This window comes from Delphinus delphis, chromosome 16 (genome assembly GCF_949987515.2).
Source record: "Delphinus delphis chromosome 16, mDelDel1.2, whole genome shotgun sequence".
NCBI classification, from domain to species: Eukaryota; Metazoa; Chordata; class Mammalia; order Artiodactyla; family Delphinidae; genus Delphinus; species Delphinus delphis.
In genome coordinates, this window is record NC_082698.1 from 48,546,918 (window position 1) to 48,691,096 (window position 144,179).

Here is a 144,179-nt window from a genome sequence, read left to right on the forward strand (position 1 = left end):
CGGCAAGAAACGGGTACGGCTGTGTTCCAATAACACTTTATTTGCAAAAAGGCAGCAGGCCAGATCTGGCCCACAGGCTGAGTTTCCTGACCCTTGCTCCAGGACAACAAAGAGAGGCTGGGCTATCAGCTGGCCAGAATGGGGCGCTAGGTGGGAGGTGAGACCTGTTCCTGCCTTGGACTCTATGAATCCAGCAGCAGGGCTCTCTGCCTGAGAGTCCCATGGCTATGCTGCCAAGTCAGGAAATACTCCTACAGCTCTGTCGACAGTGGGGCGCTCAGTGTCTTACTTTCCAAGCTCAGGATAAGCTTTCTGCTTCACTTTTATGCTAATAGGTCACTTTTCCTAATGGGAAGAGTCCTGCCCACTAGAAAAAAAAATCCAGCCCCCGCACCAGAAGGAAAAGCAGCTTAATATTTTAAAAGGTGTATAAAATGGTAAATTCAACTGATGTTTCAAATAAGACAGGGAATACAAAACTTGGTTGCAAATAATTTACGGAGCAAGAAATGGAGTCTTCTGTTGGAAGCTAAAGACATAATATTGATAGATGACTGTGAGAAAGGCCTTGTTTATGGTACTGAAAAGTACAGAACCAAGTTCACCAAAAGGGAGTTGATCCAAAGATGGGTGACAGCATTAATAAGAAAACTGTTCTAAATAATACAGGTCTCCTGCTCTGACGAATTACATTCTGGAAAACTTGCAAATAAGCTAACAAAACTAGTTGGTTACCATTTCCAGTTTCCAAAAAAGAATTCTCCATAGTGAACTTCCTGCAGACCCAAGGTCATATTGTAGACTGAGTTTTTGGAGAGGTTGGTTTGTGAGCTGACCTAAAAGGCAGTGAACCCCAGAATGAAGAAGAGACAGTATCAGGCTAACTTCATTTGCTCTTTTGATGGTGTTACTCTGCTGGTGTGTCAGAAAGTGCAGAAGACAGAGGGTGTGGTAGAAACATATTTTGATATATTAATCTTTGTGCTTTTCCCTTTTCAATTCCTAGTGCCTTGTGGCCCTCCCCAGACCAATCAGCCAGGCACGTCTTCCAATTCTGTCTCAATAGAGGTCAATTACTTCAAATGGGCATAGGTATCAAAGAACTCTTTGAGTTCTAAAATAGGCTTTTAGAATTTGTGACAAAGACACCACTTTGATAGAAAGGGTTTTAGAATTCCCAAAGCTTTCCATTGCCTTGGATGTCAAAAATAAAGCCCAAAAGAACTCAGGGCATCTAACTTATGCCATAAATAACTGTTTTGAGGAACTGTAGGTAAAATGCCAAATTAACCCCACTTCACACATTTGAGATAAAATTTCCACTTCCCTGGGGACAGGCAGGACAAATATGACCTGGCAAAGAGATTAGAAGTGTTCAAGTGAATTGACATTCAACATGAATTGCATGGAAAACAAGGTTAGAATCAGCGTGAAGAAATGGCCTAGAATGCCTTCCTAAACTTGGAGTGGGGACATCCTTTTTAATTTCAAAGTTCTTCAAAATTCAGAAGTCATAGACTAAAGTTCAGTCAATTTGATTACATAAAATCTAGACATTTCTGCATGGAAAAAAATTAATAACAAAACGAAAACTCTAGAAACAAATTATCCAAAAAAATGGCAGGTTTTCACTTCAGGCTGTAACGGAATAAAAAGGACCAGATTTAGCATTCTGCCAAAAGACAAATTAAACAAAAAACTGGGCAGAATATGTGAAATTGATCTCAGACATCAAATAACAGGCAACACACACTGTGATACTTTTTTTTTTTAATTTATCTATTTTATTTACTTATTTTTGGCTGCATTGGGTCTTCGTTGCTGTGGGCTGGCTTTCTCTAGTTGCGGCGAGTGGCGGCTACTTTTGTTGCAGTGTGTGGGTTTCTCATTGTGGTGGCTTCTCTTGTTGTGGAGCACAGGCTCTAGGTGCGCAGGCTTCAGTAGTTGTGGCACATGGGCTCAGTAGCTGTGGCTCGCAGGCTCTAGAGCACAGCCCCAGTAATTGTGGCGCATGGCTTAGTTGCTCTGTGGCATGTGAGATCTTCCTGGACCAGGGCTCGAACCTGTGTCCCCTGCATTGGCAAGCAGATTCTTAACCACTGCACCACCAGAGAAGTCCCACAACTGTGATACTTGAGAGAAAGGAAGCAAATGAGTTGAGCCCTATGATCTCCACAGCTTTCTGCCTGGAGGCGTATTTCAAACTATAGAGTAAGGAAGAGGAGTCCAAACATAGTCCAACAGTCTTGCTTAGATGAAGAGCCAGAGTTCAGGATTATCTGAGGTGGCTGGAAATTGCGGGGCAGAGTTCAGAGAGGAGTTGATTATGCAGAAAAAGAATTCCAGAAATCTCCATAGATACCTCCATGAATCTTTGCTGAATACTAACATGTGAATGTATGGGATAAAACTTCATGAGGCTGGATGGAGACCAACCGGGAAGCTATGAGCTGAACGGTTCCCCAAACGCACAAAAAACTGGAACACATTTGAGTTCTGACCAGCCAGAATAGAGAGATCTAATTGATTACTTGGGGCCCTAAGTGGGCCATGCCTTAGTAAAAAGGCTCAACTACCCCTAGAATATAGGCCTCTCTAAACACACTTTAATTACACTGTAGAGGAGCCTCAAAAGGATCAAGCTGTTCTCATTGACTATGAGAACAAAGCCCAACATCCCATAGAGGTAGAAAACAAAAATAAGACACACAACAATGTAAAACAATTGTTAACATCCAAATTTACTAGACATGGAAGAAGCCAGAAAATGTGATCTATAACTAGGAGAAAAATCAGTCAATACAAATAGACTCAATGATAGATTTGATAGAACTAGCAAATAAGAATATTAAAACAGCGATTATAGCTATTTCATGTATTTAAAAGAAAACATGAACATAATAAGGAGAGGAAGCATGAACACAATAAAGAAAGAGATGAAAGATAGGAAAAAAAGAACAAAATGAAACTCCTAGAGGTGAAAAACAATACCTATGATGAAAAAAGAATCACTGGATGGGATTAAAAGCATGTTAAACAATGAAGAAGACAATCAGTAAACCTGAAGATACAGGAATAGATTCTATTCAGAATGAAACAATGAGAGAAAAAGAAAGACTTAAAAAAGTGAACAGGGCTTCCCTGGTGGCGCAGCGGTTGAGAGTCCACCTGCTGATGCAGGGGACACGGGTTCGTGCCCTGGTCCGGGAAGATCCCACATGCCGCGGAACGGCTGGGCCCGTGAGCCATGGCCGCTGAGCCTGCGTGTCCGGAGCCTGTGCTCCGCAACGGGAGAGGCCACAACAGTGAGAGGCCCACGTACCGCAAAAAAAAAAAAAAAAAAGTGAACAGAGTCTAGTGACTTGTGGGACAGTATCCAATGGTCTAACATAGTTCTAATTGGAAACCCAGAAAGAAAGGAGTGATAATAATACAGAAAAGAATATTTGAAGAAATAGTGGTCAAAATTTTTTCCATTGGTGATAAATACTATCCAAAAACATCAACAAACACGAAACAGGATGACTACACACACGCACATCACCACCAGCACCAGCACCAGAATCAAGACATGTTATAATCAAATAGCTGAAAGCCAAAATATTATTAACAGAGAATCTTGAAATTAGCCAGAGGAAAAAAGAAACAAAGGAATAAAGATAAAAATTAATGAAAACTTTTCAGAAACTATGTAAGTCATAAGGCCATGGTACATTTTTAATGTGCTAAAAAAAATGATCAACCTGGAATACATATGTATCAAATATTGTTTACAAAAGAAGATAAAATAAAAATCTTTTCAGACAACAATAACAAAAGCTGAGTAAATTTGTCACCAGTTGGCCTGTACCACAAGAAATATTAAAGGAAGTTCTTTGGATGTAAGGAAAATGAAACACATGGAAACCTTGATCTATAGACAGGAAGGAATGGCACCATAAATGGTTCGGGGTCATGACAAATGCAGAAGTAAAATGTGTGAAAGTGGGTGGAACAAGGAAAATGGAAGTGTGCTGTTGTAAGATTCTTACAATTTACATTAGGTTATATAGTATTATTTGAAGGTAGACTGTGAAAAGTTAAAGGTGTATATTGTATGTGCTACAGCAACCACTAAAACTAATAAAACAAAGAGGTAGAGCTAGTAAGCCAATAGAAGATGTAAAATGGAAGCATAAAAAATTAATCAAGGGAATTCCCTGGCAGTCCAGTGGTTAGGACTCTGCACTTTCACTGCCAAGGGCCCGGGTTCAATCCCTGGTTTGGGAACTAAGATCCTGCAAGCCACGTGCATGGCAAAAGAAAAAGAAAATCCAAAATAAGCAGTAAGAAAAGAAAGAACAGTTGGAACAAGTAGAAAACAAACAGAAGATAGTAGACTTAAACCCAATCATAACGATAAGTACAATAAATGTACATGGCCTAAACATTCCAGTTAAAAGGCAGAAGTATCAGACTGGATAGAAAAGCAATACTTTACAATGTGCTGTATACAAGAAACCCACTTTAAACATAAAGACACAGACAAAATAAAGTAAAAGAATGTAGAAAGATATACTATGGAGACACCAATCATAAGAAAGCTAGAATGGCTAAACTAATATCACACAAAGAATATTACGAGGAATAAAGAGGGACATTACAAAGACATAAAAATACTAAATACATACATACCCAATAACAAAGCTTCAAAATACATGAAAAAATAAACAGAAAAGCTAAAATAAATGAATAAATCGACAATTATATTTGGAAATACAAACATGCCTCTTTCGGTCATTGATTCAATAAATAGGAAGAAAATCAGTAAGAATGTAGAAATCCTAAAAACATTATCAACAGTTTAATTTAAATTCATAGAACACTCTACTCAATATATAATTTTCATGTGCACATTTATTAAAATATACCAAATGCCATAAAACAAGCCTCAATAATATTAAAAGGATTGAAATTACATAAATACAAAATGAAGCAAAATGAGCAAAAGAAAGACTGAAAAAAGTGAATAGCACTCAATGAACTATGTGACAATATCAAGTAGTCTAACATTTGTATGAATGAGATTAAATTAAGAAATAGTAGTTGAATTGAATTAAAAGAGAAATCAATATTAGAAATGAATCTAGAAAAACCTCCAAATATTTGGAGGTTAAACACCACTTCTAAATAACCATTAATCAAAGAGAAAATCACAAGGAAAATCAGAAAATACATTCAACTGATTGAAAATGAAGACACAACGTTTCAAAATTTGTGGGATGAAGCTAAAGCAGTGCTTAAGGGAATATTATAACTTCAAATGTTTATATTTAAAAAGAAGAAAGGGGCTTCCCTGGTGGCACAGGGAAGGAATCCGCCTGCCAATGCAGGAGACATGGGTTCGAGCCCTGGTCTAGGAAGATTCCACATGCCACAGAGCAACTAAGCCCATGCACCACAACTACTGAGCCTGTACTCTAGAGCTGGTGAGCCACAACTACTGAGCCTGTGTGCCACAACTACTGAAGCCCGTGTGCCTAGAGCCCTTGCTCCGCAACAAGAGAAGCCACCACAATGAGAAGCCCATGCACCACAACAAAAAGTAGCCCCCACTTGTCACAACTAGAGGAAGCCTGTGCACAGCAACAAAGACCCAACACAGCCAAAAAATAAATAAATAAGAAAGGTCTAACATCGAAAATCCAATTTAGTACATTAAGAAGCTAGGAAAACAACAAATTAAATCTAAAATAAGTACATGAAAGGAAAAAATAAAGATAAGCGGCTAATATCCAAAATATATAAAGAACTCATACAACTCAACAGCAAAAAAAAAAAAAAAAAAGATTCAAACAATCCAATTACAAAATAGAAGAACAGAACAGATATGTTTCCAAAGAAGACATGCAAATGGCCAACAGGTATATGAAAAAGTGCTTGACATCAGCAACCATCAGGGAAATGCAAATCAAAACCACAATGAGAGGGACTCCCCTGGTGGTCCAGTGGTTAAGACTCTGCGCTTCCATTTCAGGGGGCGTAGGTTCAATCCCTGGTCAGGGAACTAAGATCCCACATGCCACATGGTGTGGCCAAAAATAAAAAAATAAAAAAACACAATGAGATATTACTTCACACTTGGTAGAATGGCTGTCATCAAAAACACAAGAGATAGCAAGTGTTGGAGGATGTGGAGTAAAGGAAACTCTTGTGCACTATTGATGGGAATATAAATTGGTACATCCAAACAGTATGCTGGTTTCTCAAAAAATTAAATATAGGACTACCATATGATTCAGCAATTCTACTTCTGGGTATATATCTAAAGGAAACGAAAACAGACTCTTGAAGAGATATCTGCATTCCCATACTTATTGCAGCATTATTCACAATAGCCAAGATACAGAAACAACCTAAGTGTCTGTCAATGGATGAATGGATAAAGAAAATGTGGCACATATGTACAATGGAATATTACTCAGCCATAAAAAGGAACGACATTGAGTTATTTGTAGTGAGGTGGATGGACCTAGAGTCTGTCATACAGAGTGAAGTAAGTCAGAAAGAGAAAAACAAATACTGTATGCTAACACATATATGTGGAATCTAAAAAAAAAAAAAGGTTCTGAAGAACCTCGGGGCAGGACAGGAATAAAGACGCAGACGTAGAGAATGGACTTGAGGATGTGGGGAGGGGGAAGGGTAAGCTGGAACAAAGTGAGAGAGTGGCCTTGAAACATATACACTACCAAACATAAAATAGATAGCTAGTGGGAAGCAACCGCATAGCACAGGGAGATCAACTCGGTGCTTTGTGACCACCTAGAGGGGTGGGATAGGGAGGGTGGGAGGGAGATGCGAGAGGGAGGGGATATGGGGATATATGTATACGTATATTCACTTTGTTATACAGCAGAAACTAACACAACATTGTAAAGCAATTATACTCCAACAAAGATGTTAAAAATAAAAGATGTGGTGTACATATATATATATGTTTGTATATATATGTATGTACACACACACAATGGAATATTATTCAGCAATGAGAAAGAAGAAAGTAATGCCATTTGCAACAATGTGGATAGAACCTGAGGGCATTGTGCTAAGTGAAATAAATCAGACAGTAAAAGACAAATAGTGTGTGATATCATTTATATGTAGGATCTTAAAAAGCTGAACTCATAGAAACAAAGAGTAGAATGGTGGTTACCAGGGGCTCAGAGGTGGAAGAAATGTGGAGATGTTGTCAAAGGGTACAAACTTTCAGTTACAGTGAAAGATAAATAAGTTCTGGGGACCTAATACACAGCATGTCTCGGGATTATAGTTAATAATACTCTGTTATGTACTTGAAAGTTGCTAAGAGAGTAAATCTTAAGCGTTCTCACCACAAAAAAGAAATGGTCATTATCTGACATGATGGAGGTGTTAACTGAAGCTGTAGTGTTAATCGTTTTGCAATAGATAAGTGTATCAAATCAACACCTGTACATCTTAAACTTATACAATGTTCTATGTCAATTATATCATAATACAGCTGGGAAAAAGAAAATAGGAAAAGAAGAGGAAACTGATCCCAAGGCAAGCAGAAGGAAGGAAATAATATAGATCAAAGCAGAAACTAATGAGATAGAGAATTTTTTTAAAAAATGGAGAAGCTCGGGCTTTCCTGGTGGCGCAGTGATTGAGAGTCCGCCTGCCGATGCAGGGGACACGGGTTCATGCCCCGGTCCGGAAAGATCCCACATGCCGCGGAGCGGCTGGGCCCGTGAGCCATGGCCACTGAGCCTGCGCGTCCGGAGCCTGTGCTCCGCAACGGGAGAGGCCACAACAGTGAGAGGCCCGCGTAGCTCCCCCCCCCAAAAAAATGGAGAGGCTCAACAAAACCAAAAATTGGTTCTTTGAAAATATTATCAAAATTGACAAATCTTTAGGTAAAATGAACAAGAAATAGAGAAGACTAAAATTACTAAGATCAAGAATGAAGGAAGAGACATCACTACTAACCTTACAAAAATAAAAAGTATTTTAAGGGAATACTATAAACACTAATACACCTTTTTTCTTTTTGTTTCTGGCCTTGCCACGCAGCTTGCAGGATCTTAGTTCCCTGACCAGGGATTGAACCCAGGCCCTTGGTACTGAAAGCACAGAGTCCTAACCACAGGACTGCCAGTGAATTCCCTAATACATGTTTAATAGAATAAAGGACAAAACCACACACTCACATGAATAGATGCAGAAAAGCAGTTGACAAAATTGAACACCCTTTTGTGACAAAAGCACTCAACAAATTAGGAATGGAAGGAGATTTCCTCAAGCTATAAAGGGCATTTATGAAAACCCCACAAGTAGCAAACATACTTAATAGTGGAAGACTATTTTTCCCTAAGATCAGAAACAAGAATGTTCTCTCTCCCCACTTATATTCAACATTGTATTGGAGGTTCTAGTCAGGGTAATTAGGTAACATAAAGAAATGAGTCATTCAGATTGGAAAGGAAGAAATTAAACTATATTTATGTGTAGATGACATGATCTTTTACATAGAAAATCCTAAAAATTGCACTAAAAAACTGGTAAATAATAAACAAGTTAAGCAAATTTGCAGGATGTAAGGTCAATATACAAAAATTAATTGTATTTCTATACACTCCTAATGAATAATCTGAAAGTGAAATTAAGAAAATAATCACGGGACTTCCCATGTGGCCCAGTGGTTAAGAATCTGCGTGCCAATGCAGGGGACACGGGTTCGAGTCCTGGTCCGGGAACATCTCACATGCCACAGAGCAGCTAAACCTGTGTGCCACAACTACTGAAGCCTGCATGCCTAGAGCCCATGCTCTGCAACAAGAGAAGCCACCGCAATGAGAAGCCCGGGCACTGCAACGAAGACCCAATGCAGCCATAAATAAATAAATATATATAAATTTATAAAAAAAGAAAGAAAGAAAGAAAAAATAATCCCATTTACAGTACCAGCAATAAGAATGAAATATCAGGAATAAATTTCACAGAAGTGCGTGGTTTGTACATGGAGAACTACAGAACAGTAGCTTAAGGTAATTAATGAAGATCTAAATCAATGGAAAGACACTGCACTCTCATGGATTGGAAGACAATATTACGATGGCAGTACTCTCCAAATTGTTCTAGAGATTCAAAACAATCTCTATCAAAGTCTCAGGTGCCCCCACTTTTTTGCAGTAATTTAGAAGATGATTCTAAAACTCATATGGAAATGAATGAGACTCAGAATAGCCGAAAAGTCCTGAAAAAGATGAACAAAGTTGGAAGACTTACACTTCTCAATTTTATTTATTTATTTTTTAAAAAATAAATTTATTTATTTATGGCTGAGTTGGGTCTTTGTTGTTGCACACAGGCTTTCTCTAGTTGCAGTGAGTGGGGCTACTCTTCGTTGTGGTGCACAGACTTCTCTTTGCAATGGCTTCTCTTATTGTGGCTCTAGGCACGCGGGCTTCAGTAGTTGTGGCACACAGGCTCAGTAGCTGTGGCACACGGGCTTAGTTGCTCCGCAGCATGTGGGATCTTCCTGGACCAGGGCTTGAACCTGTGTCCCCTGCATTGGCAGGCGGATTCTTAACCACTGTGTCACCAGGGAAGTCCCACTTCTCAATTTTAAAACTCACTGTGCAGCTACAGGAATCAAGAGAGTGTAGTACTGGCATAAGAATAGCTAGAGAGATAAAGTAGAACTGAGAGTCCAAGAGTAAGCCCTTACATTTATGGTCAATTGAGAGACAAGGTGCCAAGACAATTCAAAGGGAAAGAATAGTGTTTTCAACAAATGGTGCCGGGACAACTGGATATCCACATGCCATAGTGAACTAGCTCACATCATATGGAAAAGAACTAACTCAGAATGGATCGTATACCTAACTGTTGGAGCTAAAACTATAAACATTTAGAAGAAAACGTAGAATGAAATCTTCATGACCTTAAGCTAGGTATGACCCCAGAAGCACAAGAAAACAAAGTGGGGGAGAATAAATTAGACATCATCAAAATTAAACACTTTGGGGACTCAAAGGACACCATCAAGAATGTGAAAAGACAACCATAGAGTGGGAGAAGATAATTGCAAATTATATGTCTGATAAAGGACTGATTATATCCAGAATATATAAAGAACTCTTACAACTTAACAATTTAAAAAATCCATTTTAAACTTGAGCACAATACATTTTTCCAAGAAAAAAAAAAAAGATATACAAATGGCCAATAAGCACATGAAAAGATGCTCAACATCGTTAGCCAGCAGGGAAATGCAAATCAAAACTACAATGAGCTACCACTTTGTATCTACTATGATGGGTTTAATTTTTTTAAATGGAAAATGACAAGTGTTGAAAAGAATGTAGAGAACCCTCATACATCACTGATGGGAATGTAAATGGTGCAGCCACTGTGGAAAAGTTTGGCAGTTCCTCAAAAAGGTAAACACAGTGTTACCATGTGACGTAGCGATTCTACTCCTAAGTATATACTCAAAAGAACTGAAAACATGTTCATACAAAAACTTGAACATGACTGTTTCATAGCATTATTCATAATTGTCAAAGGTAGAAACAACTCAAATGTCCATCAACTGATGAATGGATAAACAAGGTGTCGTATATACCTACAATGGCCATTTTTTTTTTTTTTTTTTTTGCAACACCGAGCAACTTACAGGATCTCAGTTCCCCAGCCAGAGACTGAACCCCAACCCCAGCAGTGAAAGCCTGGAATCCTAAACACTAGGCCACCAGGGAACTCCCCCTACAACGGACTGTTATTCAGGAATAAAAAGGAGTGAAGTACTGATACATGTTACAACATGGCTAAACATCAAAAACATGATGCTAGATTTTAAAAGCCAGCCACAAAAAGCCACATATTGTATGATTCCATTTATATGACTTTCCTGGAATAGGAAAATCCAAAATAGAGAAAGTAGGTTAGTGATGGCAGGACCTGGGGAGGGGGAATTGGGAGTAACTGGTATTTATTGGTAGCAACTGCATATGGAGTTTATTTTGAAGGATGATAAAAATGTTCAAAAATTTTATAGTATATTCTTTGAATATACTAAAATTACTGAATTGCACACTTAAAGGGTGACATTTATGGTATGTGAATTATATCTTGATAAAGCTATAATTAAAAAATGGGTCGTAGACTAAATGTAAAAAGCTAACATTATGAAACATTTGGAGGAAAACATAAGAGAAAACCTTTGCAATCTTGGAGTAAACAAATACATTTTAGATAGGACACAAAGAGCACAAATCATAAAAGGAAAAATGATTAAATTTCAAAAATGTAAAACTGCTGCTTGAAAAACATCATGAAGAAAATGACAAAGCAAACCACAGACTGGGGAAATATCTACAATACACAAAACTGAAAAAGGACTTGTTGCCAATATATATAAAGAACTCTTTCAATTAAGGAAAAAGAGAAAAGCCTGGTGAAATAGGAACAAAAACCTCACCACATGAGTGGCCAAAAAACAGAAAAAGATGCTTATCATCTGTAATCATCAGAGAAATTCATAGTAAAACCATGATCAGATACCACTACACACCCACTAGATCAACTAAAGCTAAAAAGACTGGCAAGTATTTATGATTATAAAGATAAACTAGAACTCTCATATATTTCTGGTAGGAGTATGAAATGTTAAAACCAATTAGGAAAACAGTTTGGTAGTTTTTTTAAAAAATGAAATGAAATATATTCTTACCATAAGAGACAGCAATTGTACTCCCTAGAGAAAGGAAATATATATTTAAATAAAGACTTGTACATGAATATTCATAGTAGCCTTATCCATAATAGCTAGAATCTGGAAACAGTATAAATGTCCATCAACAGGTAAATGGATACATAAATGATTGTATATCCATACAGTGGTATATTATGCAGGAAAAGGAAGAAAAAAAAAAAAGAATGAACTGTTGATACACACAACAACATGGTTAAGTCTCAGAAACAATCTGCTGAGCAAAAGGAGCCAGACAGAGAAGGGTACATACTGTACATTCCATTTATACAAAATATAGGAAAAACAAATCTATAGTTAGAGAAAGAAGATACATGATTTTTTGGATCTGAGAGTGGTGCATGTAGATCACCTGGGGATGGGCACAGGGAACATTTAGGGATGATAAAAATATTCTGTATCTTGATTGTGGTACTGGTTACAGGTTGTGTGTATGTTTTTCTAAACTCATCAAATTGTACTCAAAATGGGAACATTTTATTATATGTAAATTATGCTTCAATTGAGCTGATTTTTTAAATTTCAAATTGGTTTTTAAAATATATGCAATTCAGGGACTTCCCTGGTGGCACAGTGGTTAAGAATCCGCCTGCCAATGCAGGGGACACAGGTTTGATCCGTGGTCCGGGAAGATCCCACATGCCATGAAGCAACTAAGCCCATGTGCCACAACTACTGAGCCTGCGTGCTCTAGGGCCTGCATGCTGCAACTACTGAAGCCCGCGTGCCTAGAGCCCATGCTGCGCAACAAGAGAAGCCACCGCATTGAGAAGCCTGCACACTTCAATAAAGAGTAGCCCCTGCTCACTGCAACTAGAGGAAGCTCGCACGCAGCAACAAAGACCCAATGCAGTGAAAATATATGTGTGTGTGTGTGTGTGTGTGTGTGTGTGTGTGTGTGTGTGTGTGTGTGTGTGTATATATGCAATTCAGGGAGTTCCCTGGCAATCCAGTGGTTAGGACTCATGCTTTCACTGCTGGGGGCCCAGGGTTTGATCCCTGGTTGGGGAACTAAGATCCTGCAAGCCTCACAGTGTGGTTATATATATATATATATATATATATATATATATATATATATATGCAATTCAGATCACAAAGGCCAATCTCTCTAATAATAAAGAACTTCTAAAAATCAAGAAGTCAAGGACCAACAATTTATGCAGAACATTTATGCAGAAAAATGTAGAAAGGCATGAATATAGTTTTCAGAAAAAGCAATACAAATATGAAAAAGATGTTTAGCTTCACTTATAAAAAGAGAATGCAAACATATACCACGATGGGGTTGCATTCTCACCTATCAGATTGGCAAAATTCAAAAGACTGACAACACACCCGCTGAGACTGTGGGAAAGCAGTCATGCATGAGACAGTCACATATGTATGCAGCTCATGCATAGCTGGTCCAGATGCAGAATGGCAGCTTCCCCAAAGAAGGAAATTTGGCAATAACCACCAAATTACAAGTGCACATACATTTTGACCCAGCAATCTCACTTTTGAGAATGTATCTGACAGATATTCCTACATATGGACAAAAAGATGTGTATACAAGTTTACTTACTTATAAGATAGTTTTTAATAGTAAATATTGGAAACTCCTCAAGTGTCCCTCTGTGGGTTTTTGATTAAATAAACCATGTTTCATCCATATAGTGGCAGGTAGTTTTAAAAAAGAATAAATTCTGGGGCTTCCCTGGTGGCGCAGTGGTTGAGAGTCTGCCTGCCGATGCAGGGGACACGGGTTCGTGCCCCGGTCCGGGAGGATCCCACGTGCCGCGGACCGGCTGGGCCCGTGAGCCATGGCCGCTGAGCCTGCGCGTCCGGAGCCTGTGCTCCGCGACGGGAGAGGCCACAGTGGTGAGAGGCCCGTGTACCGCAAAAAAAAAAAAAAAAAAGAATAAGTTCTTTGTATACTGATATGGAAATTTCTCTAGAAAATAGTATTAAATGAAAAAGCAGGGCACAAAACAGTGTAAATAACGTACTATCTGTTTTTGTAAGAAAGAGAGAAAAAATGTGTATAAATAAACTACTTTATTGAGGTCTGATTGACCTACAAAAAACTCTATATATTTAATGATATAACTTGATGAGTAATATACACTTACCTGTATTTTCTTTTATTTGCATAAATAAACACTAAGTATTCACAATAAATGAAAAAATGTGGTTCTCTGCAGAGAGCAGATAGGGAGGTAATGGGGTGATGGGGATGTGAGTGCAAGCAACACTTCTGAGCATGAACATTTATATACTGTTTTTGTATTTGAACCAGGTAAATGTATTACCAATATTTTTAAAAATTTAAGAAAAACCCACTAAGAATGATATCATCAAATCTAGGAAGAATGTAATAAAATTATTTTACACATGTACACATATGCACACACACAAGCTCCATCTGCCTCCAGGCAAGCATCATTCATTGCCAGCATCAAAGATCATTTTTCAGTTGATTTTTTTTTTTGGCCGCACCGCACAGCTTGTGGGATCTTAGTTCCCAGACCAGGGATCCAACCGGGCCCTCGGCAGTGAAGGCGCGGAGTCTTAACCACTGGACTGCCAGGGAATTCCCTGGTTTTTCTTTAAATCTTCAGTAACTCTGCTCTGCACTACAGAGTAATGTGATGTCTGGGCAGTGATTAGCACAGTGACACAGGAGGCTTGGAAAAATCTAGCTGAAGATGGGAAGAATGGAGCTTTGACTTCCTTTTAAAGCTGCCAAGCATGAACGTATCTATGTCTCTTGGTGGGAGGCAGAGATCATTTTCCACTATGGAAGCCATAAGGGCCAGATACCCACTTTTCCAGCTTCCTTTACAAACAGGGCATGGGCACGTACGACACAGGCTTAGTCAATCAGCTGCATCCTCCCTAGAGCCTGAAGTGAGAGCCAGTGGTGTGAAGAATCCTTTCTAGGGTCATCAGCTGCAACAAGGGTACCACCCAGGTGCTGGGACAGTGTAGGCCAGAAACAATGGTAGTAGAGAGTCTAGGGCTGACAGTGGGTCCAGTGGTGATGTCCCAGATTCCACGTTAACAGACCCAGTAGATGCTGCAGCGGCCTCATTTTATATCACTGGTTTCGTTTTACAGCATAATATTTGCTGTGGCTCTGGCTACATAGCTTCCCTTGGACCTGTTCATTTTCCAGGCCTGGGTCTCCAAGTCTCCCCATATTCATGCTATACATTCCATTTTCCTTAAATCTGTCAGAGTTGGCTTCTGTTGTTTGCAACTAGTAACCCTGATTCAGGCATCTGGATTTTGTCAGAGTTTCTCTAGATAGAAATCAGAGCAAATAAGTGAACCCACAACCTAGCAGGGATCTCCAGGCATGCACTGCTGGTGGAAAAGTAAAAGAGGCTACAGAAGTCCCTTTAATCTTAAAATTGTGTGTGTGTGTGTGTGTGTGTTTCATAGGACAGCAGTGGGGGTAGGAGTCAGACATGAGAACACAAGAGGCTTTCCTGAGAAGAGGCTGCTGGACCAGGGTCCTGGCTTAAGCTGGAAGGCAAACTTTGACAGGTACACATGGGTGTTAATTTCAGCCAATTATCATTGGAAGTAAAAGCTTGAGAGTGGGGGTAGGATAGAGAATCTGTGAAAGTGAACCGTCACGTAGTTACCGTTTGAGGGTGTATAATTTTTAATAACAACCACGAATTCATATATTGCTCTTGAAATTTAAAAGACAGATGGGAAAAAGGGATTCAGCCATGAAGGTTTGTGTGTTTGCTCCTCTGTATATGTCCAACAACACTTCCATTAGATCTGATTCATTTATTCATTTAATACATATTCACTGAGCAGATAAAAAAGTGAATTAAACATGTGCGTCTAATTTTACGACTCTGGAAACCCCGATAAAATGACAACAAAGGAATTTATAATTACTTTTTTCTTCATTTGGATCTATCTTTTTTATTGTGGTAAAACACACATAATATAAATTTTATCATTTTAACCATTTTTACACATACAATTCAGTGGCATTAAATACATTCCTAATGTTGTTCAACCATCAGCACTATCCATTTCATCATTCGAAACAGAAACTCCACACCCATTACACAGTAACTCCACGTTCCTTCCTCCCTCCAACCCTGGTGTCTCTGTTCTGTTTTCGGTCTCTATGAATTTGCCTATTCTATGTACCTCATAAAATGGCATCGTACAATGTTTGACCTTTTGTGTCTGGCTCATTTAACTTAGCATAATGTTTTCAAGATTCAACCATGTTGTAGCGTGTGTCAGAATCTCCTTCCTTTGTAAGGCCAAATAATATTCCATTGTATAGATGTACCACCTTTCGTTTACTCATTCATCTGTTGATGGACACTTGGGTGTTTCCACCTTTTGGCTGTTGTGAATAATGCTTCTGTGAACGTTAGTGTACAGATATGTGTTCAAGTTCCTGCTCTAAGTTCTTTCGGGTATATGCCCAGAAGTGGGAAGTCTGGATCATATGGTAATTCTACATTTCACTTTTTGAGGAACTGCCATGCTGTTTTCCACAGTGACTGCATTGTTTTATATTTCTATCAGCAATATATGAGGGTTCCAAGTTCTCCACATCCTTACCCACACTTATTTTTCATTTTTTAAAACTAACAGCCATCTCCAAGTGGTATCTCGGTGTGGTATATTGGTTTTTAATGCATAGCCTCACAAAGCCAGGGATGTACACCCAAGCGTGCTTGACTGATCTTTCCATTACAAACCCTGGCCCTTCTGAGGCACAAACATGTTTGTTTTAACAAAGCAGAAGATTTCCCAACATTGCAGGACTTAGCTTAGACATGCAGTGTTTGGTGCTGATACCATGTATCTCATCTTTAGCCCCATACCCTGGAATCCTGTTTCGGGAACTGTGGGAAGATGAGCCTCAAGAACTAACTTTGATGTATAAAAGTGTCCATGACATTATTCTCTTATAAAAATAAAAAAAAAAAAACTAGAATAATATAAATGTACAACAGGTCAAATAAATTACAGTGTATCTTTTCAATGAATATTATGCAGTGATTAAAGAATGATAATTATGAAGTCTTTGTTGAACCATTGCACCACTGAAAAACACTTAAGTGGAGAAAATGGTCTATAGCTGTAGTAAAATAATATGAAGTTAAATGAACAAAGGCCAGAAAACACACTCCAAAAAAAAGTTGCTATGTTAGGTGATTTTCTTATATTATAGGTGATTTTCTTTTTTAAAAACATCACTCACGTCTTTTATTGCATTTCCAGTAAGAAAAGGGAAGGACAAAGTGAACCAGACACTTCACTGAGTTGGCTTATGAGTGACAACCGAATATCAGGTCTCACTTTCTAAAACTGAGATGCAATTGACATACAACTTTGTGTAAGTTTAAGGTGTACAGTGTGTTGATTTGATACATTTATATTGCAATACAATTGCCATTGTAGCATTAGCTAACTGTTCGTCATGTCACATAAGTACCATTTTTCAAAGTGATGGGAACAATTAAAAGTTTAGTACCAGCAAGTTTGATGTTTATAAAATGGTATTGTTGTCTATAATCACTGTACTCTGTACACGTTTACGCTATGATATTGTGGTCTATAATCCCTGTACGAGTATGTCTCCAGGACTTACTTATCTACTAGTTGTAAGTATGAACCCTTATATAATATCTCTTCCAATTCCTCTACCCCCCAGCCCCTGGTAGTCACCATTCCACTCTTTCTTCAAATCTGTTTTTTTAGATTCCACATGTAAGAGATATCACACCATATTTGTCTTTCTCTGACTGACTTAGCATAATATCCTCAAGGTCCATCCATGTTGTAGAAAATGGCAGGATTTCCTTTTTTCTCATGGCACAATAGTATTCTAATATATATATATATATATATATAAAATACTAATACATATATACATGTATATATTTACATATATTAGAATATTATAGAATAAAATGGATTAGTATTCTATATATAATAGAATTATGTATATTATGTATAGTTATTATTTTTTATTATGTATTGTTATATATATGTATGTTATCTTCTTTATCCGTTCATCGGCTGACAGACACTTAGGTGGTTTCTGTATCTTGGCTGTTGTGAATAATGCTGCAGTGAACAGGGGAGTGTAGATATCTCTTCAACATCAGTTTTCATTTTTGTCAGGCAGCCCATCTCACTATGATTTTGAAATTTATTCTGAATCATCTGCTGGCATTTTTTGCCTAGTTACATCCTTAGATGGGTTCCAAGAAAGGTGTGATTAAAAACATGGTGTCCAAATTCTAGGAGTCCTAGACAAATTTGTCACATTTGGATGCAAACCATCACCAAGGTTTATGGCAGTTGGTTTGACAGGAATATCCTGATCCTCACATTTCCCCATGTATTAAACAACCATTAGATGCTGCTATAGGCTGTGATATGCTTCCCAGACAGGCAGTGTTTGCCTTTCCTCTTTCCTGTGGGGAAATGACAAACATGCATTTAAAAATGTTTTGTGTTAGGACACACCTGTATGCATTTTTATGCCAAGTAAAGATCTGCAAATTGGAAGCATAACTTTTTCTACATCTTTTGAGCAGTGAGTTGGAACTAAGGACTATTGAGTGTCTTCTCTGGGCCGGGCAGGCAGTCTTCATTCATGTTCCATTTAATATCTGCACCGCAACACCCCCCATCCGCTCCCCAGCCCTCTCCACCCACCCTGTGCCCCCCAGAGGCTGAGCTGTTGAGACAGCATCAGCCAGCTCCTTCCTGCTCTGGCTTCCCCTTGGGTTTGGCCAATGGAGAGCACCCCCAGGAGGTGGCACACAGAGGACAGAGCACCTGAGGTGTTTGTCCCCCAGTTTCCACTGAAGAACCCCTACTGGCTGGCTACGTCCAGCCACTAAGGGCCCCACCACCCATAGGGTAGCCCTCCGCACAGCCTCTCTGTCTCCAGTGTCTGTCCTTGAGGCCCACGGGAGATGACAGCCCTATTGTTCCTAGTCCCTAGTCTCTGCTCCCAGAGGACCACACTATCCCTGGTGGTTATTCTACACCTTATTCACACCTTTGTAAATAGTCCCTTTAGTAAACTCTCCTCAAATTACCCCATAGAGTGTGTCATCTGTTTTCTGCCAGGACCCTGACCGATATAATCCCTAAAGAGATAAGGAGTAACTCACCCAAGTTTAAGGGTTCGTAGGTGGCAGAACCACACTGGGAAACAGGTTGGTCTGCATCCTTTGCCAGGCCGGACTACACTGCCCAGGAAGGAGCTGCCTTGAGGAGTGGGCAAGTTGGGCACCAGGGATGAGGTCCAGCACTGGGCACAGGGAATGGCCTCTTCTCCTCCTCCATGCCCTAGGCTGCTGCACGTCCTGAGCCCTTTCCCCCTCTGTATTTCCTGAAGTTGGTGTGTGCCCTCCCCATGATTCAAACACTGCATTTGCCCGGGAAGTCTTTGCTTGCAGAGCCCAGAGCAATCTCCCTAATGATTCCTGTGGTGGTTTTTAATACATGGCCACAAATTCTTGGAGATTCTCACCATCGGGAGTGGAGTCTAATTCTACCCTTCCCTTGCATATGCGTTGTCCCTAGTAATTCGCTTCTAACAAATAGAATACAGAAGAAGTGATATGGTGTGACTTCTGAGGCTAGATCATAAAAGTAGACCAGCTTCTGTCTGCCTGTGTCCTCTTGGGACACTCCTTCATGGAATCTAGCTGTGATGAGACCTAGGTCACAGGGAAAGGCAGGTGATCCAGCTGAAACCCCAGCTGAGGTTCTAACCATGAGAAAGCCTTCAGGTCCCAGCCGTGGTTTGACTGCTACAGGAGAGATACCATCGAGAACTGCTGAGCTGAGCTAGGTGGTGACCAAGAAAAATAAAATAAAATAAAATGATTGCCATTGTTTTAAGTCACTAAGCTTTGGGATGATGTGTGACATGGCAATAAAAAATTTACAAACTCCTTTCTGCATCGGTGTGGTGGAGTCACCAATATTGATTGGAGTGTCCAATGTATTCTGGAAGACTACTCTTCTCTAATCCTTTTTAAAAAATCTCCAAATCTCTGATTTTAAGTTTCATCATGATTGTCTTGGATAACTTCTTGGGATTAAATGTAGCTGAATTTTGTTCAGAACAAGTTCATGTTCTAGGGCTTGCTTTTTTCATCAAGAAATATATTGTAGACAACTTCCCAAGTGAGTAATTATAGATATCATGCTTTTTAGAAAGTAGCTTCACAGTAATAAGTTTAGTTTTTAAAGAGTTTTCCCAAGCTAAATATGCCACCAGATAACATCCACCTACTACTGGAGAATTTATTAATTCATTCATTTAGACATTCATTCTCTCACTAGCTTATTCAAAAAACCACAAAGTGTTCGCTATATACCTAATGGTAGTTTTGAGAATATCAAGAACTTTTTAGAACACTAACCCTAATTTTATAGAGAACCTTTTTTTTTTTTTTAACTTTTATTTATTTATTTATGGCTGCATTGGGTCTTCGTTGCTGCGTGCGGGCTTTTCTCTAGTTGCAGCGAGCGGGGGCCACTCTTCCCTGTGGTGCGCAGGCTTCTCATGGTGGTGGCCTCTCCCCCGTTGTGGAGCACGGGCTCCAGGTGCGTGGGCTTCAGCAGCTGTGGCTCCTGGCCTCTAGAGCGCAGGCTCAGCAGCTGTGGCGCACGGGCCTGGCTGCTCAGCCGCACGTGGGATCCTCCCGGACCAGGGCTCGAACCCACATCTCCTGCACTGGCAGGCAGACTCCCAACCACTGCGCCACCAGGAAAGGCCTATAGAGACCATTTTTGCTTAAGCTACCCAGAGTTGGTTTTTTATTTTGCCATGAAGAACCCTGAATATAACAGCAATTCATATGAGGTGTGAGGCATAAGCAATAGACTCTCAGGGAAATGGAGAGAATCTGAATCTGGTATCTTCCCTTATTGGGGTTAAGATAATTGTGGTAGGCAGTCTTTAAGATGGCTCCCAAAGATCCCTGCCTCCTGCTAGTCATGCTATTTTGTAATCTGGACCTAGTGACTCGCTTCTAACAAATAAAAGTGTGGCAAAATAATGGGATATCACTTCCGAGATCAGGTTACAAAAGACCATGATTTTCATCTTGCTCTATTCCCTTCTATGTTTGCTTTCTTTTTTTTTTTAATTGAAGTATAGTTGATTTACAGTGTTTCAGGTGTACAGCAAAGTAATTCAGTTATACATATACATATACTCTTTTCCAGATTATTTTCCATTATAGCTTAAGATATTGAATATAGTTCCCTGTGCTATACAGTAAATCCTCATTTATTTTACATATAGTAGTGTATGTATGTTAATCCCAAACTCAAAATTTATATCTTCATCCCTGCCTTGCTATCCCCTTTGGGTTATAACTGTAAGTTTGTTTTCTGTGTGAGTTTTTTTCTGTTTTGTAAATTAGTTCATTTGTATCATTGTTTAAGATTCCACATATAAGTGATATCATATGATATTTGTCTTTCTCTTTCTGACTTACTTCACTTAGTGTGATAGTCTCTAGGTCCACCCATGTTGCTGCAAATGGCATTATTTTATTCTTTTATGGCTGAGTAATGTTCCATTGTATGTATGTGTATATATATATATGTGTGTGTGTATATATATATGTATATATATATATACACACACACACACACATATATATATATATATATATATATATATATATATATATATATATATATATATATATACACACCACATTTTCTTTTTCCATTCATCCGTCAGTGGACATTTAGGTTGCTTCCATATCTTACCTATTGTAAATAGTACTGCTGTGAACATTAGGGTGCATGTACCTTTTTGAATTAAGTGTTTTCATCTTTTCCAGATATATGCCCAGGAGTGGGATTGCTGGATCATATGATAACTCTATTTTTAGTTTTTTAAGGAGCCTACATACTGTTCTCCATAGTAGCTGCACCAATTTACATTCCTACCGTATGTCTGCACTCTTTAGTGAAGCAAACTGACGTGTTGGAGGGGTCCAAATGATAAGGAACTGATGGGGATTTCTGACCAGTAGTTCATGAGGAACTGAATCTTCTCAATGACCATGTGAGAGCGCTTGAATATGGATCCTTCTCCATCAAGTTGAGATCACAGCCTCAACTGATACGTTGATTGCCACCCTGTGAGAGACCTTGACATAGATGATGCATATAGACTGTGCCCAGATTCCTGACCCACAGACACTGTGAAATAATAAGTGTGTGTTATTTTAAGCCCCTAAATTGCAGAGTAATTTGTTATGTACCAAAGGTAACTAACAGTAATTATTTAGGGATGGGAACTTGCAAGTTATGGCATGTGGTGATGAAATAAGTAATTTAACTATTGCTTAGTGTTGCCTACAATGAAGTATCCATTGAGGCAAGGCTCTGGGGGACCAGATGGCTGACACCAAAAACCAGCGTATAGGAAACAAGGAATTTAAGGGCTATGGGTGATGCCATTGCTTTGAACTCTGCTGCACAATTTAAGGAAAGAGATTGATAAGCACAAGTTCATAAATTCTTGTTCCTCTTCTACTTCGTTTTATTTTTACTTTTCCCTTTTCTTCTTTTCCCTTACCTTGCTGAAAAATTCAATGCTAAAGGCATTAGGTAGGACAGAACAAGGAAGGCATTTGTGCCTGGAGTGGAAGGAACTGTGGAGGCACAGAGCGGGTATTGGTGTCTGAATTGGGTAAGGAGAGCATTTATATAGGAGGGTGGCCTGGCATAGAGAGTCAGAACTTGAGTTGGCTGTGGAGGGCACAGGAGGGTGGCCTAGCATAGGTGTTAGAGCCCAAGAAAGGTGAGTAGGACAGCCCTGCAAAGGAGATGCTCAGTGAAGGCGTCATAGCCTGAGCATGACACTGAAAGTATATTAATTACCTCTTGCTGCATAGGAAATTACCCCCACATTTAGTACATGAGAACAATAAACTTTTACTATCTCACAGTTTCTGTGGGTCAAGCACTGAGACAGGGCACAGCAGGAATGGCTTGTCTCTGTTCTATGACATCTGGAGCCCTGGCTGACAGACTTGACAGGTGGAGAGCTGAAATCATCTGAAGTCTCAGCTGAGTGGGATCTACTTCTAAGGTGGCTCACTTCAGACTTGGAAAGCCAGTGCTAAAGAGTTGGTTTCTCTCCATGTGGGCCTATCCAGATGTGGCGCCCTCCACAGGGCTGTTGAGTGTCTTCACAACACGGCAACTAGCTTCCCGGAGAGCCAGTGATCCCAGAGAGTGAGTCAGGAAGAAGTGATCCTTTTTAAGACCTAGTGTAAAAAGTCATATGGCATCATTTCCTTCATGTTTTATTCATTAGAAGTGAGTCGCTAAATCCAGCCCACGGCCAGCGAATTAGGTTCCACCTTTTTTAGGCAGGAGTATCAGAGAATTCACAGACATATTTTAAAACCACTGTAGAAGCCATGGAGGGACAGCCTGGTATGGGGTCTCACAGTCTGAGCAGGGTGAGAAGGGCGTACACACAAAGGGGAAGCTGGCCTGGGTTTCCAGAGCCCAAGCAGGGTAAAGAAGACATCCATGTGGAGAGACAGACTGGTGTGGGGAGTTAGAACCCAACTGTGTTTGAGGAAGTCATCTGTGTCTGTGTGGGGGTGGGAGCAGTGGTGGAAGATAGTTTGCATACAGGGGATTGAGCACGTGAGTAAGTGTATTAAGGATAACTGGAGTTTCTCACTGTCAGAAGACTGAGTTACAAATATAGAAAGGGAGAAAAATAACATAAATCCTGTGGTGTCAGAGGTATGAATGTTAACTCATGGTTTTCTAGATAAGATAGATAGATAGATGTGTGTGTGTGTGTGTGTTTCCTATTGCTGTCTAGGGGGCCTGGAAGAGGATAATCCTAATAGCAATGATCATACCTAGCAACCAGAAATACCATTTTTCCTAAAAAAGAACCAGTGTTCCTTAGAGAAATGGCAGATTCCAGGCTTAGAGCAGGAAATATACAAGATGAGCTCAAAACATCTTTTTGTACCAGAAGGCAAGGATTGCTCAAAGAATGTTGGAGACGCGTCAAAAGGACCTGTGAGCCAGCATGAAGGGGTTCCTGCTGGCCAAATCTGGGACAATTTGAGCCAGTCAAAAGAAATGACATTAAGAAAGTACAACTCATTAAAATAAAACAGGAAAGCATGAGTCTATATAAATTAATAAACAAATTAATTAATTACGAATGGGATATTTACAGAGTTTCAAAATATCCACAAAATACTTGTTAATTTCAAGGAGAAAACGGTGACTTTACAGTGGCAAGGCCCGGCAGACACTTTCTTACTTAAGTGGTCAAAATGGCGGTCCAGCGCTTAGGGCTCTGAGCTTCCACTGCAGGGGGCACGGGTTTGAACCCTGGCTGGAGAACTAAGATACCATGTGCCATGTGGTGAGACCAAAAAAAAAACCTATTAAAAAAAAAAGTGGACATCACCAGCAATGTGACAAATCAAAATCATGCACCATCTGTTTGGATGAAAATAGAAGGAAACAATATCACGTCAGTGATAACCCAAATCTAATCATGAGGAAATAGCAGACAAATCTAAATTGGGAGCTAAAAAAAATAACTGAACTGTAATCTCCCAAAATATCAAGGATACAAAGGTTAGGGAAAGACTGAAGAATTGTTCCAGAGTGAAGGAGATTAAAAGGACATGAAAACTAAAAGCAATGTACCAGAAGGCAGACAGCAGAAGCAAGAAGAACTACAATCCAGCAGCCTGTGGAACAAAAACCACATTCACAGAAAGACAGACAAGATGAAAAGGCAGAGGGCTATGTACCAGATGAAGGAACAAGATAAAACCCCAGAAAAACAACTAAATGAAGTGGAGATAGGCAACCTTCCAGAAAAAGAATTCAGAATAATGATAGTGAAGATGATCCAGGACCTCTGAAAAAGAATGGAGGCAAAGATCGAAAAGATGCAAGAAATGTTTAACAAAGACCTAGAAGAATTAAAGAACAAACAAACAGAGATGAACAATAAAATAACTGAAATGAAAACTACACTAGAAGGAATCAATAGCAGAATAACTGAGGCAGAAGAATGGATAAGTGACCTGGAAGACACAATGGTGGAATTCACTGCTGTGGAACAGAATAAAGAAAAAAGAATGAAAAGAAATGAAGATGGCCTAAGAGACCTCTGGGACAACATTAAATGTAACAACATTCACATTATAGGGGTCCCAGAAGGAGAAGAGAGAGAGAAAGGACCAGAGAAAATATTTGAAGAGATTATAGTCGAAAACTTCCCTAACGTGGGAAACGAAATAGCCACCCAAGTCCAGGAAGCACAGAGAGTGCCAGGCAGGATAAACCCAAGGAGAAACATGCCGAGACACATAGTAATCAAATTGGCAAAAATTAAAGACAAAGAAAAATTATTAAAAGCAGCAAGGGAAAAATGACAAATACTAGGGAACTCCCATAAGGATAACAGCTAATTTCTCAGCAGAAACTCTACAAGGCAGAAGGGAGTGGCATGATATACTTAAAGTGATGAAAGGGAAGAATCTACAATCAAGATTACTGTACCCGGTTTTTGATCCACCTCCTAGAGAAATGGAAATAAAAACAAAAATAAACAAATGGGACCTAATGAAACTTCAAAGCTTTTGCACAGCAAAGGAAACCATGGACAAGACCAAAAGACAACCCTCAGAATGGGAGAAAATATTTGCAAATGAAGCAACTGACAAAGGATCAATGTCCAAAATTTATAAGCAGCTCATGCAGCTCAATAAAAAAAACAAACAACCCAATCCAAAAATGGGCAGAAGACCTGAATAGACGTTTCTCCAAAGAAAATATACAGACTGCCAACAAACACATGAAAGAATGCTCAACATCACTAATCATTAGAGAAATGCGAATCAAAACTACAGTGAGATATCATCTCACACCAGTCAGAATGGCCATCATCAAAAAATCTAGAAACAATAAATGCTGGAGAGGGTGTGGAGAGAGGGGAAGACTCTTGCACTGTTGGTGGGAGTGTGGATTGATGCAGCCACTGTGGAGAGCAGTGTGGAGGTTCCTTAGAAGGCTACAAATAGAACTGCCATATGACCCAGCGATCCCACTACTGGGCATACACCCTGAGAAAACCATAATTCAAAAAGAGTCATGTACCAAAATGTTCATTGCAGCTCTATTTACAATAGCCCGGAGATGGAAGCAACCTAGGTGTCCATCATCGGATGAATGGATAAAGAAGATGTGGCACATATATACAATGGAATATTACTCAGCCAAGAAACGAAATTGAGCTATTTGTAGTGAGGTGGATGGACCTAGAGTCTGTCATACAGAGTGAGGTAGGTCAGAAAGAGAAAGACAAATACCGTATGCTAACACATATATATGGAATTCAAGAAAAAAAAATGTCATGAAGAACCTAGGGGTAAGACAGGAATAAAGACACAGACCTACTAGAGAATGGACTTGAGGATATGGGGAGGGGGAAGGGTAAGCTGTGACAAAGCAAGAGAGAGGCATGGACAAACGTAAGGTAAATAGCTAGTGGGAAGCAGCCGCATAGCACAGGGAGATCAGTTCGGTGCTTTGTGACCGCCTGGAGGGGTGGGATAGGGTGGGATAGGGATAGGAGGGTGGGAGACGCAAGAGGGAAGAGATATGGGAACATATGTATATATATAACTGATTCACTTTGTTATAAAGCAGAAACTAACACACCATTGTAAAGCAATTATACTCCAATAAAGATAAAAAAAAAAAACACCAAAATATACTTTAGGAAGCCTTAAAAAAAAAAAAAAAAAAAAAAGATTACTCTACCTGGCAAGGATCTCATTCAGATTCAATGGAGAAATCAAAAGTTCTACAGATGAGCAAAAGCTAAGAGAACTCAGCAACACCAAACCAGATCTACAACAAATTCTAAAGGAACTTCTCTAAGTGGGAAACACAAGAGAAGAAAAGGACCTACAAAAACAAACCCCAAACAATTAAGAAAATGGTCATAGGAACATACATATTAATAATTACCCTAAACGTGAGTGGATTAAATGCTCCAACCAAAAGACACAGGCTTGCTGAATGGATACAAAAACAAGGCCCATATATATGCCGGCTACAAGAGACCCACTTCAGACCTAGGGACACATTCAGACTGAAAGTGAGGGGATGGAAAAAGATATTCCATGCAAATGGAAATCAAAAGAAAGCTGGAGTAGCAATACTCATATCAGATAAAATAGACTTTAAAATAAAGAATGTTACAAGAGACAAGGAAGGACACTACAAAATGATCAGGGGATCAATCCAAGAAGAAGATATAACAATTATAAATATATATGCACCCAACATAGGAGCACCTCAATACATAAGGCAACAGCTAAAAGCTATAAAAGAGGAAATTGACACTAACACGATAATAGTGGGGGACTTTAACACCTCACTTATACCAATGGGCCAATCATCCAAAATGAAAATAAATAAGGAAAGACAGCTTTAAATGACACAATAGACCAGATAGATTTAATTGATATTTATAGGACATTCCATCCAAAAACAGCAGATTACACTTTCTGCTCAAGTACGCACAGAACATTCTCCAGGATAGATCACATCTTGGGTCACAAATCAAGCCTCAGTAAATTTAAGAAAATTGAAATCATATCAAGCATCTTTTCTGACCACAATGCTATGAGATTAGAAATGAATTATAGGGATAAAAATGTAAAAAACACAAACACATGGAGACTAAACAATACATTACTAAATAACCAAGACATCACTGAAGAAATCAGAGAGGAAATCAAAAAATACCTAGAGACAAATGACAATGAAAACACGACAATCAAAAACCTATGGGGGGGCCTTCCCTGGTGGTACAGTGGTTGAGAGCCCGCCTACCGATGCAGGGAATATGGGTTCGTGCCCTGGTCTGGGAGGATCCCACATGCCACGGAGCGGCTGGGCCCGTGAGCCGTGGCCGCCGAGCCTGCACGTCTGGAGCCTGCGCTCCGCAACGGGAGAGGCCACAACAGTGAGAGGCCCGCGTGCCGCGAAAAAAACAAAAAAAAACAAACAAAAAAGCAATTTCAAGTTTTGTATGGTTTTACTTCTACCCACCTCACATAATGGTGAAGACATTTATTTAATAAAAACAAAGTCAGAGAAAGAGATTGCCTCCATTCAGGAATACAGTAGGAAAACCACTTGCTCAAAGTGACTGAGAATTCTTTGAGGAATGAAATCATATAACCTGGGATTGTGCTAAAAGAACCTCTCACCTCTTGTAGCCACTGGCTACAAGGTAGCCAAAAGTCAGACCCAAAGTTTGAGCAGTAATCTGATAAATTACATGATCAGTTGAATTCACAGCCTCACTGTTTTGTTTTTGTTTTAATTAATTTTATTTATTTATTTATTTTTGGCTGCATTGGGTCTTCGTTGCTGAGTGCGGGCTTTTCTCTAGTTGTGGCGAGCGGGGGCTACTCTTCCTTGTGGAGCATGGGCTCTAGAAGCATGGGCTTCAATAGTTGTGGCACATGGGCTCAGTAGTTGTGGCTCATGGGCTCTAGAGCGCAGGCTCAGTAGTTGTGGTGCATGGGCTTAGTTGCTCCACGGCATGTGGGATCGTCCCAGACCAGGGCTCGAACGTGTGTCCCCTGCATTGGCAGGCAGGTTCTTAACCACTGTGCCACCAGGGAAGCCCCAGCCTCACTGTTTTTTAGCTGAAAGTCAAGGCAGTGATGAGGATTCTCAAAAGTGCAATGAGGTTCACACTTCTAACCATACTCAGCCTCGTTTGTCTGAAGAGTCACCTTGCTTGAAGACTCGTTAGAGACTCTGGAGCGAGTTACCTGCAAGAGAAGGCCAATCCCTCCTGGTGCTGTATCTAGACCTACTACAAGAACTATGGTTCTCAACCTTGGCTACACGTCGGAATCACCTGGAGAGTCTTAGAAAACACTGTCTCTGGCTTTCATGCCTAGAAATTTTGATTTAATTTTTCTGGGGTCCAATTTAATTTGGGTTTTAGCAGCTCACAGACCTTCTAAGTTGCAGCCAAGACTGAGTACTACTGGACTATAGAGATCAGACCCAGCTTGTCCCGAGGTCAGATTGCAACATAAAACACAGGAGCAGCCTTTTATGAAAAAAAATTTCAAGATTTAACTAACTCACGTCAGCAGCATGCATTATTTGAAATTCTTGTGAATGGGAGATTTGTCTTTTCTTTCCCATTTATTTATTTATTCAATCATTTATATCAGCATGGACTCATGGATATTTATTTTATATTTTGGGTTATCACCGATACTACTTTTATTGATCAAATTGCTCCAGCTTTAGCCATTGGGAGCTCTTTCAATTGACGTCTGTGTCCCCTTAACACTCCCAGAATTGTGAGGCTTTGTTTTTCAGCACTCCCTTACTTTCTGGCACTACAAGATGCTCCAGGTTTTTCTTGCACATTTGTTACCCCAGTCCTAGAATGAGTCATATCTCCAAGGGACCCTGGTTCCTTTTATTGGAGAATGGTATTTGAAACCAAGAGCTGAGAGCTCTGTGTAATTTTTATATCCTGCTACACTAAAACAAACAAAAACCACAAATTAAACAAACAAACAAAAAAACCCCTGAGTTCCCAGGGCCAACCTTGGAATCCCTTTCCTGGCTTCCTTTGAGAGTTGGGGTTGGAGGTCGTCCTGACCATCATCTGTTTGGTGACCTTCCTTCAGGTGGGCACCAGCCTGGCTCTGGTGGGCATTGATAAAACTAACGAATGATAGCGTAGTAAGTACTCAAAGAGAGGGAGAAACTAATGCAGTGGGGTGGAGCTGGAAGAAATTTCAAGCCTTGAGAGTAGCTCAGGGTGTGCTGCTTGAGTACAGACACAGTAGCTGTCATCTTTTAGATCCCGTGCTCTTGGTACCCCTAACCTGACCTGCTGCCTGGCCCACAGCAGTCCTCCATCAGCATCCTGCTGATGGTCCCACCCCACTGAGCTCAGAGTTGCCCACAGAATATTAGCAGAGCCCTCAATGTGGGAAGCCCCAAAGTAGTTCTCCAGCCCTACTGCTTGTCCTAGGCAGAAGAATCCTGCCAAGTTTCTGAATTTATTCTGTGTGCCGTTTGGGGATTTCTGAACCATCCTTGGTGACATCTCCACTGAAAGCAGCATCTGGGAGGTTACCTCTGAGGTGAAGTTATCTAAGGGGTCCTCCAGTCAGCTCTGGACTAAGGTGGGTGGAGAGGGAACAGAGAAGAGCGAAGGAAAGGCCCTGTCCCAGGAGTGTGCCAGTCATGGGAACTGAGACAAACCCAATGAAGACAAAGGCTAGGAGGCAGCTGGCTCCAGGTCAGAAGGTTCAGTCAGTTGCTGTGGAAGTTCTGAGGTGATGACCCGTGGCTGCAGTGGAGGGTGGGAGGGGTAGGAGAGTTGCAAGGGGTGGCATTCCTGTAGGCAACTCACTGCTAACAGACACTGAAGCTGGCCAGCCCAGGTACCTACTAGGGAATAACAAGTAAGCCATCTTGACAGGGGTAAGGGAATAAGCAGGGAAATGGAGGCTGGGAAGGTTTTAGAATAGGATTCTTATACCCGGGCCCAGACAAATTTCATGGCCTGGAGACTGAAACTGGGTGCAAAGCTGAGAGATCACGTGCGTTTTTCAGGGCACAGGGTTAACAGAGCTCATAGCATTTTTCTCAAAGGTTGAGAGCCACTGTTGCTTCTGGGCAGAGTGAGATAAAACTCGGAAGCTGCCTAGGATCGGACCTTACAGTTTATCAACCCTGTCTAAAGTACAGTGGCCTTAACTCAATGGGGCCTCCTAAAACCCTTTCTGTAGGGGGAAGGGGGACTGGTATTATTGTTTTCATTTCACCGAAACTGACAACTCATTCCTTTTCTATAATCCCAGGGGTCCTCTTGGAGATATCTCCGTGATTCCAGAGAAAAGGGTGCACAGCCTGGGGTGAGTACGTGAGACTGTGTGTGCAAACATTCATTCTGCAGGGGAGACAGAGCGAAGCCAAGGCCTGAGAAAGTCCAGGGCGCACACAACTAATTATGACTGCGACTACAACTTTGTGGAATACCTTCGGGGTCGCCCAGGGATTTGGGGGCAGATAAGAGGCCACGGGCTCGGAGGCCTCAGATTTGCTGTGTTGATCAGCTTCGGGAGGACAGAGGAAGCAAGGCAGGTGTGGGCGCCGGGGAAAGGGGACAGCGGCAAAACGTGCAGGAACCGTGCATCCGGCAGCAGAGACCCCGGTAGCATGGTGCGTGGCCCGATGGGCACTGTGCGTGGCCTCCGGCGCCCAGGACCCGCTGCAGACCGCGGGTTCACTCCCACACTTCCCTCCTGAGCTGCACAGGCCAAACCCGCTGTGGGCGGGAGGCACGGAGGTGTGGGTGTCCACTTCAACCGGGCTGGCTCAGTGCCAGTCGTTGCTAAGCCCTTTTGGACTCAAAAGCCTCAGATAAGGAGGTCAAAGCCCAGCTGGGGGTGGACGGGAGAATCCTGCCGCTGCTAGCCGGTCCCCAGCGGCTCCCGACCACTGTGCGGGTCAGTAGAGCCGGTGTGCTCGGGCGAAGGCTGCTGTCCCGCGTTCTTCCGCCGGCGGGAGCCCAAGGACCCGCCTTCGTTCATCATCCCCCATCCGCTCCCCGGGCCACTGCCGAGTAGCCCCGCGTAAGCTGCCGGGCCATCGGTCAGTCCGGGAAGTGCCCGCGAGGTCGTCGGTACAACAAAGGCGGCCCCAAGCGGCGCCTTCTGTCTTGTAAATACCGGGCCGGGTCCCCGGGCACAGTGGAGCCCCGGGAGAGAAGCAGCCGGAGGAATCCCGCCCCCACTCCGCACCCTTCCCCCACAATTACGGAGCGCATTCATTTGAAATGTTAATGTTTTGAAGCTTCCCTTAGGCCTGGATCTGTCTCCTTGAAAGCAGGCTGCAGCCTCTGGGATTAATAAACAAACCAGCATTTGGCTTGGGTGGGAGCCGGGTAAACATTTGTTGGTCTCAAAGAGAGGCAGGTGTACTAGGACAAACGCGGGTAAATCATTACACAGTCCCGCCACTCGCTTTAAAAAGACTCCTTTGTGCACAGATTCCAAGAGAGAGAAGTTTTCCCAATCTACAAGCCCTTACTTGCACCCTCCGGGCTGACGGCCCCAGCTCCGCTGACTTCCGCCCCCCGACCCGCACGGTGGAATCCGGGCCACAGGTAGAGGGCGGGGCGGCGCCGCGCCCGGGCGGAGCCAAGCCCAGGCCCCGCCCAGGTGCTATCAGGCCAGATCCCCGCCCGCAGCTCCACCGCCAAGTGGCCGCTAGAATTCCGGATGTCTTGGGGTAAGTCCCGACCACCGCGAGGTTCTGTGTCTCTGGCCCGCAGGCCTGAGCCTAACGCGCCCGGCCTCCTTAGCGGGAGGACACAGAGGGTTGTCACAACTGGTGTTTTTAAAAGACTTGACCTGTGTTTCCCTGCTCACATTCCATAGTTGTCGGGTTATTGCCAAAATAGCATCCTGTCGGATTCTTTGCTCAGCCCAGCTGCTAGCGATGATAATAGTACCCGCGAACACTTTGGCAGCTCTGACACTCTGCCAGTCACTGTTCGAATCCCTTCACATGGATTAATTTTTGATGAGATGATTCAAGTCATCAACGTTTCTTTCTAGAACAGGTACATCACTTACTCTCCACCCGTCCTCTCGGGATGCGCGCATAGGATATGGGGTTCCAGTTGTGCAGGTATGACTTCAAGGGCTCGGGGTTCATATGTGCTGGAGAGAGGCTGTGGAGGTCGCCAGGGCGCCATTGTGGTCCTGGAACGCTGCCAGGCCCCCACAATTCCCCAACTTCAACATTCTTTTTTTTTTTTTTTTTTTTTTTTGCGGTACGCGGGCCTCTCTCTGTTGTGGCCTCTCCCGTTGCGGAGCACAGGCTCCGGACGCGCAGGCTCACCGGCCCAGCCGCTCCGCGGCATGTGAGATTCTCCCAGACCGGGGCACAAACCTGTGTCCCCTGCATCGGCAGGCGGACTCTCAACCACTGCGCCACCAGGGAAGCCCAACTTCAACATTCTTTAATCCATTAAACCCTCCAAGCAGGCGCTGCCTGGCCTTCCAAAAGCTTTTTCCTCAAGCTGGGAAAACCCAACAGAGAAATGATCATTTTTCAACTATGAGAGCCAACAACACTCATACATGATGAAGCAAGTCACATAAAAGAAAGAATTCCTTCCCACTCTCCTGGGAGAGGTCCCTCAGCGCAGAGGATATTGAGCTGCCCAAACTATGGGCCAGGCTGGGGTATGTACAGATTAGGAGGGCTCTCACCCAAGAGCTGGAGTTTGTCACTGGAAGAAATCCCTGCCCAGGTTATTCATAAGCATTTCTTTGAAATCCCAATTCCTGTGTTTCCTCTGTCCCAAGTTGTGGATCCCCTGGGCCAGCTGAGGGACACAGGGAAGGGAGGAGGAACACCTTAGAGTAGAGGAGCCCGCTCTCTATCCCAGTAATAGCATCTGGGTGCTGTCAGAGGACCCAATGGACAAGGTGGGAAGAGATTGTATATCACCTGGGTAAGACTAGGCACTGTGGCCCCAAACTGTTGAATAAGCCTGGTCTTGTAGACACCTGTCTGCCCCTCTACCCTTGGTGTTCACAGATTACATATCTCCTAGGGTCTCCTAGATTTGTTTTATCTTGCAAGGACTAGTCCATTCCTGACTCCAACCTGGCCTCTTCCTCTAAATACCCCCAAAGTCTCAACCAGATTCTTACTTTTCCAGGTAGGCTTGAACCTCTGGCTTAAAAGGACAGCAAAACTATAGGGTTCCTCTACATGGCCTGATATTAAGGGCCCAGGATAGTACATGCTTCATGCCTGTGACCTTTGGAGAAAGACAGACACCTAAGTAGCTGGGTGATCTTTGGCAAATCATTTATCTTTGACAGTGTTCCTTAAGTTTCCCATCAGCAGAGTGGCTGGATAATAGAACCAAAATCCCTGAAAAGGAGATGTAGGGAAATCTGCATCGTAAACTCAGCACCTGGAAGCCTGCTCACCTGTTTTCTCACATGCTCTCCTGAGGCTCTACTACATGACAGTAGAGACGGTAATGTCACTACCACACTATCGTTTGCCCTGCAAGTGAAATACTTGAAACTGAATCACCCTGGCATCCTGGCTTGGGTGAGCAGCAGTCAGAGGGAGATTGGCTTTCAGAGCAGGTGACAACCCAGAGGCCTGCCTCCTGTCACCGTAGCTAGGCAGTCAGCTAACACCACCTCACTGTTGGGATGGATCTTGCTCCCAGCAGCATATCCCACTGCCTCCTGCCTAGGAGGAGAGCCCAAGCAGATCTTCACTGACATTCAATAGCCTTGTTCTGCCACTGTTTCCATCTCAAGGATATTAATCTCTAGCCTGCCTACGGCTATCAGAATTCTTTTTCAACACTTCCAATACATACACTCATCATAGCCATTTTCCAGACTTACTAGAAAGAGGCACAAAACTCTAATATGACCAAAACTCCACATGCCTGGTTTTCTGTATCTACTTTTGAGAACTATGGAAACACGGAATAGAGGATAATTGACTTATGTGAGAGAGTATATGATTCATGGTAAGTCTATTTTTTTTGTGGTATGCGGGCCTGTCACTGTTGTGGCCTCTCGCATTGCGGAGCACAGGCTCCAGACGCGCAGGCTCAGCGGCCGTGGCTCACGGGCCCAGCCGCTCCGCGGCATGTGGGATCTTCCCGGACCGGCGCACGAACCCGCGTCCCCTGCATCGGCAGGCGGACTCTCAACCACTGTGCCACCAGGGAAGCCCCATAACTCTGTTTTTTTACATTTTCCTTCAATAAATATTTACTGACCTTCTATAGCAACTTCTATAGATTCTGTCTATCTAATAAAGATATAATGCAAGGTCACAAATTTACTTTTTCTAGTAGCCACATTAAAAAAGGTAAAAAGGAGATGAAATTAACTTTAATAACATATTCTACTTAACACAATATATTCAAAATATTATTATTTCAACATTTTATCAGTATAACAATTGAGATACTTTATATACACAATTTTTGTACTAAGCCTTGGAAACCCAGTGCTTTGTATTTCCAGAACATCTCAGGTTGGACTAGCCACATTTCCAGTGCTTGGTGGACACACACAGCTGGACAGTGCAGTACCGTGCTGGATGCTGAGGATGAGCAGGTGGACAAGGTCTCTGACATCATACTGCTGACAGTCTAGTGTGGGAGACAGATAGTAGTCAACAAATCATTTTGGAGAGTGATAGGCGTTATTGAGAAAATAATACACCCGTATTGTACAGAGACTGGGAGGCAGATTTAGATTGCCTGGGTAGTCGGAAAAGCCTTTCTGAGGCTGCGACCCAAATGAGGAGGCATTAACCATCAATTATCTATTGCCACAATAATGCTGTATAACAAGCCACTTCAAAACTCACAGGCTTACTATAATAGCTAGTTATTATTGCTCATGAGTCTACAAGTCAGCTGGGCAGTTCTTCTGGGCCCAGGTGGGCTCACACATGCATCTGTGGCAGCTGCAGGTCAGGTGGGTGGCTATGCTGATCCTGGCTGGGCTTGCCTGTTTGGGGTCTGCTGGCTGTTGACTGGTATAGGATGTCCTCAGCTCTTTTCCATATAGCTTCTCATCCTCCAGCAGGCTAGCCCAGGCCTGTTCTCATGGTGGAGGCAGGGATCCAAGAGAGAATGTGGAAGCATTCAAGGTTTATGAAGGCTCAGGCTCAGAACTATTTATCACTTCTGCCACATTCTTTTGGCAGAAGCAAGTTACAAGGCCAGCCCAGATTCTGGGAGGAATTGGAAAGACACATTGCAAGAGGTGTGTGTACAGGGAGGGGTGGAAAATTCAGGCAATTTTGGCAATTCATCTCCCATATTACTTAAAAAGCTTTCAACACCATCAGGAAGTTATAACAATGCTAACAATGCTATAACAATGCTATGTGCCCAAAAAAATATCCTAAAAACATAAAAACAGAAATAGAATTGTAGGGAGAAACTGACAAAATTCCTCTTACAGTGGGAGGTTTCAATATACCTTTTGCAATTATTGGTAGTTCAAGCACACAAACAATAAGTAAAGATATGGAAGAGTTCAACATAATTTACGAGGTATTTAGTTCACAAATATTTTCAGCATGCTTTCTGTGTGTGAGGCACTATTCTAGGTGTGCTGGGCATATATGGGTGAAAAGTCAACAATCCCTGTCCTCATAGAGTTTATATTCTAGTGGAAGGAAACAAACAGACAAGTTAATATGTAAAACAAACATGATTACTATGGTGAAAGACCAGAGGGAAAGGATATGGAGTGTGGGGATAGCAGGGTGAGGGGTTTAACTTAAATAGCATGGTCAGTGTAGAGGCTACTGAGGAGACACTGGAGCGAAGACCTGAGTGGTGAGGGCTTGAGTCCTGTGCTTATCTCTAGGACCAGTGGAGGGAACAGCAGTACAAAGACCCTGAGGCAGTAGCTGGGAGGTTCTAGTAGTAGACAGAGGCAGGCTTGGCAAAGTGGGAAGGGATAGGAGTTGTCAGGGGCCAGATCATGCAGGGCCTTATAGGCCATTGTAAGGATTTTGGATTTTAGTTTTCGTGATGGGAAGTCCCAGGAGGGTTTTTGTTGAGGGAGAGGGGTATCATAGAGCATTAGGGGTGAGGACCTTGGGGAGAAGAGGGCTGTTTCCAGACAAGAGTCAGGTAGCCAGACCTTTAGAGATGACTGGGTACCAATCCTTGTCAGGCAGCCTGTCCCCAGGGAATTTCCCTTGCTTTGTCTTTCAATTACCTAGACAGCAGTTTATTCCCCAAAGGATGTCACTATCTACAGAGAACATGTTCCAATTATCCCAGAAAACAAGGTAATTGGGATTGTAGTAATATTCATCGCCTCAATTCTCAGAATGAAAACCTATCCAAAGCAAGAACAAAAGGTAGCTCCAGAAAGCACTCCCTCCCACTTGGGAAAACCCAGTCATCAACTTATGGAGCCACAATTTATGTGAAACTGTTGTTAGTTTCAAGTCACTTTCTTTTTATGATATAATCTTACATTAAAAGAAGAAAGAAATGGGGCCATTTATTCAACAAATATTTACTGAGCACCTACTATGTGCCACACTCTTCCAGGTGCAAGGGATACAGCAGAAAACAAGACCGGCAAAGATCTCTAACCTCATACGGAAGATAAACACGCAAAATATGTGATATGTTGGATGAGGAGATAAATGCCCTGAAGAAAAATAAGGGGGGGAATAGTGAACATTTGAGAGTGGGTGTGTTACAATTTAAAATAGGCTAGTCAGGGGGACATTAGTTAAAAAAGTCCTATCAGCCCAATATTCCTCGGAACAGAGAGAAGGGTTGCAGAGTGTCAGAGAGATAAAGGCAGGGCGGGGCCCACATCTTGTAATACAACCGCTACAATGTTAAGGGTATGATTTATAATTTTATTCCACATTCCATGAAAAGGAAAAATTTCCTCTAGCCGATGTGGTAATTTCTGACCTCTAGTTCTTGGAACTGAATTATATAAGTTGTAGTACATTTTACTACACATTATCAGAGAAAGACTGCATAGCTCTATTTAGCAACTCCAGTTCTGACAGTTCCCATGACTGGGCTAAAACAAAGGCACAACAATGGCAGAATAGATTATTCTATTAGTTTTCTTTGTGGGATTTTCTTTTTCCAGCTAGAGTCCATCTGAGTGGAACTCAAGGTAGTGGGGATGCTGTGCTCCTCTAGGCAGCATACAGGGACAGCCTGCAGCATCAAAGGGTACACGCTTGCCTTAGATCCTTTTCAGTTTCTGAAATACATAGGAAATTTAATGGAAAAAAAATCAGACATCTGAGAGCTTTGCATAGAGGCATTCTAGCAAAGAAAAAAGCACCTACTGGGTATGTATGTGCACAGATTCAAATGAAGTGAAGAGAACCAACCTAGGGGGTGGGAATGGGGAATGGGCAGGAGTATAAGTTGAGGGAACTAAGAAAACAAAAGCAATAAAATATTAAAAAAACCCAAAAAGCTGCTTGCCGATGTGTTATCCACACTGGAATCCAGTTCGCTCACTCTGGTAGGGAACTCAGGGCCATGGCAAGGGAATGGGGTGGAGCCTTCAGAGCATTTGTTAGCCTCAGTGGAACCAGGGAGGTAAAGGGTAAAGTGGTGGTACAGCTTGCAAATCCACAGTCTGAACCTCCTCTAGGAGGGGCCCTGGAATGGGCAGGCTCTCCTGTCTTTAGTGTGGGACACATGAGGGTGGAGAGCCCTAGCACAGCTCTTTTCGGTATTCATACACCAAGCTTCCACAGACTTAACACACACACACAATTTATTTTTCAAATCATGTACTGGATTCAAGATCTGAAAGTAATAATGGGTCCTGAATGCTTAAGAAAAAGTTTGATTTCCTCATTAGTTACAACACCTGGAGCAAATGCCAACGTCTCCATTACCTCACTTGTAAAATAAAGATAACAGGTAGAGATGCAAATGAAGACTTCCTCAAGAGCCTGATGTCATATCTGATGCATAGTAGGTTCTTAATGTTCTCCCCCATCCTAACAAAAAGAATTAGATTACTGTCAAATGCTATGGGTATACTTTAAAACAGTACTTGTTAACCTTTAACATGTGGACCAATCACCTGGGGGAATCCTGTTAAAGTACAGATTCTGATTCAGGGGAGTTGGGGAGGGGACAAGGATTCTTGCATTACCCAAAAGGCTTCCAGGTTCTGACTATGCTGGGGGGTCACTCTTGGAGTAGCAAGAATGAACATTAAGTTCCATTACTTAACACAACGACCACACAAAAAGCCCTCAAAAGGAGCTCCAAGGACTAGCTATTTCTTTAAAAATTTTACTTTTCCACTTCAGCTTCATGCAAAGTCACTGACCCAGCTAAGTGCCCAGCACCAGCCAGGCCAGGGCATAATGAGCTTTGTGAGGGCATCATTTGGTCCCGGAGGGTTCACAGCACCCTTTTACAGAAAGATCCTGCAACTGTCTCCCCACCACTTTCAGCTTTTTGATCTTAGCCTTTGCCTCTGATGATAATTACCCCTTAATTAGCACCCACCACCATGTCATCTAAATAATTACAGTAAGTGCAGCTTGCACCTCTGCTGGCAGTCTTCAAACAAACTGATAAAACAAGATCCTATGCCAATTTTTTTTTTCTTTTTGCGGTACGCGGGCCTCTCACTGTTGTGGCCTCTCCCGTTGCGGAGCACAGGCTCCGGACGCGCAGGTACAGCGGCCATGGCTCACGGGCCCAGCCACTCCGCGGCATGTGGGATCTTCCCAGACCGGGACACGAACCCGTGTCCCCTGCATCGGCAGGCGGACTCTCAACCACTGTGCCACCAGGGAAGCCCCTATGCCAATTTTTAAAAAGACAAAACTGACCCAAATAAAAGTCACATGCCGTGGAACACGCAGACTCATTACAACTTCCATTAGAATAAGCTACTTGAGTTGGTTTTGAAAAAAAAAAATTATATAGTGAAGCCCTAACCCCAATGTGAGGGCATTTGGAGGTAGGGCCTTTGGGATGTTATTAGTTTATGAGGGTAGAACCACTATATGAAGAGACAAAAATCATCTCTCTCTACCATGTGAAGAAACAGCAAGAAGGCAGCCATCTGCAAGCCAGGAAGAGAGTCCTCACCAGGAAGAGAATCAACTTGCACCTTGATCTTGGACTTCCTAGCCTTCAGAATGTGAGAAATAAATTTCTACTGTTTAAGCCAAAAAAAAAAAAAAGAAAAAAGTTGGTTTTGATACAATCAAGTATTGATATATTTGGGAAATTGTAAATGTCGGAATGTAAATTTTGCAAGCAGTTGTGCAAAAGTAAAACAATTCAGCCATACTAAAATCCACTTTAGATTCCTGTTGGGAAGGGCTACAGGATGTCTGAACTATTTTTTCTGTTTGTAGTTGCCCGAATATATTGGAGGAGTTTGGTAACTTCTGGTGCATTCAAAAGCAAATTACCTTTTGTGGAGGAAGAGGCGGGCTTTTCAAATAAAGCAATTAGTAGTTTTCTAATTTCCCAAGTGGATCTCCATTCACCGCCTACCTAACAGCAGTGCCATCCGAGCCCAAAGAATCATGTACATCTCTTAGGAGGAACCAATTGTGCTACTCTTAACGTGGTTTTCCTTCCGCAGCCTTAAAAACAAAAAAGGAAAACTAAAACTTTCCGAGTTTCTGAAGAGGTAATACATTGACACGGAAAAAACTTCGAACAGCACAAAATGGTGTATAAAGAAAAATAAATGATCTCACATCATCCGCCACCTCCCTGTCCTCCCCAGAGGCAATCACTGGTTAAATTTTTTATTATGGAAAATTTCAGATATATAGGTAGAGATATTGGAATGAGCCCGTGTATAACACAGCATCAGCAATGGAAAACACCCCACTGGCTTGTTTCATCCTCCTTCCATCAGTTTTTGTAGGAGTTATTTTAAAATAAATCCCAGACACTGGATCATTTTATCTGTCAAAACTTTTAGTATTTCGTCTTTTTTTTTTTTCCTTTCTCTCCTTCACATAACCACATTACTGTCATCACACCCAACAAGGTTAACGATAATTCCTTAATACCATCCAATATTCTCAGGGGTCACTTTTAACGGGTTCGGGATGGACAGAGGGAGAAAGAACTACGAAGGTAAGGACCGAGGGGATACAGGTGGCACAATAAAGAGCCGAGCTGACATCGCTCCAGGCCGCGACCGTGGATCGGTTGCCCAGCTCCCCGGGCCTCCCAGTTCCCGCTGTCATTAACTGCGCAGGTACAGCACCGGCCAGGACGGGTCGAGGGCCGCACGGAGCCGCGAGCTCCCAGCCTCCCGGCTCCCAGGCGGCGACCCTAGCAGGCCCGGCGCAGCTGTACAACCCACCGTCCCCTGACACCGGCGAGTCCCTGGAGGGGAAACGATTGACACAGCTGCCTGCACTGCGCCCCCGGCCCTCCCCCGTGGCACCTGCGTCTCCCGGCAGGGCCAGCAGCTGGAACTTGCTCCGGAGCCCGGGCCGTCCGGGTCCGCCGCCACCTCTCCTCCCGCTGCCAGCTCCCGCGCCGAGCTCTCAGCGCCGCGACCTCGCGGACCCGGACTACAACTCCCGTCGGGCCCCGCGGTCGGCCCAATGGCGGGCGCCGGAGCATGCGGGGCGCGGCGCCTGCGCGGCGGTTTGAGTAAGCAGCTGCGCGATTGGCTGCGGGGTCGGGCGGCCGCGCGGGGCCTGTGGGAAGCGGAGTGACGGAGCGAGCCGCTGTTGGAGGAAGGAGGTGGGGGCCGGGAGCGCAAATGGCGTTGAGATGGTTCAGGGCCCTGTTCAAACTCTAGCGCTGACCATTCACCGACGGAAGCGGCGGCGCAGGAGGCGGCGGCGGCCCATTGGGGGCACGTAGCGGGCTCTGGTACCAGCTCCGGCGGCGGCGGCGGCGGTAGCCAGGGAGGCCTAGGCCCGGGCCCGGCCGGCGGCGCTCGAGGCGGGGAGGGAAGTTGCGGTGCCGCCGCTCCTCCCCCCCCTCCACCGGGTTTCCTATTTACCGAGAGCGGAGTCGCGGGTTCTGACGGTGGCGGAGCCCTTTGCCTCTCTTCGCTCACCAGCCGGCCCCGTTCTCCCGCGCGGGGCTCCGGCGCCCGCCCGTGGGCCGTTGGGAGCGGGAGAGGCGGAGGCGGCCCGAGGCTAAAGCACTCGCCAGGCGCCGAGGGTAAGTGAGGTCTCGGGTGGCTGCCTAGGCCCGGAGCTTGCCGAGGGTGGGGGAGGCAGGGGTCCGGGAGGGGGTGATGGAAGTCTCTGTACCTCACCCACCCGGCCTCTGAGGAAGTTGGGCAGGGGAACGATCTGAAGAACTCTTTTGCCTTTTATTCTGAGTTCTTTCTGGGCTACGGCTGATTTAGTTCCCTCCCCAGGCACGGTCAAGTGCGTTGGTTTCAGGCCGGAATTTTTTGCCGTCTTTCCTCCGCCCCTGGCCGCCGCGGAGGCCTTCCACTGCCCTGGGGATTCGGTGGCAGAGGCTTCCGGGGCGTCGGAAGCAACATCCCTTTCCTGGGAGGTGGGGGTGGGGAGGAGAAAAGTTGCGTGAGCTTCCCCGGGAGGGGGGCCGCCTCTCCCCGCCACCTCCTCGCGCACCGCCGCCCCCAGGTGAGGATTTCTGGGTGATGAGGTTTGGCTTTTCCGGCTTTCATTCCGTCGTGGAAGCCCCTAAGCCCTTGGAGATCTGAAAGACGCTGGATTTGGTTGGGGGTTAAGTGTGAGGACCTTTTATCCCAGCGCACTTCCCAGAAAATTCGACCTGGCTTTGGGCTGGGGCAAAGGCCCACCGACAGAAAAGACTTACTTGTGAATCATTCTTTCCTTTTTGGTTAGGGTAATCTTTGGCGTTTGAAGCCTGAGCAAGATAGCCTGTGTTCTTGAAGTATACTGAAAGTACAATGTCACATACGTCTACACACTTGTTTTTGAATTTTTGTGTGCTTTACACTCGAGGCTTGGATAATGTCATCACAATAGTTTGTCTAGTGACTTTAAAAAAAAAAAGACGTGGAAAACTGTAAAGACAGTCAAAGGTAGGGGATATTGTGTAATGAACTCCCATGTATTCATCTTTCAGATTCAACAGTTATTAACTCTAAACCAAATTTTTCTCATCTATGCACTTTCCATTCCACACCCCTTCAAGTTAGAGAATCACTGACATTATTGCATCAGTATTTCAGTATATATTTGTTAAAGACATGGGTTTTTTAAAAAAAACATAAGCATGATTTTCTTGTAACTTGAAATAATTCACTCCTTAATATCAAATATTCATCTGCAGACTTTCAAGTTGTAACAGTTAATGCTTTGTGGTTCTCGGACCACTTTTGCCATGAGTTTTTCTGGTATGGGCCTAAAGTAGCCCAAGTCTAGATTTTTGGTTTGGCCTTTAGTCAGCATTTTTAGGTAATTACCGTGTTAGTGTATCCAAAACATTCCAGCTTTGTTGGTGTATGTGTAAATATAGATCTGTAGATCAGGGCTTTACATCCCAGGAGGAATGAAAAGAAATGACTTATTTTGTGTTTCTTGTACCTGCTAAATATACTTAGTTTTTTTAGCTATTCTTAACAAGAAAGACAAGATTTTTTAGTGTAAATCTACAGTAGAAGGGGAAATAGATTTCCCAAAGGAGAAAGTTTTGTGAGATGTTAAAAGATTTTCGAACAATTACAAATTATTTTCTCTTAAAGCAGAACAATTACAAATTATTTTCTCTTAAAGCAGATCATGTGTATGATGACTAAATTAAGTATTATTTTGTCCAATTAGAATTGGCTTCTAACCAAAATATTAGAGGGGAAATTGCTTTACTAAATATATATATGCACACATACATATATCAAACTGAGTTTATAGGGATTCCCTATAAATTGGGAGAATTTAAGTTGATAAAGGGAAACGTAAACTACAGATTAAAACATTGAAAAGTATAGGTCAAAATATCATTCTGATGGTTGTATTATGTAAGAAATGGGTAAGGATTGATAGTGTTTAAGAAGTACTTTAACTTGTTTTAAAAATGTTTGACTCTTGATTTACTGTCCTGAAATTTTTGTCCTAGTACTTAGTATGTAGATAAATCAGATGAATCAATTTATCCTATCTTCAAGCAAAGAGGAAAATAAAGTTACATGTTTCTATTGCTTCTTTTAATAATCCATGGACCAGTCATTGTAATATGCTGGAGTTCACTAGCTCCAGCAAATGAGCACAGCACTATGGAGACAAGGAAGGTAGAAGAAATACGGTTTCTTGCACTAAGGGAGATGACCAAGTAAGGAATATTTTTCAAGTCATAATTCATATTACATTAGGCCAAAAATCAGGTTTTTAAGGATGGGTTAAAAGCTGCAGGTTCTAATATTTGGGAAAATAGCACCATTTTTCTGACTTTTTCCCCCTTATATGAGTAAGTGCTCTGAAATTTCAAGGAACTATATTTAGTCAATTATTTGACATCTCTAAAATCCTGAAAAAAATTAACATTTTGTGCTTAAGATTTTATATTAAGGGTAATTAGCCTATTCAGATTATTTTTTATGGTAAAAGTGATATGAGAATAATAAGTAGATGAATTTGAAACTTTTAAAGAAATCAGTGTTCCAGTATAAGTTGGTTTTGTGAATGCTGGCTTATAAGTTGGTTAGTTGTTAGGCTTTCTTATTCTGAAAGTAGCAAGTGAATATGTACTCGTAAAAAAGATTAACAGAAGTATGTAGAGTAAAAAATGAGCCCCTCTCCGTATACTCCCTCCCCTTGTTTAACCGTTTTTAAAGATTTGTACCTTGAATGTGGAAAAGCCATATGGGGAGAAAAGCCATATTTACTTGTTAAATATTTGGTGATTATATATTTTCTTACTTTTTTTTTCACAGAGAATATGAAACAGGTGTCAAAATGACATCCAGATTTGGGAAAACATACAGTAGGAAAGGAGGAAATGGCAGTTCAAAGTTTGATGAAGTCTTTTCCAACAAACGGACCACCCTTAGCACAAAGTGGGGAGAGACCACATTTATGGCTAAATTAGGACAGAAGAGGCCCAATTTCAAACCGGATATCCAAGAAATTCCGAAGAAACCTAAGATGGAAGAAGACGACACTGGAGATCCTTTTGGATTTGACAGTGATGACGAGTCTCTACCAGTTTCTTCAAAGAATTTAGCCCAGGGTAAAGGTTCCTCTTATTCAGAATCTAGTGAAGCTGCTCAGCTGGAAGACGTCACTTCTGTACTTGAAACTAATAGCAAAATTAGTCATGTGATGGGTGAAGACATTGTTGTATCTGATAAATGCTTACGTTTGGAGGATACTTTGCTTGGGAAAGAAAAGAGCACAAACCGTGTCTTAGATGATGATGCAAGCAGAAGTAGCTGTGCTAAATTAATTACTTCAGGTAAGTTTTGATTTTCTTTATTCTGAGCCAGGAGAGCTTTGTGTAAGCTAATATTTAGTTAAATGATTTTGATTTAGATTCTGAAATATTACACCTCTTGGGGTTTTTTTTTCTGCATTAATAATTAATGGGGACCAAAGATAATTTTGTAGAAGAGATTTAAGAAATTAAAGAAACCAATTAGGAGTTGAAATTTTACTTAAGCAACTTGGAAATTAATGTTTCCAGACTGTACCCACAGTACATTTTGGGAGTGATCTTTCATTAATCCTTAACTCCAATTGAAGTAAGAAACATCTTTTTATTGTGTTGGGATTGCACAGTATCTCATTTCTATTACTGTGGAGGATTTGGATGGTTACTGATAATGAAACTGAGATGAGCGTTTACAATGAGGATTAAGTTTAGGAGTTAACACTTTCTTCCAAAACTAGGAAGATTAAGGAAGTATGGAGTGGAAACAAAGAATTGAGCAAATTGAAATTAGTTTGGAGTCTGGTGCCAGTAGCAACTTGTATTAATAGATTTTCATCCACAAAACCAGTTGTATTTTTAAAATGTTAATTTGTAAACCTGGCATCTAGTGTTTGTTCTTAAAACAATGTATTTTATCAGTTGTACCCCAACTCTTTTTTTTTTTTTTTTGCGGTACTTGGGCCTCTCACTGTTGTGGCCTCTCCCGGCACGAACCCATGTCCCCTGCATCGGCAGGTGGACTCTCAACCACTGCGCCACCAGGGAAGCCCCTAACTCGTTTATGTAAAGGATTTAAGACTTAATAAATGATAAAAAGTGCAATTAACTAAAAGACTGAAGAGCTTAGATTGGAGATGGCAAGGGAGACAGCCTGCGTGCCTTATCAGCAATAGGATAAGGATTGCACTGTGGTCTAAAACAAACCTTAGTTCTTGACTTCCTGACAAAATTTAGTGATAATAAAAGGTTACATAGGGACTTCCCTGGCAGTCCAGTGGTTAAGACTCGGCGCTTCCATTGCAAGGGGCTCGGTCGGGTTCGATCACTGGTGAGGGAACTAAGATCCCGCATGCTGCGCAGCCTTTAAAAAAAAAGTTACAGAGAGCTCATATTTTAAAAGGAGGTAAAGACAAAACTTTCCTATTTCGGAATTCTGTAGAGGAATTTGTCCTTTGGGGGCTTACTATAAGGCACCTCAAATACTTTGCCTTGCATAGTTTTACAAAAAATCCTGAACATTTTTCACTCTTTTTCTCACCCTTGGATGAGAGGATGAGCCAGCTGTTACTGTCATTCCCTTGGTCCTCCTGGTTAATTCTGATTTGGCTCTTCTTATCCTTTTCCTACATTTCTCCTGAAACATTGTTCATAAATTAAGGTTAGGTTAAATTTTCATTAGAAAACAGAGCATAAAAGCTGTTTTCCAGATAAGCTCCTAAAAGTGTATTCTAATCATAGAACCATTGAGCCAAAATGAACTTTAATTCAGCTTTCCTTGTTTTATAGATGAGACTCAAAAAGATTAAGTAACAGTCCAAGTTTGGGTAGTGGCAGAATTGGAATGAGATTCATTTATTGATTTTTTTCAAAACGCACACCTACTTTGTGTCCTCCACTGTGCCAGGCTCTGGGAATGCTGTTCCAGTCAGTTATCCAGTGTTCTAGTCCTCAGTATGGGACAGATAGGCTGGAGGAGGGAAGATGAGGCTGGGGAAGTGGTGAAACTGGTCAAGGTGCGCAGACACAAACTTTCCCAAGTGCTGTCTTTGGAGGAGAGGGGGGCATCACTGGCAGGCAGAGGGTATCATCAATAGGATAAATGTTTAGGTACAGGGAGAACAGGAACTTGGAAGTGAAATATTCATAGGCAGCAATTGCTTATATAGTTTTGCTCATGTTACATCTATATATATCCAGAGTGCCATTTGAAGTTGTTCACTGGGAACTGGAAACATAATTTTCTGTAGAAATGAGGTATTAGCTTCCCAGTATAATGTAGCTAAATTGTAGTTCTGGTGCTGATACTGTGGACTGACTGGAAATCCAAACTCCATTGTAATGGGTTTGTGAGGGGAAAATATATACTAAAATAGAGAAAATAGATGTTCAAGAACATCTTGTTCCTCTTCCTTCTTTCTTCGCAAGGCACCCTTAGTAGAAAGGGAATGGTGTAGCACTATAAATATTTCTTACTTTCTCCTCTCCCTCACCCATCCAGAGCTGCAGCAACCCTGGTAGCTTGCTGTAGGATAAGAAGGGAACTTTGAAGGAGTGCATTTAATTCTCATGGTCTTATCCTATCCCTAAGATGTAAAAGTTATTGTTCTTATAAACCCTGTATAAGTTCATGTTTATAAGTTGGTTATAGTTCTGAGAATACTTCTATACATGATGAGCTTCTTTTTTTGCCCGTCTTCTCTAAAATTTGGGCATTTCTCTGTGCCTAGACTCTTTTCTTGCATTATGTCTGTCAGATTGTCATTGCCTTTGCTATCATTCAGAAAACCTTCTCATTTTAGCTGAAGTTTAGAAATTCAAACCTAAGGTTTTGATAAAAGGAGTCTCTGTAAATCTAGAGTGGTTCCTAAACCTTTTTTGAATTAGAGATCTTTTGAGAATGATAAAATTTTGGACTTCAGATAAAAGTGCTGTACACCTATTTTGGTCTCAGAAATTCTTTGCAGGTCATGTACAGGAAATTTTATGATTATTCTGTTCAAAGTGCACAAGTCAGTTTCTTTGGTATCCTTCCAGTGGAATGTTCCTGCTCATTCATACCATTTTTGCTGCAGAATTATATCACATCAGTGAAAAGGACTTATCCAAGCTCAGACTTACTATATCATATCTCCTGGCATTAAGTTTTAAAGTAGATCTCTTTATGGCGTAGTATGTAGTTAATTTTTAGGTACTATTAAAATTCTTTGTTTTAAATATTTCATACCAGATAGTGCTTTTTAAGATTATGGCTTACTTGAAGAGGAAACCCAGAATGAGGTCATGATAAAATATGATGGTTGCTATTTTCCAAATAGGTGCTTGGTGGGTAAGGGAACCAGAAGCAAGATTACAAACTGAATGAGAACTACAGGGAAGGACTGAGTTGCTAAAACATCCTAACCTTGATTTAAGAAAAAAAACTTTTTAGTGTGGAACTTTCAGACACACAAAAATAGAATGTTAAAAAGAACGTCATGTACCTGTTTTCTAGCTTCAACAGTTGTCAGTATATGGCAAATCTTGTTCCATCTATTGTAGACACTACTCTCTCTGCCTCCTGGATTTTTTTAAAAATTTATTTTATTTTATTTATTTATTTTTGGCTACGTTGTGTCTTTGTTGCTGAGCACAGGCTTTCTCTAGTTGGGTGAGCGGGGGCTACTCTTCATTGCGGTGCGCGGGCTTCTCGTTGTGGTGGCTTCTCCTGTGGAGCACGGGCTCTAAGGTGCGAGGGCTCAGTAGTTGTGGCGCACGGGCTTATTTGCTCCGCGGCATGTGGGATCTTCCCAGACAAGGGCTCGAACCTGTGTACCCTGCATTGGCAGGCGGATTCTTAGCCACTGTGCCATTAGGGAAGTCCCTCTCCTGGATTATTTTAAAGCAGCTTCAGGATTTGCTATTTTATCTGTAGATACTTCAGTTGCAGTTATCATTAAAGCCAGTGAATCCTCAAACAAGTGCGACACTTAAAAATGACTTTTAGCAGGGCCTAAAACTTTGACCTTTTGAGAGATCTTGGAGTACTCTTATAAAGTTTGGAATCCAGGGCTATGTGCATTAGGGGTAAAAGAAAGCTTCTCTTGCCTTTTATGTGCAGCTACTTCTATTTTCCATCTTTGTGCTTTCTGCTACAGGTTTTTAATCTGGGCTCCAGAATAAAGTGTGTAAAGACTTGTATTTCTATTTGGCACACTTTCCTTGCTAGCCAGCTGGGATTCAGTCTACATTTCCTGCCAAATATTGAGATAACTATGGCATAGGCTCTTAATTTGCATGACTGTCTTTGTAGCCAATAAAATTTTTTCCATTTGCTTAAAGCTGTACTGAGTATTTGTATAAGTTAGAGGGCTGTTACTGTCAGGAAATTAGCAACTTTGATTTAGAACTGAAGAGGTTTTTAGAAAGGGAAATGAATTGTTCTCGTCCTGAAAGCTTAAAGTAGGCCAGGAACTTGTGACCTGAGAGGAGATTGTCATCTACTCATTGGATAAAGTACAGGTGATTAATAAGGATTACTAAAGAATTCTGCAAGTACAGCATCAGCAAGAGTTACCTGCCTTCATTTAGATATTGAATGTATTTGTCATATAGAATATACCTGTCGTACCTGAAATCAGCTTCTTTTAAGAGAAGAGGATAAGGGACTTCCCTGGTGGTCCAGTGGTTAAGGCTCTGTGCTTCCACTGCAGGGGGCATGGGTTCAATCCCTGGTCGGGAAACTAAGCTCCTGCAAGGTGCAAAGCTGGCCAAAAAAGAAAAAAAAAAAAAGAGAGAAGAGGAGAAGATGCCTGTTGTTACTTTGTTCTAAGCCCTTTATGTATCAGTTGCTCTTTAATCACAACTATTTAAGGCAGGTGTTATTCCCATTTTAGAGCGGGTAAAGCATAGTTCAGAGAAGTTGAATAACTTGAACTATTAAGTGGAAGATCTGAGAAACATCCAAAGTGTTCTTTTCGTACAGTGCTGCTGTATTCTGATGTGAGTGAACTTAATTTTATCATATTTAAAGCTTTATATTTAACAGACTGTCACTATACAATGAGTTTTCTCTTGATGTTGGAAATAACTTTGACAACAAATTATGGATTATCTTTTGCCTCTGTTTAAGTAATTTTCTTTTTAATAAGAATAGAGGCCAAACTACCTATAATACTTGCTGAAGAAAGCTGACCTTATTTTTATAGTTAATAGGTATCTTCTGTTTGTTAATTTTTTGTTCTGTATGGAAATTTAACAATATGCAAATTCTGAGACACTGTAATTTCAAGTAAATACATTTTGTTTTAAAGTAGAGCTTTAGTTTCTTGTAAAGGAGTTTCTTTGTGAAAGGAGGTTCATTCTTAGCGTTTGAGCAGTAACACAAGCGCAGGTAATCACTAATAAGTTTCTTCTCAGATCCAGGTTGAATACCAGCCATGAGCTGCTACAAGAAAACCGTAAGCATAGTCTCTGTCCTCTAGGGATGGAACTGTTGACTTCTGCTGGCTATGATAAATAAGTATTTCTAAAACAATGGCAACACATTTTTGTAATGTTTGTTGTTTTTCAGAGCATTTTCAACATGTATTCCATATTCTTAGAATTTAGAACAAGATGATGCACTGTATATTTTTATGGTTCAGCCCCTGACTCTTTAGGAAATAGTCCTCAACTTTTCCAGACCTCTGGTGGTAGAGGAGGATGAATTTTTCATAAGTAGTTGTGGGGATGCCTTCCTTCCAACCATCCAACTATAATTTCAGTGTCTTCTGTATGCCGGGTGTTGGGTGTATGTCCATGAAAAAGATCTTGCTTTTTCACATTCTAGTGGGCAAGATGGATTGAATAAAGAATAAGACAGATTGAATAAAGACAAACATTTTCTGCAGAAAATGACAGAAAAATATAGGATGCTGTGAAATATAGGCTAATTTACCTGGTCTGAGTGAGGCCTGGGGGCAAGACTGACATTTGACTTGAGACCTGCTGGTGACTGGGAAAGGATAAAAGTGAACCTGCTTGGTGATGTGGGCTATAAGGAAGGAGACATCAAGAATGAATCCCAGGTATCTGATGTGAGCAACTGAGTATGTTGTAGTGTCATTCATTGAGATAAGGGGACATTTATGAGGGGAAGTTCGTGAGTTCAGTTTTGGATACATTGAGTTTAAGATATTTGTGAGATATGTTCAAGAGGCAGCAGGATCTGCTGGTATGGAACTTCTTAGATAAGAAGTCTTGGTTAGCGATGATAAATTTGTGAATCAGCATATAAATGTTATTTGAAAGTACAGGATTAGAAGTCATTACAGAGAATGTAAGGAGAAGTACTGAACTGTGAAGAACTTGCAATACTTAATGGATGGAGAAAAGAGGAAGAAAAACTAGATAAGGAAATTGAGTAGGAGAAACTAGAGTACCTGAAGGAAAATCATGTGAGTGATATTTTATAGAACCCAACAGAAAAGTGTTTCATGAAGGATCTACTGAATTGGAATTCCTGCTGTAAAATCAATGAAAATGAGGACTACAAAGCAGGCATTGGATTTTACAGCTTGGATAGAAGTGGTCTGAGCAGTGAGTACACAGCTAGGAAATGGGGTTGGCAAGTGTACACAACTTGTTAAAGATGTTTGAAGGAGAGAAGAAAAGGGGCAGCTAGAGATAAATGAGGGGTTCTGGAAAGTTTGATTACACAAGGGAGCCTTGAAGCGTAGGATCCAAAACCCAGGGGGAGAGTGGTCTTAGGAGAAGGGATGCTGCATTTCTTGGCTAGGAGGAAAGGTGGGTGAAAATGTGAGTTTAATGGGAAGATGGAAGATGAGGTGGTTTATGAACAAAAGCTTCTTTTTTTTTCTTTCTTTCCATAAAGTGGCAAAAGAAGTCATCTCTGAAAGGGAGATAGAAAAAAGGATGGGTATGTGGTGGCTGGAGGGGAGGAGCAAAGGGTTCAAATAGATGTTGCAGAAAGTGGAAAAGGAGGGAGCTGTCTAGGGAGAAAGTAGAATTTCTGGACATTATTGATGCCTTAGTTGAAGTTTGTATCACTGAAAACTCATGGTTGCTGATCTCCCCATTGAGTATGTGTGTTTCCCCCTCTTCTTTAGTAGGCCCTATTAGCCAGAACCTGCACAAAATACAGAATTGGATAGAATAATGAGAATTACCCTGGACTGGCATTTTGTCTGAGTAGATATGGAATGAACAGATAGAGAAGAAAGAATTTAGGCTATCAACCAGAGAGTGACTGAAATGATGGACTGTGCAGTTTAAAGTTTACTAACTGGACAGGGTGGGTGGGTAGGAGAAAGGAGAGAAGAGAGGTCAGTATACTGAGAGTCTTATTAAATAAAAGCCAAGAATAGGATTACTGGAACAAGCAAGTTGGATAGTTGGTAGTGATTAAAATATGGGTTATCTGATTTTTTAATATTTGAAAGTTGAAGCATTTTAGGACATGACAAGTTCCTGGATGAAACTGTGAACTGGTGGCACAGATGGAATGTAGAAGACTGTTGATGGGAGAAGATTAAGAAACTGGGAGGTTAGGGGTTTGGAATTTGGTGGAATTCAGGATGATAGCGAAAGTGGCATGCAGGGGTAGATTATAAATCTTTGTGTAAAATCCTTTAATGAAGAATAAGGTTGTTAGATGACAGATATGAGGAATATTAGAGGGTAACTAGGTGGCACAAGCCTCAAAGGAATGGGCTTTTATAAGAGTGGGGAGTAGTAATAGTTTTATAAAGGGCAAGCCATCCTTCTCTGAGATACTAGAGGGCACTGCAGCAGAAGTAGCATCCTTAGGTTTCAGTTAGGACAAGGAGGTGATAGAGGGCATGACCCCCAGGTGTGTGTGAGTTTGCTCTTCACTGAGGCCTGAATACTCTGGACTTAAAAGGTACGGGGGGTGGGGGTAGTGGGTTGTTGGATTAGGAGATGGGAAAGAAGTGCAGGTACATTTTGAGTGTTAGAGTACAGGAGGAGGTAGATGACAAGATGTATTTGCCTTCTCATATATTTTTAAAGTTTTCATCTTGATTTATCAGTCAAGGTCGCACTTGGAAACATGGCATGCCCCAGTTAGGCTCAAACTGGGAGGGTTTTAGGCTATTTACAAAGGTGTGGGAGGAATGTTAGGGAAAGCCTAGCCTGGGTTAGCTGCAGTGAAGCTATTATCACCCAGTTTCACAGGGGCAAGGGGTTAATTGGGCCATTTAGAGGCCACCTTAAGAAGAGCAGTATCCTTCTTTTGAAGGGGCCTCATAAGGAGGGTGCTTGAGGATAAAGTATTTGAACCTAACTCTGCTCCTTCCCTCCTCTGTCCTGAGGCTCCTCATAGATGGAACCCGAGGGAAGCCTGAGGGTAAGGAAACTTTGTTACAGGTCAGCCTCCCGGGGCTGAGATCAGGGTGGAGAGTACATCTGGAAGGGCAAGTAGAAGATAACTGGTGCAATATCGAAAAAAAAAAAAAAAAAAAAAAAAAAAAGTGGAAATGTACACAATTAGGTAATCATTATCAAGATAGAGACTACTTCCCTCTTGTCAAAAGCTCTTTCATGCTCCTTTGTGGTGGGTCCCTTCTCCCACCACCAACCCTGGCATCTACTGATCTGTTTTCTGTTCCTGCAGCCTTGTTTTTTCCAAAATTTCATATACCTGAGGTCATAGAGTATGTAGCAGTTTCAGTCTGGCTTTTTTCATTTAGCATAATGCTTTTAAGAGTATTCCACGTTGTTGCATGTTCCAGGTTTTTTTTTAACATCTTTATTGGAGTATAATTGCTTTACAATGGTGTGTTAGTTTCTGCTTTATAACAAAGTGAATCAGTTATACATATACGTATGTCCCCAGATCTCTTCCCTGTTGCATCTTCCTCCCTCCCACCCTCCCTATCCCACCCCTCTAGGTGGTCACAAAGCACCGAGGTGATCTCCCTGTGCTATGCGGCTGCTTCCCACTAGCTATCTATTTTGCGTTTGGTAGTGTATATATGTCCATGCCAAAAATATGGAACGCTTCACGAATTTGCGTGTCATCCTTGCGCAGGGGCCATGCTAATCTTCTGTGTATCGTTCCAATTTTAGTATATGTGCTGCCGAAGCGAGCACTGTATCAGTATTTTTATTGTTGACTAGTATTCCATTGTACGTACCACAATCCATTCACTAGTTGAAGGACATTTGGGTTTTCAGTTTTTGGCGATTATGAATGAAGTTGCTTACAATTCCATTTAGGTTTTTGTGTAGAGATATGTCCATATTCCTCTTGGGGCAAGTACCTAGCCTAGGTGTGGATTGCTGGTCACGAAAATACTGAAATGCTTGCAAAGGATATACATTTTCTGTAAAATAATAAATAATATAATTTCCTGTAAATATTGGCATTTTAAAATAAAACTGACATGCAATAGGTATCATAGTGATTTCTTTAACTTTTTTATTGTAAAATAAAACACAGATACAGAAAATCACAATATAATAAAATATCTAGAAATACATGTTTTGCTTAGTGAATTATTATAAGAGCAACACTGTTGTAACCACCACCCACATCAAGGAACAGAAGAGTGCCAGCCACTCCAGAAGCTCTTCCTTGTGTCCCCTCCTTCACCTCAAAGTAATTGCTATCCTGTTTTTTATTGTAATCACCTCTTGCTTACAAATACATAAGTATTTGCTGTTCACTTTCATACATTAAAAAAAAACAAGTTTTTCTTTAACAGCCAGAAGATTTACAGCACCCTTTATCCTTTTTGAAATTGTATTTCTATCCCACTTGCCCTTTAGAATTTGATCCTAATGAATATGTCTTTTTTTTTTTGGCTGCTTTGGGTCTTTGTTGCTGCACGTGGGCTTTCTCTAGTTGCGGCGAGCGGGGGCTACTCTTCGTTGCGGTGCACAGGCTTCTCATTGCGGTGGCTTCTCTTGTTGTGGCTCGCGGGCCCTAGGGTGCACAGACTTCAGTAGTTGTGGCATGTGGGCTCAGTAGTTGTGGCTTGTGGGCTCTAGAGTGCAGGCTCAGTAGTTGTGGCGCACGGGCTTAGTTGCTCTGTGGCATGTGGGATCTTCCCGGACCAGGGCTCGAACCCGTGTCCCCTGCATGGGCAGGCGGACTCTCAACCACTGCGCCACCAGGGAAGCCCCCTGAATATGTCTTTTTTTTTTTCCCCTGGTACGCGGGCCTCTCACTGTTGTGGCCTCTCCCGTTGCGGAGCACAGGCTCCGGACGCGCAGGCTCAGCGGTCATGGCTCACGGGCCCAGCCGCTACGCGGCATGTGGGGATCTTCCTGGAGCGGGCACGAACCCGTTTCCCCTGCATCGGCATGCGGACTCTCAACCACTGCGCCACCAGGGAAGCCCCTGAATATGTCTTTTAACGGTCATCTTTTCATAATTCTTTGTACAAAAATATGTTTATAAATTTAAATGTAAACTTTTAAGAATTTTCTGTGATTCTGATGCTTTAAGTATTTAAAAATTCTTCTAGATTAAGTTATGACCACAATTATTAGTGTATAATTGATCAAATGTGATTGCTGTGAGTCTTAAAGGCAAAGTTTATTGGAAATACACCTCTTAATGATATGCGTGGCACCTTTTTTCAATTAGCTCATGTATATGTGGATGAATATTATTGCTAGAATTACGAAGTCTTTGGCATCAATCTATTCCTATTTTTTAATACATGTAAATGTTGAGATACCATATTGACAAAAATAAGAATGGAGAGAGTTTTGCTATGGTAGTTTCTATTTAGAAAGCAATAATTGGAACCACCTGACATGCAAAGGATTTGTTACCAAGACATTAGAGTTACTCAGTTATTAAGCACAGAAGCTAATAATGTATCACATTATTTCTTTATAGGTCATGCCAGAGTAGGAGCAGTGTATCATAGATTACGGGTAGGTGAGGGATATGCCATTATTTGTAACGTGGGAGAAGAATGATTAATCCCAGGTGGGTTGGTAGATCAGTTTTTGGACCAGAGTACATGAGGAAGATGGGGATTTAGAAACCAACGTCCCTAAAACTTAATTGTGCCTGTATATGTTTTGGAAGGTCTTTGTGTAACTCCAGGGGTCTGTGTATCTAGTTTGAAGAGTTAATTGTCAGGGTGGCCTACAGTTTGAGGATTGGCTTGGGTATGTGGGTGTGGTTCCCTGTTCTTCTGCAAGGGTGGGCAGAGTTAGGCAGCTTGAGCAGGAGGCCACAGGAGCAGACAAGCTTCTTGGTGTGTGGGTGGGCAATGGCAGTGGGCAGTAAGGCTCTCCATGGGCTGTTGTTGATGGGAACTGAGGGGAAGTTGAGTTGACTTGGACTGCTCTGTGTAGTGGACCCAGCTGAATGCTGCTTTTGAAGTTTTTTTGGCCATGCTGTGCATCATGCAGGATGTTAAGTTCCCTGACTAGGGATCGAACCCGTGCCTCCTGTAGTGGAAGTGCAGATTCTTAACCACTGGACCACCAGGGAAGTCCCTGAAGTTGTTTTATATTTACTGTTTTATCTTTAAAATTACATGTGGGCTGTGTGTTTGATAGGTATGATTTATAAAATGTAAAAACATTTTAAATTACCACTTGAAATGCTTAACTTTTTAAGTACTTTTTACCTTCCACATCTTTGAGTAAAACTGATCCACTGAGGATGATGTGCCATGTTTTTCCTGTGAGTTTTTTAAGTGCCCTTGATAGATAGCCACATACCTTCATTGACAGTGAAAAATCAGTTCCCTTTCACAGAAGCAAGTGCTGTTAACAATTTCTTACATAGACTTTCATAATCTTTAATATGCACAGCATATAAATCTGTGTATCCTTAAAAACAAACACATAAATGGGAGCATGATGTATATCTGTGTATACTGTGTGTGTATAGTGTATTGTGCCTTAAAAAACACGGAAAGGGCTTCCCTGGTGGCGCAGTGGTTGAGAGTCCGCCTGCCGATGCAGGGGACACGGGTTCATGCCCCGGTCCGGGAAGATCCCACATGCCGCAGAGCGGCTGGGCCCGTGAGCCATGGCCGCTGAGCCTGTGCATCCGGAGCCTGTGCTCTGCAACGGGAGAGGCCCGCGTAAAGCAAAAAAAAAAAAACACACACAAAAAAACACAGAAAAATCTTTAAGATGTACACATCAGTATTTATAAATCTATCTTGTTCTTTTTTAGCAGCTTCATGGTTTTCCATTATATGGATGTACCATACTTTAGTCTCTTAGGGGTAGTTTGGCTGTTTATAGTCATTTGCTATTACAAATAAATGCTACTTGGAAAATCATTCTACTTATGTTTTTGAGAGTCATGTTGTCAGTATAGTGGCAGAAGATGTTTCTAGAAGTTGAAACATCTAGAATTGAAAGAGCATATACATTTAAATATTCAATTGATACTGCCAAATTTCCCACTTAACAGTGTGGCTTTTTTTTTCCTAGCATATCATTCTAACTTTGGACTTTGTCTAGCTGAAAGTAGGAAAAAAATGTTTATTTTGGGGGTTTAATTTTTTCTGCTTTAGAATATATACATCTTTATGTTTTAAAAATTTTAAAAATCTATCTGCACATGGTACAAAATGATAGTGGTTAAAAGCTTCCCAGCCCCTTTCTCCGGTTGTCCCAGCTCTTCTTGGAGTGATCGACCATTCATAATTTTGTTACCCTTTCTGACATATGCTGTGCACCTACAAGCAATACAAACAGTTGCATATATGTGTGTGTATTTAGATCTACAAAATGATAATGTGCTGTTTTGTACCTTGCTTTTTCACTTAATATATCTTGGGAATAAGTCTATGTCAGTATATGAAAGTTTTCTTTCTGGCCTCCCTCCCTTTTTTATTTAAAAATACTGCTGCATGGTGTGTCAATTTCCCTATGTTTTGTAATTTCTTAACCAGTTCCTTGTAGTTGTCAGACCTTTGGGTTGCTTCCAGTGTTTTTGTTTTCTTTAAAAAGTTGCTTTTATTTTTCAGACAATAAACACCACTTAACTATGTGGCTGTCAACTGTCTACTAACTGAAATCTACCGTCCCTCATCTGCAGAATGGGATACAGCTTCACATTTCCTTATCTGAAACCTTTGGGGCCAGATTTGTCTTGAAATTAGGATTATTTTGGAATTTAGAAAGTGTATGTATTTTACATTAACACCCGTCAGGGGCTAGGCAGCAGTCTAATCAAGACAGCTGTTTCTTCAGGAAAAAATACTATCAGTAGCCTCACTTAGGTGAGGTCAGGTTTTGCTTCAAAATGCATTATGAGAAAACTTTGTTTTCAGAGCTTTTTAGATGTTAGAATTGTGGATAAAGGCTTGTGAACTTGTAATAGTACCTACATCAGATGGTTGCTAAGAGATCAAATGAATTAATAGATGGAAAGTATTTAGGACAGTACTGGGCACATACTGAGGCCTTAGTAAGTATATAGTTCAATTGTTTTACTTTTTCCAGCTTTATTGAAGTATAATTATTATATAACATTGTGTACTCTGATTTTTAATTGTGAATGAAATTGAGTGCCTTTTCATAAGTTATTAATTCATTCTATTTCTTTTTCTATTGATTGCTTTTATGTGTCTCTACCTGCTTTCTCTGCTGGGACATTCATTGGACTTATCGATGTGTAAGAATTCTTAGTATATATATATTTTTCATAGAAATCTTTTAAATTAATTAGTTTATTTCTGTCTGCGCTGGGTCATCATTGCTGCGCCTGGGCTTTCTCTAGTTGCGGCGAGAGGGGGCTACTCTTCATTGCGGTGCGTGGCCTTCTCATTGCGGTGACTTCTCGTTGCGGAGCACAGGCTCTAGGCACGCGGGCTTCAGTAGTTGTGGCATGCAGGCTCAATAGTGTGGCTCGCGGGCTCTAGAGTGCAGGCTCAGTAGTTGTGGTGCACGGGATTAGCTGCCCTGCGGCATGTGGGATCTTCCCAGACCAGGGCTCGAACCCTTGTCCCCTGCACTGGCAGGCAGAGTCTTAATCACTGCGCCACCAGGGAAGCCCTGAATTCTTAGTATATTAAGGAAATCAGCCTTTTGCGTTTCCTTCATGACTAATGATCATTTTTCATGTACTTATTTGGTAACAGTATAGTTTCTTTGGTGACATCCGCTCACATTTTTTTGCTCAGTTTTAATCGGGTTGTTTATTTTCTCACTGAATTTTGAGAGTTCTTTATTCTGGGTACAAGTATTATATCAGACATATTTATTGCAGACATTTTCTCTGACTCTGTGGCTTGTCTTTGCATTCTCTTAACAGTGTTTTTTGTAGAGCAGAAGTTACTGGTTTTGATGTAGTCCCATTTTATCAAATACTTCTTTTATGACAAGGGAGTACACTCTCCTCCCTAGGCATCCACTTCATTGGACAGCGCTAATTGATTTGTTAAAGAAAATATTTATTTATTTATATTTACATATTTATTTATTTAGCTGTGCCGGGTCTTAGTTGTGGCACACAAGATCTACATTACATCGTGTGGGATCTTTAGTTGCGTCATGCAGGATCTTTCAGTTGCGGCATGCAGGATCTTTTAGTTGCAGCCTGTGGGCTCTTAGTTGAGGCATGCGGGATCTAGTTCCCTGACTAAGGATTGAACCCGGTCCTCCTGCGTTGGAAGCGCAGAGTCTTAACCACTGGACCACCAGGGAAGTCCCTCTAATTGACCTTTAATGCTCATCAGTCCTTTTAGTTTCTATGAATTTGAATGATTTCTACACATTGAATAAGTTTGTTCTCTCTTTGCATGACAGCCACTCAAATTAGAGGCAGCTTGCCATGTAATGGTGGCACACACCCCCCCCCACACACAAATTAAACTTTTCTCGGTACCTCAACTGTATTTCATGGGTCATGGTCTCCAAAGCCACTTCTCTATCATCTGTACAGTCGCCTTAGAAGTCAGAGGTTTTTGTTTAAATTTAGTATTTAGCACATCAGGTGATACGCACTGCAATTTGCCCAACACATTAGATTTTAACCTCTTCATCTCATCTAGACCTCTTATATTGATGTGGGTTAAGATGGTTTATCTGCTTTAGTATTTCAATTTTCAGCAGCCACCACTAGAGGTAGTGTAATGTGTATTAGAATTTGGTATGGTTCTTTTTATGAGATCTCTTGGTCATTGGTTTAATTGGCAGCCTTTGTCGTCATTGGCCTCTCTGGGCTGCCTTTTCTTTATCTATATAATGATGGGTTTGGTGAAAAGTGAAAGGAAATATCTTCACTTTCTTCTAAGAAGGGTGAAGGTAGTATATATGCTGTTTGTATATACAGACTAGCATACAGTTACACAGGTGTGTGTGTATATCCATCTTCAATAAACATCAATTCATAGTCAGTCTTATTTTTATTACCACCTACTCCCTTTCAACAGTGGATTATTTTGAAGCAAATTCCAGACACTGTATTTCATACATAAATATAATTCTTTTTTTTTTTTTTTTTTTGCGGTACGCGGGCCTCTCACTGTTGTGGCCTCTCTCGTTGCGGAGCACAGGCTCTGGACGCGCAGGCTCAGCGGCCATGGCTCACCGGCCCAGCCGCTCCGCGGCATGTGGGGATCTTCGCAGACCGGGGCACGAACCCGTGTCCCCTGCATCCGCAGGCGGACTCTCAACCACTGCACCACCAGGGAAGCCCATAAATATAATTCTTTAACAGCTCAGCACTCCAAAAAAAAGATAACTGTAGGATCACTGTTACAGTTTAAGGTACTTAATATGTACCTTTGTTAATTTTTACTTTTTTTTTGTTTTTTTGGTTAATTTTTACTTTTAAGACTTTTGAATAGACTATAGACAATATAAAATTCAAGAGGTATGGAAGACTTTCCCTTTATCCTTCTGTCATCCCTTTCCCTAAGGGCAACCATATCTGTAGACCTGCCTCATTCTTTTTAACAGCTATATAGTATTCAGACATGTGGTTGTATGATAATTTAGTTAGTTCTTTATTGATAGGTATTTGTATTGTTTATGAAAGCAGAAATCAGGAAACAATGTTCCTTGTTGCTTATGTTATTCATACTCATGGAGAGTTATTTGTAGAGTAAATAAAACAGCTTGCTTCAGGGTCAGTCTATTTCTTTCATATGTACATTTTTAATTTTAAAAAGTATTACCAAATTGCTCTCTGTAGTGATTGTACTAAGATATACTCCTACAGAAATGTAGTTTTATTTATTTTTATTGCTCTGCAGTATTTCTTTGTATTAATAGACCACTATTGATTGTACTGTTAATGGATATTTATATTTCTTTGTTTTGGAATGACGTCATAAGTGTACTTCCCTTATGTTGAACCACGTGGAATGGCGAATACTTGATTATTTTAAAAGTGGAAGTTTCATATGGTTAAGTTTAATAAGTCATTTAGTGCACATATGCATACATTTCTTTTAGGTAAGTACTTTGAAGTGGAATTTCTGGGTCATAGGATAACTGTTATGTTTAGCTTTTGTAGATAATTCGAGAGTGGTTGTTCCCATTTCCATTCTGAGCAGTTGAAGTTGCTTTACCTCCTCCGCAATACTTGGCACTGTGAATTTTAACTCTTTCATTGGTTGTTTAGTAGCATCTCATTATGGTTTCAGTGGCATCTTTCTAATAACCAATGAATGTCAGTGCCTTTTAATATATTTATATTTTATATGTTTATTGAATATCCTTTTTTATCAAGTGACTGGTCAAGTCCAAGTCTCTTGATCATTTTTCTATTTTAACTTTTTATTGGGTGTCTTATTGAGTTGGGGCATTCTTTACATAGTTGTAATCAACCCCCCACCCTGCCCCGGCCACCCCCACCCACACCCACCCACCCACACCCACACACAGACACACACACACCCACAAACACACACACACACACTCTCTCGCACTCACTCTCTTTCTCTCTCTCTCTGGTATGGTAGTTCTCTTAAATAGCGTTTTTTGGTGTGTGTGTGTGTGTGTGTGTTTTAATCTTTTCTTGGCTGCGCTGAAGCATGTGAGATCTTAGTTCCCTGACCAGGGATCGAACCTGTGTCCCCTGCAGTGGAAGTGTGGAGTCTTAACCACTGGACTGCCAGGGAATTCCCTAAATTAAGTGGTTTTCTAATGGACATTTAATTTTCTTTTTAACATCTTTATTTGAGTATAATTGCTTTACAATGGTGTGTTAGTTTCTGCTTTATAACAAAGTGAATCAGTTATACATATACATATGTTCCCATATCTCTTCCCTCTTGTGTCTCCCTCCCTCCCACCCTCCCTATCCCACCCCTCTAGGTGGTCACAAAGCACCGAGCTGATCTCCCTGTGCTATACAGCTGCTTCCCACTAGCTATCTACCTTAATGTTTGGTAGTGTATATATGGACATTTAATTTTGATGAAATTTCTTTTGCTTTATGGTTAAAGATACAAGATGTTCCAGTACACATTATTGAATAATCCTTCCCATAGAGATTTGAAATTCTGCAATTAACATATACTGATTTCCCACAGATATTTTGCTCCTTCTCTTGTCATTTACCAATTAAAAAATGTATTTTGGAATGTTTGAAAACCGGCTAAAATTATAGATACTCTCCCTGAAAAATGTGTGCACAGGCATTTTTTTCACACAGTGACACAAGGTTTGCAGAACCCATGAAATCATTTCATAAATCTCTGATCAAACCTCCCTTCCCACTTTTTAAATACTTCAGAGTTCACTTTACGCATGGAAGCCTTAAATTATCCCACCTGATTATTATCCTGCATAAACCCATATATACTCATATTATTGCAAGTACTGATGTGTTTTTATTTTTAAGGGAATCTATTTCCTTTCAAAATTAAGAATCTTAAGGGAATAATAGGCATTTAATTAATCTTTAATGTGAGGTTGCTTACTGTTTTTTAGATAAGCAGAATGAGGCTCAGAGGAAATTCGACTTGCCAAATTTTTACACATCTAGTTATAGTTTTAGCTGTGTGGTTCAATACCATGTTTCTCAAATTCCACATAGCCTTTATTATGCTAAATTCCCTCCCTTGTGTAATACCGAATATGCAAAAGATTGAGTACCTATCCAGTGATACTAAAATCTAGTGATATTAAAAAGCATTTATTAAGTATCTTTGCAGATGGCGCTAGGCTAAGTCTTCTGCTAAAAACTTTCTACTTATCCAATCTTCACCCTTTAGGCTGAGGAAGAACAGTAGGCGTTAGAGTGTAGTTTCGGATTCCTTGCTTGAAGCTGATAGACACAGGACCTAAGGGAATATTGATGAACATACAGGTTAAATTCCACTAAGAAATGTCTCACTAAAAGATTATTAAAAATATATTTTATATGTGGCAGAGTTGTAACAGCTATGATAATTTGCATTTGTGTGATGTTCTGTAACCTGCATATATCCTTAGATACATTATCTTCTTTTATCTGTTCAACTTGTCCTTGAGACAGATTTTATTAGCTCGTTTTTTCAGATGAAGAAATTGTCCCAACTTCTTTTTTTTTTTTTAATGTTTATTTTATTTTATTTTTGGCTGCGTCAGGTCTTAGTTGCGGCTCGTGGGATCCTCCGTTCTGGCCTGTGGGCTCCTTGTTGTGGTGTGTGGGCTCCAGAGTGCATGGGCTCTGTAGTTGTGGTGCGTGGGCTCTCTAGTTTTGGCCTGCGTGCTCAGTAGTTGTGGTGTGCAGGCTTAGTTGCCCAACAGCATGTGGGATCTTAGTTCCCTGACCAGGGATTGAACCCGAGTCCCCTGCATTGGAAGGTGGATTCTTAACCACTGGACCACCAGGGAAGTCCCTGTCCCAAGTTAAGGTGACTTGCCTAAGGTCATTTTAGCCACTAAGTGGCAGAGCTGACACTCATCCATTTAACTCCTAAACTGTTACCTTTGCTAGAAATACATTACTGTTTATATAGCTGGTTTAGATTAAAACAGAGTAAACACTGATATTTATCTTCTCTGTTTACAAAAAAAAAGAGGTGTGGGGGCATACCAGGTTGGACATTTGAGCAAAGATAGATGAGTATGCTTCCTTGCTAAGGTGGTGTGAGTGAGCCTTGTTGGCATACAGAAAAGAGTTTAGCCACCTAAGAACTGGAAATAAAGAAGAGTAGAAATGTTGCAGAGGCCCTAAAAGTGTCTCAATAAAAGCCATTTTAAAAGAAAAAAAAACCAACTCATTTTTATTTCCCCTCCCCACCCTTGATGTTTTGAGATATAAAGTGAGTTTATCTGACAAGGAAGCTGGGATGTTTGAGGAAGGAGGGCAGTTGAAAGTAATTGCTATTTTGCATTTTAGGACAAGATAACCTTGCCTTCTCTTCTGAAGGTATAGTTAAGAATATTTCTTGAATATTCTGAGCTCTGTAGGGCTAGTTGAGCTCTGAGCCTGTAGGGCTAGTTGAGCTCTGAGCCTGAGCTCTGTAGGGCTAGTTGGTTAGGGCAACACAAGTCTCCAAATTCAACTACTAGTGCTCTTTCCACTTGTTATAAGAGCAGTGGTATCATTTCTTCAGGTTTGGTTTTAAACTTGGCTTTGCTTCTGCCCCTTTAAGAAAGTATCAGATGCCAGAGTCAGCTTTTAATTCTTCGCTTTTCAGTATTGTATACTTACTGATTTGGTACTTCTGAGATTATGAAAACTATAGTTCCTTGCCTTTGGTTGGAAAATATCCAAGAATAAAACAGGTATACCTATAAATTAGTTGCCTTGTAGAGGTAGGTAAATATAAATTACATTTACACCCATTGGGTAGCATTAAAAATTGTACAGTGAATTCATGTAAAGCATCCCTTTGCTTTTATTTGATGGTTTGTTAATTGAGATTTGTAAATGACTTTTCTTAAATGTAGGTTTTTTTTGTTTTGTTTTGTTTTTTGGTAATTTTATTATTTGGCATAAACTTTTTTTTTTTTTTTTTTTGCGGTACGCGGGCCTCTCACTGTTCTGGCCTCTCCCGTTGCGGAGCACAGGCTCCGGACACGCAGGCCCAGCGGCCATGGCTCACGGGCCCAGCCATTCCGTGGCATGTGGGATCCTCCCAGACCGGGGCACTAACCCGTGTCCCCTGCATCGGCAGGCGGACTCTCAACCACTGCGCCACCAGGGAAGCCCCTGGCATAAACATTTAACCCGACTTTTCCTACTAACAAGTGCTTGGAGAATTAATTGTAGTACCAGTTTGAATCACATTTCCATCTCATTTAGAAAAATTTTAAAAATATTTCCGATGATAAAATTAAAGACAACAGAAATGAATTTCCCAAGTACAAAATGAGTAGGCAGTTTAAGATTTACCACTGGCTGATATGGATAAATAACCACTGTAGCCATGTAACTTAGGCATCAGAGCCACTGTTTTAAAAAAAAAAAAAAAAAAAAGAGCCTTGAAGTTGTATGGCTTTTAGCATTAGAAAAAAGAATGGAAAGCAGAAATAAAGAAACCTGACCCTGGAACAGGTTTCTAGACAGAGCTGGCATGCCATATGGGCAACCCTACCCCAGAGGAATAGACACCGCCAGAATGTTTTCATTAATTGTGTTACATTGTTAAGGTTCTATTAAATAATTTTTAAACATCTTTATTGGAGTATAATTGCTTTACAGTGATTAAACATTTTTATTTGAAAAATCCATAGTATGTCTTAGAAGGTTTGGCTGAGTTATTTATATGTCATTCTGAATTGATCCTGTTTTTTAACACTGCTGAAATCTCTTGAGTTTAGGGTAACAATTTTAAGGGACTTGGATGCCTAGGGAGAGGTCACTGGAAGACATGAGAGCTGTATACTGGAAGGGGAATTATCAGATATATAAACATTTATTTTTTTCACAATTTAAAATTTTTGCAATTTTTTCATAATTGTACTATTAATTAACCAAATGTCCCTTTTATGTTAACTTTTATATTGCTGTCACTCATATTTTTATCCTTTGACTTATTTTTCATTTTTATAGATAAAGTGGAGAACTTTAGTGAAGAACATGAAAAAAATAGTCACCATATTTACAAAAATGCTGAAGACAGTACTAAGAAACCCAATGCAGAAACAACAGTGGCTTCTGGATACAAAGCTGATGAAATCAAAGAAACAAATGATACTTGGAACTCCCAGCTTGGAAGAAGGTCAGAATCTCCATCAGAAACATCTTCAATCAAGGGATCTGTAAGAACTGGTTTGTATGAATGGGATAATGACTTTGAAGATAGCAGATCAGAAGATTGTATTTTAAGTTTGGATAGTGATCCTCTTTTGGAGATGAAGGATGAGGATTTTAAAAATCGGTTGGAAAATCTAAATGAAGCCATTGAGGAAGACATCATGCAAAGGGTTCTTAGGCCAAGCAACTGTAGGACGTATTGTAGGGCCAATAAAGCAAAATCCTCACAAGGAGCATCAAATTTTGATAAGCTAATGGACGGCACCAGTCAGGGCTTAGCCAAAGCAAACAGTGAATCAAGTAAAGATGGCCTGAATCAGGCAAAAAAAGGCAGTGTAAGTTGTGGGACCAGTTTTAGAGGGACGGTTGGACGGACTAGAGATTATACTGTTTTACATCCATCTTGCTTGTCAGTTTGTAATGTTACCATACAGGATACTATGGAACGCAGCATGGATGAGTTCACTGCATCAACTCCTGCAGATTTGGGAGAAGCTGGCCGGCTAAGAAAAAAAGCAGATATTGCAACGTCTAAGACCACTACTAGATTTCGACCTAGTAATACTAAGTCTAAAAAAGATGTTAAACTTGAATTTTTTGGTTTTGAAGATCATGATGAGACAGGAGGTGATGAAGGAGGTTCTGGGAGTTCTAATTACAAAATTAAGTATTTTGGCTTTGATGATCTCAGTGAAAGTGAAGATGATGAAGATGATGACTGTCAAGTGGAAAGAAAGACAAACAAAAAAAGATCTAAAACGGCTCCATCACCCTCCTTGCAGCCTCCTCCAGAAAGCAGTGATAATTCCCAGGACAGTCAGTCTAGTACTAATAATGCAGGTAAGACTTAAAAAAAAAACTACAAGTAAACGTGTTTTTCAGGCTTAAGTAACAGCTACTTAGTTTCCTCCTGGATACTTAGTTTTAGCTTGTTACTACATTTAATTTTAATAGGAGTACCTATTTAGTGCCAAAGATTACCTTATCCAAAGATAACAGCATTTAAATGTTAATAAAGTCCCACCTTGTAAGGAACCAGTTTGTAAATTGGGGAGTCTTTTCATATTTGTATTTTAATTCTACCATTAGCACTTGAGAATTTTAGTGTGTGTCCGTGTGTGTGTGTGTGTGTGTGTGTGTGTGTGTGTGTGTGTGTGTGTGTGTGTGTGTGTGTGTAGGGATAATGAACATCTTGATATTTCAGTTTTGAAAAACTAAATGCATTGGAAACATAAGGATAGATTTTGGTCATTTAGAACTATATTGATACTAGGTGGTTGTAATGAGGGAAGTATTAGAAAATTAAAATAAAAAAGCCTAATCAATAAATGTTAAAAAACATTCTAAAGAAATCTTAAATTTATGAAGTTAAGATTAAATCTTAAGAATCATCCTCGTAAGTTGACTTAATAAAATTAAAAAGTGCTAGTTAAGTATTTATACACTCTTACCAGTGAAAAATTAATTTGTCCCTTAAGATAGTAGGACCAGTAATGACTTGAAGTCCTTGAGGAGTTGATAGTCTCCACTGAGAGACAAACAAAAGAAATAGGTTAGCTTTGCTATGAGTAAGTCACTACTTGACAAGGGCTTTGTGAAGTGGATTGACTGTTGAGCGACGAAGAGTATGTGAAAGCCTCTGGGATACAGGGGTTATATTTATTTGTATTTAACCAAATACAGTTTTCCTATATCAGTTTACTTGTTAAATAGAGCTTTTGTCCTTTTAGGGTCATAGAACAAGAGTCATTATGGTGAATTAGAACTATCATAGTAGGGACTTCCCCTGGTGGTCCAGTGTTTAAGACACCACGCTCCTAGGACTTTCCTGGTGGCGCAGTTGGTTAAATCCACCTGCTGATGCAGGGGACACGGGTTCGAGCCCTGGTCCAGGAAGATCCCACATGCTGCGGAGCAACTAAGCCTGTGCGCCACAACTACTGAGCCTGTGCTCTAGAGCCTGTGAGCCATAACCACTGAAGCCCGCACATGTAGAGCCTATGCTCCGCAAGAATAGAAACTACCGCAATGAGAAGCCCACGCACAGCAGTTAAGAGTAGCCCCTGCTCGCTGCAACTAGAGAAAGCCCGTGCACAGCAACAAAGACCCAGTGCGGCCAAAAATAAATAAATAAATTAATTAATTAAAAAAAAAAAGACTCCATGCTCCCAATGCAGGGGACCTGGCTTCTGATCCCTGGTCAGGGAACTAGATCCCTCATGCCACAACTAAGAGCCCACAGGCTGCAACTAAAGATCCCATAGTATTCTTACATACAGATTTTCTTATAGAGTGTATCATACTTGAGGCTACCTACCATTTTGCTTCATTTGGCCTAAAAATAGGTTTGCTAGATTAGAATCGCTAAAGCTAGAATTACACAGGAGTAGCCCCTAGGAGCCCGCCTTACTCCCCACTGCAAAAAAATAAGAGTATTTTCAGAATTCAACGTTGTGTTGAATTGCTTCTGAAGAACTGAAGTTTGCTGCAGCCTTGCTAGTCACTTGAGATATGACTGGGTAGACAGCTTTACATTTGCTTTCTCAGGAAGATGGTTAGTAATTATGTACTGAAACCTGAGCTCCAGTTCTGCTACAGCCTTCTTAGCTCTTATCCTAACCTTGATAGCAAGTTATCGTAAATCATTAGGCTCCCTTTGAAAAACATCATGTTGATAACAAATAATGTTTAAAAATGAGAGACTGTTTGATTGATATATCCAAAGTTGGAATCTGAGTCTTCATACACTGTATGAAACAGCAAACATTTTTAAGGGTTGGGACAGAGAAAAGTCTTCCTATTTTTTTTTTGAGGGGGGAATTGATAGTTCATTTTTATTTATTTATTTACATTTTTGGCTGTGTTGGGTCTTCATTTCTGTGCGAGGGCTTTCTCTAGTTGCGGTGAGCGGGGGCTACTCTTCATTGCGGTGCGCGGGCCACTCACTGTCGTGGCCTCTCTTGTTGCGGAGCACAGGCTCCAGACACGCAGGCTCAGTAGTTGTGGCTCACAGGCCCAGTTGCTCTGTGGCATGTGGGATCTTCCCAGAACAGGGCTCGAACCCAGGTCCTCTGCATTGGCAGGCAGATTCTCAACCACTGCGCCACCAGGGAAGCCCAAGTCTTCCTATTTTTAAAAAAATACTTATTTATTTATTTAGGCTGTGCCAGGTCTTAGTTGCCGTACACAGGATCCTCGTTGCCGCGTGCAGGCTCTTTAGTTGCGGCATGCGGGATCTTTAGCTGCGGCGTGCAGAATCTTTAGCTGTGGCATGCGAACTCTTAGTTGTGGCATGCACATGGGAACTAGTTCCCTGACCAGGGATCGAACCTGGGCCCCTTGCACTGGGAGCGTGGAGTCTTAGCCACTGGACCACCAGGGAAGTCCCCTTACTATTTTTTTCTTTTTTGTTTTTGTTTAGGCTAGAAAAAAATATAGCCATTTGGAAATTAGTGTAATCCTTTGGTTAGTTTTGTGGTAGTACCACAGACCACTGAACTACATTGTACTAGGTCATTCTGTATCTTGCCAAGGATAGCTATATCCTTTTTTGGGGTTTTTTAAAAATGTGGCCTCTTCAGATGTAAGCAGGCATTCTTTGAAGGCCAACATGATTAAGTGTACTTAAATTCTAGAAAAATGTTACAGGTGCATATCACCTGATGATGTGTGTGTGTGTGTTTGTGTGTGTGTGTGTGTGTGTGTGTGTTTAAACTAGACCATGCCAGTGTTAATGTTGATAGATAACTAGCAGTTATATGAACTTCGAAGAACAAATTATTCTGGAAAAGAATTGATTTTGCCAGTGAAACTGGAGCACATACACAGCAACTAGGTTTCTGATTTTCTTTTAGAGTAGGGGACAAGCAGGGAGTGAGCACGGGAGAATGAGACTTAATATCATTGGAGTATTTTGTCAACTCTGTGGTGCTTTTATTCCTTTTTTTTTCTCCCCACAATATGCTTCTTTCTCCTCAAAATGTTCATAGGTTGTCTGGTAGATAATTTGAAATAATAGAAAGCTAGCTAGTTTTGATTACCATTTCAGAAAACTTGGATTTTACAGAGGATTTGCCTGGTGTGCCTGAAAATGTGAAGAAGCCCCCAAATAAACAAGGAGATAAATCAAAGGAAAATACCAGAAAGATTTTTAGTGGCCCCAAACGGGTAAGTAAAGCACTATCGGTGATTTGTATTATTGTTGGAGGGCTCAGCTCTTTTTTTATTTAAAAATTACTAACAAACATCATGGCAATTAAATTTTGTCTTTCAGAGGATGTATGTAAATTATTTTTTCAAAGCATTGTAACCATTTTTTGAAGTGTGGTAAAACATATATAACATAGTCTTTATTATATGCAAGTGTACAATTCAGTGACATTAAATACATTCATAGTGTTGTATAACCGTCACTGTTACCTATAACCAAAACTTTTTCATCGTCTCTAACAAAAACACTGTACACATTAAACAATAACTCCACCTTGACCTTCCCAGCCTCTGGTAAACACAGTTTTACTTTCTGTCTCTATAAATTTGCCTATTCTAGGTGCCTAATATAAGTGGAGTCACGCAATGTTTGTCTATCTGTACTTGGCTTATTTCACTAAGCATTATGTTGTCAGGGTCCATCCCTGTTGTAACATATATCAGAATGTTTCTTTTTTATGGCTGAATACCAAATTTTGTTTATCCATTCATCTGTAGATGGACAGTTGGGTGGTTCTCACTTTTTGCCTATTTGAGTCCCTGCTTTCAATTGATTTGGATACTTAAGAGTGGAATTTTGGGGACATATGGTAGGTCTTCGTTTAACTGCCAAATTGTTTTCCACCTTGACTGCACCATTTTTATATTCATATTAGCAATGCACAAGGTTTCCAATGTTTCCACATCCATACCAACATTTATTTTCTGAGTTTTTTTTTTTTGATAATAGCTATCCTAATGTGTGGGAAATGGTATCTCATTGTGGTTTGATTTACATTTTCCTAATTATTGATGTTGAGCATCTTTTCATGTACTTGCTGGACATTTGTATATCTTTTTTGGAGAAATGTCTATTCAGTGCCCATTTTTTTTTTTTTTTTTTTTACATTTTATTTATTTTTGGCTGTGTTGGGTGTTCGTTTCTATGCGAGGGCTTTCTCTAGTTGCGGCAAGCGGGGGCCACTCTTCATCGCCAGTGCCCATTTTTGAATCAAGTTGTTTGGTTTTTTATTGTTGAGTTATAGGAGTTCTTTATATATGAATGTCTTATTAGATACATAATTTGCACATAGATGTTCCTATACTGTGAATTGTCTCTTTACTTTCTTGGTAGTGTGCTTTAATATCAGTGAAGTCCAGTTTATCTATTTTTTTCTTTTGTTACCTGTGCTTTTGGTGTCATATCTAAGAAATCATTGTCAAATTGGATGTCATGTACCTTTTCCCTATGTTTTCTTCTAGGTTTTATAGTTTTAGGTTTTACATTTAGGTCATTGATCCATTTTGAGTTAATTTCTGTATATAGTGTAAGTTAAGGGTCCAACTTCATTCTTATGCATTATATAAGTCATTTTAATATGGTCCAGCATAGGTATTGAGAATAATTTGCTTGACTTTACCTTTTTTTAAAAAAAATTCCTTTACTTAAATAGCTTGTATAGTGTTAAACAGTTTTATTATTGAAAATTGCAGTTAGAAGTTGTTGACATTTTTTGTAGATTGAACTACTTTTAAGCAACTAAAGAATGAGTGTGTACATATTATCTGGCCTCGTTTTATTTTTATTCTTTTACCTCTGTAAACAGCCAGTTAGGAATCTTTTCAGAGTGATTGTGTTATACTTTTGCAGCCCCAGGTGCTCACCCCCCACCAGAAAAAAAAATGCTTAATGCTCATTTCAACAGAGCTAACTTGCTCTGGAGCCAGGGGCCAGGGTAGTGTGGTATAATGGCTATAGCCCTTAATGCTTAGGTGAGGTTTTGGTTTATAAAATTGTGTATGGCATGTGTTGATTTCTAGTGTAAAAGTTATACATTTTTTGGTCTCAGGATTACTTCACATTCTTAAAATTTTATTAAGAATCCCAGAAAGCTTTTGATTATATATGTTATATTTATCAAATTGGAAGTGAAAACATATTTCAAAGATACTTATTAATAATTCACTTAACAGTAACCCATTACATGTTAATATAACATTTTAGCGAGAATTATTTTCTTAAAAATGTGGTGAGAAGAGTAGCATTGTACATTTTTTGCAAATCTCTTTATAAAGTTTGGCTTAGTGAAAGACAGGTAGATTCTTTGGGATTAGCAGATGCAAACTAGTATGTTTAGAATGGATAAACAACAGTATCCTACCGTATAGCACAGGGAACTCTATTCAGTATCCTGTGATAAACCATAATGGAAAAGAATATGACAAAGAATATATATAACAGTCACTTTGCTGTACAGCAGAAATTAACCTAACATTGTAAATCAACTATATTTCAATAAATTTTTTTTTAAAAGAGCTAGATTCTTATATCCTCTATATTCAGTATTTTTCATTGTTGTTTTAGTTGAAAAATATGAAGAAAATCCAGCCTCACATAGATAAGTAGTTGTATTTTAAGTAGCTTTTTCAGATAATTATAGACATTCTTCGTTGACATTACACCAAAATTGAAAAAAAATGGGAGTTTCTTTTATAAATAAATAAATAAATAATTTTATTTATTTATTTATTTATTTATGCATGCATGCCTGTGTTGGGTCTTCGTTGCTGCGCACAGGCTTTCTCTAGTTGAGGTGAGTGGGGGCTACTCTTCCTTGCGGTGCGTGGGCTCCTTACTGCGATGGCTTCTCTTGTTGCAGAGCATGGTCTCTAGGCGTGCATGCTTCAGTAGTTGTGGCTTGTGGGCTCTAGAGTGCAGGCTCAGTAGTTGTGACGCATGGGCTTAGTTGCTCCGCGGCATGTCACATCTTCCCGGACCAGGGCTCGAACCCATATCCCCTGCATTGGCAGGTGGATTCTTAACCACTGCACCACCAGGGAAGCCCCAGGAGTTTTTCTTTTCTTTTCTAATATTTATTTATTTATTTACCTATCTATCTATCTATCCATCCATTTATTTACTTATTTGGCTGTGCTGGGTCTTAGTTGTTGGCATGTGGAATTTAGTTCCCCAACCAGGGATCGAACCCAGGCACCCCCTGCATTGGGAGCGCAGAGTCTCACCCACTGGACCACGAGGAAAGTACCTACCCCAGGAGCTTCTTAAAGATTAGTTGTAACTTGGAGTCTAAAACCGTGCCAGTGAACCTTTCATAATGTTGCATTAAAATCTGTTGGTCTGTCTTGCCTTTGAATGGATCTTTTACACATGCATGCTTTGTAACATTATACATTGGTCATTTGGAAAATACTGGTTAGACTGATTTATCTAAATCTTTCAGTGGTGACACACTTCATTATACAGTATCAAAAATATCATTAATATCACTGTCAAACTCATCAGAAAAGTCTTTTAAGTATTGGGAAGCTATCAAGTTCACAGTTCTCCAGAATTTTAGTTTTTGCTTAAAAGTTGAAATTTTTTCATTGGCAGAAAATACTTCAGGGAAAATGACTGGCAATGACAGGCCTACTTTGTTCATTTTTGAGAAAATGTCTGCATAATACCCAAGTCTGTATAAGCATAGTTTGTCAGTTTTTTAAGTAAAGAATGGTGTTCAGGAAAAAAGTGGCTGGTTCAGCTTGAAACTTGAGCCAGTAGTGGTTTTTTTTGATACAACCACACTTTATATGCAACAGAAGTGTTTTAGGCACACTGGTTTTGTCACATAGACCATTAGTGCACTTAGGGTTACGATTTAATCACTAATTTTCACTCCTTTATCAAGGGCTTTTTTCTTATGTGAAACTGGCATTTTATTTTTTAACTATGAAGTGTGTAGCAGTGAAGAATATGACTACTTATATACAGTTCAGAGCCCCTGCCTTGATTCATGCTAAGACACCAACAGCTTTACCCAGCATTGCTTTTGCACCATCCCTGCAAATATCAACGAAGTGAAAAAGGCAAACAACATATTATTATTGTGAAAATGGTTTTGTCTTTGTAGACACCCTGGAAGAGTTTCCTGAGTCCTTTAAAGCATTCTACTTTATTTCTCCCACCTCAACTTTTTATTATAAAAAGTTAAAATATACAGAAAGTGTAAAAAAATGTGATGAATAACTATATTCCTCTATCTAGATTGATCCCCACCCCCCCACCAAATCGTCATAATTACACACAGTCCCCTTCCTCTTCCCCTTTTTCTCTTCTCTTCATATGTGTGTGTGTGTGTGTGTGTGTGTGTGTGTGTGTGTATTATATAACATTTTTCCTGTCGTATTTGAAAGTTGTTGAGATAGCATGCATTTCTTAAGAAAAAAGACAGTCTCATACCTAACTGTGGTTATATGATTGTAATACTTAAGAAAATTAGTAATTCTTTGATATAATCCTATGTCCAGGCCATATTCAGTTTTCCTCAGCTGTCTCCAAAATGTCTTTTAGTGCTGTTTTTCTCCCCAAACTATAATCATTTACTTGTTATGTCTCTTTAATCTTGAGTAGTCCCCTCATCTTTTTAAAATTCCCCATGGCACTAGTTTTTTGGTTTTTTTTTTTTGCTTTTAAGAGCCCAGGATATCTGTCTTGTAGAATGTTTCACATTCAGAATTTATCTGATTGTTTCCTGATGATGTAAGTTGTTACTCCACTATATTAAAGTAGTATGGTGTCATAGAACACTGGAAGTAAGTCTCTACGTTTGATTAGGCTGAGGTTTAAACATATTTTGGCAAGAATGCCTCAAAGTCATATTGTGTATGTTGCATCACATCGGAAGGTATGTAATATCTGGTTGTTCCGCTCAAAATTGTTTGACCACCTATTGAAGGTTGTGACCACTGGATCTCCCCAAAATAAAAGTATGTTTTTCCTTTTATAATTTAATTAGTAAGCTTCTGGGTGTGACTCTGGCAGCACGTGAATATTCTGTTCCCCATTATTGTTTTACCTCATAATTTTAGCATCCATTGTTGATCTTTGCCTGCATCAGTTATTACACTGACAGTTACAGAATGGTGAGTTTTCTAATTGCGATTTCTTCTACATTTAATAACTGGAATTTTGTAAAAAGGAGTTTTCTTTCTCCCCATCCCAACCCCGAACTTCTATCACTATAGACTCAATAATTTTTACTTATTAAATGTATTTATAATAGATTTGGCCAGAGTAAACCATTTCAAGCCATTTCTTGTGTCCTTTTGATATAGACCCATCATCTTTGAGCTTTTCTTTTGCTTTCTGCACGAAAGATGACCCGGACTTATCTTGTGCTTTCAATCATGGACCCATCCAAGGATCCTTGGTTCTTTTTGTGGGGATTAGTACTTAGAAACCCAGAACTAAGTGCTGGGTGTGTTCATTGCTTCTAGGCTCTTTCACTGGACAGAGCTATGAAATACATTGAAAAATAAACTGAGTTCATACTGATAGTTTCATTTCAAATCTAACATTTCAAAATTTGGTACTTAGCTTTCTTTATTGTACAGCACACATTACTTTTTAAATTATAACACCAATATTATTATGAACAGTAAATACACTAAGTGAAGTTAAAATTTCTTTCCAGTTCTTTTTGTCTTTAGATTATTTCACTAATGATGAAGTCATAGTAATGTGTTCAAAAGTTTTGAAGTAATTTTTATCTTGTGTATGTTAATTCAGTATTCAAGTTCATATGTACTTATTTATGTTCATTTTTTTAAACTTAGTTTTAAACTTAATATTGGATATATTTCTTTCCTACTAACACAACTTAGGAGGCAGCAGTGTACATGTACTTGACCCGATTACGAAGGAATCTCTCCGGCCTAAAGTAAATCAGGTCATGCAACCAAGTAGGCAGAAGACCTATTTACTGTTGATGGATAGTGTCAGAGGAAAATTAAGAAAATCATTATTAATTTATGAAACCAAAAGAGCTATGAGATTGAACTCATTTAAAAGATGTAATATAAGTAAAGCCTGCCTTAAAACAATAGTCCTGATTTAATCCCCAAAGAGGCTTCAGTAAATGTTTTAATTTCCTTTTAAACCTCCTATTGAAAGATTTGCCCAAAACCCTCTTTAAGTGGAATTGTGTCCGAATTTTTTCACTTAGATACTACTACTATTTAGGTGGATCAGTAAGATTCAAAAATGAGACTTTGATCCAGAGTGTTATAGTACTTTAGTAAAAAGTAATAAAAAATGCTTTAGATCCCATGGAAGTTATGTATCCTTATGAAAATATCTAGGTAAAGAATTTAGAAGCCTCCTTCAGGAAGAGAGCAGCAAGAAGTTAAGCAGTATAAAATCCCTAGCTCTTAAAATAAATAGGTCATCCATTTGTCTTCAAGACAGCTAAAAGACTACTTAAGAGTTGTTTAAAAGGAGAGAACCATTGAGAAACAGAAATAGTGGAAATTTAACCTTATTGAGTTTTGATGAGTATAAAGGAATACAGGAAATAAATGGGATCAAAGTTTTAAGCATTTATAGATTAACAGAGTGGAAAGAATAGATTTGTTTCATATGTGAGAAATCAGGATTCATGGTTTCGATGTAAAAAAGGATAAGCTCAGTTCTCCAAGGAGTTTTATGTAGGTTATCCCCCAAATCTCCAGAGAAAAAGGAAAGGCAGGGGTCACTAGGTAGGTGGGCATAGGAAATGTACTCAGCAGTTGTTCCATTTCTCCATTATAATAGAAATACCCTCCTGTAGCTGATAGGTCAGTGGGAGTATCTGGGTCTTCTGCATTCTGATTAAAGGCACTAATGACCTCATTTCTGAGTGGTAGAGAGGTGGCCCACGTCTTGTAGTGGCAAATTTTCCTCCTTACCTATCAGGCTTTCTTAGCTCATGTTTTGGATTGAATAAAGCTGTTGTGGAGGGTAGCCCTGTACATTGGAGGATATTTAACAACATCGCTGGCCTCTACCCACCGGATGCTAGTCCTGTTTTCCCCTGCTCTGTGCGCCTCCATTTCAACCAAAAATGTCTTGGACATTACTAAATGTCCTGTGGGGGTCAAAATGGGCTCCCCTCTCATTGGGGGTATGTGTGTGTATGTATGATTTGAGAGTAAGTTGTAGACTTAATGCTGATTACTCCCAAATACCTTAGTCTTTACTTTCTGAAAACAAGAGTACTCTACTCTATAGCTATAGTATACCCATCAAAACCAGGAAGCTATATCAATAACATTTATATCAATGTTATATATATATCAATTATATCAATAACATTATATCAATTATATCAATAACATTGATATAATAATTCAGTCTAATCCACAGATCCCATTCAGTTTTACCAATTGTCTCATTAATGGCCTTTATAGCAGAACAAATCACACATTACTCCCCCCTCCCCCACGTCTCCCAGAGAAAGAACCCATGATCCAATCCAGAATCACATGTTGTATTTAGTTGTCACAAGTCTCCACCCTCCTTCTGTCTGGAACATCTGTGTCTTTCCTAGTTTTTCCATGGCTTTGACATCTTTGAAGAGTTAAAATCAGTTATTTGTTGAATGTCCCTCAGTTTGTGCTTGTCTGATGTTTTCTCCCGATTAGATTTAGGTTTTGTGTATTTGGTGGAAATACCTCAGAAGAGGTGCTCTGTTCTTACTGCATCATACCAGGTGGTGCACAATGTCACTTTGTACCATTGCTATTGATATTAACTATCCCTTGAGGCCTGTCAGGTTCCTCAACTCCTCATCAAACTTTTACCCACTAGTTTTAGCATTGATTTTTGCCTGAATCAATCTTTACTATGATGGTTGTTGAATTTTTTTTTCTAATTACATCCTGCCTTCTCTAGTTGTTAGTAGTTGGCCTTCTACTGGTAAGGTAGATTTTTTTCCTCTCCTTCATGTATATAAAAGAATATATGTATTTATATATTCATTATGTAGTATATACATTATATATTCATTTATTTATAAATTTCTTTATATCAGTATGAACATGGATTTCTGTTTTATTCAGTCATTTGTTACTGTTATTTATTTAAATGATAGTACTGTTATTATTTCGATACTCAGATTTTCTTAGACTTGGCCTGTTCGTGGTTTTTCAAACTGGCTTTTAACATGGCCCACCACTTTGCATTTCCTTACTAATGACACACAAAGATGTTCAAGGCTCATGATGCACATTCCCAGTTGTGGAATCAACCATTCCTCCAAGGACCCCTGTTTTCTTTTAGTGGAGAATGATCTTTAAAATTTGGTCGCAAAGTATGGTCATTTCTTCTGGGGTGTCATTGCTTCTAGGCCTTCTTTGAGTTAACAGAGCAAGGAAACACGTGAATATATGCATTTTCTTCCTCTCTCCTTCGCCACCCCCCGCCACCACACAGACACATACTTATTTCATATCTATGTATATTTAGAACCATGAGTTCACACTGATACCTCCAATTCTAGTTCAACACCACATGTTTTATTCTAGCCTTCCCACTTTGCACATTTTACTTCTCTTTGCCGACAGTGAGGAATCTGCTTCCCAGTATCCTCAATACATTTACGTATTTGCTCAGTCCTCTTGTATATAGCCAATTTCCTGACCACACAGGCCATCTCCTCAGCTTTAGTGCCACCAGCCAAGAGGTCCCTCTTCCCTCTCTCTATCTTCCCATGTTAGAAAACATTAACTTGGGGATTCCCTGGTGGTCCAGTGGTTAGGACTCTGCACTTCCATGGCTGGGGTCCCAGGTTCGATCCCTGGTCAGGGAACTAAGATCTCACAAGCTGTGTGGTGCAGCCAAAAAAAACAAAAAACTAACTTTTTAAGCTTGCTGGCTGTGAGAATTTTCCCCAACACCTCACCAGGTATATAAAGAATTCTGTTCGTAACAGAATTGAGGGCTGGCTGGGTAAACACATGTGGCAGAAAGAAGATGAGGAGGTAAAGTAAACTTCTGGTAAGAACATATTTGAAATGATTACTCAGAAAAGTTGTCACTTACAAGGGAGAAAAGTAAATATAGAGTTTGAGGCATTAGCTTGAAACATACCTGGTTTTAAGTACCTGAGCCTGAGTACCTGTTGTTTCTGTATGTGGTTTTATCATTTGATAATTTTTTAATAAATATTTATTTATTTATGTTTGGCTGTGTCGGGTCTTCGTTGCTGCACGCGGGCTTTCTCTAGTTGTGGCTAGCGGGGGCTACTCTTTTTTTTTTTTTGTGGTACGTGGGCCTCTCACTGTTGTGGCCTCTCCCGTTGCGGAGCACAGGCTCCAGACACACAGGCTCAGCGGCCATGGCTCACGGGCCCAGCTGCTCCACGGCATGTGGGATCTTCCTGGACTGGGGCACGAACCCGTGTCCCGTGCATCGGCAGGCAGACTCTGAACCACTACGCCACCAGGGAAGCCCGGGGGCTACTCTTCGTTGTGGTGCGCAGGTTTCTCATTGTGGTGGCTTCACTTGTTGCAGAGCACAGGCTCTAGGCACACAAGCTTTAGTAGTTGTGGTGCGCGGGCACAGTAGTTGTGGCTCGTGGGCTCTACAGCGTAGGCTCAGTAGTTGTGGTGCACAGGCTTTGTTGCTCCGCAGCATGTGGGATCTTCCTGGACCAGGGCTCGAACCCGTGTCCCCTGCATTGGCAGGCGGATTCTTAACCACTGCGCCACCAGGGAAGTCCTGATCATTTGATAATTTTAATGTTTTTTTTTTTCTTTCAGTGCCATCTTATTTCTGATCACTGGCTACAGTTTCCCTGAATCCCATTATTTGTAGTTGCCATATATTGGGTTGGCTAAAATGTACGTTCAGTTTTTTTCCATAATATGGCTCTAGTAGTGCTTAGTTGTCACTAACTTCATTTGAAACAATTTTGTTAGATTGTATGTGACTGTCATATCAGCGTGCATTTAAAAAAAAACAGCAGGGGCTTCCCTGGTGGCACAGTGGTTGAGAGTCCGCCTGCCGATGCAGGGGACACGGGTTCATGCCCCAGTCTGGGAGGATCCCACATGCCGCGGAGTGGCTCGGCTCGTGAGCCATGGCTGCTGAGCCTGCGCGTCCAGAGCCTGTGCTCCGCAACGGGAGAGGCCACAGTAGTGAGAGGCCCGCGTACCGCAAAAAAAAAAAAAAAAAAAAATCAAAATCGGTGAATTTTTGTGTAGCCATTTTAATATTGAAGATGGAAGAAAAAAGCAACATTTTCGGCATATTATGCTTTATTATTTCAAGAAAGGTAAAAACGCAACTGAAGCGCACAAAAAGATTTGTGCAGTGTATGGAGAAGGTGCTGTGACTGATCGAAGGTGTCAAACGTGGTTTGCAAAGTTTTGTGCTGGAGATTTCTCGCTGGACGATGCTCCACAGTTGGGTAGACCAGTTGAAGTTGATCGTGATCAAATTGAGACAGTAATTGAGAACAATCAACGTTATACCACGTGGGAGATAGCCGACATAATCAAAATATCCAAATCAAGCGCTGAAAATAATTTTCACTAGCTTGGTTATGTAATTGCTTTGATGTTTGGGTTCCACATAAGTTAAGCAAAAAAAGCCTTCTTGACCATATTTCCACATGCGATTCTCTACTTATTGTAATGAAAATGTTCCGTTTGTAAAACAAACTGATGGGTGATGAAAAGTGAATACTGTACAATAATGTGGAATGGAAGAGATTGTGGGGCAAGCGAATCACCACCAACCACACCAAAGGCTGGTCTTCATCCAAAGAAGGTGATGTTGTGTATACAGTGGGATTGGAAGGGAGTCCTCTATTATGAGCTCCTTCTGGAAAACCAAACGATTAATTCCAACAAGTACTGCTCCCAGTTAGACCAACTGAAAGCAGCACTGGACGAAAAGCATCCGGAATTAGTCAACAGAAAACGCATAATCTTCCATCACAAGACCGCATGTTTCTTTGATGACCAGGCAAAAACTGTTACAGCTTGGCTGGGAAGTTCTGATTCATCCGCCATATTCACCAGACATTGATTGCACCTTCGGATTTCCATTTTTTTTGGTCTTTACAAAATTCTCCTAATGGAAAAAATTTTCAATTCCTTGGAAGACTGTAAAAGGCACCTGGAACAGTTCTTTGCTCAGAAAGATGAAAAGTTTTGGGAAGATGGAATTATGAAATTGCCTGAAGAATGGCAGAAGGTAGTGGAACAAAACAGTGAATACGTTGTTCAATAAAGTTGTTGGGGAAAATGAAAAATGTGTCTTTTATTTTTACTTAAAAACTGAAGGAGCTTTTTGGCCAACCCCGTATGTGCTGATAAGTTTAGATCATTTTTTCTGCCTGCCCTGCTTTTTGTTTGATTTCTAGCTTTCCATTCAGCTGCTGCCAGTTTGCTCTCTTCCTAAGGGATTATCTGTATAATCATCCCAACTAACCTTCTGTGCTTGGAGGGTTATATTTTACCTTGGGCTTTGGCCATCTTATTTTGCCGGTTAAGACTATTTGCTGGGTCATTGATGAAACTAACCATAATGTCAATCTCAGTTTCAGTTCTCAAATATTTATAGCTTCACTTTCATCATTTCCCTGTGGTTTAATGCTGGGCCCATGTGGTACTGTCTTTTGTTTGACTCTCAAAAGAACATTCTGGACTTTTTTTTCATCTTCCCTCCTGTCATTCAATATGACATAGGATAGTGGGTTTATGGGCAGTTGAATTAAAACTTGATTATCAGTATAAATCATGGTTATATATTTAGCTGTATTCAAAAGTTAAAATTGTATAAAGCTGCAGTTTTAAAGTTCAGTATAGTTTTTATAGTTTTGTAAACTCTTTTTTTTTTGTTTTATAAAATGAGTTTATATATATAGGTTGTCAACTTAAAAACAGAATCTTACAATTGAAGAGATTTTAAAGGACAGGTAGTTCCACCTCTCACCCAAGAACAGATGTTCCTTTATAGTATCCTTCTCCAGCAATTAGAACTCACTCTGATGAAGCAGCTTATTTTTCTGTCAAATTGTTTTACCCATGGTTACCTTTGTTCTGTGTCTGGGGATTCATTGACCATCCTGGGATCCAGTCATCGAGATAGCAGTATGAGATTCACTATAGTCTCATGGACTAGAAACCTGAGACATAGATAAACGTGAAGCCGAAAAAAAGAGAGACTGTAAGCCACTGGTCTGCTGATGAGGGATGCTGGCCAAAGTGTAAAAGTAAAAAGCAGGTTGGTGAGTCAAAGAGTTGTTGAAGCTGAGCGTGTTCTGGCTGAGCCTGGGTATGGAAGAGGGTCAGTTTTAGTTGACTTTTCGTTGTCATTGTTTTTACATAATACCTGCATTTCACAGTACTAGGTACTGGGGATATAAAAAGGAGAAAAATAAGTAAGTGTCTTAGAAAGTGAGGTAGAATGTTTTTTCCCCACGGAAACTTTTGAGTAGTCTTAGTATTTCATACTCATTATGTTTGTTCCAAAGCAGGAGTATCTGTCTTCCTTTTATATAGGTAGTATTTAACTTAAACATTGAACCAGGTACTTAAGTCATTGATCTGTATTCTATAAAGATGTAGGAAAGTGTAAGTTATTTTCTTTATGAGATCTAATTCGGGTGGTTTTCTTTCCTGTAATATTTTATTCTGGAAGGATTTTAATAAGGAATAAAAGCACCATTAATCTTTTTATTTTCTGTAGTTCAGGTTCCTTTAAAGTTTGAAAGTTCAAAATATTTCACTATAACTTATTTCCCAGAAAGTGAAGTTTGAAATGAGAAAATGTAGCCATGGGTTAATCAAGAACATGGGAACTCGAACAAACATTTGACAGAGGGAGAGAGAGAGAGAATGTGTGTGTGTGTTAGGTTGTTTATAGTTTGGAATTTGGTTTTCTAGTTTGTAGTACATTTTATTTAGAGTTCATTGGGATTCTGACATCCAGAAAACTCTTTGCTGAACTTTCTTTTATTGATAGTCTTACGACTTTATGCTGATGATGACCATAAATTAACATTAGATGTAAAATATTGGGAGTTTTTGGGGGATGGTGACCATATATTTTTTCACCTTTAAATTCTTAGTGTCTGAGATACAGAAGGTGTTCATAAATGTTTATTTCTAGGATTTTTGAAAGTATCTTTCAGCAAATAATCTTCATATAGTACTAAATGTTTGGCTTTTTTATGTTTGAAAATTGGTAAACATCAAATTTGGGAAAATTTTACCCAATATTCTTCAAATAGTTTTTGGCTCTCTGTCCCCTTCTGGGGACTCTTATTATACTTGTCTTGCTTGTATCAGCCTAAAATCAACACGTATAACCTGTAGTCTGACAGAATAAGGCTTATTGACTTATTGCAATAAAGGATACTGCACAGCAGAGAAACCAAGGGGCATCTTACCAAAGAAAAGTTTTTGTAGGATTTTGGGGGAACTGGGGAGTTTGGGTAAAATTTAAATGAAACAGTGTTTGAGAGGTTCAGGGCAAAGTACTATCTGTGAAGGGAGTTAATTTTTACTTTCTCATACAGTTATTGGGCTGGGTGAACTTGTCCCAGTGTGTGCTGACATTCTTTCCATCTTTTTAATTTTTTCAGTCTTGGTTTCATTTGGAGATAGTTTAGATAGTTTCTGTTGCCCATTTTCAGGTTCTTCTACAGCATCTAAGCAGCTGTTAATCCCATCTCTGAAACTTTAGTTTGGGTCTATTTTATATCTTTCTTGTCTACTTAACGTACTCAGTTGTTTTCCCTACTTTCTTACATATGTGGAATATAGTTACAGTTATTTTCAGTGTCTTTGTCTCCTAATTCTGTCATCTGCCTTGTTTCTGGGTCTGTTCTTACAGTGAACAGAGACAAATTTGGTAGAACCAGATTGAAAATAAATGAGGAAACTGTGTTAAGAAAAAGTAAGGAATAGATGAGTTGAATCCAAAATTCAAGCCTTTTTGTCTTGATGGATTTCCTGGGGATCTACCACAAATACAACTTTGAGCTTCTTAGAAGCCAGGGCAAAGAAGATTATCAGTGGCCCGTTTGCTTTTTAGGAGGGGAGATTAAAAACAGAAAACTCTTACTACCGTTGCACCAGGTATGGGTTATGTTTTCATCTTTTTCTGTGCCTCAGCTAAGAAGTATTGCTATTTCATTTATTATTGATGGGCTATTTAATTAACATTTGATTAAAGAACATAAAAGAAGAATATCTTTATCCCTTCCCATTTTGTAGGATTGCCTGTATTAAACTTGAATTCATCTTTTTATTACTCTTTGATTTCTTAATTTAACTGTTGTCTGAATTTGATTTAGTTGTTTCATGGAAATTAAAATATTAACTGATAGAATGATGATTTATACTTTTTCTATTTTAAAAGTTTTCTGAGAGAATTTTTAAAGATTTTTAATATTTTTTATCTGGGAATAATTAAAAAATAGTTTGTACTTGGAAATAATTTCAAAATTACGGAAGAGTTACAAAAATAAAATAGTACAACAAACATTCCTTATGAATATTATCTTAATATTCGCTTTTTCATTTGTTCTTTCTCTTTGTGTGTATATTCATACATATGTATTTTTTCTGAATATTTAAGGGTAAGTTCATATATATATTTTATATATATAATTAGCCCTTTACCCTAAATACAGTGTGTACTTCCTAATCAATTACATATCCACATCACAGTAATCATCTTTAGTAAATTTAACATTGTTCCAGTATTTTTACCTAATCTGTTGTGTCAGTTTTGTCAGTTGACACAGTAATGTCCTTTGTAGCATTTTCTCGTCTCTGCTACAGGATCCAGTCTAGGGTGAGGTATTTCATTTAGCTGTCATTCATTTAGCTGTTTAGCTGTGTCTTTAGTCTCTTTTAACCAGGAACATTTCTGTAGTCTTTCTTTGTCTTTTATGACATTGACATCCCCTGATCCCCCTTTAAAAAAAAAGCTTCTCAGTTTGGTTTAATCGAAGTTTCTTCATGATTGTATTCAGGTTATTCATTCTAGGCTGGGATACTGTGTAAGTGATGATGTATTTTTTTCAGCGTGCCACCTCTGGAGAATGTTAATTATGATCACCCAGTTAAGGGGTTGTCTATTCCTCTGCTGTATAATTATTTTCTTCCCCATGCAACTAAAAAGCAGTCTTTGAAGAGACTATTCAAATACCTTGTTCTTCATACTCTTAGATTTAATATACATGATGATGCTTTCCTGATTCAGTGTTTGCTGTGCCGCTTGCAAAATATTCAGTCGATTTTCCCCATTTATTTATTTATTTTATTTGTTTGGTTGTTTTATTTTTCTTTTATCAGTATGGACTCATGAATCCCTGCCTCTTTAATGGTTCAAAATTCATTATTTATTTTGGAGGTACAGTTGTCCTGATTTGGCTAGTCTGGCTCTTCTGTCGCTGTGACATACCCCCATCATTCTATGGGCATTTTCTTACTTATTGACATAACACAGTTTTCCAGATTCATATTGTACCTGCTCTGCTCCAGCCCTGGAATTAAGCCCATTCTCTGAGAAGTCTCCATTCCCTTTAGTGGGGAATGGTACTAGAGACCAAGATCTGGGCAGTAGATGTGGTCATCACTTCTTGGCCCTTTTAGTAATAGATGGAGATAGGAAACATTCATGTATATGCATATAGATTCCTGCATATGCACGTACCTGTTCTAGAAATCATGAGTTCACACTAACTTCAATATTAGTCCATCCCTACAGGGTTCTTTCTTGCCTTCTGTCTTAACCCTGACTCCCAGCAATATCAACACTTTTACTCAAATCTATAATACATCTAAAATAGTTTGAGAATTGCTTTGTCCATTCCACTACAATAAATAACTCTACTACTGTGTTTAGGATTTATTTGTAATCCTGCACTTGCCCTACCCTACACTGCCACTGACCCAAGGTATAAAGTCAAATACTGTGTTCATAAGTAATTTAGATGAGTTCTGTCTGCCTGTCTTTTCTTCCTATCTTCCCTTCATTGTATTTGCTATTCATTTGAATTATGAGTAGGTTTATGTGTTCTGGTTTGCTTTCACTTTTAGGTTTTTTTCCCCTTTCATTCTCATTTATTTAATTTATTTGGTTGAATATGTACAACATTAGCATGCTTCCAAAAGTCAGCACTATACAAAAAGGTAAGTTCAATGAACAGTCACTTCATTGAGTGATGTTCTGGCCCATCACTCACCCTGGTAGGGACTTCTCTGCTTTATCCTTTCTGTATTTCTTTTTACAAAGATAAGCACAAATTTTCTTATCTTCCCCCTTATATAAAAGGTAGCATCTGTATGTGCACTTTTCTTTCTATTTAAATTTTTATTTAGTAATAACTCTTGGAAATTGTACCCTGTGAGTTCATAGATCTTCCTCAGAATATATATGTTTACACTTTTTTTAAAAAAAGTTGGCTTTAGATTGTATTTTTCCTTGGTTTTTTCCTTCTTCTCTTAAATGTTCTTTATATCCTTCAAATTGTTTCTTTTAAGGTTATACGTGTGTAGGTTATATATATACAAATCCAGTGTTGGCAAAATCTTATATATTCAGCACACCCCTATCATTATTTAGTCCTAATTTCAGTTGTAGCATTTGCCTCAACTACTGTGAAAGAAATCTCAAGTTAGTTTTTAATAGGTAGCTTATTTTTCTGTGGCGTATCAGACCTTGGCTGTTTATCTCTGGACTATTTTCAAGTTGCTGTATTGTCAGAGACCCCTTCCTCTGTGGGTGGTGTCCTGCCATCTCTAGAGTATTGAAGAGTACAAATAGTAAGAACGGGAAGGGGAGGCAAAGAACCATCCCTAGAAGGCCAGGACCCAGAAGGTGTACCCTACTTTTTTGTTCATTCATTGACTAGAACCTGGTCATGTGCCCACACAAGTAGCAAGAGATGTTGGAAAATCAGGGCAAGCATACGTCCAGCTAAATAAGAGGAAAACGAAGGGAAGAATGAACATTCTCTATCTACCCATAGGTGTCTCAAGATATTTTCAGCTTCTCTTTTCGTGTTTCTAAATTTGATAAATCATCTCCCTAATACGACTGGTCCATTCTATATTTAGTGATATTTTTAGTTGTAAAACTGATGCTTATTTCAGCCGATTTTTCATCATGGCTCATTCTAGTATCTTTTTATTTAACAATTGTTGAATTGTAGGCTTAGTTGTATTAGTTTTCACAAAGGGCCAAGTATTGGATTTTATGCTTTGTTACCTGGACTTTTTTAGAGCTTATGTTCAGGTTATGCTATTTCAAGGTGATATTCTGATGTGGCAATGCTCGCTTTTATAAAGTTTTATAATATTGATATAAATACTTTTGAAGTTAAAACAACTGAGTAGTAGGTGTATTGTTCTTCTTGTGGATAGGAATTGACAGTTTCTTCATAAAAATAGCAGCTGTATCTTTGAAAGGTTTATCTGTAGCACTTAATTGAATCAGGCAGAAAAGAAAGATTTTCAGCTCTACTTCTCCCGTATACCTTTGGATTATATTCTTTGCATAGTGCTCTATCTTAACATATTCTAAATGTCTAGTTCTTAGCAGTACAGACATTCTTGGTTTTAGTTTAGGGATAGCTGCAGTTTTTCCTCAAATAATTTAATGCCCTGAATATGTAACAAATTATGAAAATTTACTTTAAGGCTTTTTTGGTCATAGTTTAAGACAATTTGGGATTATATGATTATGCTTAAAAGAAAGTTCTAAAGAGCTAAAAGGTACCCTAATCTTTGTAAAACTTTCTTCCTCAAATTCCCTCTGCTTCTACTGCCCACCTTTAGGGGAAAAAAAAAAAAAAACTTAACAATTTTTTTAAAAAGCCAAATCCAGATTAATTTTCCCTTTTTGAATTGCCACTAAAGTACTGCACGTGTGCACAAACGCACGCACAGTGGTGCGTTGTGGCACTTTGCTTTTTCAGAACTCTTCTAGTTTTAGAACGTGCTGATTGAATTACTGGTGGGAGTGCAATTCAGTTATGACATCCTTGTGTGCGTAAGGCTGGATGAATTCTAATAGGCTTACTATATTTGTTCTCCTTTAGTACACAGTATACACAGTACTCTTTAAAACTCAGAAATACGTTTGGTACTGCTAAAAAATTCATATGGCTTAAGAGCGGTTATTCCAATTTTTTTCCCTTTTGAGAGCCAGCTCAATAAAGGATAACATAATACTGTAATTTCTTCTTAGCTTTTCATGAAGGAACTCTTCTTACCTCTGCTTTATAATTGTGATTTAATAAGCCAATCTGTTAACCACAGCCTTGGCATTAATGTAAAAACCAGTTTTTATCCATTGTTTTTGTAGATGCTGGATTCTCTCTTATGGATAAATGCTCTGTGGGTCTGTCACTGGCATATTTTTTCCTTAGCTGTAATACAGTGTTACATTTGAGGTTCTTGTTTGTCATGCCCCTGGAGAACTGAAAGAAGAGAATAGTATGTTTAAGATTACTAGGACTGAAATGTGCTACAATGATTGCAAATCTTTAGAATGTTAGAGTAGTCTTAAGAGCTTTCTGCTTTTTTTGTTCTAAGTATTCTTCCCATTACATTTCAGAGGAAACAGAATCCACAAATCTTTTAACACAGAAAAGTTAAGGAATCTGGTTAATATGTGCATCTGCTTTTTAAACCAGAAAAAAATTAACAAGAATTACAGATAAGCCTGGTGGTGTAATCAGAATGACCCAGTTAAAACTTAGCTAGGTTGCTAAATGATAGGAGTGATTTTCATTTTCCGTGAAAAGTTGATTGCTATCTGGTATATTTGCAGATGCTGTACACAGTCACTTTCACTGAGTGATATTATGATGTGACATAGTAGTGTTGTATTGTTTCCATATACAATTCACTTAGGTGCATGTGGAACCGTTATACCATTTGGAATGATGTGAAGAGCTCAGAGTCGGTCAGTGTTGTCATAACTTAACCTCTGCCACCCCCCCACCCCATGTGTATGTATTAGCCACATCCAGATGTTATTTTTTATTTTAATTTTTAGATAGTAGGGTGTATCTTCATCTCCTGCTGCCGATGGTAAGCTCTATATTAACCTTGTAAAACTTTGAAATAATTAATAGTCGAGGAACAGTTCTCATTGGATTCACTTTCTTTTAGATTAATCATTAGCATTAAAATGGCAAAACCTTGTCAAAACTTTTAAAATAATAGTATTTACTAAGCTGCCTAGTTCAACAGAGTAAACAAAATGTTCATTGAATGTGTCTTTTGAATATAACTTATGCAGTTATTCTGTATACTTTTAAGCTTCAAAGCCTTTTCAAAGTTTTTTTTTATTGTGGTAGAAAACACAACATGAAGTCTACCCTCTTAGGAACATTTTAAGTGTACAGTATTGTTAACTGTAAGCACAGTATTGTGCCACAGATTTCTAGAATTTTTTCATCTTGCATGATCGGAACTCTATACCCATTGAATAGTAACTTCTTACTTCAGTCTCCCTCCAGCCCCTGGCAACCACCATTTCTGTTTTTATGAGTTTGACTAGATATCTCATAAGTGGAATCATACAGTTTTAAAGTCTTTCTGTGACTGGCTTATTTCATTTAGGGTAACATCCTGAAGGTTCATGTTGTAGCATATGATAGGATTTCCTTTTTCCTCTTTTATGGCTGAATAATATTCTGTTGTATGGATATGTAACATTTTCTCTGTTCATCTGTTGATGGATAGTTAGGTTGTTTCTACCTCTTTGTGAAAAATACTGCATTGAACATGGGAGTGCAAATATTTTTATGAGATCCTGCTCTTAATTCTTCTGAATAAATACCTGAAAGTGGGATTGCAGGATCATGTGGTAGTTCTACTTTTAATTATCTGAGGAACCTTCATGCTGTTTTCCATAATGGCTTCATTATTTAAATTCACACTAACACTGCATGAGGGTTCCAATTTCTCTGCATCCTTGTCAACACTTGTTATTTTCTGTTCTTTTGCTAGTGGCCATCCTAATGGGTGCGAGGTAATATTTCATTGTGATTTTGATTTGCATCTCTTATGATTAGTGATGTTGATCATCTTTTTGTATACCTATTGGCCATTTCTTCTTTGGGGAAATTTCTGTTCAAGTCCTTTGCCCATTTTTTAGTCAGGGTTTTTTGTTTTGTTTGTTTTTGCTGTTGACTTATAGGAGTTCCTTATATATTTTGGATAATAATCCCTTATCAGATATATGGTTTGCAAATATTTTCTTCCATTCCGTAGGTTGCATTTTTCTCTCTTGATTGTTTTCTTTGCTGTGCAGAAGCTTTTTATGATGTAGTCCTACCTGTCTATGCTTGCTTTTGTTGCTTGTGCTTCTTGGCAAGAAGTCATTGCCAAGACCAGTGTTACGTATTTTTTTCTCCCATGTTTTCTTCTAGGAGTTTGTAGCTCAGGTCTTATGTTTAAGTCTTCAATACATTTTAGTTGATTTTTGTGTATGGTATAAGATACGGGTCCAGTTTCATTCTTTTGCATGTGGATATCCAGTTTTCCGAGCACCATTTATTGAAGAGACTGTCTCCATTGGTGAAGATCATTTGACTATATATGGATTTATTCATAGGCGTTCTATTCTGTACTGTTGTCTATATATTTGTCTTTATGTCAGTACCCTACTGTTTTGATTACTGTAGCTTTGTAATGTTTTGAAATTAGCAAGTGTGGGGCCTTTGGTTTTTTTGTTCTTTCTCAAGATTGTTTTGGCTATTCAGGGTCCTTTGGGATTCCATATGAAGTTTAGGTTCATTCTGTCTATTTCTGTAAAAATTATTACTGGGATTTTGACAGGAACTGCATTGAATTTGTAGATCACTTTGGGTAGTATGACCATTTTAAGAGTATTAAGTCATCTAATCCATGAACAAAGGATGTCTTTCCATTTCTTTGTGCCTTTATTTTCAACATTTTGTAGTTGTCAGTGTACAAATCTTTTGCCTCCTTGGTTAAGTTTATTCTTAAGTATTCTTTTTGATGTTACTGTGAATGGAATTTTCTTCATTTCCTCTTTCGATTGTTTTTTGTTAGTGTATAGAAATGCAGATGAGTTTTGTATCATACAGCTTTATTGAATACATTTATTTGTTCTCACAGGGTTTTTTTTTGATGGAATCTTTATGGTTTTCTATATACAAGATTATATATGTGAATAGAGAAAATTTTACTTCTTTCTTTCTGATTTGGATGCCTTTTATTTCTTTTTCTTGCCTAATTACTTCTGCTAGTATGTAGAATCAGTGAGCATCGGCATCCCTGCCTTGTTCCTGATCTTAGAGGAAAAGCTTTCAGTTTTTCATTGTTGAGTATGATGTTTTAAAATATGACCTCTATGTTGTGGCAATTTCCTTCTGTTCCTGTTGTTGAGTGATTTTTTCATGAAAGAGAGTTGAATTTTGTTAAATACTTTTTCTGCACCAATTGAGATGATTATGTGATTTTTGTCCTTCATTCTGTTAAGGTGGTGTATCACATTGGTTGGTTTTCATATGTTGAACCATCCTTACATCCCAGGGATACATCCTACATGGTTATGGTGTATGATCCTTTTAATGTGCTGTTGAATTTAGTTTTCTAGTGTTTTGTTGAGGATTTTTGCCTCTGTATTTATCAGGCATATCATTCAATTACTTTTGAGATGAATTAGAACAGTATATCCCAGTCTACTTCTTGTAATAATAGTATTTGTTAACAGAGTGTGTTCATGTCAGTTATCCCTTTTATTGCAGTCCTCTGTTATGTGGGTAGACCATATACTCCAATTCTTTTTATGAAGATGCTGAACTCAGAATTGCACATCATCACATAATTATTATAACTTGAATTATCAGCAGTAAAACTTGTATAGCACATATTGTTTCAGGCACTCTAATATGTGTTTTACATATATTCATTTAATCCTCACAACAACCCTTTACAGTCGGTACTGTTATTAACCCCATTTTACAGATGAGAAAGATGTTTAGTAACAGGCAGTAGTAGAGCTTACTATTTATCTGGACCATCTGGTTCCTGTGTCTCCTTTATAACTGTTAGGTATATATTGCCACTCACAATTAACTGGAAGGGGGTCTGTTTAATTTATATATAATTTTTGGTATTAATCTTTCTAAAATTTTTATTGGAGTATAGTTGATTTACAGTGTTAGTTTCAGATGTACAGCAAAGTGAATCAGTTATTCATATACATATATCCACTCTTTTTCAGATTCTTTTCCCATATAGGCCATTACAGAGTACTGAGTAGAGTTCCCTGTGCTATCTAGTAGATCCTTATTAGTTATCTGTTTTATATATAGTAGTGTGTATATGTCAGTCCCAATCTCCAGGGTCTGTTTAATTTAGAACGTTGACCTGACTGTGCTATATTGTTATCTGTGGAACCAGATAATCTTTTTGTTATCCAAAAGATGGTTTGTTACCTGAAATCAGTGCTTTTTAAAAATAAGTAAAGTGCTTAAGCCTTGAGGCACCTATTCCTTTCAAAAGTCTGTTATCTTCCTGAGCTTATGGCTGTGCTTTGGGGATTAGAGGTTGCTTAAATGAGGGATCTAACAGTTAGCAGGCATGTAGATTATATAGATAATGTTTGAGAGGAAAATAGTAAGGAATAGAGCTAGGTTTAAAAATTTATGTTCAGTCTGCTCTGTATGGTTGTGCCTTAGGGGGCCTGATCAAGTCATTGCATGAGTGCATAAATTGCTTTAGATTACTAATGCTGCATTACTTTATGCTAACCTGATATATAAGAATAATACGTTCATATACACAATACAAATGAGACTGCTTTATGTAAGTTTCACAGTAGATTCCTTTTAGCATTAAGATTTTCTGACAAATTTAATATGTGAGTCAGTTTAAACTTTATCTTTTGAAAAACCAGTTCTTTTGGAGCTTACACTGTTGTCTTTGTCACAGCATGGTTATTTTGAAGATAATATTTGTATAAAAAGATAGCTTTGTATGATGCTTAATTCCAATTATGTTACTTCACTGCAGCTAATAAGGGAAGATGGTTAATTTTTTAATGCAGATTTTTGGCCAGTCTTGAAGTATGTTTCTCTTGTACTCTTTTTTTTAATGTAGTACTGAAAGTATGAAGATCATTAATTACAGTATTAAAAACAAAAAATTTCTAATGAGATTATTTATTTGAAGTTTAAAGGACATAATTTAATATCACTTTTGTAAAGGATGGAGAAAATGTCAGTCTGTTTAATTAATCCCCTTTTGAAAGTGAGGATTTGTTCCTTTTATACAGATTTAATCCTATGGATTTGATCATGCAGGCTCACAGTTATTTATCCTCAATTCTGAAATTCAACGTGTTAAAACTGAAAGTTTTTTTTCATTAAGCTTATAGTATATTGATTTGGCAGCAAACTAATCTGAACTGGGGTGGGGCAATTTACATCTTTATCCCACCCGGTGTGAATTTTTATACATTTGCATGTATTTTAGTATATAGTACTGCTTTAGATTCCAGTGTGTTATGTAATATGTTATACATACCATAGTTACCTTTATAAAACCTGAAAACTTGAATAACGGCACTCATCTGGCCTCACCAGTTTCACTTAAATGAATAAGGACTTTTATCCCTTGTCATAACCTGCCTTATTTTCCGTGTTAGAAGAACGTGGGGCATGAATCAGCAGTTACGAGGAATAAAGAACAGGTTGAATTTAACTATATTGATTAGTTAATATAATTATAAGTTAATATAAGCCTGGCAAGAGGTTTAATTGCTTTTCTTGGTTGGTAATGACTGTCCGGAACACTGATTGTTGATTTTGTGTCAGAATAGCACTGTGACTCCATGTCTGCCATCGGCATGGGAGCGTGGTGGGAGTATAAGCCAGATATTGTTTATCCTGCTCTGTCTAGGATATATATTTATGTATTTAAATTACTCTATATGATTTTTAGTTTTAGTTTTAAAATGAGGTAATTTTATAAGGATGCAAAGTAAGATGGAAACAGTTGATCTTTTTCTCATTTCTCTAGTCTCCTACAAAAGCTGTATATAATGCCAGGCATTGGAATCATCCAGATTCAGAAGAACTACCTGGGCCACCAGCAGTAAAACCTCAGAGTGTCACAGTAAGTGAACTGTACTTTTTAATTTCATGTTTGTGTAATGAATTTTAAATTAAACAGTTGCTATCTTCATTCATAATTTGAAAGTCTCTGGCTTTTCTGTTTAACAGTTTATTTTCAACTTCCTCACTAAAATTTAGTGGCTTTAGTTTAACTCATTGGAAAAGTAAGGATTGTGGACAGGATAACAGAAATTCTGGTGTTGCTCGGTTATAAATGAAAGCCTTAAAAAATATTGGACTACTTTTTCACTCCTGACATTTTATGGAATTATAGTATTTAGTGTTTAAGGGTAAATTATTTGAAGTTTTTATTAACTGTTAAGAGCTATATTATAAATTACATATTTCAAGTTTGTATTAATGATTAAAAGCTATATTATAAATTATATCCTACATTGATCTTAAAGTGTCTTTGAGTGATTAATTTGTTTTTCAGAGCAGAACTTTTTCCTGCATTCCAGTAATACCTTTCAATTCAAAACACATTTGAAAAAGATTCTTATCAAATTACTTTTTTCAGAATAACTGGTAGGACCATGCATTAATACTTACAGATTAATGGTGACACCTCAGTCATCTGGAGCTATCAAGGAATGGGTTCTTTATAGACAACAACAAAAAATAGGGATAGAGATCATTCTAAAATGTAATGTACAGTTCCATGTCTTCTTGACATATTAAACTTCTTTCACTAGTATTAAACCATTATTGTGTATATTAGTAATTATATACCATGCTCTTATTATGGCTTTTTCCCCCTACCCCAAACTATGGACTCCTGTACTTAAAAAATTCTTTTGTCTATCTATTGTAGTTTTCCTGTCTGTCCTGAGCTGCTTATCAATGCTATTTATGTATGTAATGGTGGTTCTTTATTCCTTGTAATGGTCCTGGAGATGATAACAAATTGTATGAAATGTAAAGTTAAAAAGACCAGAATAACTTCCTGAGTGGTTCTTTTGTGAATAAAACACCTATGAGTCTTATCTTGTAGTGCATGGAATTTTAAAGTATCCCTTGTGACCTTTCAGAGGCCTCCTCCTACCTTTGAGGGGGAGAATAGGGGTTTTATTACTCTTAAGCTAAATTTGCCAAGTAGATGAGATGTTACTATTTTTATATATTTATTTAGAACAACTAATTTAATACCTTTATTAATAGGTGAGGCTGTCTTCAAAGGAGCAAAATCAAAAAGATGATGGAGTTTTTAAGGCTCCTGCACCACCACCCAAAGTGATAAAAACTGTGACAATACCTACTCAGCCCTACCAAGATATAGTTACTGCACTGAAATGCAGAAAAGAAGACAAAGAAGTAAGCAGCCATATACAGTTTTACTGCACGTGGATAGAATTTCGTATGTAATTTAGCCTTTTAATATCTTGAACACATATCAGTATACTGATACTCAGTTTTGAACCACAAACTTATCTTGTCCTACTACTACCCATGTTTTTAAAACATTTCTTTTGGTTGCCATCTAATAAACTATTTTATACACTTTTAAATAAAGCATAGCAAGTGCTTTAAATATTTAAATATGCTACTTCATAGTTACAAAAGAGGTGGACATATTTTTTTCTTGGCAGTTGTATACTGTTGTTCAGCACGTGAAGCACTTCAATGATGTGGTGGAATTTGGTGAAAATCAAGAGTTCACTGATGACATTGAGTACTTGTTAAGTGGCTTAAAGAGCACTCAGCCTCTAAACACACGTTGCCTTAGGTAAGATCTTATTTTTATATTTGAAAATTGTGTGCATGCTTTCTCATTAAAATTTTCTAGCTCATTAGAGCCAAACATTTGTGATTTTTCTTATCATAGGTGTAGGTTATAGCCAGTGATGTTAAAATGTGATTGATTTCTTTTAAGGGACTTGATTCTACATGCACAAAGGAAAGTTGGATGATACAGCATTTTAGCACAGCATAGGCTTCAGTTTCCAGATGCTTAAAAGAGTGTTATGCCAAAGAATCTTTTAAGTACTTTTAGCCCCAGATTTTACACATGCAAGTGATAGATTTGATTTAATTTAAGCATGTTTTGATTTGGATCATCTTTTACATACTGTAATGGATTGAATATTTTGGTTTGATTGAGTTATCCAGTCATTTGGAATATGTCCAATTAAATATTTATAATCTTTATGGATCAGAAGCATTTTGAAAGGTAGCTGAGATTTTTTGCTTTTCATTTAATGGTAGTAGTAATGTAAGGAAAACACTGAAGATGATCATGAGTTATTCATATTTTTTATATAGCATACCTAATCACATCAGTAAATTTTTAATAACTTGTTTTGCCCGTGTTTTTAATATTGTGATCTGCATGGGCAATGCTTTGACACACATACACCCCCACCCCTGAGCACCCTTTTGCTTATTTTGGTATTACGCAAATAAAAAAACTTCAGCCCCCTTAACCTAGTCTATTTTCTTCTAGTGTTATTAGCTTGGCTACTAAATGTGCCATGCCCAGTTTTCGAATGCACCTGAGAGCACATGGAATGGTAGCAATGGTCTTTAAAACCTTGGATGATTCCCAGCATCATCAGGTATTTAAGTTTCTGGGATTGAGAAGCACTATTTTAGAATTCTAGTTTATTTGGCTACTGAGAAATACCTTCAGGAGTTCCCTGGTGGCCCAGTGCTTAGGACGCTGAGCTTCCAATGCCAGGGGCCTGGGTTCGATCCCTGGTCAGGGAACTAAGATCCCACAAGCTGTGTGGCATGACCAAAATAGGAAAAAAAACCAACCTTCATTGGATATTCATCTGTAAATATTTCTCATTATGGGTTGAGTTAGTTTTATGTGCTAAATATTTAGAGCTTAATGCCAGAATTCTTGCTTAATAAATCATTTAAGATTATCTTCTCATGACATTTTTCCTCCTTAACTTGTCAGTATATCCTATTAACCATTATATAACATACCATACCATACCATACTGGATACTGTAGCTAACATACCATGCCATACTGGATATTTAATTCTGTAAGTACTGATTTCCTCAAATCAGAAGGTACTGGAAAAAAAATCTTTTACTAGTTTTTGATAATAATAGCATGAAAAAAAAGTTTTGATACTAATTTTTTTTTAGCATTCTGTCTGGATGTTGAATCCCACTGTGAAATGGAATCATATCCTCATTTTCATTATGACTGACACTTAAAAATAAAGCGTATTTACATATAAAAATCGGGTTTAACATTTTCAAAGTTAGAAAAAAATCATTATTAATCATCAATAGTGATATTTTGAGATGGCTTTATTATATTTTTGTTCAGGGAAATTATGTTCCAAGTGCAGATTAGGTGACATAATCTAATATTGAGTCTTCTGAAACTGAAATCAGTATACTTAACCCCGAGTGAGGATAACTCCATTACCAAGTTGTAGCAGGTACAAAACAATGAGGGAGAAGAGAACTAAGAATTAATTTGCTTTCTTATGCAGTTATGAGAGGACCAAGGCATTAATATGTGTTCTTAGGGGCAGTGGATCTCCTAAGTCCTGTACTGTGGCATCCTTATTTCCAAATATATTTTGCTGTGTAAGCGTTTAATTAGTCACCTAGTCTGAATTTTGGGGATTCAAAGTTTAAATCTTTAGATAGTTAATTGTGTTTCTGTGCATTGAAATAAGTGTAAGATCAACTATACTTCAATAAAAATAAATACATATGTAGGAGGGAAAAAAAGTAATATCTCAAATGTTGGAATATTCAAACATAGACCTCTTTGTTATATTAATGCTTACCTATATCACCTTCAGTACTTGTAGATTTTATTATAAGCAGAGTGTGCTAACTACCAGATCTGAATGATTTTGAGAGCACATTATATTAATGATTTTTAAAAAATTACTTGGTTCAACCAGACCTGATAGGTTTATTTTAAAGAAATGAGTCTAAATATGTTTATTTGAGCATCCTAGTTTTATGTATTGACACAAACCCAGCTGTGTTTATTTTTACAAGAAAAAAATAAGTTTCTGATACAGATTTTAAAACACATTTACATTATTGATTTTGTTTTTGTTTTTTTTATTTTTTGGATGTGTTGGGTCTTCGTTGCTGCGCTTGGGCTTTCTGTAATTGCGGCGAGCGGGGGCTTCTCTTCTTTGCGGCGCGTGGGCTTCTCATTTGCGGTGGCTTCTCTTGTTGTGGAGCATGGGCTGTAGGCGCGCGGGCTTCAGTAGTTATGCACAGGCTCAGTAGTTGTGGCACACGGGCTTAGTTGCTCTGCGGCATGTGGGATCTTCCCAGACCAGGGCTCGAACCCGTGTGCCCTACACTGGCAGGCGGATTCTTAACCACTGCGCCACTAGTGAAGTCCCTACATTATTGATTTTAAATGGAAATTTGACTTTACTGTATCATAAAGGACAAAGAGTGAAGTGTATTGTAAAATAGGATTATATATCTGAAAAAAGGTTTTGTAAACTCTTCATTTAGCACAGAATGGCCAAAAACATGTAATTCCACTTAAATGCTTCTAGCTGTGGCGCGTTCATATAGGGAAGGTCTGTAGAAAGGAAAATCTTAAGCAGTGGTGCTTTATTTATGTATTTATTTAATTCACATTTCCCTAGAATATTTTAAGAGTGAGGTTTTCACTGAATAAAACATTTTCAAGGTTTCCAACATATGAACAAATGTCAAAATAGTCTTGTTTCCTGAAATTGTCACTAATTGCTTACATTAACTTTTTTTTTTTTTTTTTTTTGCGGGGGGTCCGTTGAAGAATCTGTCCCTTTGTACAGCTGCCCTCATGTACATACTGAGTAGAGATCGTTTGAACATGGATCTTGATAGAGCTAGCCTAGATCTAATGATTCGACTTCTAGAACTGGAACAAGATGCTTCTTCAGCTAAGCTGCTGAATGAAAAAGACATGAACAAAATAAAAGAAAAAATTCGAAGGCTCTGTGAAACTGTACACAACAAGCACCTTGATCTAGAAAATATAACGGTGGGTTCCTTCCTTCTATTGTAAAATGAAAATTACTTTCAGAAAGTTTTTAATTTGTCACAGCAGCTGTATGACTTTGGACAAATCATTTAACCTCTTGGTTTACAATTTGGCAAATTCTTCTAAGGTTTAGCTCTGAGCATAATTCTGTTCCCTGCCTGAAATTCCTAAACTTGGCCCATTGGTATTTAGATTTCTTTTCCCAGTAAATTTTTTATTGTGTTTTGCCTAATCCTTCCCTTTTGAAAAAAATTTTTTTCCAGTGTAGAAACTACATTTAGGCTATTAGGAACTTCAGTTTTTAACCCTCTGTGGGTTTCAGGAATAAAGATTTAAAGGATCTTCAGAAAGAACCAGTTTCAATCAGCATTCATTTATTCCATAGTATCTTACGATGTCTGATTAACTGCTGCAAGGCACCAAGACTCGGAAGATTCCTAGGCACCTGCCCTTCTGTCAAGCAGTGTCCTTCATACTCAGGGTCATGGCCATGGCTACCCTTATGCTCAATACAACTCCCTAAGTTCAAGATGACTATGTTGCCTTTGGTTGATTTTAGTTCTACTTTCCTCTGGCTTTTTTTAACTTGTAGAATCCCCAAAGACTAGTAGGCCAGTAGAAGATGAATTGGCCTTGTCGTTTTGAAAAAATAAGATTATTTATATATACCTGACTTTCAGATATTTCCAACATCTGAACTATATAAACATTGATTTTTCGACTGCCCACTAAACTGACAACTGAAGACATTTGCCTCAGAAAATTACAGAATGCTTTGTGCTACCCACATATGAACTTAGGGTTATTGCTCTGTTTAGTTAAGGTAGAGTAGGGAATAGATTCAGGTAGAGTGGAGGGTTGAGGGGTAAAGCAAGTTAACATTAAAAAGCAGGATACAAAATTGACACGTATTCAGTACTTTCACTTATTAAGATTAGAAAATAGCTGTTATGTTCAAAGTGTGGCTAAACAATCTTTCTACCTCACCAAACTATTTGTATACTGCTTTTAAAATATATTCATAATTTTTATTTACTTTTAACAATTTTACAACATATACTAATTTTTAATGCTATAAAATAAATTTGAGCCTATAATTTTTATTTGCATAATGGAATAAATACAGCTTTTAAAAATTATTATTATTAGTTCATCTCCCATATTATTGAACATTCAGATTCTTTCCAGGCATTCGCTCTTAAATAACATGATGGGAAACTTGTTCATTGAATTTTCTCCATCTTTTGTGGAATTTATTAGGATGGTAAACACCAGATAATAACTTTGTTATACTGTGTTAAGTAGTTAACTCACATGATTAAAACCAGAACACACAGTTGCTAATATTAGGATGCCTGCCTCCCCCCACCCCAACTTCAGCTATTCTTGGATATTGTGTTCGTTTTAAATTTTAACAGTAGAATTGTTTCATACAGTGACTATCTCCTACACATTAATTTTGTTTGTTTCGTTAATTGCTCAACCTCTTCCTTGAAATACATTGCTTCTCCTGATGTGCCATGGAAAGATACTTTAAAACATTAATATTATAATATTAAAATATAATTCAAATAACTGAGAGCTCACAATTGCTGAATAGCATTCTGATTAGTGATTTGGTTGTGCTTTAATGCTTTGAGGACTATCCCAGTTTCAAATAAAATGTTTGAATTGTAGGCTATTACTAGCTTATTATATACTGAATATAGCCTAAAATATCAAACAGTCCTTTTTATGCCTATAGAAACAGTCAAGTCCCTTTTTTGCATAAAATCTTATGAGTCTTTGCTATATTAACATCAAATCTTCCTAAGCAAAGAAAGCCTCATTAGTCTTCAGTTTCACTTCTGTGACTCATGTGCTAACCTGCCTGTTCCGATCTCATTACATTACTCTTTCAGGGACTTAGAATGAGAATTGAGCAAAATTTAATTTGTTTTTGTAGTGTTGAATTCTAGTTATATATTTGTCACCTTGGATATCAACCTTGTTCTTTTTAAAGTATAGAGTAAAATCTATAAGGTACAGAATAAAATCTCTTCTAAATCAGTAATAGGAAGATTTTCACTGATAAGGTCTGTTTTTTGCATTTCTGAATATCTATTTTATATGCAGTTCCAAATAGGCCAGGAAGACTTAATGTAAACTTGGATCTTTCAAAGGAAAAAGCTTTGGGAAGATACCCAGGTCTTTTCAGCCTTGTTAACTAAAGCATTTCTTTTGTTACACTAACGTTCCTTTATTGCAACAGGAACCAAATTGCCCATTGTTGGTGGGTGGTTTTATGTTTTTTAAAAGAAATACAATAAAAAGTAAGATTAATAATTAAAGGCAAATAAAGAGAAGGAAAAACCGAAACTGGTTTATAAATATGGCTCTGACTGTTCTATGCTTCCTCTAGTGGTAGTCCTGAATCATTATTTATATATAATTTTGTCATGGTGGCCACATTATGTATATCGAAGCTGCTAATAACCCTGTAGTATAAAGTTTAAAACTGGTGAATCTGAAACCCTAAAAGTAACAAAGGATTTTTGTTCAGAATAGATAAGAAAATGTATAGAACAACAGGAAAAAGACAAGCAACTTTGCAAGAAAATAAGGAAAGAATATTTGACGGGACTTAACAGTAGAAGAAATACAGTTAACTGATAAATATATGAATACAAGCTCATTTGCTATAATTAGAAAAATGCAAAGTAAAGCAATAAGATACCAGTTTTTACCAACAGACAAAAATTTAGACACACCCACACCTTGTTCCTAGAGTATTACTTTTTACAGCCTTTGTGGTAAATTAATCCAACATATTGATTTGCAGTTAAAATACATGTACCCTTCAATTTGCCCTTGAGTCTTTATATGATGGTACCAGTATATATTTTATTGAACTGGCAAGTGATAGACTACTTTAAATAATGGATTTTCTCTGAAAACAACCCAATGGTTAAAAACATTTCTTTAGCTTAAGAATTTAAATGTTTAATTTTATTTAAAAAAGCATTTTCTGTATTACTGTGGGCTGGTAGCATGCAGTATGCGTTTTAAAAAAAGCAGTCTCTAGAAGTGTTGCCTCAGAGTTATTGCTAAGAGTCAGTATTCATTAATGGTGCTTTTGATTTTCAGACTGGGCATTTAGCTATGGAGACATTACTGTCCCTTACTTCTAAACGAGCCGGAGACTGGTTTAAAGAAGAACTACGGCTTTTGGGTGGTCTGGATCATATTGTAGATAAAGGTATGATATACACACACGTATAACATTTTTATATATTATTTGAAGCCTGCGGAAAATATTCTATTTACATACTTCAAAGAATAATTGCATCAGTTTGAAAAGGTCTGTTCCTTTTCGTAGCATCTTGAAAATCTCTTAACTTTTAAAGGAAAGGCCATTAACAGTTTGATATTGGGGAATTATGGAAATAAAATAATTATAATAAATCAGATTTTCGTAAATTTCAGCATCTCACACTATAAAACTTAGAATAAACAGTGTTCGGAGAGGTTCCAGCATATTCATAGCATGTGTACAGATGGCTTTTAATGTTAGTAAAGGGGGTAAGTATTGAAGTGGTGAGACATGCTAATTTATGTCCATTTCTTTTCTCCTAGTGAAAGAATGTGTGGATCATTTAAGTAAAGATGAAGATGAAGAGAAACTAGTAGCCTCATTATGGGGAGCAGAGAGATGTTTACGAGTCTTAGAAAGTGTAAGTATGGACAACTATTTGGAGAAAATTATTTAATCTTAAATGTGACTCTGTATGTGAGACTGTCATAGTTTATATTACATATCCCTAGAGTTTCACTTTTGTTAATCCAAATTGAAATTGTAACTGTAATGCAGTCTATTTGTTCGTTGACTTTTATGAATGACTTAACCCAGTTCAGTGTAGATTAGAATTTATTCTGCCGGTGAATTTCAGGATGCATAGACTGTGTGTTGACCAGATTGGATTAGCTAGGTACTTTATGAAACATCTATGGGAAAATAATCTAGTGTGAATGAAAAGTTCCTGGCACAGATGAAATTGAAATTGTTCCTTTTCTAGAGTGTCAGGTACATTTGATAAACAGATCTAATTTTTTAAAATTCTAAATGAATCTACTTAAGTAGTTTAAAATATTAGTTTATTAAGTTAGTGATTGCTCTTTTCTGACATTTAAAGTGCTTGGTAGTTCATTACAGTGAATGTATAGTACGGAATATATTAATTATGAGCAAGCAATTATAAGAGTGGTGTTTACATTCTGTAAAAAAGCTATAGCTCTATTATTTTAAATTTAGAACATGTGGGTTGTTATTCCCTTAGATGACAAGGGCTAATTATGCCTCATCTTTATGTCTTTTAGAGCACTGTGTGTTGTGTGTGAATGAATGAATGTTATGGATTGCCACAAAACTTCAAAATTTTCCCTTTTAGGTAACGGTGCATAATCCAGAGAATCAAAGCTACTTGATAGCATATAAAGATTCACAACTCATTGTTTCATCAGCTAAGTAAGTTTTTCTGAAATGTCATGCTATTTATTTAAAGCATTTGGATTGACCATAAAGGAAGTGCCATTGTATCACCTTCCTCCATAAAGTACTTCTTTCTGTCAAGTTCTGTGAACCAGAAGTGGTGCAGTATAGTACAAAAGTTAGAGGAGTACAGATTCTGAAGCCAGAATAACTTGAGTTTGGATCCCAGCTTCAGAACTTCAGCCCTATAACCTTGGGCAAGAATACTTACAGGTTCGTCAGAAGGGGGGTAATAATTGTATCTACCCACCCAAGGTTGTTGTTGCAATAAAAAGAATTAGTATATGTTAATGTATCTTAAATTATATATGATATATATTTTAAATAATATTTTAATTCTAAAAATTTTTAAACTATCTTTTGTATATTGTATATAATATATATTATATACAATATATATTAAGGAGTTTTTATATATATATGTAAAGTCTAGAACAATGCTTGGCATATAGTAAGCACTAAGCATTAGTCCTTATTTTTATTGTAAATGAAGTTTACTAGCTGCCTTCTACTGTTTATTTATACCTGTTTCCCCAGATCTATATGTAGCTTCCTCCATTTCACACTCTCCACCCAACTTTCTTGACATTAGGCTAATGCTGTCACTCAGTGTGTGTAAAATTTCCAAGTATGTCTCCAGTCCTGGTTCTAGCTTATTACAGCAGCTTCTTCCTAATATGTCTATTTTAGTTTTTGATACCTCTGCCCTGGTACTCTGGCCTCTAGCCTCTCCAACATAATACCACAGGGGTTTAACTTTCCCCAGATTTCTGTCTTGTAAAAATAATCCCAAACTCCTAATCTCTGTGATCCCTTGTCTTTGGATGTATGTTCAAAGTCCTTAGTAGAGTATCAAAGGTCCACTACAGCCTGACTCAAGTTTATCTGTTTTTTAAGTTCTTATTTTGGAGAATTTCAAACAGAGACAAAAGTAGACAATAGTTTGATAAACCCCAGTGTACACTTCATGCAGCTTGAATAATCATCAAACATTGGCCAGTCTTGTTTCCATGTATAACCCTATCCATTCCCCCCTCTACATTATTTTGGAGCAAATTACAGATTTCATCCATAAATACTTGAGTATATAATCTCTAAAAGAGGACTCTAAAAAATATAACCACAATACCATTTTCATCTCTTAAAAATTATTAATTGCTTAATATTATCATAAATCCAGTCAGTATTCAAATTTCCCATAGTCTCAAATTTCTAATAGTCTCTAGTTCCCAATAGACTTGTTTTTAATCTGTAGGTTTCCCCTCCATCTCTTTAAATTTTGTATCACAGTTAGTATCCTTAAGGCATGTGTTGTTGTTTTGTTACCATGTTTTACCCTCCCTCACCAAAGAGTATTCTTGCAAGTTAAATCTATTTCGTATTTTTAAAACGTCTCCTGTATACTTCATGACCCCTGACAAATGGACTTCTAAAAGGAGGTTAGGAACCTTTGCGATTAGGAACTTGTGTCAGATGTCTTAGAAGTGGCAGTAGACGTCAGAATTGGATGTTTGTGAAAGACTTTTTGAAACTTTCAGTAGAACCCTGATAAATGCAGGGATAGCATATTGAACGATTAAATGGTATACCCTTACTGTTCTCCCCTCACCTCCCAACAGATTTAGCTCAGTGCTACTTAAGGCAGTTAACAGTAACGGCATGGTAATTCTGGCGAACATCCTCAAACATCTAAACAAATTATTTTAGGTTAGACACGAACACCTTCCTCACTAGAGGATGTGTTTTAAGGAGCAGCTAGAGGGGGATTAGATATAGTACAGTTTTCTTTAAGGGTTTTGTGTGGTATATAATACATGAAGAATCAACTGACAGAGTCAGCTTACCTCATTCTCTCATAGACTTTTTTAAGTTAATGGACTTAGTGATTTAAAGAGAGTCTTGAGAAATACTAGACCCACTTAAAAATTACATTTCCTTGTTATTTTGGGTAGCATCTTGAGAGTCCTTGGATGTATCTGGTACCCTTGTATGTCTGCCAGGAGACATGTCAGTTAAATGACCTCATGTTAAAAAAAATGATTTGCTCTGATGTTTATGAAGTATTTAACAACCATTTACATAAGGTTATTATGCAATGTTAATATAAATAATATACTTTACTTGCTAAGAGCTTACATTCTAAAGGAAAAACATTAAATCAAATTCAGAAGTGTCCAGTGTTAGCTTTTAAAGGTTTTACCTTGTTTGGAGTGGGGTAGTGGTAGTTCTGTTATGTTGGAGAGATTGGTAAAATGGGGGACAGCTGTAGGTAGTATAGTTATAAACTTCTGCATTGACTTCATAATTTTAACTTTGCTTAGAAAAATTTATATTATCAGGTTTTCCCAAAATAAAATTGAGCACCTGGTGTGATATCAGACATGTTTGGTACATGACTGGATAGCTGATATAACTTTTGGGGTAGAAAAAAATTAATTTGGCAGCATTTATGACAGATTTATCTTTTTTCTTTGTATGTTTTAAAAATATTTATTTACTTATTTATTGGCTGCGTCGGGTCATAGTACTGGCACGCAGGATCTTTAGTTGCCGCATGCATGTGGGATCTAGTTCCCCGACCAGGGATTGAACCTGGGCCCCCTGCATTGGGAGCACGGAGTCTTACCCACTGGACCACCAGGGTGGTCCTTATGACAGATTTAAAACATTAAGGTCGAAGTAGGTAGAAATTCTTAGTGTAACTATTTTAGTTTAGCATAATAGTCTGTATTTTGTCTTCTCTTCAAGAGCATTACAGCATTGTGAAGAATTGATTAAGCAGTATAACCGTGCTGAGAACAGTATATGCTTACCTGACAGTAAGCCTCTGCCTCACCAGAATGTAACTAATCACGTGGGCAAAGCAGTGGAAGACTGCATGAGAGCCATCATTGGGGTGTTACTCAATTTAACTAATGATAATGGTAAGTCATATTTTCTACATATATTCTCAATGATAAGATTGTATTACATGTTTAAGAAAGTTAATCCCCCCCCTTTTTTTTTTTACTCTTTTGTTTGTTTATTTTGGCTGTGTTGTCTTTGTTGTTGTGCATGGGCTCTCTCTAGTTGCGGTGAGCACGGGCTACGCTTGGTTGCAGTGTGTGGGCTTCTCATTGTGGTGGCCTCTCTCGTTGTGGAGCATGGGCTCCAGGTGTGCAGGCCTCAGTAGCTATGGTATGTGGGCTCAGCAGTTGTGGCTTGCGGGCTCTAGAGCACAGGCTTAGCACTTGTGGCACACGGGCTTAGTTGCTCTGCGGCATGTGGGATCTTCCTGGACCAGGGCTCGAACCCGTGTCCTCTGCATTGGCAGGCGGATTCCCAACCACTGTGCCACCAGGGAAGCCTCTCCCTTGTTTCTTGTCTTGATGTAGTGATTTTTAAATTGCCATCATGTAATTCACTTATTCATGTATAGATTTAACTGCTTTTAGGAGTTGATATTTTTAGAACCAGCTTGGTAGCTTGGCTCAGAAATATTATAATCAACGATGTATTTTAATAAAGGAATAGCTATACTTTTTTTTCAAGATACATGTTTTTAACTTTTAATATTCATGTTAATAAGTATTGGTTGTCATAAAGAATCAGTAACAATTTTCATACTCTTCCCATTCTCCATTTTAGAATGGGGCAGCACCAAAACAGGAGAACAGGATGGCTTGATTGGCACAGCGATGAACTGTGTGCTTCAGGTTCCAAAGTACCTACCTCAGGAGCAGAGATTTGATATTCGAGTGCTGGTGAGTTGAAGTGTGACTGTTTCAGAAATGAGTACTTGATCTATTAAGATAAAAACTTCATCTTAGTTTTGGATTTAAGAACCAGCTGTTTAATATGTTGTGGGTTTCAATTGATTCCTTATGAATATACCTCTTATTGTACAAAAGAGAGCTATGAAGGGCCCTGTGTAAAAATAAAAAGTATAAGAACTAAAAGTGGTGACTTTTAAAAGTGGTGAAATCTTTGTTTGGGAAGATCATATACTGGTTTTTAACCACTTTGTAGATGGTAGAGCACTGATTAGTTTTCTGGCTGCCAGTAAGAGTTATGTATATTGTGTTCATTTGCTTTTAATTCTTCCCTGTGGTAACATGCATGTTTTAATTTTTATAGGGTTTAGGTCTACTGATAAATCTAGTGGAGTATAGTGCTCGGAATCGGCACTGTCTTGTCAACATGGAAACATCGTGTTCTTTTGATTCTTCCTTCTGTAGTGGAGAAGGAGATGATAGTTTAAGGATAGCTGGACAAGTTCACGCAGTTCAGGCGTTAGTGCAGGTAAGCAACAATTTAAAACCTAACACTTTCAGTTTGTTGCATCTGTCCAATTTCTTGATCAGTTGCATCTTCTCTCTCCCCCCTACCTCCCCTCTCCCTTTCTCTAACTCTCACCAGTTCTGTGAGAGGTACACTGGGTTAGAATGTATACCATTACTTCTCTGCTGACTGTTTTCAACTACTATAATCACTTGTTAGACATTGTTAGCAAAAAGCAGAAACAAGGCATATTTGTTTATGAATCAAGGTAGATGATTAACAACAAATTAGGAATTAAGTTCTAGCGCTATCCTGGTTCAAGTCCTCCAGCATTTACTTACTGGTCTGATCTGTGCAACTAAATATTGGGACGTACTTTTCAAAGTATAATTTCCTGGCTTAGGAATTGTGTCAGAATATGTGTTTTAAAATTGATGTCTCCAACTCGCTCCACCCCAAAAACCGAACACTCCCTCTCCCCTCTATTTATACTCCCCCCCAAACCGTATGTGAGTTTTTGTTTTTTGACAATGCTGGGCATTACAGTTTTTACTTTTTGCCAGTTCCTAGCTACCTTTGTAATTTTCTTAAATGACAATTTGTACATGTTCACAAGTGATAGAGAACCATTCTTTTCATTTTTTTCTGAAGCCTTTGCTAACCTTTAATCCTTTCGGCCTTTTTGAAACTAGAAGTGCTTGAACTGTGTCTTGAGGTAATCTTCAACAACTTGGATCTTTTCCTGAGTCATAACTAGAAGCCCAACATTTCAAACATTTTGATCTCAGGACTTCTCTATACTCCTAACAATTATTGGGAACTCCAAAGAACTTTTGTTTATGTGTGCTTTATCTGTTGATATTTACTAAATTAGAAATCAAAACAGAGAAAAGTGTAAAATACAGGCACTCATTCTATTAACCACTGGAGCAATAACATAATCACATAGCATGTAGATTCTGGAACACTCCACCATACAGTCATGAGAGAATGAAAGAAGTCGGTTGACCTTTTAATACTCTTATGAATGCAGTTTTGACTTCACCGACTCCCTGAAAGGATCTTGCGTTCCCCTAGGGATCCTTGAACCCAATTTTAAGAAATATTGCTTTATATAAAGCTTAAATTTTATTTTCTTAAGGGTATTAAAGTTTACATACCACTCTTGTATATACTCAGCAAGTTTTTGAGATCTACTTGGCATTTAGTTTTCAGGTAGTTGTCATTAGTAACTTGGGATTTTCTCCAAATTGTATCAGCAAATATATGAAATGCTTTCTGTACATTCAACACTGTATCAGCACAGGGAAGTAAGTGAAGGCAAAAGATTTTAGTGTGTGTTCCCTTTCAGACTTTTTGGTGTATACTTCCATTGACAATTGTACTTCCATTGTTTGTTTTTAATTGAAGTATAGTTGATTTAAAACGTTGTGTTAATTTCTGCTGTACAGAAGAGTGACTCAGTTACACATATACATTCTTTTTCATATTCTTTTCCATTATGGTTTATCCCAGAACACTGACTGTAGTTCCCTGTCCTGTACAGTAGGACCTGTTGTCCGCCCATTCTATATGTAATAGTTTGCATCTACTAACCGTAAACTCCCAGTCCATCCCTCCCCCACTCCCCTCCCCCTTGGCAACAAATCTGTCACTGTATCTGTGGGTCTGTTTCTGCTTTGTAGATAGGTTCATTTGTGTCATATTTTAGATTCCACATATAAGTGGTATCATATGGTATTTTTTTCTTTGTGACTTACTTCACTTAGTATGATAATCTCTAGTTGTAAAAAGTATGGAACACTTCACGAATTTGTGTGTCATCCTTGTGCAGGCGCCAGGCTAATCTATTGTTCCAATTTTAGTATATGTGCTGCTGAAGTGAGCACTGTACTTTTTTTTTTTAACATCTTTATTGGAGTATAATTGCTTTACAATGGTGTGTTTGTTTCTGCTTCATAACAAAGTGAATCAATTATACATATACAAATGTTCCCATATCTCTTCCCTCTTGCGTCTCCCTCCCTCCCACCCTCCCTATCCCACCCCTCTAGGTGGTCACAAAGCACCGAGCTGATCTCCCTGTGCTATGCAGATGCTTCCCACTAGCTATCTGTTTTATGTTTCGTAGTGTATATATGTCCATGCCACTCTCTCACTTTATCACAGCTTACCCTTCCCCCTCCCCATATCCTCAAGTCCATTCTCTAGTAGGTCTGTCTTTATTCCCGTCTTGCCCCTAGGTTCTTCATGACATTATTTTTTCCCCTTAGATTCCATATATATGTGTTAGCATACAGTATTTTTCTCTTTCAAAGACTTACTTCACTCTGTATGACAGACTCTAGGTCCATCCACCTCATTACAAATAGCTCAATTTCATTTCTTTTTATGGCTGAGTAATATTCCATTGTATATATGTGCCACATCTTTATTCATTCATCTGTTGATGGGCACTTAGGTTGCTTCCATGTCCTGGCTATTGTAAATAGAGCTGCAATGATACATGACTCTTTTTGAATTATGGTTTTCTCAGGGTATATGCCCAGTAGTGGGATTGCTGGGTCGTATGGTAGTTCTATTTTTAGTTTTTTAAGGAACCTCCGTACTGTTCTCCATAGTGGCTGTATCAATTTACATTCCCACCAACAGTGCAAGAGGGTTCCCTTTTCTCCACACCCGGTACTTCTATTGTTAATAATACTAGTTGAGATTCACTTCTGAGTCTTTCTCTGAAAACTGGCCTTTTACTTTCACTGGTTCTTGTTTATTTCTTTAAATTTCTTTTAAAGAAGCTATGTTGCTTTTCCCCAATACTATGTAGCTTTATTCAGTGTCCTTCCTTCCCTCCTTCCAGTTAATTTATCCAGGCTGCTTAGGTTTAAAGAATTTTTAACTCTTTTAATTTTAACCTTTAATTTGTAGTTTTTGCTTGAATTTCCTGTCAGTATTATCTAAATTAAGGGAAGGAGTTAAGATTTTCATTTTTAAAAACAATGTATGCATAAAAACAATGTATGCATCATCAGTAGATTGCCCTTGATTGAACCCCAGTGGCATTTATATTTTTGTTTTGGCCTTCAGTTGGATGTAGAGTGAAGGCTTTTATTGATACCCTTTTTACCAAACAGCATGCTTCTTAGGGTTAGTGATGTTTAAAAGCAAATAGAGCCTTATATTTGGGTACATACATGTTGGTTGGTGATCCTTTTAATGATCTTCAAAAATGATGTTTATCAGCTATTCCTTGAGAGAGAGCGAGCAGCACAGTTGGCAGAAAGTAAAACAGATGAATTGATCAAAGATGCTCCCACCACTCAGCATGATAAGAGTGGAGAGTGGCAAGAAACAAGTGGAGAAATACAGTGGGTATCAACTGAAAAGACTGATGGTACAGAAGAGAAACATAAGAAGGAGGAGGACGATGAAGAACTTGACCTCAATAAAGGTATATTTATTTTGACTGGTGTATTAAAAAAAGTAATGTGGTTTTTTTCCTGCAAGACTTTCTTTTAATTCGTGTGTTGTAATAATCTTGCTATTTTATGGCCTCTCTAGTTCAGTGCAGACAAGCTTTGCTTTTTCATAGTTCTTCTTCCTTGGCTTCCTAGCAGTGAGGAAGGTATATGTGCAGTGTGGGGGAGGTTTGCTTTTCCTCCCTGGTTCGTTCTTTACTCATCTGTAAAGAGAAGCAGCCAAATAATATGACCTCTCAAGGTTTTAGAGTTTTGAAATTTTGCCCGTATTTTAAATTGGGTTGTCTTTTTTTGTTGTTGTTGAGTTTTAAGAATTCTGTGTATTTTAGAGACTTGACTCTTATCAAGTACATGATTTGCAGGTAAATTCGGTGAGTTGTCTTCACTTTGTTGATGGTGAAGCTTTAAATTTGATGAAGTCTAACTTAATCTGTTTTTTATGTTGTCACTTGTGGTTTTGGTGTTGTGTCTAAGAAACCATTTCCTAACCCAAGGTCACAAAGATTTAGCCCTGTGTTTTCTTCTGAAAGTTTTATGGTTTTAGCTTTTAATTAAGGTCCCTCTTCCACTTGTGTTATTTTTTTGTTAATTTGTGTGGATATCCCATCTTCCTAGCACCATTTATTGATGTTCAGCAGTTGGTTTCCTGGGGGCGTTTGTTTTCTTGTGGGCTTTTTTTTGGAGGTGCTGTTATGGTTTTGTTTTAATACTTTCAGCCCTTCAGCATGCTGGCAAACACATGGAGGACTGCATTGTGGCCTCATACACAGCACTACTTCTCGGGTGTCTCTGCCAGGAGAGTCCAGTAAGTTCAGTGTTGTTTTATGTATCTTAAAAGGATTCCATTGCGATCACTTCACATCATTACCTAATTATTATTTATTTCCCCTCATGCTAAAAACATTTATATATTTGGTGAGCTTTAGAAGGTGCATTTCAAAGTAAGAGTATATTAGGTTTGATGAGTAAGTTCCAGATTGATGGAGGAATGATTTCACATGTCTTTGGTTGAAGTAAAAGAACATCATATAAAACCTGCACTCAGCTGACTTAAGGTGGAAAAGTCTAGCCTCAGTGATATCATCAAGGACTCATAATTTCTATTCTTAAACTCTGCTGTCCTCTGCATATTGTCTTATCCTTTGCTAGCTCTCTTCATGGCCCTATGCTGACTCTGGCTATGTGTCTCATCTAGTTAAATAATGTCCAGCAGAAGAACGTGGCCTCTTTGTTTCTTTGTAAGAGCAATGGTTTCTTTTCTCTAGGACCTCTCCACACCCACTGCAAAAAGTAGACTTCCCTTTACCTTGGCCAACATTAGCTCACATGATTTTGTTTGATCTACTCACTGGCCGGGAAAATGGGATTACTATGTGAGATTTAGATCATCATTATGTAACTATGAGAAGCATGTGAGTGTCTACACAATTGGGCTGGATCAGCACAAAAGTGGACAGGTTCTGGCTGTTCAGACAGTCTGCTTTAAAATCGGGGACATGTGGATTTTTTCTTTTTTTTTTTAACATAAAGGCCCAGTAGAAGAGCCAAATTTTACCAAAAAAGGAGTTGTTTTTTTCCCTTACAAGCAAGGGCATTCAGGACGCAAGAAAGAGTGGAGATGTATTGTATAGGAGGATTAGAAGAACATAATTATGATATGAAGGGCTTCTATCAGCCTACCCTTATTTCCTCATTTTTGCCATTGAGTTTTCTGCATTGCCCTGTATCTGTCTTAAGTCCTGTGCATTTTTCTGAATCCTTCTTGTTCATCTCTTCCATATTTATATTATAGACAGCTCAGATCTAAATACACAGTAGCCCACTTCATTGTGGCCTTTGCTGGCACAGCTGCTTTCAGGATCAAGACCAGAGTTCTTACTGTGGCTCTGCAGTCTCTGCAAATCTTTATTCCTTTTCCTAAATCCTTCAGCTCAGCTCTTTTCCTTATTTCCTTAAAATCCGGAGATTAAGGACAAATGAGAAACACATACCAAGCAAAGGGAAGGAGGAAGACTCCTCCCTCGCCCCCTCAAAAGAAAAAAACAATGGGTATGCTATTTAAATTTAAAGATTTTTAGGTATTGTATTTTGTATACACCTGGTTTCAATCATGTTCTTTCTTAAATAATCATTCTTAAAATTAATTATCAGGTGTGATTTATTTAGGGCCATCTTTCCCATGTTAATAATTTCCTATTTGTCTATTTCTCTCCTGTCTCTAAAGAGATAAGTTTCTTAGGTTGTAAACAATATTGTGAATTCATAGAGCCCAGGATGTCTTTGTTGCCTTGGGAATCATTATGATTATAACCCCAAAGAGCTAGCTGATGCCACAAAATCTGAAAGAAACTGGTTTGCCCAATGTTTAAGTGGAGGAGAGACAAGAAAGCAGGTGGTTATATGCAGTTAAGTGCTGCTTTATGGTAAAGGACAACATGCTTAGGAAGCCCAGGAGACTCTGGTGTCATTTTCCATTACCCACTATACATCTTGGTGCATTGCAATGGTCAGTCTTCTCTCTGGTCTTTCTGTCCTTGCTGCTCTCGACACTCTCCATTCCTGAAATCCTGCACACTGCCACCATAGCTGACTTCCTTAAGAGCACATCTGATCATGTAACTCCTCTCTCATCAGTCTTTCCTGACTCACCATCATTTAGGGAATGATGACTTTGTTTACTGTAAGACTCCAAACTTAAATGCTTCTCCAATTTTTCTTATTTTAAATTTTATTTTATTGAAGTATAGTTGATCCAATATTAAAATCTGTCATACCCTGTGGGTACTTTTTCTAAATTTCCCAAATAGGCCATGCCATTTCACACCTTTTCTTTTTATACCTGCTGCACACTATTTAAAAATAAATGCTCAGGGACTTCCCTGGTGGTCCAGTGGTAAAGAATCCACCTTTCAATGCAGGGGATACGGGTTCGATCCCTGGTCAGGGAACTAAGATCCCACATGCCATGCAGCGCGGCCAAAAAAAAAAAATTGCTCAGGCTCTCCTTCCTATGCCTCAGCTACTTTTTATGTTGTATTCTGTAGTGTGTTGATAGAAAAGGATTTGATTTGGGTTGTTGAGGGCTTTCACTCAAAATCTAGGATCTCATCATTTATTCTGAATGATAGAAGTACACTTTTCTATTGAGCACTCTTCATAGACAACATAGCCACTGTTCTTCCCACCACGGTGCTATCATGTCCCTTTCCTAGAAACTGGTTAAAGATGTCATTAAATCCAGCGTTCCTTTACCTCTGCAGTTAGTTACCATAGCTATTGCCCTTATAACATACTCTCCACTTTTCAGTATATTTAAAAAATATAAGTATTTTAAAGATTTTAGCTCCAAGATCTAACCCAGTAGCAGTTAAAGTTGGAAGGAGGGGATTGGTTGCAAATTTCCTAAGAGATAATACGTACTCTTTCCTCCCCTGCCTCCATCAACAAAAGTCAAATCGGAAGCTTCCCACTTCCTCCCCATCTTGTGGCCCAAAACTCGGGACAACATTTTTTTGTATGTGCTTTTTATTATAGGTGAGCCTCCTTAGAAGAGCTATGCTTAAAATGCTTAAAGCATTTAAAAAATATATTGAAATAAAACAGTTTTTAAAGCAGGCCATCTATTTTTCTTACAACAAATTGATTTATATATAGTTTGGCTGCTTCTTGGTAATAATGGAGGGAAACATTTTAATCTTCTCTCCTGGCATTGCCTACATTTTCCTTCTCATAGATAATATTATATTATCTTTGGAAAGATACAGTTAATTCCTAGCCTACATAGGAACACTAAGAATTTTCTTTGATCTTTTTCTTTGTATTCCTAAGCAGCTTTTTGGATACATTCTAAGTCTGTACTCCTTCCCTCTCCCTCCATCTCCTTCCATCTCCACCACCCTTCACCCCCCCAACACACACATTCAACAGTGCATTTTGTTATTTCAGGCATCTTTCTGTGCATTTACAAAAGTAAACATGCACATGTTTCTTTGTAGCCTTTGTCAGCTTTACCTTTTTTCCTTTCTTTCTGAGAATGGGATAGAGTAGGGAATGGACACACACACTTACAGAATTAAGGAGTGTGGAAAAGGAAATCACATAGGTCCTTGAACTACTATCTACAAGGAGTTCAAGGACCTTGTAGAAGTTTGAAATAGGGTGTGTGTGCCAAAACCAACAACACAGTGCAAGGTTCAAGCTTATGGTTTGTGTCACCTGATCAATGTTTCCATGTTTCCTCAGATCAATGTGACCACTGTGCGTGAGTATCTGCCAGAAGGGGACTTTTCAATAATGACAGAGATGCTCAAAAAATTCCTGAGCTTCATGAATCTTACTGTAAGTGGCTTCTATTGCAGCTTCTGTGGTTTTAATTATGATACATTAATGACAGTAGAAATACAAATACTTGGCCATAGTGAATAGAAGCAAAAAAAAAGATTCTCTTAATAATTGTGTTCTGTTTCTTTAAGATAACTGAATTATTATGGCCAAATATATTGATACTGTATTATCAAAGCCACAGTTTAATCTGTTTTGATTCATAGTGTTTGTTTGGTTTAGTAAAGCTAAAGAATTTAAGCTCTTATTCAATACTTTTGAAAATTTGATAAATATTAATTGTTACTTCCTCCCCCCCCCCCCCACCCCGACCTCAAATCCTCCCCTTTTCAGTGTGCTGTTGGAACCACAGGCCAGAAATCTATCTCTAGAGTGATTGAATACTTGGAACATTGCTAGCTGCTTTACCTTTGCTTCAGGTGCTCGGTAATGCTGGAGCTATTCTTAGACAAAGAAAAGTCACGAAAGAAGTCCTTGAAGATATACCAAGAACATTCATCAGTATCATTCATATGTGGATTTTTAAGGCCACCTGATTTCTTCTTCGTCATGCATTCTGCATTTGCTAAATGACAGTTACTACATCAATCTGCAACTATCAAAAATGAGGGAAAAGGTTCAGGCTGTTAACAGTTCCACACAGTATTTAAACACACTTTGGCAGAATTTATACTCTCCCCTTGTTTTCTTGCTTTTATTCTGGGCAAGTTTTAAGGGGAAAATTTGTGCTGCTGTTAGTGCAACTGCTGTGTATGTTGAGCCACTGTTGTCATGCCAGCCAGGTGCAAAGGCAGCTTAGCTACTGAGGTATCGAATGTTCTGGGGACATTCTAGACAACAGCTTAGTTCCTTTTTCAGGCTCATTTGCTTTTGCTTTTTTGTTGAATGATTCCGATCGTAAATAAAGCTTTTAATAATTTTGTGAATTTTTTTTGTTGTTGTTCCCTGAACTACTGTCTATATTTAAAATTAGATGGAATCCAAAGACACAAGGGATTAATAGTATATTTTTTTATTCTTGATTTGGTTTGGGTTGTCAAAACTATTTTTCACCTTTGAGACCATGACCATATTCATTATCATATCATAATGAGTCATAGCTATAGACGCAAGAAAACAAATAACAGTTTGAGGGAATATAAGATGATGTGCCCTGTTAAAAGGATGAAGCAAAATAGACAAACCCAGGGTAGTTTACCCTTAATGTTAGGGGAGGCTCTTGAAACATGATTAAGTTTTGAGGGAGAACTCTCTAGATATATTTTCTAATGTTCAGTACAGTAAATATAAGTAAGCTAAAACACCAATGTAGAATTCATGTTTCCAGATAACATGTATATTCTTCTATAAGAGTGACAGGATCAAATGCATAAACGCAAAGCCTTAAATTGTTGGTTTAGAGAAGATCCTTTTTTTCATTCAGATTCTTTTAGTTCATAGAACAGTGTGTTGTTTGGAACACACAAAACACATTTTATGTATTTAATTTCACAACACTGCAAATTTTTATTATATTAATTATTGTTCAGACCACTGGTTAATACATTTTTTCTTTTTTCTTGATCAGGCCTGAATACAGGCTTTCCAGAGATTTCGTTTAATACATTAAAATACCTTTCAGGTAGTTATGTTTCTTCATTGGATTTGTAAAACTTGAAGCCATAAAAATATTAGTTTGGTGTGTATTGGGGAAAATAGCTGAAAGTCTAATTTTTACCCATTTAGACTTTGTTATTTCCTTGTATAAAGTGACAAATTGGGGCTCTTGGATCAGTGCCACCTGTAATGTTTTTTAATGCAGTGGCTGCCTTTTATTGTCTTCCTATTTTTGATAATGCAGATTGTTGGGAAATCTATAAGGAAGTAACTGATTCCAGTCAAATTGTTTTCTTCTTCCTCCTACCCACCCCAAACCCCACCCATCACCTTGTAAGAGCATAGTATGCCAGTGTAACTTGGGAAAGATTGAGGTTGTATTTGCCCTGAGTATAAAAGCTAGCTTAGCAAACTATTTTAAAAGCTTATTGGTAAATGATATCCATAAAATTGAATTAGTTAAATTATTTTAAAATACACTGATATTTATTACTCATTGGATTTAGGAAGAGATTTTTAGTGTTGATCAAACTGACTTGTGGCAGATGGTAAGGGGTATTATAAAACATTTGGATAAGAACAATCAGGGCGAACTACATTTTTCTGTTACACTGGTAATCATTTGAGAATTGATTTACCTCAGTGTTTAACAGTTTTTTTGTTTTGTTTTTTAAATAATAACTAATTGTCAAGCACTGATAGAGATGCAGATTTTGGTGGGGAGTGGTGGGGGAGAAATCACCTCACCAACCGCAGTGCATTTGTGTGTTTTTAACCCTCAGAGAACTCTGCATTTTAGGGTACTTGAGGCTGACTTGCAAATTAAAGTTTTAAAGTAACCTTTTTTTCCATTGTAAATATTTCTGTAAATACTATCAATCGGAAATTAGAAGGTAGAGTACTTTTTTGAATCCAATCCTATTTTTATTTTATACAGTATTTCTCAGCTGTGATCTTTGGAGCAAAAGCCAACGGCAGGAAAAAACTAGTTTGTACCAGTTTCATGAAGTATGTCTTTGGGTTTTTGTAAATAATTTTAACTCAAATAAAATTGCTACTTTCAATACACATGTTGTCTTTAACATAAATCTATTGAACTATTTTGGAGGAGGAAGTCTCACGAACTTGATATAGCCAACTAATGGGAAACATGATGTGTCACTTAAGTGAGTTTCACACTTTGAATATGCACATAAAAATTTAACCAATTTTTGTTAAACACTGTATCTCCCCATGTTTTTAATAATACTCATCTGAATGTAATGTCAACTGAGCAGCTCACATATTAGGGATGGTAGTTTTCTGGTTAAGTAGTCATGCCCTCGGTGTGTTTATTAAGTTGCTTTAATCCTTTTGCTCCTCTGAATATGACCCAAGACTTCTTTGCGTTTGAGTTTTTAGAGCTGCTTTTTAGTTTTTCAGTTTTCTTCTTAGTTGACAGCCTTTAAGTTTCCTGTATTTACTCAAGTGGGTTCCTCAACCTCTCCTCAGTGCTTTTAACTACAAACCTAGATGAAAGGATCTGTCCTGGAAGTTCCCATCTACTTTCCCCTCTTACCCACATAGAGATAGTATATAACCTGTTTAAGAGTGCAGGCTAAGGATATAGAAAGATCGTAAAAAAAATGCATAAATTTTGAATATTAGTGATGTTTATGGACTTTGAATAAATTCCTGAACTTTTATTCTGTTTACTCAGCCAGAAATGGGGGATAGTACTTAACCTCAGTGTTGTGACAATTAAGATGGTACATGTGAAGCATTCAGTGTTTCAAACAGGTCTTGGTAAACAGTAGCTTTTATCAAACAATTTTGTTTTCACTCCATCAGGAAATGGAAGAACAAATGTGAAGAACAATTTTAAACACCTGGGATAATACCTTTTCATATCACTGTGGGTACTGGGTTTGGGTTACTTTAAAGGCAAATCTCTAAAATTGTTGTTTCAAAACATATTATTAATATCTTGGTAGTGACTAATAAAGCAGGGGAAAAATGGAATAAAATTAAGTAATCATTAAAATGTTTCAAATAAGATTTTTCCTTACATTAGAAGCAAGGACCAGAAGAAGTTTGCACAATTCACTGTCAGTTAATTGGTATCCTGATACTGGATGCATAGATAATTTCATACAGAAAGTTTTTAAACTGAAGAAAAAAATTGAATAAATACTGTTGAGTGTTTTGGTCAAACCTCTATTCCCTTAGCTTCTGTGTTTGCAATTTGAATACTCCAAAGGCCGTGCACTGGCTCAAGGAGCAAAAATAGAAAACCATACCTGTACACCACCTAGATTAAAAGGACCTGTCTGCCAGAGTTGTATAATGGAGACTATGGGTAAATAGAACTATACTGTTACAAGGCTCAGAAATCTTAATGTAAAGTAGTGTAATACTTAGTAGACTGAAGTCAATTAAAGATGCCTGTTATAATGCCTAAAGCATCCAGTAAAAAGTAATGCAAAAAGATAACAGCTGGAGCCCCTTACAGGAATGGAAGTCAAACACTGGAAAATATTTGATTAACCAAAGGTAGGGAAAGAGTAGCAGTAACAAAAACTGATGAGAAAAATAGAAAACACATGTAAGTAAAAAGCGAAAACTGCTTTCCTCCTAAGACAGGAACAAGCCAAGGTTGTTCACTAAATCTAATGATACCAGTAATTATTTTAAATTATTTTAACACTCCAATTAAATCGCAGAGATTGTCAAATTGAAAAATGAAGAGTCACACAATAAACACAAATATACAAATAATTTCAAAGAAAATGGATATACAAATAGTTTCAAAGAAGATGGATGGGAAAAGATACATTGTGCAAGAATTAATCATAAGAAAATTGGAGTGATTAAAATCAGGCAAAGTAGACTTTTAAGACAAAGGAATATTAACAAGTCTAAAAAGCACTGCATAATGATTAGGGAAAGGGAAAAATCTGTATCAGTAAGAAATAACAATTATGGCTATGCACCTAGCAGTAGAACTTTTAAAATGCACAGCAAAAACTGAAATTAAAGGGAGTGTCTACTGAAGAAAAACAGCCTAAAAGTTGTGAGTTAAGTTTTATTTGGGGACCTTACTGAGGACTATAGCCCGAGAGCTTCTCATATAGCTCTGAGGAACTCCTCCAAAGAGGTGAGGGTGGAGCCAGAACACATAGGAGTTTTTGCTGAAAAGAACATGTAGTCAAACATTGAAAGATTACTGCTGATCACAAAAACTTCAAGCTAATGGTTTTAGTGCTTTTCTGTGCATGGGAAGATGCAAGAGTCGGCTCACAAATCATTCCTTAGATATGCATCTTAACTACCTAGGGCCAGTATCCAGATCACAGAATCTTAACTTTTTTCTTCCATCCTGAATTCCCCTCAGGGTATGCCCTCGTGGTGGTGGGGAGAGGGGGTGTGCAGTGGCTGAGGGCAGGCAACATTCTTTTTCCACAGGAGAAATAGATATAGTCACAGTAACAGTTTGATATTTTAACACCTCTCAGGAATTGATATATTTTACAAATCTGTAAGAAAAGAAGAACTGAATGACAATATCAACTACCTTGACCTAACTGACATTTGTGGGACATTTACACTGAACCGTTTTTCCAATGCATGTGAAACCTTTACCAAGACAGACCACAGATGGTGGTCTCAGTGAATTTCAGATGACTGAAGCCTTGATCACAAGGAATTATATCAGAAGGCAATACAGTACAATATCTAGAACATAATATTTGAAAATTAAATACACTTCTAAATAACAGATCAGAAAGGAAAACTAGAAAAAAAATTGAACTAAATGACAAAATACAAAAAAAAATTTGTTGGATGCAGATAAAGCAGTGCTTAGAGGAAAATTAGCTTGAAGAAGCTAATTACTGGAAGAAGCTAGAAAAAGATGAGCAATTAAAGCCAAGTAAGTTGTTGAAGGAAAGAAGTCAAAACAAGAGCAGAACTCAATAAAATAAAAAAGACAAGCAATGGAGAAATTTTACCAAAGCCAAAATTTTGTTGTTTGAAAAGTTAATAGAATTGATAAACACTTAGCAAGACTAATCAAGAAAAAGGAAGTTACAAGTTACCAATGCCAGGAATGAAAGATGGAATATCACTATAGATACTGCAGACCTTTGAAAGGATGATAAAGACTTATGAACAACTTAAGCCAGTAAGTTTTACAACTTAAGTGAAATGAGCAAATTCCTTGAAAAACAAAACTTACCAAGGCTGACTCAAGAAATAGGAAACCTGATTTGCCCTCTATCTATAAAAATAATTTATATTTTAAAATCTTCTTACAAATAAAAGTCCTGTCCCAGAAGAACACTAGTGTATCATAAAACATTTAAGGAAGAGTATCAATCTTAAATAGACTTATTGAGAAAACAGAATGGAATACTTCTCAAATCACTTTTATGGTCTTACCCATATATCCCTAATACTAAAGGCAGACAATGGAAAAAATAAACAGCAAAGGGAAAAAATACCACTACAGACCAAATTTTATGAATAAAGATGCAAAACCTTTAACAAAATACTAGAAAATAAAATCCATTATTATATAAAAAGTATAATACATCACAAGTGGGGTTTATCAAAGGAATACAAGGTTGTTTTAACATGAAAATCAAGATAATAAACCATATTAACAAAATAAAGGACTAAAATAATATGATCAGCTCTTTAGATACAGAAAAAGTATTTGACCAAATGCACCCCCCCATTCATGATTTTAAAAACCCCCAACTCTTGGCAAACTAGAAATAGATGGGAACCACCATAATAAGAAAAAGAGCATATAGGAAAAGTACAGTAATGTATAATACTTTACTCCTAATATTGAGAAAAAGGCAGAGATGTCCAATCTCAATACTTTTTTTTAAGAAGACTTGGCCCACGGACCTAAAATTCACATGAAAATGCAAAGGACCTAAAGTAGTCAAAATAATCTTGAATAACAAAGGATGTACACTACTGAACTTCAGGTTTCACTATAAAACTACAGTAGTCAAAACCTTGTGATATTAGCATAAGGGCAAATAGATCAGTACAGCAAATAGAGCCTAGAAACAGAAGCACATATATATCACCAACTGATTTGTGGCAGAGGCAGCAAAGCAATTTAATGCAGAAACTACTTTTTAACAATGGTTCTGAAACAACTAGATATCCATTTAAAACAAAATCTTGATCCCACCTCATACCAAACAAAAAATTCATTCCAGATGGTTCCTAGATCCAAGTGTAAAAGCTAAAACTATAAAGCTGTGCAAAAGCTTTGACGTTTCATTAGGTCCCATTTGTTTATTTTTGTTTTTATTTCCATTTCTCTAGGAGGTGGGTCAAAAAGGATCTTTTATGTCAGTGTTCTGCCTATGTTTTCCTCTAAGAGTTTGATAGTTTCTGGCCTTACATTTAGGTCTTTAATCCATTTTGAGCTTATTTTTATGTATGGTGTTAGGGAGTGATCTAATCTCATACTTTTACATGTACCTGTCCAGTTTTCCCAGCACCACTTATTGAAGAGGCTGTCCTTTCTCCACTGTACATTCCTGCCTCCTTTATCAAAGATAAGGTGACCATATGTGCGTGGGTTTATCTCTGGGCTTTCTATCCTGTTCCATTGATCTATCTGTTTTTGTGCCAGTACCATACTGTCTTGATTACTGTAGCTTTGTAGTATAGTCTGAAGTCAGGGAGCCTGATTCCTCCAACTCCGTTTTTCGTTCTCAAGATTTCTTTGGCTATTCGGGGTCTTTTGTGTTTCCATACAAATTGTGAAATTTTTTGTTCTAGTTCTGTGAAAAACGCCATTGGTAGTTTGATAGGGATTGCACTGAATCTGTAGAATGAGACTTCAAAGCTTTTACACAGCAAAGGAAACCATAAACAAGACCAAAAGACAGGCCTCAGAATGGGAGAAAATATTTGCAAATGAAGCAACTGACAAAGGATTAATCTCCAAAATTTACAAGCAGCTTATGCAACTCAATAACAAAAAAAACAAAAACCCAATCCAAAAATGAGCAGAAGACCTAAACAGACATTTCTCCAAAGAAGATATACAGACTGCCAACAAACACATGAAAGAATGCTCAACATCATTAATCATTAGAGAAATGCAAATCAAAACTACAATGAGATATCATCTCACACCAGTCAGAATGGCCATCATCAAAAAATCTAGAAACAATAAATGCTGGAGAGCGTGTGGAGGAAAGGGAACGCTCTTGCACTGCTGGTGGGAATGTGAATTGGTACAGCCACTATGGAGAACAGTATGGAGGTTCCTTAAAAAACTACAAATAGAACTACCATATGACTCAGCAATCCCACTGCTGGGCATATACCCTGAGAAAACCATAATTCAAAAAGACTCATGTACCAAAATGTTCACTGCAGCTCTATTTACAATAGCCAGGAGATGGAAACAACGTAAGTGTCCATCATCAGATGAATGGATAAAGAAGATGTGGCACATATATACAATGGAATATTACTCAGCCATAAAAAGAAACGAAATTGAGCTATTTGTAATGAGGTGGATGGACCTAGAGTCTGTCATACAGAGTGAAGTAAGTCAGAAAGAGAAAAACAAATACTGTATGCTAACACATATATATGGAATTTAAGAAAAAAAAATGTCATGAAGAACCTAGGGGTAAGACAGGAATAAAGACACAGACCAACTAGAGAATGGACTTGAGGATATGTGTAGGGAGAAGGGTAAGCTGTGACAAAGTGAGAGAGTGGCATGGACATATGTAAAATAGATAGCTAGTGGGAAGCAGCCGCATAGCACAGGGAGTTCAGCTCAGTGCTTTGTGACTACCTAGAGGGGTGGGATAGGGAGGGTGGGAGGGAGGGAGATGCAAGAGGGAAGAGATATGGGATCATATGTATATGTATAACTGATTCACTTTGTGATAAAGCAGAAACTAACACACCATTGTAAAGCAATTATACTCCAATAAAGATGTAAAAAAAAATTAAAAAGTAAGATATATCTGTATTGATTAAACCAACAAGCTTAAGCTAGCTTTAATACCAGATATTGACTCAAAATTAAATATTTACTAGATCACATGACCCTAAAGTTCATTCTAGCCAGCTACCTTGATATTTAGAAATATTTAATTTGTAAGTGATTATTTCTAAGTCAATCAAATAGAAGTTTTTTTTTTTTTTAATAAAGATGTACCACCTACCTATAAAAAAAACCCAACAACTATAAAGCTTTTAGAAGAAAGCATGAAAGAACATCATCATGATTTGGGGATTGGCAAGAATTTTCTTGACAAGATACAGAAATCAATAACCAAAAAATTATTCGTTAAATTTTATTAAAATCAAAAACGCCTGTTCATAAAGGTACACCATTAAGAAAATGAAAAGGCAAGTTTTAGACTGGGAGAAAATATTCACAAATCATATGCTTGATGAAGGACTTGTATCCAGAATATAGAAAGAACTACAACTCAAAAAAAAAAGCAAACAGTCTAATTTTTAAATGAACTTGAATAGGTACTTCACAAAGGATGATGTATGAATTAATAAACACATTTAAAAGCGCTCAACATCATTAGTAATCATGGAAAATGCATGTTTAAATTACGAGATACTACTCTATTCAACTGAACAGCCAAAATTCAACCAAATATAACACTAAATGTTGGCACAAATGAGCAACTGGAACTTTGTTAATGTTGCTGGTGGGAATGTAAAGTCATAACACCACTTTGAAAAAGTTTTGGGATGTGATTGTAAAATTAAAAATACATTTCTCTTTCAACTCAGTATTTCCATTTTGTCCAGGAGAAATGAAAACATTCAACAGAAAAATGTGTGAAAAAATGTTCATAGCCATTTTTTATTAACAATAGCCAAACACTGGAAACAACATAGATGTCCATCAACAGGCAATGGATAAACAAATTGTGATTTATTTATGCAACATAATTTAGCAATAAAGAGGAATGACCTACTCTTTCAATCAACAATGTAGATAAATCTCATATTTATAATGCTGAGTGGAAGAAGCCTAACAAAAAAAACTTACATATAGCATGAATCAATTGATACAAATTTGTAGAACTGGCAAAACAAGCCTAAGGTGAAAACATTCACAACAATTAGTCTGGAAAAAAATAACAGAAAGTTAAATGAAAAAATCTTTTTTTAGAAAGTTTAAAACAAACCTCCTGATAATTTATGGGTTAGAGAAATTATGATGGAAATTCTTCAAAAATTAGAACCAAATGATGACAAAAATAAAATATCAAAAGTCATAAGAAGCAGCAAAACAATACTAAGGATAAACGTTTAACCTTAAATGTTTATATTTGAAAAACAGAATGACTGAAAACTCTAAAGGACAAACTTTCCACTTTAAAGATAGAACAGCAATAGAATAAACCTTTGATAAGTAGAAGTTAACAGGCATTAGGCTCTGCTGTGCTGCGCCCTGGAGACAGCCCCCGGGGGCGAAGCAGTTCCAGCTAGAGGAAGAGGATAGTGAGTCTTCACCTCCCCTTTTTTCCCCAACTGACAAACTGAGGCTAAAGGTGCCTGGCTTCCTGACTGTGCTTGGGCTAAAGCGCTCCAAGATGGCAGAGGAGTAAGATGTGGAGATCACCTTCCTCCCCACAAATATACCAGAAGTACATCTACAAGTGGAACACCTCCTACAGAACACCTACGGAACGGTGGCAGAAGACCTCTGAACCAGCCTTAGCCACTGGGGCAGACACCAAAAACAGCAGGAAGTATGAACCTGCAGCCTGCAAAAAGGAGACCCCAAACAAAGTAAATTAAGAAAAATGAGAAGACACAGAAACACACAGCAGATGAAGGAGCAAGGTAAAAACCCACCAGACCAAACAAATGAAGAGGAAATAAGCAGTCTACCTGAAAAGGAATTCAGAGTAATGACAGTAAAGATGATCCAAAGTCTTGGAAATAGAATGGAAAAAATACAAGAAATGTTTAACAAGGACCTAGAAGAACTAAAGAGCAAACAAACAATGCTGAACACCACAATAAATGAAATTAAAAATTCTCTAGAAGAAATCAATAGCAGAATAACTGAGGCAGAAGAACGGATAAGTGACCTGGAAGATAAAATAGTGGAAATAACTACTGCAGAGCAGAATAAAGATAAAAGAATGAAAAGAATTGAGGACAGTCTTAGAGACCTCTAGGACAACATTAAATTCACCAACATTCGAATTACAGGGGTCCCAGAAGAAGAAGAGGGAAAGAAAGGGACTGAGAAAATATTTGAAGAGACTATAGTTGAAAACTTCCCTAATATGGGAAAGGAAATAGTCAATCAAGTCCAGGAAGCGCAGAGAGTCCCATACAGGATAAATCCAAGGAGAAATACGCCAAGACACATATTAATCAAACTATCAAAAATTAAATACAATGGAAAAATATTAAAAGCAGCAAGGGAAAAGCAACATTTAATGGAATCCTCGTAAGGTTAACAGCTGATCTTTCAGAAGAAACTCTACAAGTCAGAAGGGAGTGGCAAGACATATTTAAAGTGATGAAAGGGAAATATCTACAACCAAGATTACTCTACCCAGCAAGGATCTCATTCAGATTTGACAGAGAAATTAAAACCTTTACAGACAAACAAAAGCTAAGAGAATTCAGCACCACCAAACCAGCTCTACAACAAATGCTAAAGGAACTTCTCTAGGCAGGAACTTCTCTAGGCAGGAAACACAAGAGAAGGAAAACACAATAACAAACCCGAAACAATTAAGAAAGTGGTAATAGGAACATACCTATTATGTTCCTATTATGTTCCTATGTTCCTATGTTCCTATTATGTTCCTATAGGAACATACCTATTATGTTCCTATAGGTATGTTCCTATAACTATCTTAAGTGTAAATGGATTAAATGCTCCAACCAAAAGACATAGACTGGCTGAATGGATATAAAAACAAGACCTGTATATATGCTGTCTGCAAGAGACCCACTTCAGACCTAGGGACACATACAGACTGAAAGTGAGGGGATAGAAAAATATATTCCGTGCAAATGGAAATCAAAAGAAAGCTAGAGTAGCAATTCTCATATCACACAACATAGACTTTAAAATAAAGACTATTACAAGAGACAAAGAAGGACACTACATAATGATCAAGGGATCAATCCAAGAAGAAGATATAACAATTGTAACTATTTATGCACCCAACATAGCAGCACCTCAATACATAAGGCAAATGCTAACAGCTATAGAAAGGGAAATTGACAGTAACACAATCATAGTAGGGGACTTTAACACCCCACTTTCACCAATGGACAGATCATCCAAAATGAAAATAAATAAGGAAACACAAGCTTTAAATGATACATTAAATAAGATGGACTTAATTGATATTTATAGGACATTCCATCCAAAAACAGCAGATTACACTTTCTTCTCAAGTGTTCATGGAACATTCTCCAGGATACATCATATCTTGTGTCACAAATCAAGCCTTGGTAAATTTAAGAAAACTGAAATCATATCAAGTATCTTTTCTGACCACAATACTGTGAGACTAGATATTAATTACAGGACAAAATCTGTAAAAAATACAAACACATGGAGGCTAAACAATACACTACTAAATAACCAAGAGATCACTGAAGAAATCAAAGAGTAAATAAAAAAATACCTAGAAACAAATGACAATGAAAACACAACAACCCAAATCCTATGGGATGTAGCAAAAGCAGTTCTAAGAGGGAAGTTTATAGCAATAGAATCCTAACTCAAGGAACGAGAAACAACTCAAATAAACAACCTAACCTTACACCTAAAGCAATTAGAGAAAGAACAAAAAACCCTCAAATTTAGCAGAAGGAAAGATATCATAGAGATCAGATCAGAAATAAATGAAAAAGAAATGAAGGGAACAATAGCAAAGATCAATAAAACTAAAAGCTGCTTCTTTGAGAAGATAAACAAAATTGATAAACCATTAGCCAGACTCATCAGGAAAAAAAGGCAGAGGATGCAAATCAATAGAATTAGAAATGAAAAGGAGAAGTAACAACTGACACTGCAGAAATACAAAGGATCATGAGAGATTACTACAAGCAACTATATGCCAATAAGATGGACAACCTGGAAGTAATGGACAAATTCTTAGAAAAGCACAACCTTCCAAGATTGAACCAGGAAAAAATAGAAAATATAAACAGACCAATTACAAGCACTGAAATTGAGACAGGTTAAAAATCTTCCAACAAACAAAAGCCCAGGACCAGATGGCTTCACAGGCAAATTCTATCAAACATTTAGAGAAGAGCTAACACCTATCCCTCTCAAACTCTTCCAAAATATAGCAGAGGGAGGAACACTCCCAAACTCATTCTATGAGGCCACAATCACCCTGATACCAAAACCAAAGATGTCACAAAAAAAGAAAACTACAGGCCAATATCACTGATGAACATAGATGCAAAAATCCTCAATAAAATACTAGCAAACAGAATCCAACAGCACATTAAAAGGATCATACACCATGATCAAGTGGGGTTTATCTCAGGAATGCAAGGATGCCTCAATATATGCAAATCAATCAATGTGATAAACCATATTAACAAATTGAAGGAGAAAAACCATATGATCATCTCAATAGATGCAGAGAAAGCTTTTGACATAATTCAACACCCATTTATGATAAAAACCCTCCAGAAAGTGGGCATTGAGGGAACTTTCCTCAACATAATAAAGGCCATATATGAGAAACCCACAGCCAACATCGTTCTCAATGGTGAAAATCTGAAACCATTTCCACTAAGATCAGGACCAAGACAAGGTTGTCCACTCTCACCACTATTATTCAACATAGTTTTAGAAGTTTTAGCCACACCAATCAGAGTAGAAAAAGAAATAAAAGGAATCCAAATCGGAAAAGAAGTAAAGCTGTCACTGTTTGCAGATGACATGATACTATACATAGAGAATCCTAAAGATGCTACCAGAAAACTACTAGCGCTAGTCCATGAATTTGGTAAAGGAGCAGGATACAAAATTAATGCACAAAATCTCTTGCATTCATATACAAGAATCTTTTACATGAATCTTTTCATGTGATTGTTGGCCATTTACATATCTTCATTGGAGAACTGTCTATTGAATTGCTTTGCCTATTTTTGAAACTGGGTTATTTGTTCTTTTTTTTTGTTGTGTTGTAACAGTTCTCTCTATATTCTGGATACTAGACCCTAATCGGATATATGATTTGCAAATTTTTTTTTCCGTTTTGTGGGCTGTCTTTTTACTTTCTTGATAGCTTCTTTTTTAATTTTAGGAAAACATGCATAAAATAAAAGTATCAGTTTAACCATTTTAAAGTGAAAAAAAAAGAAGTTAAAAAAAAAAAAAAGAAGTTAATAGAAAAAAAATTTTTAATTGGCCAAAAATAGATTCTTTGAAGAGGGTAACCTAACTTTGGGGATACTGACCAAGAAGGAAGACATAAAGTACACATTTAAAAATTAACTATAAAAATACAAAAGTACAGAGATAGTGATTTAAAAGACATTAACTGAATACTCTGAATAGATATATGCTAATGAAATAGATAAGAGACATTATCAAATCAGAAAAATTAAGTGAAAAAAACACACAAAAAGAAATGAAAAGCAGAAGAGTTTTATAACTTCTAAAGAAATCAACATTAAGAAAAAAATTCCATAACATATATAACAGAAAGTTCATGGTTTTGAAAGTTATTTTTGGGCTTCCCTGGTGGTGCAGTGGTTGAGAGTCTGCCTGCCGATGCAGGGGACATGGGTTCGTACCCCAGTCCGGGAGGATCCCACATGCCGCGGAGTGGCTGGGCCCGTGAGCCATGGCCACTGAGCCTGTGCGTCCGGAGCCTGTGCTCCGCAACGGGAGAGGCCACAACAGTGAGAGGCCCGCGTACCACCAAAAAAAAAAAAAAAAAAAGAAAGAAAGAAAGTTATTTCCACTAAATTTCCAAGCAATAAACAGTTCCAATTTTACACAAATTCTTCTAGAGCATTGAAAAAGAGGAAACTTGCCTAAATACTCGATGAAGTCCATATAACACTAATAACAAAATAAGACAAGGACAACAAGGAAAAGGAAATTGCAGGCTTCTCCCACTGAAAACCATAGACACTAAATTCCTTTAAAACATGTTAGCAAATTGAGTCCAGCAATTTATTAAAAAAATACAGAACATGTCCAAGTTGGATCTATCACAGGAAAGCAATGGTAAATTAACATTAGGGAAATCAGTATCTGTAACTCTTCACATTAATAAATGACAAAAACCGTGGGATCTTCTCAGTGGATGCACAAAAAGCATTTAATTAAATTCAAGTAATATTCAAAATAAATCGAAAGCCTAGCTGAAAGAATTATTTTATTTGAAGATTCAGTATTAACAAATTCAAAAATATTCAAAGAAAAAAAGATCTTTTAGCAAGGTAGGAATAGAAGGGAATTTCCTTGAAACAATCAAAGGTATCTAGTATAAATCTACAGAAATGTATCTTTTTTTTTTTTTTTTTTTGTGGTTCGCGAGCCTCTCACTGTTGTGGCCTCTCCTGTTGCGGAGCACAGGCTCCAGACGCGCAGGCTCAGTGGCCATGACTCACGGGCCCAGCCGCTCCGCGGCATGTGGGATCTTCCCGGACCGGGGCACGAATCCGTGTCCCCTGCGTCGGCAGGCAGACTCTCAACCACTGCGCCACCAGGGAAGCCCCAGAAATGTATCTTTTAATAGTAAAATCCTAGAAGCATTTTCTTTAAAGTCTGTAACAAAATAAGGATTTCCAATGTCAGTACTTCTATTTAACATTATTTAGAGGTTCTAGCCAGTGTGATGACAAGTAATTACAGACATAGAAGTTGAAAATAAAGAAAACCTGAAACCACTTGCAGATATGATTGTCTAATACAAAATCCAAATAAATCCATAGAGAATTTGTTAGAAATAAAAAGATAGTTTAGCAATATAGTAGATAAGAATTAAAAGAAACTGAACAGCCAACAGAAGAGTTCAAACCATCCTGCTGAAGACAAATTAAAATGCTGGCAAAAAAAATTCCTTTAAACCTTTTAAGAAAAGCACTGAAGAACTAACAGGCTAGTGAATCATTACTTGGCTTAACAAAGAGGTGAGAAGGAAGAACCCAGCACTCACAATCACTTTTGCCCTGAGGGATTTCCTTGTCCCCAGGTAATATTAGTGAAACTTTTTTTAAAAATTTATTTTATTCTTGGCTGCGTTGGGTCTTCATTGCTGCACGTGGGGTTTCTCTAGTTGCGGCAAGCGGGGGCTACTCTTCATTGTGGTGCACGGTCTTCTCATCAGGGTGGCTTTTCCTTTTTTTTTTTTTTTTTTTTTTTTGCGGTACGCAGGCCTCTCACTGCTGTGGCCTCTCCCGTTGCCGAGCACAGGCTCCGGACGCGCAGGCTCAGCGGCCATGACTCACGGGCCCAGCCGCTCCGCGGCATGTGGGATCTTCCCGGACCGGGGCATGAACCCGTGTCCCCTGCATTGGCAGGCGGACTCTCAACCACTGCGCCACCAGGGAAGCCCAGGGTGGCTTTTCTTGTTGCGGAGCACAGGCTCTAGGCTCGTGGGCTTCAGTAGCTGTGGCTCACTGGCTCTAGCACGCAGGCTCAGTAGTTGCGGCACACAGGCTTAGCTGCTCCACAGCATATGGGATCTTCCCGGACCAGGGCTCCGACCTGTGTCCCCTGCATTGGCTGGTGGATTCTTAACCACTGCACCACTAGGGAAGCCCCAACAGTGAAACTTTAAAAAGGATTATGCGTCATAAACATTACATAGGCAAATCTCTGAAATACCATACATCTGTGCAAAGAAAGAGATCATTCTTCTACTGACACGATCTCAAAGTCGTATTGTTAGGGGGATATTTAAGTTGCACAGTAATATGTACAGTGCATCATAATCAGTTAAAGTACATATTTATATGATATCTAGATATGCTTATGAGTGCATAGACAGAAAAATTCTGGAAGGCTACTTATCAAACTGATAATGATTTTTATGTTGGAAGATGAGGTGAGGGGAGATGTCAGGGTGAACTTTGTTTAATCGGTATCGATTTGGCTTTCTTTTAAATAAGAACATATTTATTCATTTCATATGTATTAAAAATAAATTTGAAAGGCCAGAAAATCAAATGAACAGACATAAAGCTGGTATTTTTGCCACTGCTACCTAGTAGCTATCTACAGAGGATTCTAAATATTGAGCCTAAATGGTGATCTGGTTACATTCAAGAGCATCCCAGCAAACCACCCTCAACTTAGTTCAAATAGTCCTAATAGCTCAGTGGAAACTTGAGCTTTGTGGGGGCAAGTTATCATTATTTAGTGCCAGACGTAGGCAGTAAATATAATAAACATGTTACGTGCAACTAAGAGTCCTTGAGAGGTTAACAGGTACTGTATATTTCAACCAGCATCATATGAATAGCTTAATGCAAAACTGGGAATGATTTTTAGATCTTTTTAATGAATGTCTTGATCCCTGGAAAAAAGCAAATACTATTGAAAAGAGTCGATTTCCAAATAACAGTCTGTTTAAGGCATTTAAAGTGTTTTAAAACATCAAGAGCAGAAGCAACTCAAAACAACTCTGTTCAAGGATGTGATGAGAACGGGACCACTATTTGCTGATAAACGATCAAGACTTTGGGAGGGAAAGCAGGCCTGTGAGCAGCAGAAACCTGACCCTCCGACGAAGAGCCAAGTTGAGGATGACACCATAGGGCAGTCGCACTTTTCAGCTTTCAAGTAATACTCCCTGATGGCTGATTTGAAACCTTATAATTCTCTTAGAATATGAAACATCAGAATTTTTACTGGGGCGATTTTTCTCACAACCACCGCCAGAATGTCTGACACACAAAACTTGAGTCGAGCTCTGAAATGGGGATGAACTGAAACAAAGGTTTTACCTTCCAGTAAAGTTGAGCTTTTTACTCCCCTAGTTACAAAACTGTAAAAGCCCGGAGTTTGTATGGTGGTTTTGGGGAGGATGACTGCAATATGAAATCAACGTTGGCACAAATCCTAAGGTATGTGAAGCTTGGATTTTATTTAGAGAGTTTTTTTGTGACTGCTACGGGTCCAACGTGGTACTCGGTGCTTTCACATGTCTCTTCTCTGATATAATCTCTCCGACATCCTGGAAGGGTGAGTGGTATCTGTATTTCATTAGAAATAAATTGAGGCTCTGGGAGGTCAGGTTGGTTACCTGAGGTCCCACAGGGGGCAGAATCAGGATTCAAACCCACAACTGCCTGATTCCAAAGGTAAGCACCCACGCTGTCCCACCTGGGGTGACCTCTCATTGTATCCCCTGCAAGGGTCTCTGCATCTTTCTGTTTCATGGGTTTCCCCATCCACACTGAGTTTATTGAGGGCAGGAAGCATGGCTTATTCATGTTTGAATGCTCAGGGTCCTGATGAAACTAGCTTAAAATAACTTTTTATTTTTCTCTCATCCAATTTCTAAAATAAATCCTGATTTCTTACAGCAAAGAAGAAACCATTTAAAGTTCTAAGGAAGAGAGTAATTAGAAGCAGTAGGACTCCAGGAGGGACATAGTTAAGAAAAAAAAATTAGGCTGCTGGATACCTCATTAGTTTGAATGTGCTGAGAAGCAATTTATATGTCAGTTGGCAATTTGGGATGAATTAAAGACAGGTACTTAGAAAACTAAGCAAATTATTAACTTAGAGGTAACCAAAGTTACACAAGAAAAGAAATGTAATCGAGGTATATTATATATAGCTCATCTGGGAGTAATATTTACACAATTGTTATTATGAATATTGAATATTGATTTCACCAAAACTTGTGATATAGATATGTTGGAAGGGTAAATATGGGGCGGGGGCCATAGGAGAGGGAATCTGAGTCTTCCAGGGTGGCTAGTTGATGAAAATACCAAGAAATAGCAGTACAAGCATATTGTTTAGAAATAAGGAGGTGTGACTTCCCTGGTGGTCCAGTGGCTAAGACTCTGCTCTCCCAATACAGGGGGCCCGGGTTCGATCCCTGGTCGGGAAAATAGAACCCGCATGCATGCCACAACTAAGAGTTCGCATGCTGCAACTAAGACCTGGCACAGCCAAATAAATAAATAAATATTTTAAAAAAAAACTTAAAAAAAAGAAATAAGGAAGTAACAGGCATAAGAAACAGCTGAAAGAGCAGGATGTGGGTACTTCTGGGGAACGGGGATGAGGGTACGTTGGAGGAAAGCCAAGGGAACTGTTATATTTCATTGTAAGCATCTTCACTGTAAAACTTCTGACTTTTTAAGGTACATACATCTATTACTTTGACAGAGATAAAACTTAAATTATAAAGTAAAGTGAGTGGTAGCTGGGACTGTCTTCAGGGTGGAACCCACATCCTGAGTTGAACCTTTAGACCATGGAACTGTTTCTGAAGTACCTGAGTGTGAATTCTTGCATGATTAGCCATGTGGAGCATCAAATAATTTTTGGTGACTAAACTGAAACAAAAATAAACGTTCAGGGTTTTAGTACTGTAGCTGTCAGTACTCTAGCCATACAGCACATCATGGAAAATAAAACAGTACAAATCAAACATTACTTAAGCACATACTGCTACTCCAGCTTTTTCTGTTTTCTGTTGCTGTCATTCAAGGTGAAAATGGAAGCACAGTTTTCATAAAAATAATTCACCTACACTGAACATTCGCTGTATCTATGCCAGACGCTGAATAAACCACTTCCTGCCTTTAACCTCTGCATCACTGAAGAGTTTCTGAGACGGTAAGCATGAATTACTGCACGATCTACCGTGGCCAGCCAGAAATAGCTTAAGTGGGCTAATATTAAATACAGCATTTATTTTTAGGGTTTTAGGAGTGACAGAGCAAAACCACATTCAAGAGAAACTAAAATGGAATAAAGTAAACCATCTTTTTAAAGCACCTGTTAATTTTCCAATGACTACCTCACCTTGCCTCTCCAACCTAGGATGACATTTTGAGGGACGTTTTAATATAAACTGCTAACCTTTACTGAGCACCTAGGATATGCCTGGCATAGCCTTCAATATTTAGATACTTCCAGAAGAGCTGATGTTTCAGTTATGGGGTTCTAAGTCTATGCTTGAAGACTTTATAAAGTGTGAACAAGCTAACTCTTAATTTTCAAGGCAGTATGACGGTAAAAAGCAATGAAAATTAACTTTAGGGCTTGCTTGGAAGTTAATGAGTTATTTATCATGCAGTGTGTAGCTCCCTTACATGCTACACCAAATTAATACAATGACGTTTGAATCAAATCTTCTACATGGTAAAATGACCTGCCAGTGCTGGACCCACTAGGGGTGAGCCACAGGTGTATATAGCCTCATGTGGTAGGAAAATGAACAACTCCTTTGGAAGAGGCAGTGCCGAGTGGGGAGAGCCTACCAGGGCCTGGTTCCATGACACTCGATAAAGTGGTTGGACATGGCCAGCTGTTTGCAGGGCTGGGCTGCTCCAGTAGTCCCAGTAAAAGCCAACATCTACTGCATATCTACAAGGTGCTATGTATGGTGCTAGGGGCTTCCTGTGCACTCCCTCAGTAATTGTCACACTGGCAGGAACTGCAGCCTGGAGAAGGCCAGGATCACAGTTAGCAGATAAGGGCTAACTCAGTGCTGTAACCCAATTCTCTAAGCCTGTCCTGTACCAGCAATGCTCCCTGTGTCTGCAAGCTCTGAAGGGCAGTTATGTCCTGCTGAGCTCCATGGATGTTTCCTGAAATAATCTGCTGGGTTAGAAGACTGACTGATGTATTTTATCTGTGCAGTATTTGACATTTATTTCTGTTTTGCTCCATCTACATTTTTTACTAATACTTTGGTTTTCTGAAGATGTAGCCTGAATGACATATCCAGGAAGAAGCTGGGTGTATTGGGGAACAGTGTCAAGAGAGGAGACTGAGTTAATTGTCCACTCATGGGTTCACCCAAAGTAACGTTTTCTTTTTTCTTTCGTGAAAGAAGTAAAATAAAGAATCTTAGTCTCCTAATTACAGAAAGGATAATACCTCTGTGTGTTTCCTTAACCAAGGTTTCTTAGACACACAGTGGACATCTGATGCTGATGCAAAGCCTAAGGCCCTGGTTTAGCGTGATTTTATGTTTGTTTTAGGGATTGTGGCAGCCATTATGTGAAAGTTTCACAAGACCTCAATGGGAAAGGAGATGATGTATTAAAGTAATGCCTAATGAGCAGGCATTGTTAAGAAGAGGGAAGCCCTAGTTGAGACGTTCCCGATGACACCATGTGGAGAAGAAGCCATGCCCACTGAGCCCAGCTCAAATTTCTGACCCACAGAATCATAACTGACAAAAGGACTGTTGTTTTAAGCTACTAAGTTTGAGTGTACTTTGTGACACAGCTATAGCTGACTGAGACAGACCCTTATTAGGAACAGCCTAAGTTGGAAAGATTCATAGCCCAAGGTTGAATCCAAGCAAGTTAAACTCGGGAGCATAAAAAGTACACAGAGAAGAGGGTGAAAAGGTGACAGAATGAGGCAGGTACAGAGGGAAACAAACTATGAAGGGGAAGATGAAGCTAGTTCTATTGCTAAGGGATAAACAAGATGGCCTGATCCTTAGAGGAGAACTTCGCACTATGTCTGCACATGGCAGAAGTTCAAAAAGTATTTGTTGAATAAACAAATGAATTCATGGGGCAGTCAGCTTTCCTGTCCTACTTATCTCCATTCCATCAACAAAATACATTCCTCTCAACTGTGTCAGCTGGTTTCTTGTTTATCTTGTGAGCCATATTGTGCCCCTAATAATACTCAGTTTCTTTGCTGTCTTTGCTCACTGTGATTCAAGTGGCTTTCCTCAGGCAAAATGTCAAAGATTCCAAAATACAGGGCATGCTGGGGAGGAGAAACCTGGTTGAAAGAGGACACTAGAAAAAAAAATTTTTTAATGGTATGACCTATATAAAGTACACTACACAAATCTTAATTGTACAATGCTATAAAATGTGCATATGTATACACCATGTAACCACCACTCAGATCTAGAACATCCATCATCCCAGAGGTTCCCTCATGCATTTCCTAGGTACCATGAGGTAACCACTACTCTGACTTCTATCATCACAGATTAATTAACCTGTTCTTGAACTTCATACATATGGAAATACACAGCATGTGTGTCTTTGACTCCTTTTGCTCCACATAACGTCGAAAATTCATCCATGTTGTATCAGTAATTTGTTTTTATTGTACAAATATACCAACATTTATATACCTTGTTGATGAACATGAAGGTCATTTCCAGTCTGGGGCTATTATGAATAAGGCTGTGATGAACATTTTCCTACATATTTGTAGACATATGCCCTCATTTCTCTTGGGTAAATACCTAGGAGTGAAATTGCTGATTCATAGGGTTGAGCATATGTTTAGCTTTAGTAGATAATGTCCAACAGTTTTCTGAAGTGGATAAAATGATTTACTCTCCCTCTGAAAATGAAGTGTGCTCCATGTCCTTGTTAGCACTTAATACTGTCAGACTTTTATATTTTAGCTACCCTGTCTGGTATGTAGTGGTATCTCACTGAGGTTTTAATTTGCATTTTCCACATGAATGATGAGGTTGAGCACTTTTTCAAATGCTTATTGACCATTTGGATGCCTCTTTATGAAGTGTCTGTTCAAATCTTTTGCCCATTTTTTAATTGAGTTGTTTTTCCTTTTCTTATTGATATGTAGGTGCTCTTTTGTCAGATAGATGTGTTGTGAATCTATTCTCCCAGTTGCTGGCTTGCCTATTAGTGATATCTTTTGCTTAACCTAAGTATTTACTTTTAATGAACCAGGACTTATCTTTTTAAAAATATGATGAATATGTAAATTATAATAATAAAAAAATGAATACCTGCAAACTCACCCCAAATTTCTGATCTAGAACATGACCCCTACTTTGGAGCAGCTTGCCCTTCAAGTCAACTACTCCCTCCCTGCTACTCCCTCAGAGATAACTCCTGCCTTGAATTTTGTATTTATCATTCACATACTTTTAAAAATAGTGTTACCTAATATGGATGTATCCCTAAACAACATGTTGCTCCACTTGTCTGTTTCTGAGATTTATAAAAATAGTCTCTTATACTGTGTTGTCTTCTTAGGCTTTCTTTTTTCCTCCTACTCACTTTATGTTTCCAAGATTCATCTTTATTTCTGCATGTAGTTGTAGATCATCCATTTTCACAGTTGGATAACATTCTACGTGATTTTTTCCCCCACAATTTATTTATGCATTAGCCCATCCATGTTGTTCTCAGTATTTTTTTTTTTATTTCAAAGAATGCTGTTAGGATCCATCTTGCAAATATCTTCTTGTGCACCTACCTGTGCAAGAGTTTCTCTAGGGTATATACAAAGGAGTGGAATATACAGCTCATAGAATGTGGTCATATTCTGTTTTGCAAAATACTGTCGAATTGTTTTCCAAAGTGGTTGTACCAATTTATACTTCCACCTGCAGTTAAAGGTGTCCCCATTGCTCCACATTTCCTCCAACACTTTGAACTATCAGATTTAAAAATTTTTCTAATTTGGTGGATATAAAATGATATCTCATTGTCATCTTCCGCTTTCTTCATTACTAATAAGCTGGAGCATATTTATGGACCACTGGTCTTTAATCCATTTTTCTATTAGGTTATCATTTCCTTATTGATTGTTATAATTATTTATTCTCAATACTATTCCTTTGTTGGTTATATATGTTGTGAATATGTTCTCCCAGTTTGTGGCTTGACTCTTCACTTTCTTTATAGTGTCTTTTAACAAAGAGAAGTTTTTGATTTTAATGTAGTTGCATTATTAATCTTTTCTTTCATGATTAGAAAAATATTTTTTTTGGCTGCACCGTGTGGCTTGCAGGATCTTAGTTCCCTGACCAGGGATTGAACCTGGGGCTATGGCAGTGAAAGTGCCCAGTCCTAACCACTGGACCACCAGGGGACTCCCAGAATTTTTAAATATTATTTAGTAAACTATTCTCTACCCAAGTTGATAAAGACATTCACCTGTATTAACTTCTAAAAGTATTAAACTTTGCTTTCACATTTAAGTGTTTGATTTGGAATTGACTTTTTTTTTTTTTTTTGCGGTATGCGGGCCTCTCACTGTTGTGGCCTCTCCCGTGTGGAGCACAGGCTCCGGACACGCAGGCTCAGCGTCCATGTCTCACGGGCCCAGCCGCTCAGCGGCATGTGGGATCTTCCCAGACCGGGGCACGAACCCACGTCCCCTGCATCGGCAGGCGGACTCTCAACCACTGCGCCACCAGGGAAGCCCTGGAATTGACTTTTGTGTTACAAATATCGATTTCATTTTTTCCATATAAATAACAAATTGTCCTAGCTTGATATGTCTTCATTCTCTATTGGTCTTTGTGGTAGGGTGAATAATGGTTCCCCAAAGATGTCTACCTTCCTAATCCTTGGAACCTGAGAATGTGTTACCTTTTATAGCAAAAGGGAATTTGCAGGTATTCATTAAGTTAAGGATCTTGAGAATGGGAGATTAACTTGGATTACGTGGGCGGGGCGAACCCAATGTAATCAGAAGGATCTTCATAAGAGGGAGGAGTAGACTTAGAGAAATACAAGGACAGAAGCAGAGGTCAGAGATGGAGTTATGTACTCTGAAGACAGAGGAAGGGGTCACAAGCCAAGGAATGCAGGCGTCTTTAGAAATTGGAAAAGGAATAACAATACATTCTTCTCTAGAGCTTCTTTCTAAAAGGAACAAAGCCCCGTGGACACATTTTAGAATTCTGACCTCCAGAATGATGTGATATTCAATCTGTGCTGCTTTAAGCCACGTAGTCTTTGGTAATTTGTTGCAGCAGCCACCGGAAACTAATATAGTCTTCATCATCACCTTTGTCATATATCAAGGTTTCATATTCTCCTGAGGCTTTCTAGGCTCTCTATTCTGCTTTATAATAATTATTGATCCTGGTAAAGCAGGTCCTTCATCCTCCTCCTCCCTATGTCTTGGCTAACTGACTCTTCTTAGGCCTTTGCTTTTCCAGATAAATTTCAGAATCTGCTTGTCAAGCTCCTCGTAAGACCCTATTGTGGCTTTGTTTAGAAATATATTGACTCTATGAATAGTCATTTTGGGAAAAATTAACCTCTTTCAATCTTGAGTTTTCCTAAGAACATAGTATACTCCTGTATTTACTTAGGTCTTTGATGTGTTACAAGAAGCTTCAAATTTTTTTCATACTGGTGTTGTACATCTTGTGTAAGATTTTTCCATGGATATCTTGTGGGTTTTTTGTTCCTAATGAAAATACGTTATTATTAAGATTTTATTCTAACTACTGTTGAGGTATAGAAGTGTGATTGATTTTTAGATACGTTTTTATTAACATAATAGTTTGTCTATAGATTTCTTTGGTTTCTATTAGACAATGATATCACTTGTGTAATGACAATTTTGTTTCTACCTTTCCTTTTTTTTTTTTTTTTTGGCGGTACGCGGGCCTCTCACTGTTGTGGCCTCTCCCGTTGCGGAGCACAGGCTCTGGATGCGCAGGCTCAGCGGCCATGGCTCACGGGCCCAGCTGCTCCGCGGCATGTGGGATCTTCCCGGACCGGGGCACGAACCCGTGTCCCCTGCATTGGCAGGCGGACTCAACCACTGAGCCACTAGGGAAGCCCTACCTTTCCATTTTTTTATACATTTTCTTTTTCTTCTCTTACTACATTGGCTAGGATCACCAATGGAATATTGAACAGAGGTGGTGATTGTGGTCATCCTTTATATATTTCTAGTCTTAAAGGAACTTTAACATTTTCCCATTAACAACAATCTCTGATGTAGACTTTTTTAAAGTTACGACCTGGTGTTGAACATCAAATGCTCCCTCTCATATTTTCCTTTCAGTGAGACGCAGCAACGTATTTCAATAAGAATAGACTGTCCCTGCTTTTGCTTTTGATTGCTTCTCTTCAGCATTTCTACCAGACATGTCATTCAACTTCTGATCTAATCTGCTTTGCCAAAGCTCAAGAAGGGGCAGCCCTGGGTGACCCCACCCAAGAGTAGATACATGACCCAACACACACGTAGTTCAATGCTGGACAAGTATTCCCATGTCAAGATCCCAAACTGTTCATAACTGTGCAGCACTGGAACTTTCAGGTCACAGAGATAAGAGGTCAGAATTGGTGCCATGGTAACCCTGGACCACTGCAGAATGAAGTCACAGGGAACAGAAACCTGGAACCGTGGAGAACAGGGTAGAGTCTCAGAAAGGAGAGACAAGGACCACACATAAAAAGAGGAGCCTCCTCTGATCTTAATGCTTCCCAGATCCGAGCCTTGTTCCCATGAGGCCTGATTCTGCTTCATTTCCACCCTTATAGAAGACATCCCTTTCCCCACTATTTGCAGCCTGAATGAGCTTGTCCACATGATTAAATAAATAAGCCTAACCCATATCTCTTCCATATCAGTCTTTGTGATGCTGGCCTCCACAGCATCTGTCACACTGACCCCCTGCTTTTCCATCTCCACCACCTCATTCAGGTCCTTCTCATGTCCCACTAGGGCTCTTGTGCTGGTGCCAAACCAGTCTCTAGGCTCACCCTTAGGTAAATCATTTCCCCAGCTTCCAGATACATCAGTCTGCAACCTAGCTCTGAATCTGCCTTGCCCAACCTTGCAATTGGCCATGGCTGCCCATCCCCTCTGGAGTCTGAGCATCTCCCCATGGCATTCAAGGACTCCCATGGTTTGTTTTCATCACCTCTCAAACTTCTCTCTCCTCTCAGCTACAAGTGACCCGAACTGATCAGAACTGTACTTACTTTGGGTATTGGTGTGCTCACACTTTGGTCCCCAGAAGCCTTTGCTCCTGTGCTTTACTCCATCTGCCCTGCCCGTGCTCCTTAGGTCTTTGCAGGCTGCACAGAACAAGGAACCTCTCAGGTCCCTTAGGGATGGACACACAGGGAACTTAGGACACATCTCAGTAGTGGTGACCAGCCCTCAGGAGCACGTGTGCATCAGTCCTCTGCCGGCTGTCCTGTGATTCCCATGCCTCATGTGCCATCTGTCACTTCCCCTCCTATGGTTCCCCTGCTCCATCTACTGCCCCCTCTGTTCTCACTGCAGACACTGGTGTGTCCTTCCCTCCTGTCAGCACCCGAGGGCAGTGGAGCCGGGCTGACTCGCCCTTCTACCCCCAAGACCAGCTCAAAGCTGACAAGGAGCAGTAAGGAGGGCAGGAGATTGCCCTTGGTGGACTCCAAGTCCAGGGCTCCAGTCCCTGCGTGCATCTCTACACTGGCTAGATTGCGGAGGAAACTGCACTGCTGACCCCAGCCAGCTGGATGTCCCCTCCACTTAGCTCTCTTCACCCAGGGGTGGAATCAGAGGCCCCAGGAGGAGCAAGCCTCCCAAGGGCTACCTGGAGAGGAGGCTGACGCTGGCAGCTGCTGACAGCCATCTTAGGCCCCACGCCTGCCTAAACTTGTCCTTGTCTGACCTCTCCTGGGGTCTCGTCAGCACCCTGGGGCCGGCGGCACAGGGCCAGGATTCGCAGGTGTCACCGCGTGGGTAAGTAGGTAGGCAGAGTGACACATCCTGGCGTAGGCACCACCTCCCTGGACCTCGCCCTGCTCTGCTCCTTCCCCTGGGGGCCTTAGGAGGTGCTGGCACCTTGGCTCCCATTCAAACCCATGGCCTCGTGCTCCCAGCCTTCAGTCACGGGAAGATCCACCTCTCCCACTCCCCACAGTCCCTAGGGGAGCCCATCAGCTCCAATTTTGACCTCCTCTGTCCCTGCGCCACCATCCTCTCTGGATCGACTGGCCCTTCCTCCGAGCCTGGAAGATGTGGGTGTGGGGGAACTTGCAGGGTGGCGAGGCTGACCCCAACCAGTGCAAACAGCTCCAGAGCCCAAGTCAGGCTGGGGTCCGCCTGAGCGGGATGCAGGGGAAGTCCGAGAGGTTGGCAACTGCCATCGGCATCAGCCCAATCAAAGGAGCCACCGGGACAAGCAGAGCTTGGCAGTCAGCCAGCCGTGGGGTCGGGGGGTGGGGGGGCGGTGGGCCGCCTCCTCCTGGACCAGATTGTTGGCTGGGGCTCAGCGAACTGCACATTTCCACCCTCCTGTGCCTGGCTGCAGGCCAGTTCTCTGGGTGCTCAGGGCCACGTGCCCAGGCCTGCCTGTCCAACCCTGGGGCTGACGTCAACCAGCTGCGGAGCTCAGATCCCCGACGCCCTCTTCACTGTCTGCTCTCCGGTTCTGAGTTGGACTGGAGAGGCCTCTGGGCTTCCCAGGAGTTAGGTCAAAAAACTGCAGTCCTTTCCTTGATTCCAGTGTGCCTACAGCGCTCCCTGCAGTGAGTCTCCAGTATGGGTAGCAGGGGACCCATTTCCCAACCTTGCCTTAACTAGAGATCCCTGGAGCCTTCCTTTTTTCTACCTGACAGACTCTGCCTCTGTGGGCTGTAGCCTTGGGTGTTGGAGTTAGAAGTTCTTAGTCTGTATCAAATATCCAATGTATAGAAAATGACACAAAACAAATGGGAAGCTTAGTGAATTATTACAAAAAGAATAACCTTGTATGGTTCAACACCTGCAAATGAATGTGATATATACCACATTAACAAACTGAAGAATTAAAATCATACGTTCATTTCAACAGATTCAGAAAAAGCTTTTGACAAAATTCAACATCCACTTATGACAAAAAACTCTCCAGAAAGTAGGCATAGAGGGAACATACCTAAACATAATAAAAGCCATACATGATAAGCCCACAGCTAATATCATACTTAACAGTAAAAAGCTGAAAACATTTCCTCTAAGATCAGTAACAAGACAAGGATGCCAACTCTTGCCACTTTTATTCAACATAGTATGAGAAATCCTAGCCATAGCAATTGCACAAGAAAAAGAATTAAAGGAATCTAAAATGGAAGAAATAAACCTGTTACTGTTTGCAGATGACATGATACTATACATAGAAAATCCTAAAGATGCCACCAAAATACTACTAGAGCTCATCAATCAATTCAGTAAACTTTCAAGATACAAAATTACTATCCAGAAATCTGTTGCATATCTGTACACTAAGAACA

At 38.8% G+C, this 144,179-nt stretch overlaps 1 protein-coding gene, 1 non-coding gene and 1 pseudogene across 3 annotated transcripts; 1 reads left to right on the forward strand and 2 right to left on the reverse strand.

Annotated features, from left to right (window-relative positions):
• Positions 1–41,316: 41,316 nt before the first annotated feature.
• On the forward strand, positions 41,317–118,058 carry WAPL (WAPL cohesin release factor). Of its 2 annotated transcripts, none has more exons than XM_060034669.2 (19): positions 41,317–41,627; positions 44,335–44,855; positions 65,479–66,522; positions 69,731–69,849; positions 93,721–93,816; positions 94,977–95,129; positions 95,405–95,541; positions 96,259–96,370; positions 98,562–98,789; positions 101,916–102,027; positions 102,405–102,502; positions 103,217–103,293; positions 106,066–106,241; positions 106,945–107,060; positions 107,434–107,598; positions 110,818–111,025; positions 111,770–111,858; positions 115,296–115,391; positions 115,728–118,058. In XM_060034669.2, exons 2-19 carry the CDS (start codon positions 44,357–44,359, stop codon positions 115,791–115,793), a joined length of 3,591 nt encoding a protein of 1,196 aa, XP_059890652.1. In that variant the 5' UTR covers positions 41,317–41,627; positions 44,335–44,356; the 3' UTR covers positions 115,794–118,058. The 2 variants fall into 2 exon arrangements, with proteins under 2 accessions (XP_059890652.1, XP_059890653.1); XM_060034670.2 differs by having other exon boundaries at positions 69,749–69,849.
• LOC132440085 (U6 spliceosomal RNA) lies at positions 53,536–53,642 on the reverse strand. Its single transcript, XR_009522496.1, has one exon. It is a non-coding gene; the product is annotated as a U6 spliceosomal RNA (small nuclear RNA).
• On the reverse strand, positions 109,367–109,466 carry LOC132440102 (U6 spliceosomal RNA; annotated as a pseudogene).
• Positions 118,059–144,179: the final 26,121 nt, after the last annotated feature.

Excerpts from the sequence above, each read along its gene's own strand:
- WAPL (XM_060034669.2), top strand. The coding sequence starts at position 44,357 with ATGACATCCAGATTTGGGAAAACATACAGTAGGAAAGGAGGAAATGGC. Across the intron at positions 95,542-96,258 it reads CTAAACACACGTTGCCTTAG|TGTTATTAGCTTGGCTACTA; the intron begins GTAAGATCTTAT and ends ATTTTCTTCTAG. Across the intron at positions 107,061-107,433 it reads GATTTGATATTCGAGTGCTG|GGTTTAGGTCTACTGATAAA; the intron begins GTGAGTTGAAGT and ends TAATTTTTATAG.